This window comes from Taurulus bubalis, assembly GCF_910589615.1.
Source record: "Taurulus bubalis genome assembly, chromosome: 4".
NCBI classification, from domain to species: domain Eukaryota; kingdom Metazoa; phylum Chordata; class Actinopteri; order Perciformes; family Cottidae; genus Taurulus; species Taurulus bubalis.
The window spans coordinates 28,696,418-28,806,954 of NC_136592.1; the positions used below are offsets into that span (position 1 = coordinate 28,696,418).

Below are 110,537 nucleotides of genomic sequence, written 5' to 3' on the forward strand. Positions count from 1 at the left end.
TGTTGTTGCATGTTACTGATTGTTAGTTATTAAACTAGTTTGTCAATTGCTTAAGTATTTGAGTGTTCTCTAACAAATATTCTCATATTTCCTATACTTTTAATTTTTGACCAGGTAAATCCACCAAAAAAGGCGACTAGACGTCTGGCGTTAGCTCCTGCATCCAGTCCCAATCCTGATGACGGTTCTGATGACACGTACATTGAGAGCCCACAAGCCCACAACATGGCAAGTCATACTTATTTCTCTACCGTGTGTCGTGTACTCTTTTAGACATAAATTATGTATCTGTTGTATAGCCTTTTAAAGCTCTATTCTCTTGTCTTTAAAGATTCAGGAACCTGACTTTGAGGAAGACGTAGGTCTAACATCAACCCCAAAAGCGGCAAGTGCAATCAAACTAGAGCCTTGAATGATGGTCATCAGTGAGCGATCGATCCTACACCGAACTGAGGAAAAGTTAATAGTATTTCAGTTTGACGCATAACTCGCCCTCATCTGTAGACTCTAATGTAATGTTGTCACTAATACAACATTTACATTACTATCATTCGGAAGGTTTTTTGCCACTTTAACACAACATATTGACCCAAACATTTTCCATTTTGTGAAATACTAGTCCTATGATAGTAACACGTCAGTTATCTGTATATATCTGTTGTACAAGGACATATGGTTTAAAGTAACTCTAATCAATTTGTTTTATCTTTTGTATTTTTGTAATTTGTGTTTTGTATTCCATTCTTTCTTAGACATTTCATAAGACAGTATGTTTAAACTATGATTGAGCTTGTTTACACAATATTCCTCTGTACTGAAAAGTATTACTATTATCCACCTACTACTGGCCAACTTTCACATTCAATCCTTCTGTTTTGTACAGAGTTCATAGTAATCAAACCAATGTAACTTTATTTTTCAACTTTTTATTACATTCACCTAGAACTCCCAGAAATGATAAAGCAGATGAAGGAGTGTGTGGAGTATGTCCGGGCAATGATGCCCTCGACTAGTGGGAGCCCTTCATCTGTGACGTCATCGTTTTCTATGGCCAGCGATGAAGCGGTATGTAAAAAAAGTGGAAATAACTGTTTTGCTTTAACTTGTCAGAGAAATGTTTTTGCCAGCATCGTCTGCTGTACAAGTTAAAACGTGGCAGAAAAACAGTGATGGGACTCACTAGGTTGAGTGTGTCACACATCAGTCATGTGAATTAGTAGATTGGGAACCTCCACACCACTGGTGGTACCGCTCCATAGAGGGATGTACAGACTACTATCAGTGTTTTGAATAATAAAGCACATTGTATTCATATGTGAATAACGTATATTAATTCCTATTAGGTAGGTGGAGATCTTCCAACTGTATATTAATGTGTTCCATTAAACCTCTCATACAGCACGCCCTGGCGGGCAGCATTGTGACTGTTTCGAAGAGGGCCTTCCTGCGGCTTAATAGGTCACGAATGACCCTTTTTTGCCATGAGCTGGCTGCCCTGGTGTTTTCCAAAGAGGTCCTCGCTACGTCTTCCCTGACTGGAAAGTCCGGGAAAGGGTGACCTCCTAAAGACCAACTTGACGTCGCAAAAGTGCAGGCCATAACAGGTAGGTCATGTCTTGAGTGCAACAAATAATATTGGTTCAACCGGATTTCCTGTGTAGTCAAAATATGAGAAAATGTTGTATGAATATGCTGTGTGACATCATCTATCATCTCTTCTCTTAAGAGATGTTGTTATAAAAGAATTTCCCCTGACCAGTGCCTCGGACGTCCGAGCCTTCATAAGGCGTAAATGCAATAATGAGCAGTTCAATCAAAGGCGATATACATGAATGGAGCCTGTTTCTATGTTGTTGTTTTTTAAGTTTTATTGTGTTTGGTGTTCCATTTATAGTTCAATGTAATAACGTCATTTTGATTCCTATCTGGGAAGTTCATTCAGCATTTAAGGTACTATTATATTTATAATGTGCTAAGTACTTTAGGTATACTATTAAAACAATATTATTATATTTGTAATGTGCTAAAAGTATACTTTTGGTATACTATTAGTACATTATAAATATATTTATAATGTGCTAAAAGTATACTAAAAGTGTACTTTTGGTATACTATTTACGCAATATTATTATTTTTATAATGTGCTAAAAGTATACTTTTAGTATACTATTAGTACATTATAAAGACATTTATAATGTGCTAAAAGTATACCCAAAGTATACTTTTGGCATACTATTAACACAATATTATTATATAGCAGTTCAATTAAAGGCGATATACATGAATGGAGCCTGTTTCTATGTTGTTGTTCATTCAGCATTTAGGTACTATTATATTTATAATGTGCTAAAAGTATACCCAAAGTATACTTTTGGTATACTATTAACACATTATTATATTTATAATGTGCTAAAAGTATACTTTGAGTATACTTTTAGTATACTATTAGTACATTATAACTATATTTATAATGTGCTAAAAGTATACTTTTGGTATACTATTAACACATTATAAATATAATATTGTGTTAATAGTATACTTTTGGTATACTTTTAGCACATTAAACATAGTTATAATGTACTAATAGTATACCAAAAGCACTTTGATGATCTCAATAACTTGTGTTGTCACTAAAATAAAAATAATCTGGAGTATTTTACGAGTTTCTGGCATCGAAAGTACCTTCTGTTTAATAATATTTGTTTCATAATTAGCCTTTAAAAACCTTGATGTATCAAACCGATTACGGTATAGAGGAGTGTGTGTGTGTGTGTGTGTGTGTGTGTGTGTGTGTGTGTGTGTGTGTGTGTGTGTGTGTGTGTGTGTGTGTGTGTGTGTGTGTGTGTGTTTGTGCAGGTCGGGAGTTGATGCAAGAGGATGATGAGGTTGAGAGCATTAAAAACCCGCTGGCGACGTGAAGGCCGGCCTGATGGACAGCGCTGGTCAACAGCTCCCCCTGCAGGCCTTACATGTGAAGTGCAAGCTGATGGACCTGCTTTCTCAAGTGACAAAAAGCTTGACGACGGGGTCTTTCATCACCTGCTGAGCTTACTGGCTCGTATCCAAAATAAAGCACCACCACAAAGCACAGGCCACCTGCAGAACGACGCTCGGCACAGCCGCCTCAGGTGAGAGCGGGCCGAGGAGAGATTTCTGACATTTTAACGGTGTGTGTGTGTGTACTTTTGTGTGTGTGTTTACGTGTGTGTATGTTTATGTGTGTGTCTGTCAAGTTATCTCGGTGTTAATGTTTATTCCAGCTTAGCCCAAACTTGAAAATGGCTCGTTCAACACAAACAGGGAAAGGGACAACTCTGTTTCCGTTCCAGTGTTTTCCTTTCAAAACGGACTTGGTGGTTGAAATCGTAGAAATAGTGTTTCCGGAATAGGTTGATAACCTTCAACACAAAAGGGAGTAGGTTAAAAATGGCTTTAAACAATAATAATTGAACATCGTTAAACTACAATTTTTTTAACCAAATAAAGCAATTGCACAGGTAAATCAAATTCAAAGATCATATGAAATTGCCATTTTCTAGTATTTCCATTGCATACATGCCATTAACTTAAACTCCTACTTTTCCTTCAAGTTCAAAGATCAAAATCAACTGAAAATAGCAAACAAATGATTGCCTCAAACAATATTTGAAATGAATAGAATCCATACCAGTTGCGTCTGTGGTTGAACACGAGCTGCGTTGTGGAGAAGAGCAAAGAGGGCTGCTAAGCTAACACCAAACATTTTATACCCATGCTTATTGAGGCGTGCTCTGGTGAATTTGGTCCCTCCAGAAACATGGTTTGTATTTTTTCACTTTGTTTGTTACTGAACTTGATTGCCATGTTTACCCCTACCATGTTGCCATGAGCCCATGTGACGGAGAGGGGAGGGCACGGGGTCCAAAAGGAGATAGGCGCAAGAATGTGGGGGAGAGATGGAAACAAGAGTGTGAGCGAGCACAGAAAGTTGCAGAAGCTGGCCGGTGATTATGGTAAGAAAGTGCTTTTATTTCTTAGTTTATCCTTTTCTTTTTAGAGAGTGAGACTGACACTATACTTCATGCAGTGCAACAATATGGATCTTTAGTTGAGGCATGGTTGCTTTTACAATATTACAATACATTATATATAAAATGTTTTAGAACAAAACAGTGACTGCTTTAGATAGGAGAAATACATTGTATTTTCTCAAATCCTTGTAAATTAAAGCAAATTAAACAAATACACAGAGAAGAATGGCTGAGTGGTTGCACAACATTGACTGGAGGATTACATAATGTCAGATTACACCATTTACACACAATCTATTGTCACGCTGCTTTATTTGTAGCGGCTTATTTGAGTTTTGAGTAGTCGATGGGGATGTCGACACCTGCATGTGTCAACTGCTGCTTCTGTCACTTTTTTCCCAATGGTTAAGGTCATAGAAGTATACCTTTCTTTTTAAAATTCTTCGATCATCCTCAGTGCCTTCCAAAACCTTAAACATCACTAATGTTTGCTAATTTTCTGATTCATTCAATCAACAAGAGCAATAACAAGTTGCATCATGTTTTGTTGTATAAGATTGCTGTTCGAAAAATTATTACTCGACACCGGTTGTAAAATCATTAACCAGGACATTTATTTCTTTGCAAACAAAGGAACAGAGTCAGAGATACAACGTGTTACTTTACTAATTGCATATCCAAGTCTGCTCTCCAAACGAGTGGAAAGTTACCTCTTAAATACATAAAACACACAATCAAGCTCTCATGACGTCTTGTACCTATCGTGAACCTTCCTCCCATCCTCCCATAGATATGTTTTAAGCCCTAAGAACAAACATGATGTGCTTTGACTTCAGTCCACAACATACAGATATACTGTAGCAGATCAATCGACTCCCAAACAGACTTTCTTATTTGTGCACTTTTAATTTAGGTATGGTTTACTCAATTTGTCAATGAAACTTATGTTTGGTACGTAGTCTCTGGCTCCAGTTTACTCTGTACATTGTGCGGGGTTCATCACTTTGGAGCTAAATCCAGTTCATATGTATTGTTCATTTGAAAATAAGATTTGAACCAGAAAAATCAAGTTTTGAGATTGACCTTTGAAAAATAATATATTTTTTCAGTTTTTTTTAACATATTTTATATTTTCAACTTTCCCTCTTTAATTTTACAGTGAAAGTTGAAAATATAAAATCTGTTACTGAAAACTGAAAAAATATATTATTTTTCACTATGAAGTTAGATTTGTATCTTTATTACGCAAACAAAAAAACATGTTTTGAGAGCTAATTTCTGGTTTGTAACTAGAATTTCTGTCTACAATTAAAAAATCTTTGCTCTCAAAATAAAAACCTGCGCTCTCAACCTCAAAAGTTACAAGTTGAGTTTTGGACGTAGTGGGCGGGGCATATGCTGCTGAATGAGGCAGGAGTTTCTATTGGTGGGCTCCATTTCAGAAATATATATAAGTCCCTTTCTCAACAATATATTTTATTTGATGGGTAAAGTATTTGGATAACTAAATTATGCAAATAACGTCCACCCTGCAATGGAACACTTGCTGACAGGGTAAACAATGACAGAGTGGACATTGTTGGTTAATGTTAGCATTTAATGAGCACATGATGGACCTTCAGTTAGCAACATGATTCAGCAAGCAAGGTGACTGTGTACTGTTTAACAAATGGATTTCGAATTTCTGAACGTTTTTTATATTACTTGATATTTCACAATGACACAGTGGACATGATAAGTTTGACAACATAACACTGCACACATAATATCATGAAAAACTATGACATACAAGTGTATTATTCTGTTACATTTTCTTAGTCTGCAACATGCCACTGTTTCAGCCTCCAGTGAAGAAAGACACATTGGTGATAGTAATGTCACTGAAAACGTAAGAGGTTTTCTTAAAGGGGAAGTTTCCCCATAATGACAGGGTGGACAGCAATGGCAGGGACACGTGAAAAATGTTCAATATGATTGTGAAAATAGAATATACGGTACATGATCAAAATTACTCATTTTATCAAATAACTTGTTGTGGACAATAAAACCATGCCATTTTTTGGGGGATTTAATACCATTTAACCATCTATTACACACACTGTAGTTAGCAGAGCAGTGTGTGGGACATGCCAAAATCACGTACAGCCAATGAAACAAAACAGTATAAAATAATGAAAACTCATTTTAAGAGACTTATTGCATTGATATGTGTGTAAATGTTTGGCCATTTATAAAAGCATATCAGAGTTTCATTATTCTGTTACATTTTCATAATAACTGAGTGATTCTGATGATGACACCAAAGGCACTTTTATAGTGATATTGACCCAACTAATGGCTCCTACAGTGATTATTATCCATCAGCAAAGGCATGCACTTGAGAATAAACACTTGAGCTTGTTATGGTTATGTTGTCACTCTTCTGCAAGAACAACAAGTTATCGGAGGAAAAACCCAGCATGCACAGCACCAGGACCCAGAAGCAGCTGAATATAGTTCAGCTATAATTCATTTTACTGTTTTCATCTGTCAACACATGGCGTGGGTGTTATTTGTCAACCAAATAAACAGGAAGCCACAGTACTTTAATGCTAACGAAGAGGCTAAACCTTGTAGCTTCCACATGATATTTGTCAAATATTGAAATAGGGTGGAAGAGAGACGTTTCATGCTTTGATGAAAGTCCCTTTTAGAGGAGATAACTTGTTTTCACTTCCTTGACAGGTTGGCCTCAGCATCCTGATAATTTCCGGCATCATAGTGTTCACCTTGACTGGTGTCTTTGTTAAAGACATTGTTTGGATGGTCCTCACACCTGATGTTCTGGTCGTGGCTGCACTGATGCCGCTGATTGGCTTCATGCTGGGATGTATCATGTCTTTCATATGCAGACTCAGTCCACAGTAAGTATACACACGCTAGATTTACCTTTCTTTGAGTTGCTTTCTGGATTTTGTTCAATTTAACGGATTTTTTTGGCAACCTTAAGAGGTGAAGATATCAAGTATTTCATAAGAAAAGTGCATAATTAGAATGAAATCAAGATCATTTTGTGAAACAGATTATGTTTTCTTGTTTTAAGTCTTGTGTGACCCATCAGTTTAATCATGGGACCTCCTAGGACTGACCCCCAGGTTGGGAACCAGTAGTGTTTACTTGAAAATGTCCATTTCATGCTACATTACGGGGGGGAATAGTGCTTTTTAGTCCACTACATGAATAACAGCTTGTAGTTATGTATTACTATGAGTTTATAACATATTCAGTTATGGCTTAAACTACATAAAAGTAAACATGTATGACAGTAAAATGCTACTTACACAAGAATCCATTAGTAATGATTTAAGAATATATTATGCAATAGTCAAACCCTCAAGAGCCATTTCTTTTATGAAATACATGTTTTATTAAATACCTGTTATTTTACTTAAGTACAGATCTGACTCCTTCCCTAGCAGTCCCATAATTAAGTTTCAAACTAGATTTTTGTTTGTGTTAAAACAATTCTTTTTTTTTCTTCTATTAGCCATAAAATTGGAGCAATTTCGTATGAAATAAAAAAAATTTACTCCTCTTTTTAGATGCAGCAGGACAGTCTCCATTGCAAACGGGGTGTCAAAACGTCCATCTGTGCGTTACCATCCTAAAAGTGGCCTTTTCCCCTGAAGTCATCGGTCCCATGTTTCTCTTCCCTCTGATATACATCACATTCCAGTGTACGAAGGCCCTGATCCTGATCCTGACCCTGGGCTTTAGATGTTACCAAGCATTCAAGCCACCAGCTGAGGGTAAATGTCACATCTGGCTGTGTTTTTGTAGTGCGAGGCTGGGAGGAGGGCTGGAGGGGTCAGACGAGCACATGCACTCTCCCCACACCATTGTAGCCAGAGACAAAAGTAAGAAGTCTAACCTTTACCTTCTCTTACACAGACGGTGTGGACATTAAACAAGAGGAGCTGAAACAGCTGCGACTTTGCGGAGATGAAAATCCAGTGCTGGAAGGAAACCAAGAGGAGCTGCATCCTACCTACTGAGGACGAGTGGTTCAGAGCCCTCGCTGCATCCATCGTCTGCATATTCTTCACTTCGGCCTGTGACACTGAATGAAAGACTGTTGAAGCATGTGTGCAACAACTAATACTTTTGTTATTGTTTACTTAATCAATTCCATGCAATGTTAACTACGGGTAGTGCCTGCTAGCCAATGATGAAGAATGTCATTTTGTATTTATATTTTTGTATTTTTAAAATGTGGTGTTATCCTGAAATCTGCTAATTGTATGACTGACACATTGAGAATGAACGAGTTTATAAAATCTATGGACGTGCCATTTGCTCTTTTCAGACTGTATGCTAAATCAGACCAAAGAGGTCAATCTCAGATCTTCTAGAAATTTGAAAAGCGGTTGAATGAATAAGAAGGAAATAGACCAGGGGTTCTTAACCTTTTTGACTTTGGGGCCCAACTTTTCAAGTACAAAGTGCCCCAGGGCCCATTCAAATATTAACACTGTATTGGTTTATTTACTAATTGATCACACACTTGGTTTGATTTGTATTCAATAACTAAATCAAATCTACCTACAGCAAGCAAAAACCGTGTAAAATAAATAACATGATGCAATGTGATCATCACAAAGACATTTATTGATCATGTGTATGTAGACCTGCACAGACAACAAGTCATGGAACAAATCAAGCTGATACAATAACTAATTTAAAGGCTCAAATCAGGCATATTAACACAAAAATAACTAATAATTTGATTTTTCAACAAAAACAAGGGACTCATGTTTGGTCTCTAGATACCGCTTTAGCTGTGAAGCCTTCAGTGCTGGCTTAGCTAGCGAGGCTAGCTTTAGTTAGCGTTAGCTCCAACTCCACACAGGCTCAGGGCTCCGCCTCGTTACCTCCGTTCACAAAGTCCTACTTTGTGAAGTCAGGATCATACTTGCACAAACATTTAGACGTTTGGGGGGGTGTTCAGCAGCACTTTCGTCTTCATGTTTTCGTTTTAAATACTTCTCTATAACTTTCGCTACAGGCTAGCTAGCTGCTGGCTGAGTTGTTTCTTCTGCATATTAGAGCTTGTTACACAACTGACTGACACATTACCGGTGTCAGTAATGGCACCCACCCAGTGGTGGGAAGCTATATTGTAACTGAGCGTCTCGTGGACAACAGTAATATCTCTGCTGTCTTCAATTGATAACCTATGCGTTCCCACACAGGTGAAAAACGGAAAGTTTACTCTAGGTGGCCCTATGGTTAAGAATCACTGCAATAGACAATTTAAACATCTTAAATAATATTTAATCAAAATGGGTGTATGTTATATACAGACTAAACTTAACTAAAAACGTTTTACATATATTAAAAAAACATCTTTACAAAAACATATATCCCTTTCTCAGTCTAAACGCAAATTCAATGGGTCAAACAAAGCGAACACAGACATTACACTAATCTGTACACTTACTCTTTTGTGTTGGAGCTTTCCAACCATATTTACAGTGTCACATATACAACGTGCCTGCAGTAGAAACAAAACTGAAGCAGCGAAGTGAAAAGAAATACTTTTTTGGTACGTCTCCAAGAGTTGTGGAAGCATCAAAAGCAGCCAAGGCTGATCAACAGCGCTCTGGTCACAAGTTAAATAAACATCTTAGTTCCCTGTTTACACATAAAACATTACAATTAATATACAATGTACAAGCAGCCTGAATACATTAAGAGAACAATATGTTCTGGCGAGCAGTGCGGATTCCGTCCCGGTCGTGGAACAGTGAACCAGCTCTTTACCCTTGCAAGACTACTGGAGGGGTCCTGGGAGTTTGCCCAACCAGTCTACATGTGTTTTGTGGACTTGGAGAAGGCTTTCGACCGGGTCCCTCAGGGGTTTTTGTGGGGGGTGCTGCGGGAGTATGGGGTGCCGGACCCGTTGGCACGGGCCATCCGGTCTCTGTACGCCTGCAGTAGGAGCTGTGTCCGTATCCTCGGTAGTAAGTCAGACACATTCCCGGTGGGTGTTGGCCTCCGCCAGGGCTGCCCTTCATCACCGGTCCTGTTCGTGACCTGTATGGACAGGATATCTAGGCGCAGCCAGGGGGCGGAGAGGATCCGGTTCGGGAGTCTCGGGATCGCCTCTCTGCTGTTCGCGGATGATGTGGTCCTGTTTGCCTCCTCGGATTGTGACCTCCAGCATTCACTGGGGCGTTTTGCAGCCGAGTGTGAAGCGGCAGGGATGAGAGTTAGCGCCTCCAAATCTGAGGCCATGGTGCTCTGCCGGAAACCGGTGGATTGCTCCCTCCAGGTGGGGACAAACTGCCTACCCCAAGCGAAGGAGTTCAAGTATCTCGGGGTCTTGTTCACGAGTGAGGGTAAGGTGGAGCGGGAGATCGACAGACGGATCAGTGCGGCTGCAGCTGTAAAACAGGCGCTGTACCGGTCCGTCCTGGTGAAGAGGGAGCTGAGCCGGAAGGCAAAGCTCTCCATTTACTGGTCGGTCTATGTTCCAACCCTCACCTATGGTCACGAACTCTGGGTCAACTCTGGGAAAGAACGAGATCTCGGATACAAGCGGCCGAAATGAGCTTCCTCCGCAGGGTGGCCGGGCTCACCCTTAGAGATAGGGTAAGGAGCTCGGACATCAGGGGGGAGCTTGGAGTCGAGTCGCTGCTCCTTCGTGTCGAAAGGAGTCAGCTGAGGTGGTTCGGGCATCTAGTCAGGATGCCTCCTGGATGCCTCCCATTAGAGGTTTTCCAGGCACGCCCAACTGGTAGGAGACCCCGGGGAAGACCGAGGACACGCTGGAGGGATTATATCTCCCGGCTGGCCTTGGAACGCCTCGGGATCCCCCAGAATGAGCTGGAAAGTGTTGCGGGTGAGAGGGAAGCCTGGGTCGGCCTGCTGAACCTGCTGCCACCGCGACCCGACCCCGGATAAGCGGCTGATAATGGATGGATGGATGGATGTTCTGGTGTACACGTGATGTATCTGACAAAGTCACACTTAATATCACTAAGCAGTACAGGCTTTTAACCAACATTCATTTTGTCTGAAAGATGTGTTTTGTCTTCAGTCCGGAACATACAGATACTGTAGCACAGTGGTCGCCAACCCGTCGATCGCGATCTACCGGTCGATCTCGGAGACTTTCCATGTCGCTCTCCAAAAAAAACATCTTATTTTATTAGAATTTTTAGAAGTGTCTGCTGACATATTTTCTTACGGACTTCTAAATACCAACGTCAGAAAAGATCTCCGCCTGATTCATGAACTCCTGTAAATGTTTTTTTAATGTTTTTTTTTTAAATTACGCAGCCGAAGTGTTCTCAGCTGTGCTCTCCGATGAGGATTTCTCGTGCACCTGGATTTGCATACAGAAACGCCCCGTCAGCTCCTTATAAGGGCATGCAGCTGAACAGACGTAAGCACACTTGATAGACTCCACAGGCAGCGCGAAAGCAACTCCAGACTGATTCAAGTCATGTCAAAGCGAACTGCGGTCTACTCGGCAGACACTCTGATCTCTGTAGTTAAATCAGCAGACACTGACATGTCATTGCACCTCTATACTGACATTCACGGTAAACACATTCAAACGACACAGACCGGGAGTGAGGGAGGGTTTTCACGAAGTTAGCGGAAAGATCCACGTGACACAACATCCGGTTTTCAAAATAAGATATCGACAAATCGTAGCATATATGGAAATGAGATTACATTTTTTTTTTTTTTGTATGTATGTAAAGACGCATAAGAGGCCCAGTGGCCCTATGATAGGCCCAGTAGTCCCGCCCACGCATTTTCCAGACCCCCCCTCGTCCAATCACCTTTAATGATGAGCTAATGACACATCATTAGCAATCTGTGAGAGAGAAGAGAAAGCAAAAATGGAGAAACAAGACAAGGAGACAATGACCCATTCCAGTATAGTAGTATTATTAAGGGCTTGTGTGATTATATGTACAGTACATCAACGGATCGAGTTGGCACAGTATCTGCGCGCGGATTGTGGTGGGTCAGTCTGGACCAAAAAGTCCAGGGCCGAATTTTTGTCCCAGTCCAGGCCTGGATTACATTAATAATATTCCCATTAAGTAAAACATGTGACCTTCAACTAGTGAGTTAAAGAGAAAATACAACTCAATTGTGCATGAAGTGTATTTATTATTTGATTTGAGGGTTAATGGAAAGATAATTAATGTAATTATATCTGACTGATATTTATGTATTCAGGACATTTCTGACCACATCAAAATAAAAATATCCTAACTTGAACAATTCAGATATTTTACAAAGTAAAAACTGAAATGCTTTTGTATCTTTCAAATAGATAATTTCCAACATTTTGCTAAAATTATGCTTCAAGTCAAACAGTTGATAAATACAACAGTTGATAAATACAACAGTTAATATTGGTAGCTCACCAGCCTGCTCATTGGAAATGTGTTTTTTCTTGTTCATATGGTGTGCGGTTAACACATCATTTTCTTTTCATGTTGCACTGAAATTAAGTCATTTAGTGTGTTCTTGGTCACATCAAATTGAAAGCTGGAACAAAGTGTTTGCTTTAATTACAATAAGGCCAAATAAAAAGCCTCACGTTGTAAGTAGAGTCTGGACAGTCTTTTTCTCTCAGCACCTCAATAGGTAGATCTTGCCTGTCACCGAGGCAGAGGTCAGGGATCTTAAGTTTAAAAAGGTTGGTGACCACTGCAGTAGCAGATCACTCGACTCTCAAACTGAACGTTGTGGAAGGGAAAGTCATAATTAGAGTAAAGTTCACCCAGGAGTCACAGGCCATGAAACATCATATGTGTGAGAGGAAATCAGTTGTTTCCAAGACCTTTATGCACGTGGGAGAAACAAATCACATCATGTAAGCAGTTCTTCTCGCGAGATTCCATTGAATGCATGTGAGGTGCATTGTCAGCCCCTTTAACTTTGACCTAATCTCTACCATGCTTCAGATATCAAGGCAGCAACATTTGAGCCATGTATATCATATCAGCATCAGCTCTGTGAGTTGTAAATCAAAGGTCTTGATGGACAAAGCACCCAAGTCTCACAATAACAGAGGGCCCCTTTTGAAAAGATAACTCAGCCTGGCAAACAAAATCCTCTGCTTGGTTGCGTAATATTAATTGAGGGTCTGTTTACACATGCAAGCGATGCCAAATGAATAACGTGCCTCTTTAGAGGTACAAATGCTTTCATCATTTTGGTGCCCATCGATGCCAAGCTTTCCCACGGTGGCCTGAAAACGAGGAACTAAAGGGGAACAACTCAGTATGGATGGGAGATGACTTGCGGCAACGGGCTGGAAAGTAAGATTCACTGGAATTCTGTGAAACGCGTAAAAATAGTAGGAGTTGAGCATGGTTCGCATTGTTTGTTACTGGCCTTGATTGCCATGTTTACCCCTACCATGTTGCCATGAGCCCATGTGACGGAGAGGGGAGGGCACGGGGTCCAAAAGGAGTTAGGCGCAAGAATGTGGGGGAGAGATGGAAACAAGAGTGTGAGCGAGCACAGAAAGTTGCAGAAGCTGGCCGGTGATTAAGGTAAGAAAGTGCTTTTATTTCTTAGTTTATCCTTCCTCATCTTTTCTTTTTAGAGAGTGAGACTGACACTATTTTATTCTTATATTATCGGCAGCAATTTTTTTAAGAAAAGTCAACAAGAAGAATAAAAATGAGAAAGTATTGTGTACTGTCTAGATACAGCATGCTTGTACATATGCTGTGAAACTCCAATGCAATCCCAAAACTATTAAAGTCACAGAACTATTCACTATTCACCTCTTCTAAGTTGCAAACCTGTGAAACCTTGCTTTTACAATATTACAATACATTATATATAAAATGTTTTAGAACAAAACAGTGACTGCTTTAGATAGGAGAAATACATTGTATTTTCTCAAATCCTTGTAAATTAAAGCAAATTAAACAAATACACAGAGAACAATGGCTGAGTGGTTGCATAACACTGACTGGAGGATTACATAATGTCAGATTACACCATTTACACACAATTTATTGTCACGCTGCTTTTTTTGTAGCTTATTTGAGTTTTGAGTATTCGATGGGGATGTCGACACCTGCATGTGTCAACTGCTGCTCCTGTCACTTTTTTCCCAATGGTTAAGGTCCGACTGTGGCAGGTCTGAAAACTGCTGACATTGTGTCCGGCTCCGTTTCACATCAATGAGATTTTGCATTCTTGTTAGTATAGTACTCAACAATCAACACTGATCAATTATATGTTTTCTGCTGGAAGTTCTGTCTGCAGCTCCATATTGATTTTGGCCACAGTATAATGATTATTAAAATCCATCAGCAAAGGCATGCACTTGAGAGCAAACATGTGAGCTTTTTATGGTTATGTTGCCACTCTTATGCAAGAACAACAAGTTAACAACACAAATTAAAAATCCATGTTAATTTATTAAAATGAACATGGGCAATGTAGTTTATTTTGAGTCAATCCCACTTACATTGTCACGTTGGTAGCAGCAAATCCGCCACTGAAAGTAGTCCATAACCAATGCATTATTTACTTATGTCTGAGTAACATTTGCCAATAACTACAGTGCCCAGGTGTAGAGTGTTTAGTCTTCTTTCTTTTATGAAAACATACGTATTTGACAAATACTGAAATAAAAAGTAAGTGCCTGCATTTGTATATGTGTGTGATAAAGCAGGCCGCAGGCAGCCTGCAATTCAGGACCCAGGCAAAGGGGCAGAGCCTTTAAAAAGGGGTGGGAAGTTCACCTGGCCCCTTCTTGCTAGGGACACACCTGAGAAAAGCCATGTTGGGGGACTAATTTGGTGAGCTCTCCTTCCTTTTGATGCAGGCTCTAAAAGCATGATTTTAGCAGTGTGATATAATCTTTTGTTTTTAAAGAGTCCTTGAGGAGCGACCACTGTTTTTCTGTTGTGTTACTTATTGTGTTTGCTGTGACTAAGTACATTTAATTGGTTTGTGTTACTATTTATTGTTTTTATTTAGCTCTACACTGACCTCCCTAACAGTGCAGTTTTAGTCCCACATGATTGACTTTCTTATTTGTGCACTTTTAAAATCTAAAGCTATGTTCACACCAAAAGTGTTGCAAATATTCGCAATGCTTAATATCACCACCGCTGTCGACATAAGCATGGCAAAATATCAGACAAGTTAAACGCGTAAGTGTTGGGAGAATGTATCGGCTAATTTTAAGTGCATCATCACCCCAATCAATCAGATTATATTTATTTAAATGTGCCTTCTGACAGTAGTATACAAATTAATATATACTTATGAGGATATATGTACTGTATGTGCATATGTATCATGTACTATATATGTGTATATACATGTAGGTGCAGATTATCATATAACTAGGAGTTTAAATATGTGTATGGGCGGATCAGTATGTATGTATTATTCATAATCAGAAATTCAATCAATTGAAGCAGTGAAAAGAAATTGTGTATGATTCTCTCTATTCTTATCACTTATAACCTTTTTGTCCGGTGGGAGTGGCCAACTTAGTCAGTGAATTTCAGTTAGCCTGTGCTGGAGCAGGTTAAGGGATTTGGATGTGTTGCTATGGTGATTTTTCCAAACTTGCTTCGTGGAACCGAAAAGCCTGACCTACGTCATTTTATCCTGACTCCGGCTAACTCAGTAAGCCAGGTACGAGGAATGGGGCCCAGCTCACCTTTTTATCAAATGTAAATATTTTTATAAATACATAGAAGTATACCTTTCTTTTTAAAATTCTTCAATCATCCTCAGTGCCTTCCAAAACCTTAAACATCACTAATGTTTGCTAATTTTCTGATTCATTCAATCAACAAGATCCCTAACAAGTTGCATCATGTTTTGTTGTATAAGATTGCTGTTCGAAAAATTATTACTCGACACCGGTTGTAAAATCATTAACCAGGACATTTATTTCTTTGCAAACAAAGGAACAGTCAGAGATACAACGTGTTACTTTACTAATTGCATATCCAAGTCTGCTCTCCAAACGAGTGGAAAGTTACCTCTTAAATACATAAAACACACAATCAAGCTCTCATGACGTCTTGTACCTATCGTGAACCTTCCTCCCATCCTCCCATAGATATGTTTTAAGCCCTAAGAACAAACATGATGTGCTTTGACTTCAGTCCACAACATACAGATATACTGTAGCAGATCAATCGACTCCCAAACAGACTTTCTTATTTGTGCACTTTTAATTTAGGTATGGTTTACTCAATTTGTCAATAAAACTTATGTTTGGAACGTAGTCTCTGGCTCCAGTTTACTCTGTACATTGTGCGGGGTTCATCACTTTGGAGCTAAATCCAGTTCATATGTATTGTTCATTTGAAAATAAGATTTGAACCTGAAAAATCAAGTTTTGATATTGAACTTTGAAAAATAATGTATTTTTTCAGTTTTCAGTAACAGATTTTATATTTTCAACTTTCACTCTTTAATTTTTTTTTATTTTTTCTTGTACATTTTCATAATAACTGAGTGATTCTGATGAGGACACCAAAGGCACTTTTATAGTGATATTGACCCACCTACCCCGGTTGGAGAAAACCAAACTCATAGGGTTTATTTTAAAGCTAACCTTAGCTAACGTAGTCATGCATCAGGTGCATGTAACATGTAAATGTGTTATATGCAGGCAGAACGTGGGGCTGCATGTCAACACGCAGCCCTCCATGTCGCTCTTTAAAGAAAGAGACTACGACATTAACAACATGAAAACAAAGAGAAGTACTGCTACATTTAAAATAATGTTGACGAACAAAGCAATATCATGTCAACTTACCTCTATGTCCTTCTCACGTAACCACCCGTTAGTCAGTGTGTGCCAAGAGCCCACTCAAGCCCACCAATAGAAACTCCTGCCTCATTCAGCAGTGTATGCCCCGCCCTCTACGTCCAAAACTCAACTCGTAACTTTTGAGGTTGAGAGCGCAGGGTTTTTTTTTGAGAGCGCAGGTTTTTATTTTGAGAGCAAAGGTTTTTATTTTGAGAGCAAAGATATTTTTAATTGTAGACAGAAATTCTAGTTACAAACCAGAAATTAGCTCTCAAAACATGTTTTTTTTGTTTGCGTATAAAAGACACAAATCTAAATTCATACATCACGGGTCAAAATTGGCAGTTGTCGGCAGGATCTACATATAGACAGACTACTTGCTATCTGTTTCTTTCTTTTTCTTGTATTTGGCCCTGGGTTGTATAGTGATGGACAGTTGAGTGTAGTGGGAAAAACAGTGGTCGCTCCTCAAGGACTCTTTAAAAACGAAAGAAACAAAAGATTATATCAAATTGCTAAAATCATGCTTTTAGAACCTGCATCAAAAGGAGAGCTCACCAAATTAGTCCCCCAACATGGCTGCTCTCAGGTGTGTGTCGCTAGCAAGGGGCTCTGCCCAATTGCCTGGGTCCTTAATTGCAGGCTGCCTGCGGCCTGCTTTATCACATGTGTATAAGGTCTAATGCCAATAATCTCATACTGCCATTGCTTTGCAGTTAATGTATTTGTATCATCTTTGCTTTATGGGACAGGTGAAAGCTGCAGGCCAGTAAGCACAGAGTTGGGAAGAGCACAAAGATGAACATGACAGGAGTCTCCGTGGGAATAGCTAACATCTATACCCAGGAAAATGTATCTGGTAATGGCAGCATGGGCGTCCTGAGCATCCCCCCCTCCCTAAACAAAGTCATCAATATATTCACCATCACCATCCTCTTCATCACCATGATTTCCCTCGGCTGTACCATGGAGATCTCCAAAATCAAGACTCATCTTTTCAAGCCTAAAGGAGTAGCAATTGCACTGCTGGCCCAGTTCGGCATCATGCCCCTGACTGCTTTCTCTCTAGCCAAAGTGCTACAGATGGATCCCGTCAAGGCTGTGACTGTGCTCATCTGTGGCTGCTGTCCGGGGGGAAGCTTATCAAACATTTTCACTCTGGCCATTAAGGGGGACATGAACCTGAGGTAAACCCTCGTTGATGTGTGGATTCCTGACAGAAATGTTCCTGCGTACCATTTCAGACATTCTACTAATGGTTCTCCTCTCTCCACCCTCCCAGCATCGTAATGACCACTTGCTCCTGTATCGCGGCACTGGTTCTGATGCCTTTGCTGCTCTACATCTACTCCCAAGGCTTCACCGGTCTGGAAAATGCTGTACCATACGTCGGCATCATCTCTGCTCTCGCGCTCACCTTGGTGCCCTGTGCCTTTGGCATTGCCATTAATCACTACAAGCCAAACTACTCATCAGTTGTCAAAAAAGTGAGACTCCTGAAATGGGCCTCACACAAATGTAATCTGTTATAGGCGGCAGGCATTTTAACTGGTTATTCAGTAACGTATCATGAGAACGTTAGACCGGGTTGGATAATGAGTTGCATGTGTTGCGCACTTGGACACAGGAGATCCAGGCGTGCATGGTTTTTTTAAGAATTTCTTTACTAACAGGAGCAACAGTACACGAACTGAAAAGTACAGAAACACAGACAGATACAGTTTTTTATACCTATATATACACATATCAGCTTATATTATCACTAACAACTTCATTCACACTGGCGACATTCTACACATTCACGCAACTGTCACTCACAGGCTACAGATGGTTACTACGGTTACTAGCTAGCTAAGCTAAGTGATTCATTATATTTCGGACACGTCATGACATTCAACTTCCAAACAGACATTTGCCTTCCAAACAGTTATGCCCATGTGTCGCTACTTTTATACCATTTAATCACTTTCACCCACCTGAAAAGTACAGAAACACACTGATCAGCTCCACAATACATACTTCATGCTATTCTAGACCAATCTGAATAGCGCGAGCGCAGCTTTTTCCCCTCGCTTTTCCCCAAAGGACCCCTGAGCTGACCCAAGATTCTGCCTGAACTTAAATCCATGTAACCAACATTAACCTCACATCATTCAAACCTCTGATAAACAGATAAACAAACAGATGCCAGGTGAACAAACAAAAACAATTAACAATCAATAAAAATAATAAACAAATGAGAATATGGGGAGGTCCATGTCCAGTTCTTCTTACAGGTGCAATGTTAATGTGGGCCCCACACATGGCAGTTCAAACGGTGCTGCTCAATATTGATTTTGGCCACAGTATAATGATTGTAGTGACTGATTTCCGTCTAGTCACTCGGCTGGGCGCGGGAGAAGTTCCTGTTTCTTATTCGCTTTTTCAGATGAGAGACCAGGCCGTTTGTATATCGTTGGGTGAGGTTCCCATTTAATTATATATTCATAGTTATACAATTTGTACATTCTTGGTCTCCTGAAGTGTTGCGCTTGCGGTAAAAACCGTGTGAGCACCCCGTCATCCATGCAGCATTACCCACCTGGCTGTTGCACCTGTGCCCCATATATAAACTACCACAATAAAATACACAGACATAACTGGGTCAATATCACTATAAGGTGCCTTTGGGACTTCCCATTCCCGCCACCCCCCAAAAAAACTAAGATATTCCATTGAATTTCATATGCATTGTATTACATAGATGTTAGGCTGTTAGAAATGCATGTTGGTCAAGCGCCCACACTTTTTTATAAATTAACTGCATGATGACATTGTACTTGCAAACAGCCACATGTCTACCTTGTCATGGACACATTTAAAGTAGAGTAAATACATTGTAATTACATAGTGATTATAAATTGTACGTTATCAGAAAAATATTAAGACACTTTCTCAACAATATATTTTATTTAATGGGTAAAGTATTTGGATAACTAAATTATGCAAATAATGTCCACCCTGCAATGGAAAACTTGCTGACAGGGTAAACAATGACAGAGTGGACATTTTTGGTGAATGTTAGCGTTTAATGAGCACATGATGGACCTTCAGTTAGCAACATGATTCAGTTAGCAAGGTGACTGTGTACTGTTTAATGAAATAGATTTCAAATTTCTGAAAGGTTTTAATATTAATTGATATTTCACTATGACAGAGTGGACATGATAAGCTTGACAACATAACACTGCACACATAATATGATGAAAAACTACGATGTACAAGTGTAAATACTTAGTCTGCAACATGCCACTGTTTCAGCCTCCAGTGAAGAAAGACACATTGGTGGTAGTAACGTCACTGAAAACATCAGAGGTTTTCTTAAAGGTCAAGTTTCCCCATAATGACAGGGTAGACAGCAATGTTTTTTTATCAAATAACTTGTTGTGGACAATAAAACCATATAGTTTTTGGGGGGATTTGATATCATTTAACCATCTATTACACACACTTTAGTTAGCAGAGCAGTGTGTGGGACATGCCAAAATCACATACAGCCAATGAAACAAAACAGTATAAAATAATAAAAACTCATTTTAAGAGACTTATCGTTGTATTGATATGTGTGTAAATGTTTGGCCATTTATAAAAGCACATCAGAGTTTCATTATTCTGTTACATTTTCATAATAACTGAGTGATTCTGATGATGACACCAAAGGCACTTTTATAGTGATATTGACCCAACTAATGGCTCCTACAGTGATTATTATCCATCAGCAAAGGCATGCACTTGAGAATAAACACTTGAGCTTGTTATGGTTATGTTGTCACTCTTCTGCAAGAACAACAAGTTATCGGAGGAAAAACCCAGCATGCACAGCACCAGGACCCAGAAGCATCTGAATATAGTTCAGCTATAATTCATTTTACTGTTTTCATCTGTCAACACATGGCGTGGGTGTTATTTGTCAACCAAATAAACAGGAAGCCACAGTACTTTAATGCTAACGAAGAGGCTAAACCTTGTAGCTTCCACATGATATTTGCCAAATATTGAAATAGGGTGGAAGAGAGACGTTTCATGCTATATAACTTGTTTTCACTTCCTTGACAGGTTGGCCTCAGCATCCTGATAATTTCCGGCATCATAGTGTTCAGCCTGTCTGGTGTCTTTGTTAAAGACATTGTTTGGATGGTCCTCACACCTGATGTTCTGGTCGTGGCTGCACTGATGCCGCTGATTGGCTTCATGCTGGGATATATCATGTCTTTCATATGCAGACTCAGTCCACAGTAAGTATACACACGCTAGATTTACCTTTCTTTGAGTTGCTTTCTGGATTTTGTTCAATGTAAGGATTTACTTGAAAATGTCCATTTTATGCTACATTACGGGGGGGAAATAGTGCTTTTTAGTCCACTACATGAATAACAGCTTGTAGTTATGTATTTCAAACTAGATTTTTGTTTGTGTTAAAACAATTCTTTTTTTTCTCTAAAATTGGAGCAATTTCGTATGACATAAAAAAAATTGACTCCTCTTTTTAGATGCAGCAGGACAGTCTCCATGGAAACGGGATGTCAAAACATCCAGCTGTGCATTACCATCCTAAAAGTGGCTTTTTCCCCTGAAGTCATCGGCCCCATGTTTCTCTTCCCTCTGATATACTACACATTCCAGTGTACGGAGGCCCTGATCCTGACCCTGGGCTTCAGATGTTACCAAGCATTCAAGCCACCAGCTGAGGGTAAATGTCACATCTGGCTGTGTTTTTGTAGTGCGAGGCTGGGAGGAGAGCTGGAGGGGTCAGACGAGCACATGCACTCTCCCCACACCATTGTAGCCAGAGACAAAAGTAAGAAGTCTAACATCTACCTTCTCTTACACAGACGGTGTGGACATTAAACAAGAGGAGTTGAAACAGCCGTGACTGTTGCGGAGATGAAAATCCAGTGCTGGAAGGAAACCAAGAGGAGCTGCATCCTACCTACTGAGGACGAGTGGTTCAGAGCCCTCGCTGCATCCATCGTCTGCATATTCTTCACTTCGGCCTGTGACACTGAAAGAAAGACTGTTGAAGCATGTGTGCAACAACTAATACTTTTGTTATTGTTTACTTAATCAATTCCATGCAATGTTAACTACGGGTAGTGCCTGCTAACCAATTATGAAGAATATCATTTTGTATTTATATTTTTGTATTTGGCATTTGCAAATGGCTTGGCTGGTGTTATCCGCTCCATTGCAAGGTCACTCATGATCTGCTGGCATTTCCTTGCCCGAGCTTTTCTGCATGTCACACAGCTGTCAACAATCTTCTGAGCCAGTTTCCGGTCCTTTATCACCCAGGCTCTGCTTCGCATCCGGAGTAGTGTGCCTGCTATCTCTTCATGGTTTGCATTGTGGGCTTCTTTAGCAAGGAGAGTGGATACCCATGCATCACATGGTACAATTGGTACTACAGTTTTGTCCTCATTAAAGATTTGGAATCTTCCTCCACAGAGTAAAAGTCCAGTGTCTTCCTACTTGTACATGACAAGTCTGTTCAGTGTGGTTTCTGGAAAGGTTACATATTCTTGAGCCGCAAGGAACAGATCCCGGAGTGCATCTTCATACTCTGCAATAGTAAGTACAGCTCCATTAGCACGTGTCGCTATCTCTGGTGCTGAAGGAATTCCCTCCCACTTTGGCTTACAAGAGATTGAGGTCTTTGCCAGTAATGCTTTCCACTTCTTCACAGCTCTCCATACCCAGGCAATGACTCTGGCCAGCTTGGTCAAATTGCTGAACTTCCTGATGTCGAGGATTTTTCCCATTGCAGAACCAGCTGGTGCTCTCTGGAATTGGAACTTGGGTTCTTGTCCATCAGGGCCACCTTCCTGAGCATCTTCCTGGTTGTCCTCGCGTGAATTAAAATTGGCGGCATTTCAGTAGAAGATGGGACATCACTCTGTTTTTTTTTTTCCTGTGCTCTGGTCAGTGCTGCTGTGAAACACTTTCTTTGGAGCCGGTCTATGCCCTCTTTGGCTAATGCAGCGACTTCTTTGACTGACCTTTTTGGCCACTCTTCCACCGGGTCCTTCACAAATCCTGGTCCATTCTGCCACACAGAATCCTCTTTAAGGTCTTCTGGTCTTGCACCTCTTGTTACAAGGTCAGCAATGTTCAGGTCAGGTTTGTCCCAGGTGCCGCTGGTCAGAGCTTTGCCTACAGCTTCCTGAAATGCCTTTCTGGCAAGAATCGCACCCTTCTGTTTGGCAGGTGTGACCAGGCCTATTGGGTCATACAGACTAGCTACTTGGCTTAGCAGTTGTCTTCTCGTCAGTGGGTTTGGAGTTTTTTCCCTCACCTCTTCACCAAGGAGATTTTGGCCGACTCATTTTTCTTTTTCTCTTTGAGAAGTTGACTGAGGTCAAGTTTTTCCTCTTGCACGAGGTATCCAATCCAAGGGCTTTGTTGTCTCCTTCCCCCATCTGGTTTGGAAGGATAAATATACTGTTTGCTCCTGCTCCTGCTTCTCCTGGCACACCCTCCTGCCTCCCATTTTGGCCTGACCGGATCCAGGGCTTGAGGAAGAACCCGCCTGCCTTCAGGATTTCTTCAACTCTCCTGGCGTTCTGGTCTAACTTTAGCAGGTCATTATGGGAAGTTAAGACATCGTCGACATAAGCATCCTCTTCCAGGATCCTACGTTCCTCCTCCAGGTGAGCAAACATGGGCAGCTTTGCTGTCTCTCTCATGGCCAGCTGTGCGATGCACCCTGCTGGTCGATCGCCAATATTGACTCTGGTGATGGCATATTCTTCGAGCTCTGCCTCCTCAGTGTCTCTCCAGAGAAATCTGTGGAGGTGCATCTCCAGGTCTTCTAACCACACAGAATTGTACATCTTCTTGATGTCACCAAGAGCAGCATGGACACCTCGCCTGAACCTGAGTAGTACAGCTAGGATGGGATTGAGGACATCAGGCCCTTTCAGCAGAAGGTCATTCATGCAGAGCCCTTTAAACTTTGGGCTGCTGTTCCACACCAGTCGCACAGGTGTTGTAAGCGAGCGCGGATTTGGCGACACCAAGTGACTGACATACCATAATGGTCCTTTCCAGCTTGCAGTGATGTCTTTGGTGAATTTCTTTGTTGCTCCTCTTTCCACCATCTCATGGACTTGAGCTGTGTATGCCATTCTCCACTCTGACTCTTTTTTGGGTTGTTTTTCTGTTCGCAAGAAAGTGGCTTCCACTCCACTCCTGTTGTTGGGAAGTGCTTCACGAAGCGTTTCATCGATTTGACGCGTTTGACAGCTTGAACGTGTTGGCACCAAACTCTGCTTCATAAGATGCCTCAGTGTCAATCAACAATGTGGGTTTGAGAGAGATACCGATAATTGTGAGTTCATAAGCACGTTCCAATGCCACTTCCATGAAATCTTACCTCACTAAAATGAGCTGTAAAGGACAAATACTATTTATAACTCTGTTGGCATAAAAGTTTAGTGCGATAAAAATATAAAGAAATCAACTCATTTGTAAATGTCTCTATAGTACAGTGGGTTACATACATGTAGAATAGTCTTTTTCGTTCTGTGTGGAGAGGTTCGAATCCCATCATGAACACGTCGTTTCATATTATTGACCTGCATTTAGTTTTATTACAATGTAAAAAACAACAGAAGCAACATCGATAATGGTTGTATATAACTTTAAATCCGTGAATGAACACGCAGCTTTCATTGACTTTTACTGCAGAGATGTGAGATTGAAACATTGAGGTGTTCTAGTGCTTTGGTCACACTGTTAAAGGGCTGCTTTGACTCCAGTCGGCCACCAGATGTCGCTGTTTTTCTTCAAAGTGAAGCCCCAAAGCTTCGAATCATTTTCGGTACAAATAGGAAGAAAGCCTCAATGCTTCACAAGGCTTCATCCGCCCATCCCTACCTCAAACAATATTTGAAATGAATAGAATCCATACCAGTTGCGTCTGTGGTTGAACACGAGCTGCGTTGTGGAGAAGAGCAAAGAGGGCTGCTAAGCTAACACCAAACATTTTATACCCATTCTTATTGAGGCGTGCGCTGGTGAATTTGGTCCCTCTAGAAACATGGGTTGTATTTTGGGTTCCACTTAGTTTGGGTTCCGCCCCCTTCAGGCTTGGAGTTCCCAGATGCTCCTACTCAATGCATGCTCAAACTTGTTTTGACGCAACAGGTACAAATGCTTTCATCATTTTGGTGCCCATCGATGCCAAACTTTCCCACGGTGGCCAGCAACGGGCTGGAAAGTAAGATTCACTGGAATTCTGTGAAAATCGTAAAAATAATAGTAGCTGTGCAAGGAGTTGAGCATGGTTCGCATTGTTTGTTACTGGACTTGATTGCCATGTTTACCCCTACCATGTTGCCATGAGCCCATGTGACGGAGAGGGGAGGGCACGGGGTCCAAAAGGAGATAGGTGCAAGAATGTAGGTGAGAGATGGAAACAAGAGTGTGAGCGAGCACAGAAAGTTGCAGAGGCTGGTAAGGTAAGAAAGTGCTTTTATTTCTTAGCTTATCCTTCCTCATCTTTTCTTTTTAGAGAGTGAGACTGACACTATTTGATTCTTATGTTATCGGCAGCAATTTTTTACGAAAAGTCAACAAGAAGAATAAAAATGATAAAGTATTGTGTACTGTCTAGATGCAGCATGCTTGTACATATGCTGTGAAACTCCAATGCAATCCCAAAACTATTAAAGTCACAGAAAAGAGCCAAGGTGTGGCATCGTGTGATACATTGCTTCATTACATTGAGCACGGCCAGAGCAATTATTCACTTCTTCTGAGTTGCAAACCTGTGAAACCACATGATGATACGTAGTCACAAATCAAAATGCAACTGTGGAGGAGTTGTTTTAAACAAATAATCAAGGAATACTTCATGCAGTGCAACAATATGGCTCTTTAGGTTAGGCATGGTTGCTTTTACAATATTACAATACATTATATATAAAAGGTTTTAGAACAAAACAGTGACTGCTTTAGATAGGAGAAATACTATCTATATCTAATATTTTCTCAAATCCTTGTAAATTAAAGCAAATTAAACAAATACACAGAAAAGAATGGCTGAGTGGTTGCGCGAAGGATATGATTCATTCTTCTCTGTGAAAGCAGGGGGGCTATGCGGGGGATTCCTGCGAAAGGAGGGGGGGCTTTGCGGGGGATAAGCGCACGGACAAAGGGGTTTGCGGCCGACTGCAAGGTTGGTGGTTCGAACCCAGCCAAGGGCAAAGAAGATGCTGCACATCTGTCCTGGTGTCCTGGTGCTGAAATGGACTATATGAGGTCACCACACATCTGTCCTGGTGCTGAAAAGAACTATAATAGGTCACCACACATCTGTCCTGGTGCTGAAAAGAACTATAATAGGTCACCACACATCTGTCCTGGTGCTGAAATGGACCTATAATAGGTCACCACACAGCTGTCCTGGTTGCCTGGTGCTAAAATGGACTACATGAGGTCACCACACATCTGTCCTGGTGCTGAAATGGACTACATGAGGTCACAGCTGTCCTGGTTGCCTGGTGCTGAAATGAACTGTGGTGGACAGCCTGAGCTTGATGGTCCATGTTTCGTTATTAATTTATTGTTATTGTCATTCACAGCTGTATGAAGCTGCACATCTGTCCTGGTCTCCTGATGCTGCACATCTGCTGATGCTGGACTGGACTACACGAGGTCACCAGACAGCTGGACATCCTGAGCTTCATGGTCATGTTTAGTTATTTATTGTCATGTCACCATTTCTATCATAATGTGGAGAGCTTGTATTTAAGATAATATAAGAAATAATAAAGCTTCAAACAAAGTTCAGATTGCAAGACTTTTATTGAAATAAATAACAAACACAAAATAAATGATGGCAAATAATAATAAATAAAGAAATAAGATAAACAAACTAGTGTGTGTATATATACATATTATAAAAGCAAACAATAAAATGTCCCTCATCCAGAGGAACAGCCGACATGCAAAGAAGGGGTCGGGGGATGCGGGAGGCCGGGTGTAGATCGGCCGGGTTTGGGAGGGACCACCAGAGATTCAGCTCACCGATGAGTCGAGACCTCCCCCTGCCGTCCCTGGTAAACTCTCACACTGGTGAGACGACACAAACAGACGGGACATCTTCATACCTGAGGACACTTCATGAGGGCAGCAGAGACACCTGAGGCCTCATGTGTTTGACAGACAGACTCACCTCAGCGCTGTCGGCAGGCGGTGGGGGAGGGAGGAAGGCTGGACCGGGCAACTCCTCCTGTTCCTCCGGTGGCGGCGTCCGGGTGGCTCCAGCAGCTCCTGGTCTGTGGGCTCATGCGGCACCGCAGAGTCACCAGCTCCAAGATGTGGTGCTGAGGTGGAGGAGGTGGAGGGAGGAGGAGGTGGAGCGAGGAGAGAGAGAGGGGCCTGTACATCTGAGGCTTAAAGAGAAATGAACGGTTTCAGTGAGGTGAAACGATGAGAGTGTTTTGTGTTAATATTGAGAGACAGTCACACATAGAGCCAAGCTGCAATTACAACTAAAGGAGCACAGAAGGTGAGGAGAAAGCGATGAGACCAGGTCTGACATGATGAGGTGTTACTCAGGGGATTAAGGGAAAGGGTGGTGAAGGAGCTGTTACTCTACACGTGCACCATCGGTGATGTTTAGGCTGGCAGGTGGGTGAGTGATTTGAAATTAGCAGCAGGCAGACATGAGCTACTCAGCTACTCATTCAACCCAAACTTACCCGTCGTCTCCTCCTCTGACTATAAAAATGTTTAAGAGCAAATAGAAAAGGTCAACAATAAAGTCAAGTATTTCTGTTCTTACGAAATTGTTACCTGAATACAACTTGGTGTTTTACTCACATTTCTCCACGTCAACTACCGCCTTGACCAGCTCCTCATCCGAAGGCTCCTCAGACGACCTGGAGGAGGACGGAGGAGGACGGAGCTGAAGAAGCAGGAAGTAAACAGTGCACACAGGAAGTTCAATAAAGATGAATTAACTCTATCATTTATGCTGGACTTACCTGGAAATGCAGGCTTAGGGCCCACCATCTTCTTGACCTGGGCCTACATTTCCAACGCAGACAGAGAACGCCGTTCAGAGACAAAGGCCGCAAGCGACGTACCGGATCTTTTCTGAGTCCTCAGACTCGTACATGCTCTGCAGCGTCTCAAATTTGAAGTCCCCGAAGCCAACAAGGGCCTGTCCCGCCCGGTAACACAATCATAATAAACTGACTATAATAATATATAATATATAATAAAACTGCATTGAACCGACAGCAGTGTGTTAGCAGCTCGGCGCTGCGGCAGCCGAACGTCAACACAACAACACAACACGTCAATAACACGTGAACAACAGGTTTAAACAGCAGCGACGTCCGCTGGTTAACACGGAGTCATAATAAATAGACTATAATAATATATAATATATAATAAAAGTGCATTGAACCGACAGCAGTGTGTTAACAGCGCAGCGCAGCGGAAGCTACACGTAAACACAACACGGTGTTACACCCCAACTGGTTTCCCTACGCGTGCGTGCGTTGTCTTCACTTCCCAGCTGCAGCGGTTTTCTGTCTGGTCACCAGATTCGTCACACATTCACAAACATATTGCTGGAGATGTGACATTTATGTCACATCTCCTGTGCACATCAACTGGTTACCTCGGGCGGATATTAAACCACGTCTCAACATATTTAGCGATGCTTTTTCGCGAGGCTACGGCCAGACACCACTGACGCATTTTGACAAAAACAATTCTACTTTTGTGACGATCGTATTGTGAAAAGACACTAAAAACATTGCGAACACTGAGACACAGGAAGAGTGGAATACTAGTAATGTTCTACCCACAAAACAATGAAGAACACATATTGCTGGAGATCTTCACGCCACATGGCATATCCTTTGCGGCGATTACGGTTGTTTAAGTGAGCACTACATCACAACTGCGTATGAAGAAACACATTGAAGAAAGATAAATGTAAAGATCGCAACGACCTGGATTCGATCTCTGTAGAGCAAAAATGATTACGTGTTGTTATATGGTGGCGATACGCGATGCGCCACCAATCATTAAGCAAACTTAAGTCATTTGGGAATTTATTGATTAAGTCACATCTGCCTTCAGGGAACCTCTTGGTCTGGTGATATGAAACAACTTGTTTCAGGCGTATATTAAAACACTGTGGTGGAACTCCACAAATATAGTGTTGCCGATTCTGGAGTCAGCTATACTTTTGCAAGATGATGCTGCTGCTCATCTTGCTTCCTTCAGCACTCGTAATAAAGTTCCCCATCAAGGGATTACATTGACAGCTTTTTAAATGACATTTAAAAACTTGGTTAGGAAAAGATATCACAGTGTTGTGCGGCTTGCTGATTAGCTGCTAACTCTCTGCCGTCGTAAGCCTGCTTGTAGTCAAGTGCTGACTGCAGAAGAGGCGACAACATGTTTGTAGAGTTCCACGACAGTGGTTTAATATCCGCCCGAGGTAACCAGTTGTTTCAGCTCACCTAGACCAAGAGGTTCCCTGGACACAGAGGAGATGTGACATAAATGAGTGATACCTGAAATGACTTGAGTTGTTTTAATAATAGGTGGCTCTGTAGGTTGAACCACCGTCTTTCAGTAGATTTTCATTTTGCTCGACAGGGATCGAATCCAGGTCGTTGCGATCTTTTTATAAATATATTTTCTTTAATGTATTTCTTCATACGTGGTTGTGATGCAGCGCTCACTTATACAATCACGATCGCTGCAATGGAGATGAAATGTGGCTTGAAGATCTCCAGCAATATGTTTGTGAATGTGTGACGAATCTGGTGACCAGACAGAAAACCGCTGCAGCTGGGAAGTGACGACAACGCACGCACGCGTAGGGAAACCAGTAGGTTTGAAAACCAGTTGGGGTGTAACACCGGCAATAACAACAGAGCAGACTGACTGATTATAAGTAACTCCGGGACTGTCAGCCACTAATAACAGCACTAATATGAGCACTAATATGTCACACAGTCATATGTAACAGCAGTTCATAAGCACGGCGTCGATAAAGTGTAATAAAATCGTATTGTACTCACGTCAGTGTGGTCCGCTGTAGCGAGGATCCAAGATGGCGGAGCCTCGGAACTTTCCGGAGAGGTTCGGAAGGTGAGACAAGTTCGTGAGATGAGACAAACGAGCCATCTGATTGGACGGCAAAAGCTTGGCTAGCGTGATTGGCTCGTACAAGTTGAGACAAGGTGAGACAGATGAGACAGAGAAGAATGTTTTCTAGGGGCGACACCTGACTGGAGGATTAAATAATGTCAGATTACACCATTTACAGGGAATCTATTGTCACACTGCTTTTTTGTAGCGGCTTTATTGAGTTTTGAGTATTCGATGGGGATGTCGACACCTGCATGTGTCAACTGCTGCTTCTGTCACTTTTTTCCCAATGGTTAAGGTCCGACTGTGGCAGGTCTGAAAACTGCTGACATTGTGTCCGGCTCCGTTTCACATCAATGAGATTTTGCATTCTTGTTAGTATAGTACTCATCAATCAACACTGATCAATTATATGTTTTCTGCTGGAAGTTCTGTCTGATATCCAAAAGGTCTATCTGTAGAGCGCTGAAACAGACTGCAATCCAATAGTTTGGAGTAAAACATGGATGAAGTCAATTCAATTGGATATAAAGCAGGTTATTCAGTAATCATTCATCATTCATTATATCATGAGAACGTTAGACCGGGTAGGATAATGAGTTGCATGGCAATTCAACCGGTGCAGCTCCATATTGATTTTGGCCACAGTATAATGATTATTAAAATCCATCAGCAAAGGCATGCACTTGAGAATAAACATGTGAGCTTTTTATGGTTATGTTGTCACTCTTATGCAAGAACAACAAGTTAACAACACACATTAAAAATCCATGTTAATTTATTAAAATGAACATGAGCAATGTAGTTTATTTTGAGTGAATCCCACTTACATTGTCACGTCGGTAGCAGCAAATCCGCCACTGAAAGTAGTCCATAACCAATGCATTATTTACTTATGTCTGAGTAACATTTGCCAATAACTATAGTGCCCAGGTGTAGAGTGTTTAGTCTTCTTTCTTTTATGAAAACATACGTATTTGACAAATACTGAAATAAAAAGTAAGTGCCTGCATTTATATATGTGTGTGGTAAAGCAGGAGCCAGGCAAAGGGGCAGAGCCTTTAAAAAGGGGTGGGACACCTGGCCCCTTCTTGCTAGCCACACACCTGAGAGCAGCTGAGGCCAGCCGTGTTGGGGGACTAATTTGGTGAGCTCTCCTTCCTTTTGATGCAGGTTCTAAAAGCATGATTTTAGCAATATGAGAATCTTTTGTTTTTAAAGAGACTTTGAGGAGAGACCACTGTTTTTCCCAGGCCTTTAACATTTGCATGTCCTTTTTAAAGTAATCTATTGCATGGGCCTTTTTTATGTATGATTTTAGCTTGTGGGAGTTTGTGCTGTGCTGAAGAGAGGGACACAGTGATAGAGCAGCCATATATTTTGCGTGGGCATTTTACTGTTGTGTTACTTATTGTGTTTGCAAGTACATTTTATTGGTTTGTGTGACTATTTACTCTTTTTATTTAGCTCTACACTGACCTCCCTAACGGTGCAGTTTTAGTCCCACATGATTGACTTTCTTATTTGTGCACTTTTGATTTAGGTATGGTTTACTCAATTTGTCAATAAAACTTATGTTTGGTACGTAGTCTTTGGCTCCAGTTTACTCTGGGCGTTGTGCGGGGTTCATCACCGGTCACAATTGGCGTTGTCGGCAGGATCTACATATAGACAGACTACTTGCCATCTGTTTTTTTTCTTTTTCTTGTATTTGGCTCTGGGTTGTATAGTGATGGACAGTTGAGTGTAGTGGGAAAAACAGTGGTCGCTCCTCAAGGACTCTTTAAAAACAAAAGATTATATCAAAGAGCTCACCAAGAGTGTGTCGCTAGCAAGAAGGGGCCATGTGAGCTTCCCACCCCTTTTTAAAGGCTCTGCCCCTTTGCCTGGGTCCTGAATTGCAGGCTGCCTGCGGCCTGCTTTATCACATGTGCATAAGGTCTAATGACAATAATCTCATACTGCCATTGCTTTGCAGTTAATGTATTTGTATCATCTTTGCTTTGTGGGACAGGTGAAAGCTGCAGGCCAGTAAGCACGGAGTTGGGAAGAGCACAAAGATGAACGTGACAGAAGTCTCCGTGGGAATAGCTAACATCTATACCCAGGGAAATGTATCTGGTAATGGCAGCATGGGCGTCCTGAGCGTCTCCCCCTCCCTAAATAAAGTCATCAATGCATTCTCCGTCATGATCCTCTTCATCACCATGATTTCCCTCGGCTGTACCATGGAGATCTCCAAAATCAAGACTCATCTTTTCAAGCCTAAAGGAGTAGCAATTGCACTGCTGGCCCAGTTCGGCATCATGCCCCTGACTGCTTTCTCTCTAGCCAAAGTGCTACAGATGGATCCCGTCAAGGCTGTGACTGTGCTCATCTGTGGCTGCTGTCCGGGGGGAAGCTTATCAAACATTTTCACTCTGGCCATTAAGGGGGACATGAACCTGAGGTAAACCCTCGTTGATGTGTAGATTCCTGACAGAAATGTTCCTGCGTACCATTTCAGACATTCTACTAATGGTTCTCCTCTCTCCACCCTCCCAGCATCGTAATGACCACTTGCTCCTGTATCGCGGCACTGGTTCTGATGCCTTTGCTGCTCTACATCTACTCCCAAGGCTTCACCGGTCTGGAAAATGCTGTACCATACGTCGGCATCATCTCTGCTCTCGCGTTCGCCTTGGTGCCCTGTGCCTTTGGCATTGCCATTAATCACTACAAGCCAAACTACTCATCAGTTGTCAAAAAGGTGAGACTCCTGAAATGGGCCTCACACAAATGTAATCTGTTATAGGCGGCAGGCATTTTGACTGGTTATTCAGTAACGTATCATGAGAACGTTAGACCGGGTTGGATAATGAGTTGCATGGCAGTTCAACCGGTGCAACTACATATTGATTTTGGCCACAATATAATGATTATCCATCAGCAAAGGCATGCACTTGAGAATAAACACTTGAGTTTTTTATGGTAATGTTGTCACTCTTCTGCAAGAACAAGTTATCGGAGGAAAAACCCAGCATGCACAGCACCAGGACCCAGAAGCAGCTGAATATAGTTCAGCTATAATTCATTTTACTGTTTTCATCTGTCGACACATGGCGTGGGTGTTATTTGTCAACCAAATAAACAGGAAGCCACAGTACTTTCATGCTAACGAAGAGGCTAAACCTTGTAGCTTCCACATGATATTTGGAAATAGGGAGGAAACATTTGATGAAAGTCCCTTTTAGAGGAGATAACTTGTTTTCACTTCCTCGACAGGTTGGCCTCAGCATCCTGACAATTTCCGGCATCATAGGGTTCAGCCTGACTGGTGTCTTTGTTAAAGACATTGTTTGGATGGTCCTCACACCTGATGTTCTGGTCGTGGCTGCACTGATGCCGCTGATTGGCTTCATGCTGGGATATATCATGTCTTTCATATGCAGACTCAGTCCACAGTAAGTATACACACGCTAGATTTACCTTTCTTTGAGTTGCTTTCTGGATTTTGTTAAATGTAAGGATTTTTTTGGCAACCTTAAGAGGTGAAGATATCAAGTATTTCATAAGAAAAATGCATAATTAGAATGAAATCAAGATCATTTTGTGAAACAGATTATGTTTTCTTGTTTTAAGTCTTGTGTGACCCATCAGTTTAATCATGGGACCTCCTAGGACTGACCCCCAGGTTGGGAACCAGTAGTGTTTACTTGAAAATGTCCATTTCATGCTACATTACATTTCTTTGTTTTATGAAATATTTTTTTATTAAGTACCTGTTATTTTACTTAAGTACAGGATCTGACTCCTTCCCTAGCAGTCCCATATTTAAGTTGCAAACTAGATTTTTTTGTTTGTTAAAACATTTTTTTTCTTCTAGTAGCCATAAAATTGGAGCAATTTCGTATGAAATAAAAAAATGTGACTCCTCTTTTTAGATGCAGCAGGACAGTCTCCATGGAAACGGGATGTCAAAACATCCAGCTGTGCATTGCCATCCTAAAAGTGGCCTTTTCCCCTGAAGTCATCGGTCCCATGTTTCTCTTCCCTCTGATATACATCACATTCCAGTGTACGGAGGCCCTGATCCTGACCCTGGGCTTCAGATGTTACCAAGCATTCAAGCCACCAGCTGAGGGTAAATGTCACATCTGGCTGTGTTTTTGTAGTGCGAGGCTGGGAGGAGAGCTGGAGGGGTCAGACGAGCACATGCACTCTCCCCACACCATTGTAGCCAGAGACAAAAGTAAGAAGTCTAACATCTACCTTCTCTTACACAGACGGTGTGGACATTAAACAAGAGGAGCTGAAACAGCTGCGACTTTGCGGAGATGAAAATCCAGTGCTGGAAGGAAACCAAGAGGAGCTGCATCCTACCTACTGAGGACGAGTGGTTCAGAGCCCTCGCTGCATCCATCGTCTGCATATTCTTCACTTCGGCCTGTGACACTGAAAGAAAGACTGTTGAAGCATGTGTGCAACAACTAATACTTTTGTTATTGTTTACTTAATCAATTCCATGCAATGTTAACTACGGGTAGTGCCTGCTAGCCTGCTTATTTAGAATAATTACATTTTGTATTTATGTTTTTGTATTTTTAAAATGTGGTGTTGTACTATAATCTGCTAATTGTATGACTGTCACATTGAGAATGAACGAGTTTATAAAATCTATGGACGATTCTTCCAGAAATGTGAAAGGCAGTCGAATAAAAAAGGAAATAGACAATTTAAACATCTTAAATAATATTTAATCAAAATGGGCGTATGTTATATACAGACTAAACTTAACTAAAAACTTTTTACATATATTAAAAAAACATCTTCACAAAAACACAAATCGCTTTCTCAGTCTAAACGCAAATTCAATGGGTCAAACAAAGCGAACACAGACATTACACTAATCTGTACACTTGCTCTTTTGTGTTGGAGCTTTCCAACCATATTTACAGTGTCACATATATAACGTGCCTGCAGTAGAAACAAAACTGAAGCAGCAAAGTGAAAAGACATACTTTTTTTTTTGTACGTTTCCAAGAGTTGTGGAAGCATCAAAAGAAGCCAAGGCTGATCAACAGCGCTCTGGTCACAAGTTAAATAAACATCTTAGTTCCCTGTTTACACATAAAACATTACAATTAATGTACAAGCAGCCTGAATAAATTAAGAGAATATTTTCTGGTGTACAAGTGATGTATCTGACAAAGCCACACTTAATATCCCTAAGCAGTGGAGGCTTTTAACCAACATTCATTTTTAAAACTCCTTATTTTACATATTATAGATACCTGTGCATAGATGTGGAAAGCTAAGGCCATTGAGGACAAGGGTATGAAGAGACCTAAACATTTACCAAGAGTGAAATGTATCAAATGCAGGCCTGAATCAACTAGTCTCTGAAGATGTTTGCCCTCAGTCCAATGAAAAACACAGCAAAGGGAATCTCGGTTGGACAAGCAGCCTTAAACTGTACAGTGGCATCTGGACGTGAAACATGATTAACAACATCTTAAATAATTATTTAGAATCACAAAAATCGTTGAGGACAATACTGTAATTGTGCATGATTTGGACAACAATCTAGACTACCTGGACTTCATGCATCTCTGCTGATGAGCGTCTCAAATGGTGTGATATGTGGTTAATAAAAAGTAACAGTGATCAAGACACTTAAGAGATTATTAGCTCTCGAAATGAGATTGCAGCTTTTCCCACACAACTGAAATACAGCAGTCAATTGTTTCCCCCTCAACAGCCTTTAAGACACACTCCTGCAGGAGGTGCCTGGTCTTTCGGTTATCAAACTGAACATTGTGTAGGAATTCCAATTAAAAAATGTAAGCATGTATGTACATGTGAATCCCTTCTGTGTTCTCCTTTGGGACGGACCGAGGAACTATTCTGAGTAACCCGCAGCTTCACTCAGAGCCTCATCTGTGTTGACAAACTCTTGAGAGGCATCCCGCTCACCAGTACAGGTCAGTAGCAACGCTGGTTGTCTCGGGGAGTCCAAAGGCTGCTGCATTTTTCAGGCCTCCTTCAGCAATGGCATATCTGAAGAGAACAGACACATGTCCATCAGTACACAGTGTGGATCTTTAAGTGATTAAAACGTGTGTTGGGAGAGGGCTTTACCATCAGAGTAGTCCATCTCAGACTCCAGATACAGGCTGTGTTGGTCGCTGCCTGCAGACGGCCTTCTTTGTGAGGATGAAGGAGCGGCAGCACCTGCATGCTCTAGGACCCAGGTAGAGGAGGAGGGTGAGGAGGAGGAGGAGGGCGACGCCACAGGGTGCACGACAGCCATCTCCGACTGCTGCTGTTTGAGGGATGAAGGCCTCGAGGGGCCAGCCTCTGGCGCTGTGGCATGCTGACCCTCAGACAGCACTATCTGGACCCGAGACTCTGAGCTGAGAGAGGAGGCTGAGACCTCACTAGCATTCACAGCCTCCTCATACGAGGGCAGAGACACCTGGACTCCTTCCACCATGATTGACACGGGCTGGCCGGACACACCCTGATCACGTCTAGGTGTGGAGAACCAGAAGAAAGTTCAAAAAAACGATCAACTTGTTACTTGTACGTCTACTCTTATGAATGTTAAGTGCCTTCCATGTTTCGAGGGCAGACTCACCGATGGAGGGACTTGAGTTTGGGCTGTAAAAGTACAAACAGCACCACCAGGAGCAGGATTAGGGCCACTGAGCTGGCTGTGGATGCCACTATGGACAAGGCGGGCATCCCTAATGGTAAAGTTGGATTGTGGTCTGTGAGACAGATAACAATTGACAGTTATCAATGCAGAACATACTGTAATTATCCAATTGTTCAAATGTGTAGCCTACTGTTTACCGTGCTCCATGAGGCAGCTGAGCCTCATTTGGCTGTCCCACTCTCCATACTGACAGGTAAGGTATTTGTAGTCTCCCTTCAGAACATAGCCTTCCTCACAGAAGTATTCAATCACAGTGCCATGAGAAAATCTTTGGCATGGGGCGGGGTGGCAGGTGAAGCCCCCATTCTCTGGCTGAAATGGATGCTGGCATACTATCCACAGAGACAGGAAAACAATAGACACATGAACGCCAATGCTGTATCTGAGTATACAAGAGCGACATGCAGGGTTGCCCACGTTTCCATTCTTGTGTTCAACCTCTACATGCTCCCTACCAGCTCAAATTATGACAAAACATCTAGAAGGTCTGTCTTTACCGTCACTGCGTATGCAGCGAGGAGGTTCAGAGGACCAGTGTCCCAGTGTGGAGCAGGTGAGCATGCTGGGTCCATCTGGCAGGTAACCAGGGTCACAGCGGTACTCCAGTACTGTTCCCACAGGGAACGAGCTCCTGTTAGTATCTGTCAGATTAGTTTTGCCATGTTGCACGGTAGAGGGTCTTATGCATCCTTAAATTTAAAAAAAAAGATAAAAATACAGTTAATAGCTGGGATTCATTTTTTAATAACAAATACAGGAAATAGGAAAACATAACATTAAACCTATCTACCTTGCTCCATTAGGCAGCTTCTCGGCATTAGTCTGCCTTCAAATTATAACCTTCATCACAGAAATATTGAAACACAGTGCCATGAGACAGCCTTCCACATGGGGAAGGGTGGCAGCTGTAGCTACCATTCTCTGGATATGGAGTCTGGCATACTGTCCATTGAAAGAAACGGCACCAATAAATACATAGATTCTAGTGTTGTATAGTGCGTCAGTATATATCTCATCCTGATGTATTTGTTTGTAATAAAAACATTATTTGTCTCTATCCAAGGACATTGAGAGTATGTTACAATCTGGATAGCGTGTTGGTCACAATATGTCCGTTCCTGTTATTGCAGTGGCTGGATGTTGATTTTAGATACTAATGCGTCTTTGACCTTGTGGAGTTGGTTTGTATGATCAGAGCCCCAATACGTCTCTGACGGCATTTACAGGAAGACTTCAACTTGTTTTTGAATAAATCCACATCAATGTTATTAACGTAAACAAACTGTAGGTGTTAAGAACACAGAAGATACTTACTGTATGTTTCAAAATGTAATACGTACTGACAACTGAATCAAAATATAAAATAATGAAGAATCTCAAACTATAATACACAGAAAGCAAATCTTATCTGTTCATTTAGGTTACAGCACATGTTGATCGTAGATGCCAAAAGGGTCAGAAATATAGACAGTACTATAAGGTTTGTCTTTACCGTCACTACGTATGCAGCGAGGAGGTTCAGAGGTCCAGCGTCCCAGTGTGGAGCAGGTGAGGAAGCTGGGTCCGACTGGCAGGTAACCAGGGTCACAGCTGTACTGCAGCACTGTGCCCACAGGGAACAAGCTCCTATTGGTGTCCGTCAGATTAGTTAAGCCATGCTGCACTGTGGACGGTCTTATACAACCTTCAAAAAAGAACAGACAAAAGTACAGTGTAATATTTGTAGTTTTAATAACAAATATATAAATGTATATAGGACATTTATGTTTGAAAGAGTTAAAATAGAACAATGCATTTAATAACAATTAATTTAATGAAAAGATGATTTGTTTTGAAGAAGGATTAAATGAAGACAGTGCAAACATCAAACAGCTGAGACTATTGATCGTATTGAGATCTCTATGTGGACTAATTTATCCACACTATCCAAATGGGGGCATTATTTTGCTGACAGGTGAGTGTTTAAGACCCACGTGTTGACCTCTTCCTACATCTGAGTTTGAGGGCTAACCAACCTTGGCTAACACAACTGATTTGCATGGGGCCGTCCCACTGTCCATCCTGACAGGTCAGGTAGTTGTAGTCGCCACTGAGAATGAAGCGCTCATCGCAGAAGAACTCAATCACAGTGCCATGGGCAAACATCCGGCAGGGGGATGGGTGGCAGGTGTAGCCCCCATTTTCGGGTTTGGAGAGGGGTAAGCATGCTGATGGGAAAAAAGAATTTTAAATTAGTCTAGCTGCTCCCAACAGTCACACCTCATTACTTGACAGATCAGAAAAGACAGCAGTGGACAAAATATCTTACCACCACTGCGTATACAATGAGGAGGATCAGAGGTCCAGCGTCCCAGTGTGGAGCAGGTGAGGATGCTGGGTCCGTCTGGCAGGTAACCAGGGTCACAGCTGTACTGCAGCACTGTGCCCACGGGGAACGAGCCCCTGTTGGTTTCTGTGAGGTTTACCCAGCTGTTCTGGACCATATACGGCCTCACACATCCTGGGAAGAGAAGACCAAAAAAATTAAAAATTCTGTGAAACTGCTCAGGTTTTCAGACGAATTAATACAACAAATACCCAGACACAGAACGGTATATGGTAATCATCATCTGAAAGAAAGTCTTTGCAGTGGCACCACATGCACTGAGAAAATATCATGGCAGTCCTCCGTGAAAGAGTTAAGGCCAATGGGTCACTACAATCAGCAGGATTAATCTCCTCGAGATCATGAATATCCATGAACATTTTTACAGATTTAGTTTTTGAGATACATGAAAATCCTATTTGCTTTTAATATTGCTTTAAAAGTAGTTAATTATATAGTTAAATCAAATATTAGTAATAATTAGTATAGTAAACCATACCAAATAAGAACAGATAAATCAACTAATTATGGGGCTGTTTATTAGGACTGTGCTCTTAATGCTGATAAATCTGATGGAATAATCTGGCATATCTGTGTCAGGTCGCCTTGACAATCACCCATTTGGTCTGTATCCTGACAAAGGTGATGTGAAAATATTTCTTCAGCAGAGATATTCAAGTTTAATAGAATACAGATATAATATATTCTGTTTTGTATTGTAGGAATGTGCAACTATACATGTTGCCTCTTACCTGATCCTTGCCCAGTGGACACTGCAGTCAGGATCAGCAGCAGCACCAAAAAGAACCGCTCAGTGGCTGAGGTGTGGGCCCAGAAGGCTTTCGATATTGACTCTATCATTCCATTGCACATCTTCCCCTGCAGAGTCAACTATACCTGGTATAATCAGAAAATACTGTAATTAAAAAACGGTATAAATGCATCATGATGCAAAAAGCAATCCCAATAGCCTTGTGATCATATACTGTCACCTGCTTGACGCAGGTACTCTGCAGAGCTTGGGCAGCTGCCAATGAAATGGGTGTGATTGTGGAACAGTTGCACAATGACAGTACTGAGAAAGAAAAAAACGCACTAGCAATAACAGTGTAATCATTGAGCAAGCTAGCTTTTATTACAAGCCAATGCCAATTCATCTATTTAACACCGCTGATCATGACAGCGAAGCAACGAATTTAGCTAATTACATCTCACACATATCGAATATAACTCTGGTTCCATCTAATACAGTGGCTACACACCCATTCTCTGTGCAACCCATTAGCTATGATAGCTACATTTGATAGCGTTACAGAACAAAACAAAAATACATCCCAGTTACACACTCGGTGTAAGTTTTAGTGTGGATGGTTAATTGCTAGCAACTCCGTTGCCACCAAATACATATGAATATCCAGCAGAGCACATCTTAGCTGGCTTTAATTGTTAGGTTAGCGAATCAATATTAGCTTTCTTGATTTGCTAACGCTAGCTAAACATGAAAATGTCTCGCCGGATAGCGTCACCCACCTCAAAGACACTGCCTCGAATCCTCCACCCTCGCGTCCTCACACTGTAGACATGTATCTACAATATCTCAGCTACATCCACGGCATGTAAAGTCACTGTTGAAACGATGATACGGCGATTTAACGAGCCGAGGGGCACTGCTACTGCTAACCACTAGCTAGCTCTCTGTAGGCTAGCTTGTTACCCGCTACGCTAGCTAGCTGCATCGATCAAGGCATCAGCTGAGCAGCCTCGATGTCGTCCAGTGGCCATAGTAACAAATGCACATTTCCATAGTGACAACTTCCGGGAGTGTGTGTGTCCATAGTTACCAAAAATAGGCGAACAAACTTTGGACCATTTTCTGTTGACAAGTGTTTTTACTGAGCGAACAGTTATTTAATAACAGCGAATACTTTTTTGGTCGTTTAAAAAAAGAAAAATACAGTTCAAGAAAAACCCACGATGGAAATTATCAGAGGTAGTTTGGATGACATTTCTCGCCCTGCATCGAGCGAGCACGCGGGGAGCCGTGTGTCGAGCGTGTCATTGCCACACAGTGACAGGACTGGTCCTACAACTCCATTTTCCCTTGTTGTGTTGACCAACGATGCTGCTGATATTCAGGTAATTAAGACCGTACACTGAAATCACAACATCATTTTCGACTTGATGGATATCGAAATTGGATCATTTCCATAACTGCAACAAGACTGTATAACAAACACCTCTGGCCAGATCCTCCGTCAATTTAATCATCAACACCAACATCAATAATCATCAACATCAACATCAATAACCCTAGCACTGCTTCTTCTTTTTTTGGTTAGTCACGGTACATACTTATATTTTACTGTATATATACTGTACTACATTTATACACTTCATATACTTTGCATTTCTGCACTTTTTTCTTCTATGTAGCTCTGCTTGCTGCTGCCACAACCACATTTCCCCTTAGAAATAAAGTATATATATATATATATTTGTTTTGTTTGTGTAAAGCCACAATTTAATATACAGAATATCCTATTCTAACCTCCTGTCCTATAACTTTTTTAAACCAGAGCATATCTGAAGGAACTACAATCAACTCATCAGCAAGAGGTCCTGACAAAAGTAAGTGTTTTATTTTAGTAGCTGTTTAGGATCCAGTTTTTATGAGGTTACCTCACACTATTGTGCATCATTTAGGTCAGTGTCCCATTGAAGTTACTGATGAAGAGAGTGACGATTCCAAACTACAGAAAGCTATTGAGGAAATGAGACGACTTGATGAAATACTGTCTGCAAAGATCTGCATAGAAAAGGAAGTCAGGCGTCAAAGGAAAGAACTTCAAGCAAAACTCTGGCACGAGTTCCTGGTAGACATATCTGTTGCATTCACTCCATTTACATTCTCAGTTCACCATACCAGTGGTGTTATGACTGCAAAGGTAATCACTCTTATCATGTATGGTGTATTGTGTATTTTTCTGCAGCAGAATAAACCTGAAGGCCACTCTGAATGTGCCCAAGAAGCAATGAACACAAGATTGTTTTTGGCTCTGGAGGCTCCCACTGGTAAGCCTTTAGACAACAATATACAGAACAGCAAAAGTGCTGAAACGTTTAGACTTCATGCAGTATGTGAGACAGCTTAAATATGTTTTTTTTTGTTTGTTTTTATCTTATAGGCACAGAAGAGGAGGAGGATTTTGTGCCTGTGTTTGAAACTCAAGTTCCTGACGGAGACGGACAATACTTGGAGCAAAGTGAGTTAGAGAGAGACTCAAACACAAAAGAAACAGCAGCATACATTGTTCCATATCGTCACCTTCCTAAAATAATGGCCTAAGTAATTTTTTGACAAAAATGATGTTCTTGCCTAAATCATCTCCTCGTGATACTGGCCACTTCTGGTAAAATCGCCTACATCCTCAGTTGAACAGATTATGTGATTCTACACCTGTAGTATAACGACATATGTCTAGAGTGTGACATAGGCCATTTTATTTTGCCTAAATCAAAAGACAATCTGAGGCAATTTTACAAGCTTTTTAGTATGGCATTTTGAAGCTAGCATTTAAGCTAGCAATTTAGTTAGCATTTTTGCAAGCATTTTTGTCCCACTCGAACATAATGTTAGTAATCATAACATGATTTGATCGTTATTACAGTATGCCTGTTGTGCAGTGTCTAGAGGCAGCTTGTGCATCCCTATTACATTGGTATTAGTTTTTTGTGTTTTCTGAAAAACCTGAAAAAATGACTTAGGCCATTATTTTAGGAAGGTGACGACATTACACTCGTGGCTCTTCAAATGTATGCTCTCAGTTGTACTACCTAGATTGTGCACTTGATGGCGCCATGACTTCATGGAACTTATAGATGTTTTTTTGTGTGATGCAGAAGTGAATGCATAACAGTTTGCCTGCTCATGAACAACTCAACAAGATCTTGTGGCTTTTTAATATATTGAGCCCCGAAGGAAAAAGGAAAAAACAACAGCACAAGAACTGTGTGGAATCCATTGTGTTTCTCTGTTTAGAGACATTTGTTATCACAGTCTTCACACACACTATGCAGCCTTGCATTAGTCTAGTTTTATGTCAAAACAAATTGTAATTCTAGTCTTTAATGATGTGGATCAGATGATGGAATAACATATATGTATATTCTGTGTTGTTTGATTGTTATTATTAGAGCGTTGACTTACTTTTTACCTGTTTACCTTTTGGGATTTAAAGTGTGACTTGCCTGACAGGTGAAACGAAGCTGGCTAGCTGGACAGAGTCTTCTGAACTAAGCCGTGAGGATACTGACGAAGAGCAATTTGAAGGCAGCCACTGTGGAGCTTCCAAAAGCAAGAACAAACAGAAAGACTTTGTCAAAAGAAACATTGAGGTATGTCAAAGTTCACGTTGGGCCAAATGCTGTGCTGGGGTATATCGCATGACTGAGAGCAATTCTCTTCACTGTTAGTTTTTCCAGTGAGGAAAATATTTGTCTCTGGTTCAAGAAAAGGATATATTTAAAGCCTATTAGGGCACGACTGAAAATTATAGAAACGTTATGCAAATAATGATTTGATATGCGAAGGATGAATAATGACCACTTCCTGTTTCCCCCCAAATGCAATAGCTAGTAAGTGGTGAAGGGGACCAAGGTCTTTTGACTCAGGCAGAGTTCGAGCGTCTGGCCAAGCTCCTGCAAGGAATAGACGAAGAGGAAGAGGACAGTGCCAGGGGCGCTGACAGCGAGGTAGGCTGACATGAAACCCTAACAGACAACATATGCTGTAGGATGAGGCTGTCTTTTTCAACTTCCTTAATACTTCCCCCTCATGTCCAAACGTCTTATGGGGAGCAGCAGATAATCCGTGGCATAGTGTGTTAATTATGAAGCAAATATTGCTTTCAGTTTCACCAATCTTGGCATGAATCAAATGTTTCTTCCGTGATGTGTGTCATTCTCACATTTTGCCTGACATTGAATGCTGTTATTGAATGCATTAAGTGACTCCACCAGACTTGGTCCCTCACGACTGCACATAGGGTAGCATTGGTCAGGCGTCAATGTATTGATGACTGCTTGGATGACTGACGCCTCAAAGCAGTTCAGATTACAATCCAGATGTCAAGTGCCTCATGCAGTTCACGGATTGCTGCATGTTATGGCTTGATTGTCCTTTTCATGACAATTCCCTCTACGGTGTTTATATGAAATCCAAAGGCCAGGATCTGCCCTAATATAAGCTACAGTGGCACTCATAGCAAGAGAGTGCTGATTGAGTTTAGGGCAAAGAGACTGAGGCCTCTTGCTTTTCTTTGATGATTCATCTGCGACCCCGAGCTCCCTCGAGCAGTAGACCATTTCACTTTGAACCCTCCTACACCATCGTACTCTTTTTTAAATTCATTTAAAGTTTAAATTTGCTTTAATAGCTCTTTTGGCAGCTGTGAGACCAGTTTAAAGTCTGGTGGTATGAAGCCTGAGCGAGCGGGAACATACTTACCTTTCACATACGGATCTATTTAGCTTGACCCCGACAGTTCTGTATCCGTGGGACAGCTTGCCAGGTTTTTTTTTTATGTCTTGCTGCTCTATTTATGGTGTTTGCCTTGACTTTTAGAACAATACTGCAGTAATTGTGGTGGCAGATACCAAACTGAGTGGAGCGCATATGTTTTTTTTTATTGGAAGGAGGAAGACTTCCTGTTATTGCGAGGCGTGCTATTATGAATGGCCATAACCAAGCAAACACATTATTCATGTCACCAGGACTTTGGCAATGATGCGTCTTTATTTCTGAGGACTTCACTCGGTTCTTGGCAGAATCCCTCTGGACACATCTACCACACGCTGCTGCTCAATGTTTGCCTCACACACTTCTTTTATTTCTTTTTTATGTTGCTTGTGTGGTAACCCGAGGCAGTAAATCAATAGCAGTCAACATTTGGTTGCTGCAGTAGTGGATGCAATCTTTTCACGTGCTAATTTGACCTCTTGTTGAGAGTTGATGAAAAGATTGATCTCTCTATTTCTCACGCCAAATACGAAGCAACAAACCAGGGGATGATTAGCTTATTATAGCTTAGCATGAAGACTGAAAACAGGGAAACAGCTCGCCTTGCTCTGTCCAAAGGAAACAAAATGTTTATTTTGCTTTTAATCTGTGAGAATGGCAAGTCGTTGTTCCTTACTGCAAGATCTTATCTCACCACTGGACTTTGATGAGCTCACCACCCACCCGTTGTTTAGCATCGGACATAAGGAGAGTCTCACTGGGACGAACAGTCGCCGGGAGCAGAAGGAAATTTAAAGTTTTGGCATTTGACTAGAAGAGTGACCAGCAACTTGTTCACCATCCAGAAGTGAATACCAAGTGCAAGAGTCAGACTTGTACTCATTCCCTGTTCCAGACGTCACCGTCACAAAGTTGCTAAATAGGCAAGAGTTAATGTTTATCAGTCCACTATTAAGGCTGCCACTAAGTGAGGCAGGGTTATAACCCATTGGGCCATGACTTATTTCAGCAGTGATTGTCTTCCAGGAGGACATGTGGGCTGTGTCCGTGCTGACAGGCCCGGGTTACACCCCAGAGCCATCTGACCTGGAGCAGCTGACGGACATTGACTCCAAAATTCGCCTTCTCCTTCCTGTCGAGGAATTTCTCTCAGTGCAAAGCTCATATACGAACCTTAGCATGTCGCAGGTATGTATCCCACAGCACTACTGTCTACATTACAACAGCAATGGGTTTAAATAGAGCACTGTAAACTCCCCAAGACACCATCCACGACTGCACTGAGGCCATTAAGTCTTATTACAAGCTCAGTATGGCATCGATGGCAATCTCTTGTAAAAGCCTTTGTTACTGACCCTCAGGGAGTCACTCCCTTATTCATAAGTGGGGAAAACAGAATTATGTAAGCTGCTCTAACTTGGAACTGAGGGTTGTCTCACTTTTCCATGAAGGCCATATAAAGCCTCTTGTGCATTATTTGCTCATTGTAAATTTGATGTAAATATTTTGCTCTTACTATTGTTTTATTATTATTACTATTATTTTTTGATATGAGCAATAAAACATTGTTTTTTTGTATCTACTTTCCTACCTGATTGCCCTTTTATACTTTTTGTGATGCATAAGATATGGTCAATTCTCTGACCCTTTACATACTGTACATTGTCTAAGTTTAGAGTATAATTTATACATTTCTACCACATCAGACTGGATAACCAATTTAACAGATATGTGTAACTATGAAACTTTCCCATGCCTTGGGCTTCGGTTCGGGCTGACGTGAGCTCAGTTAGTTATCTCAGGACCTTATCTCACGACATTTTAAAGACCAGATGGCATGTTCATCATTTGCATAGCCTGTCAGTGGAAAAATTGTGTTTTTTGAAGTCGTAAAAACTTTATAACGCAGTTTTGCGAACCCAAGGTGCCATTTTCCACTACCACTACTGGATGTAGACAAGGAAAAACTTCAGTTCTTGAATCCCAGTGCTGGAATAGCTCATGATCTATGTCACAATGTCTGGAGTATTTATGTTGCTGGACTAATTCTTTCCCAATTTCCCACTGCAAATGTGCGCACTCATTCACCCAATGTTGTCAGGTGAGCCCTCCAGCTGTCTGTTTATATAGTATGGATTCTCAATATCTGAGCGGGATGTAGCCTTTAAAATAAGATCAAATACGTTAATGTTGATGTGACATTTGGAGCTGAAATTAATCGAATAATCGATTGACAGAATTAAACGCCAAATATTTTTTTTAAACAATCCTCCCTTGTGCTCTCCCACACATGATGTAGAGTGGATTTCAGCCAAATAGTACAAAACTGTGTGATTACTACACAGATGGATGTGTTACTTTGTGTAACCGGCTTTCCTCCCTTCCCACCCTTTAATCATCTTGCCTGGTTAAAAGAGTTTTGGACTCCCCATCATCCATCCATCATCTGCTATCCATTAGTGCTGAAATAGCTAATGCAAGCATTCCTTTTCAAATGATGTAAAACATGAATTAAACAATCAAACAAACACCTTTGTCTCTTAAGTTATACCGTTAGCAGATAATTCACAATCAGATGATGAAGCATTGAAAATTCGAAGTATTTTCGTAAAATAAAAAGCGAAAGTTTGGTGAACCTCACACCTGTATTTCTTAAAAAGAAGCCTTCCTTACCCTACGATTATCCCTTCTCACTGGTGTGGCATATATTAAAGAAAGACTGCACTGACAATAAATCTCTGTCATTCATTCCACATCGGTGCCCGTAAATCGTGAAGGTGGTCATAAAAGTAAATATGCTTTTGTTTTGCGGTTAGCTTTATTCTCGGCAGTAGCTTGCACCAGTGAGATTTCCTAACTGAAACCATTTGGACAGCAGTTCAGGAACCTGCTTATTTTCTTGCTCATTCCAGGTCAGTCTCTAATGTACACAATAAGAGATCATCTGTTTCAACACCACTGAAACATTTTTTATGCATAATATTAAATCAAACCCTTAGATGTGCACGTTTGCTGTTGTCTGTTGTTCTCTGGCCGTGTCAGAACTGTCACATATTACATGGAAGAGGGAGTTATTCACCTCTCACCAGTGGACACTCACTCATAAAGGATCCGTCAAGGCTTGAATCTGTGATCTCAGAACTTGGCGGCATCCTTTTTCAAGAAGTCGTGATTGATATTCTAAATAAAAAGCAGCCTGTGCATTCCTGTTCAGTCGCCTTAGTATAAGCTTCTCTTGCTAAGCGGCTCGTTTGCTTGAGCTTGTGAGGTTATATGCAGCCATGTGAGGCCATGCACCAGCATAGATACTGCCGCAGAGGAGAGTCAGCTCCTAATTACAGAGCTGGTGGAGGTAGAGGAGTGCCAGCTCCAGAAAAGGAACAAGATTTTCCTTTTCATTTGGAGATATATATGCAGAAAGGTTTACTATATATACAGTAAAGATACTGTATGCTGCATATTGTAGCCAATAGCAATAGAGCAGCAATACATGTTTGTACCAAAATGTACAAAAGCATTTGTACATTTTTATTCAGGTAAAAATGTCTTGAACAGACTTGGCCACCTGTGAATTCTAGGTTTCAGATATTGTAGCGCTGGGACCAGCTATTTGTCTTTTCTCTTCATGTATTTAAGTCAATGCAGTGGCAGGTGCACATTTTCTGCACTGACTGAATGATGAGGCTTAGACAAATTACCTCTCATAATGCCATAAACCACAGAATGAATGTATCACTCGTTTTATGGCCACATGGTGAGTCATGGTGAAAGTCTTGATGAGATTAAGCCTTGTTTTCTTTGCCTTTGCCTCCTTTTTGATGATATAGAGGCCAGGTAGCTAAAAACTCTCCTCTAATGATCTGAATTGAATAGAATCAAAACAGGATTTTAACAGTGTTTTTCCTTGGACACTGACATATGTGCTCATGAGAGCATTGCTGCTTTTGCATTCTTCATTTTTTCCCATTTTCTCAGGCTTTCAGCCGAAATAGGCCTTCTGTGATTAAAAACATCTGTTGGCACAAATTATTAACATACAGTACACCCCTCCTACTGTACCACTGTGTGGTAATGCCTGCACCACCCACAGTTTGAAGCCAGAAGAATTAGTCAGTGTTTGATGACATGGGTGTGTGTGTGTGTGTGTGTGTGTGTGTGTGTGTGTGTGTGTGTGTGTGTGTGTGTGTGCATGTGTGTCTGTCTGTTTGTGTCAGAATTATAGGCTAATCTCTTAAATGTGGCTACAATGAAAATTAATGAATGGCATTATACAATATGGCTTTCTTTCACTGTCCCAGGGCATTTGATTGCATCGGATCAACTCCTACGTTTGCATAGTAACTCCAGCTGTGTTTTTGTTGTGCATTGGTTGGCTATATTTTGATGTAAGGCTATGAGGTCACTTAGTCACATTGTGTGGTTGCTGATGAGCACCCATTATTTCAACTGCAGCAAATGTTAAGTGAGGGAGCAGAGTTTTGGACAGAAAACGCCCTTTCGACCGACACAATGTGGTCAGCAGATAGTTTGCAAATTTATCTTATTTGGTCCGGGTCATATAATTAAACAGCTGTGGAAAAGCTTTGGTCACGTTATATTCATCTATATGTGGGTAAGTTCTTTTTTTATATCATCAAGTGTATGCTGTGTTAGATTACATGACAGATGGTCAGGATACCTGCTGACCTTAACAGACTCATAATATTCAGAAATGTGCAACAGATAGTATTCATGTAATACACATCATGGCGTACATCGGAGGCGGTGTCATTTTTAACAGATCAATAGTTTTCTCTTTAGTAGCAATGACAGCAGGTAGACACAAATGCATCATATCCTCTCTGGAATATGATATTCATGTCCCCACTGAAATATTGAAAATATGCTAATTCACAACAGAGAAGGATATGACTATTTTGTTCCTTTTCAGTGGCTGAAGTGTGGCTCCATTTATCTCACTGGTAACCAACTTGCCAGTGAATGGGTGTGTTTTTATGAATAGTGTATTATCATAAGTGTTTGCTAATAAGAATCATCTTTGCAACCTTTGTGGCTATCATATCCTGCAGGAGTTTAGCTTAACAGCTGCATGTGAAGAATAAGATGTCAGGTTTGTCATGTGGCATGCTTGGTGTTTCTCACAAGGTTAACTTGGCTAAAAAGAATTGACTCCACACCCTTCCTCACCCTATAATTCCCATGAGACCCAGTTTATTGTCTTCTTATAAGCGCCTCTCCCATTGGTGTCACCCACAGAAGCATTTGTGTTAAGTGGTTCAAAGTGATTTTTCCCCGTCATGGTTAAGATCTTACTTTCAACTGTTCCACTCATTATCATGCTCCATAGTGGATTATTCAGTCACAAAACCATCTGCTAACAATACACAGAGCTGCCAACTTTTCAAAAAACCTTGGAGTGAGATTTTGTCGGGGGTGACCAAAATTTTGCCGCGCATGCAGCCACACACGTTGGTGGCTCAAATATCAGGAAATTTGAATTAGTTTGTCGTTGTCCCCATGTTGTACCTATGTTGTACCTTGCATTCTGGTGGTTTGTGGGGCCTAAAGTCGTTGATAAGGGCGGCCTACTGGAGATGGACAACATTGGTTACATTCTGTGAAGCAAAGACATAGCTGATGGTCCACCCCCAGGACATTTTAGTTTAAGTAGATGTTATTTCATGCATTCTAGTGGATTTTTGGGTGGTACGCTAAAGATGTAGCCTGGTACCAGCCGAACTTAGCCCCGCCCACAACATTTGAGGTCTGGAAGTTCGGTCTGGCACTGCTCCGTTGGGGAGAAATGATCCAAAATCAAAAATTGTTCGGACCAATCAAATTGTCAGGGCGGGCTTTATACGATGATGGACAGATGACAGTAACGTAATCAACCACGTCACCAAAGAGCGTGGTTGGGAACCACATGTCATTAACATACCTTAGTCCAGAGGTGGGCAATTCATTTTCCCAAGGGGCCACATGAGAAATTTGGACCGTTGTGGAGGGCCGAACCAATAGTCTGAACTTAATTCAATTCACTCAATATGAATGTTATTACTTTCTTAAAAAACTGTAAAATATATTGTTTTGAGCTGCCACTGGTAAGAAGATTTGGGGTAAATAGGATGTCTATGCAGCGAATAGGTTTACAGATGCGCTCCTTAGCGCCATCTATCCTCGGGGAGTTTGAAAAGGAAAGAACGCGCCTCGGCCCAAAATCAGAATTTTTTTTTTGCCGTGAGAAATTGGTTGTGTGGCGTGAGTGCGTGTGAAAACATGCAAAAGCGTGTGTCACACGGCGAAACCGTGAGAGTTGGTAGCTCTGCAATACATGATGCTTAAAGTGTTGCAAATCTTTTCAATGATCCAGATTAAAGAGCATTAAAGCATTTAAATGTATGATCACAACTCACTGTTCTTTGTGTTTGAATACATTGCAGAGTTTTTAAAGGAATAGTTGGACATTTTGGGAAAATTGCTCTTTTGTTTTCTTTCCAAAATGTTGACGACTCATGTCTTTACGGTAAATATGAAGCCAGTCAGCAGTCGGTTAGCTTGACACAAAGACAGGAAATAGTGGAACAGCTAGCGTGGTTCTGTCCGAAAGTAACCATTCTGCTTAAAGGACCTCTAGCTGTGTTCAGCCAAAACGTGAGGCAACTTTTAAAGGTAGCGCAGTCAATTGAAAAACACAATTAGCTTACGGCTAACAACTGGACACTAGGCTACACATTGTTTGGGGCGAATCAACAAAGCCGGCACGAACTGCAACCAGTTAAGCAGGCACATTTTTCAAAAAAAATGCAAGGCAACGCACACTTTTAAGCTCTTTAAGCTCTCTTTTAAGCATCATATCTCATTTGTTTATTGCATACGAAGACCAAAGTGCGAAAACTAAATGTTGTGGTATCAAAAGTAGCCAGTCTAGCTGTTAGCTCGCAAACTATACCGTCAAGCATTGCACTGGCAATGCTCACAGTCCCATATTTTATCAGTCATCATTGAAAAAGCAGAATGTAGTTAACAAGAAATACACTGAAATGCAGGTCCAACACTGTGCTTGACACAGCATGTGTCATTGGGGGACAAGAGGTGCAGAAAGATGCTTGGACGTTTTACCCTCCAGATGCTTCTGATAAATATTGAACATGGTCTGCTTCTTAAGCACTGCAACATATTTTTTTTGTATTTATTTGGCAAACACTTAAAATACCGTATATTATCAGCGACATTTATCTGGGTGGAGCTCCCAGCAAAAGCTATTGACTGATGCAAGATTTTCCTTCACAACCCAAGCAGTGAAAACTTCAAACAGATCAAACATTTGTCGACCTTGGATTGCTCCTTGAATTCCACGAGGATACTAAGAAAACACTGTTGGTGTGGATATTTTAACCCAGAATCACATTGAACATGCTTTTTTGATTATAAGATGCACCAGGAGGTTTTGATCTGTGAAACAGTAATAGCTACAGACCACCCTTAGTTATGAAAGAAAAGAAAGTATAATATCCAGATGACCCACAAGTGAATCTTCTTATACTTCAGGAATGTTCAGCAATCACCAAGTCATCTAGCACAGATCCAAAAGACTGACGTAAAAACACGACCCCTAGGGCAGGAAAAGACGGCTCAGACAAACAAATGTAATATCTAGGACATTTTTTATGATGGCGATATACAAACCCTCACATTGTTTCTTATGAAGCGGTATTAGATGGATTTGAGGTCTGACTTGACTTCAGAGGCGTGGGGGCAGGGTGGGGATTAACAGTTAGCAAAGAGGTAGACTTTGTGAAAGGAGAGTGGTGCAGGATCCATTTACACTACCTTGCTCTTATCAGCATGCAGGTAGGTATATAACATGTATGGCGGATGTGTTACGGCACCTCTGCCTCAGAACTTGGCAGATGATTGCAGGTCACAGGGAGGCAACATGTCTGAGAGACGGCGAATACGGGAAAATGAGAGAAGTCAAGAGACTCTCAGCCATAGCTTCCGAACAGCTTACTCCCGAGCTCTCACAGGGAGTGCTCGTGGCAAGGCATGTGGACAGGCCTTGGCAGGTAGCCTGGGTCCACGTGGCACAGCCAGAGCTCCTACTATACTTGAGATTTGCAGAGCATCAGAGAGGGAGAAACAGAGAGGAAGAGAGGAGCGTGTTCTGAACAACACATACATCTTGGGGTGAGTCAGTACGTCTCCTGCTTCGTCATAGCAGCACTGTCCCTTTGCAATGTGCAGACAAGGGTCGCTAACAAGCCGCATAGCAATATATTAATCAGTTTCTTGACAGGTAAAGAATCTTCAATGTATTATAAGGTGTTACCCTTTAGTTGTCAATGGTCTCATCAAATCCACATCATTCTAAATGGAGTGGATTTTCAAAGTAATGCACTACAACAACACTACATTACAGAAGTCTCTATTTTCCTTCCTATGACAACTTGTCCATCTATCTCTGGTTTTAGTCCGTTCGAAGAAGGTACGAAGAACTTGGTTGAAAAGACCACATGTTGAACAAATTAGTTTGTTTGTCTGCAGCATTCATGATTTTACTGTTGGCACTTGCTTGTATTAGCTGCCTCAGCGCATGCCGTCCCTATTTAGCTCGTGTCGAGTGTATGAACAAGATCATCGAGCTCTCTCGGAACCTGAAGCAAACAGTGGGCTGGCCCCCTCTCTTGTCATGTATCTAAAGGACACGTGTACATAAAGTTTACCCGTCATTATTTGTCTTGTTTTCTTGTTGTTTTCCTGATGTATCTGAGAATACGTCTGCATGAGAGGATCCAGCTGTCATATTTGGCCAATCGCACCACAAATGCAATCCACATTGGAGCTGAGAAGAAGCTCCAGGCTACCAATCTCAATGGCTCCACCCACTAGCTAACACAACTAATATGATTGATGGGATATAATTATATGCTCCTTTGATGGGAACATCAAGCTATAGCGCCGTCAGTGTTGCTGAGCGTTATCCAAGATTTGTTTGGAATTATAAACATAAGGTAATCTCCACAATTGTTCTTATTCCATCACGTTGAAAAACCCGCAGGTCATCCATCAACTGCTGCAGCTGTTTCACACCATGACAACCACTGAATGGAATGTATTGCCTCCAATTGCATTCACACAATTGTTCACAGGATATCAATAACCACTTAATGAATGTGCAATTAATGCTTTATTAAAGTTATCTGATACAAATAATGATGGTTTTGCTTACATCAATTGGCAAATAATTTTTTTTCTTCATATTATCTGAAAGTAAAATCTGTACCACAAGGTGAAACAAGGACAGCATTTTAGGTGTCTTCACATCACGCACAAATTACTTTTCTTGTTTATAATAACACCCATTCTGCATTCAAGGCGTACTTGGCAGTCAGTGTAATATTTTCAATGCTACACTTCATATCAATCCGTGACACTAATGCAGCATCAAAGTCCAAGGTGTTTGGTATTTCCTCAATAGGCTGAAAGATAATTAGGTTTGACATGTTTTTCATATTGAAAGAAAACTAAGTCTGGATCTTCGCTGCCTCTCAGTGCTCTGGTAACCCAGAAAGGTGTTGTGATTATTGGAGATCTTCAGCATGTCAAGTGGCTACTCGGAGGAGGGCCAATTGGCAGCATTTTTCTGATGTTCAGATAAGCTGAACCCTCGTCTCTCTGTTTGGGAGTCACTCAGTCTAACCTCATATTTAGTTCAAGCTTTTACAAAATCCATGAAAAGGAAGCACAAATATCGTAATGTATTAAAACAATCACTGGAGTATATTACGGAGAACTGAATGATTACTACAACTTGATCGTAGACTAATCTATTGTCCATCCTTGCCAATGACATGGAAGTTGATCTAAATGTGTTGCACACAGCTATTATTACTGCTTAGTCACTTATACATTTAGAAACATTGTGGACAGAGTACTGAACATTATAATATTAGTCTTCTATGAAACAGAAACTAAATCCTGTGTTAGGTTAACACATGTGATCTCATACAGCTTTCAATTGTCAGTTCACGTGCAGCATTATAAGGTCACTAACTATATCAAATCTTTGCATTAATGTCAAGCATTCAAACTAATACGTGCAGATGAACCTTGAATGACACTGATACACAACTAATGGGTTGTAAAGCGTCGTGAAATACACTTCATTCAAACTCAAAAACAAGCACTGATGTGTTTTCATGAGCAGAATTATCATCAATTTAGATTTTATGAGAAATGTTAGTTGTAGATGTCAATTTAGATGACAGATGAAAGACAATAAATCTTCCTATTGAATTATCGACCAAGCCCTAATACGCCGTCCTCTTAGATTAACCTTTTTTGTTTACGCCTCCAGGCTTCCCCTGGTAACTCATCACAACGCTAATATGTAATTCCCTTCGACAAAGTCAACAGAAATGTTTGCATAAAGGGCTCGAAATGTAAGAGAGCCCTCAAGCACTAGTGATCTGGCAGTGGGACAGCCCTTAAAGTCTGGAGTGTGGACATTGGGATTGAGCTCTCGTCTTGCCTTTATCCATTGGAATAAACAAGCAAGAGACTGGACTTTCCCCTCACACCCACCAGAATAAATAGGGTGTTAATTTAGCCACAGATAATTGGTTTAGTAAGGAAATATGACGAACTGTACATGCAAAATTCATTCAAGAAGTGTTCACTGATAGCTTTATCATTCGTCATTATTTAGCCCCGCAGACAATTTTAAAGTTTGCAGTCTAGTTCTTGAAAAGTAGGGCAGCTGTCGTTTCCAAATTAAATAAACAGTTTCTCCCATAGATTTGGGCTTTTTTTGAAACATGCATTTAGTGGTGTGAGTATGGTGGAAACGCTAGACTTACATTTTTATTTTTCCTGGTTGGAACGTTGCGTTTCTCACTCTGGTGCATGACAGGTCTGATCCCATCGTGGTCCTGGCTTTTGTAGTCTGAACTGAAGGGTTCTAGTAACGACCAGTTAAAAGAGGCTTCAGATAGAAGCTGTTATTATTTCCCTATAGGGAGGCATAGGGCACCGGTAGGTGAGGCCACACACAAACTTGGGAAAAATCTGCTTGTTTTTGCCAAGATTTCAATATTAAAGTTAGGCCTAAAATCGGTGTAAATGCCAAACATGGCATAAATTGAGTAAGCATGTCTCTTTTTCTTATTAACAAGGGCAGAAGCATTCATTCTTCTTCTCAACATAGTGGCTACACTTAACTGAAGTCACCTCCTGCCCAGGGTTTCACTAAGATTACATCCTATCATAAATGTGTCAGGATAGATTTAGTAACTTTTAGTTAGAGTTCACAATTGTTGCTGGGTCCTTCTGTCTCCGGTAACCTACCAAACAAGTCTCTCTTGAGATGTCAACATTTGATGAAACATCCATCAATTTCAACATTATTAGATCATACATACGCTTGCCTGGCATCCAGACTAACCAAGAGAAATGGAGATTTCAACCACATGGCGCTGGACTGACACTCCAAAACAGCTCTGCGGTTGGCAACATCCTCTCAGACCCAACTATTTTTTCGACCTAGCTAGTGCTTTTATAGAATAACTGTATTTTTAGAGGAGGAAATACTGGTCAGTCTCGACAGTACTGTTCATTTTATACTTATAAATAAATACATTGCGGGTGGGGGGAGTTTTACCTATCCTTTGAGATTTGCCACAATTCATCATACTACGCCTGCAGAAGATATCCCTCCATTGCAGCAAAGCAATTTAGTTTATATGTTTGTGATAAGATTGAGTTGGTGGCTTTACTTTGGATCGTTCTCTATCTCTGTGATTGAAACCCAAATGAAAAACATCCATCCTGTGGTCAGAAAGACAAGCCTGTTGCTCATCAGCTGCTGTGGATGCTCCTCCAGGCACGACTCTCCCGTTTTTTACTGACCCATTTTTTAAGTTTTCCTTGGATGCAGCTTGAAGTCGATTGTGTCAACCAAGTGCATGTGTTTGCGATAAATGTGTGATTTATGCTTGGCCCCATGTGGACTGTAGCTGTGAGATATTGAGCTTTCTCAGATCTGACAATGTTCTGTGAAAAGCAGGGAAGAAAGATTGTTCTTCATCTATAGAATTTAGAACCCACCACAATGATGACATTTTAACAGAGATAGGCACACTGAAACTCAAGAGGCTCGGAGAAATGGAAAACCCTCACTCAGATTGATTGTGATGAACTGTGATATGATTTTGATCCCTATTTAAATGTTTCCTATTGAAAGCCATAAGCTCAGAGTGCAGTTCTAGGAGAGAACCCAAGCACGTGAGATGAGATGTTAACCTCCCTTTGAGAACCAATCGTGTCTGTTGTGTGTCAGGGCCGGGGCTCAGAGGTTGGCTGGAAGCGTTATGGGGACCCGCAGCCAGGAGAGAAGGTCCTGCAGGATATAAAGGAGAGGAGAGGGGAGGAGCGGCGGCTCCAAGAGATCCAACAGCAGCTGGAGATCCTGAGCCAGGGCCAAGAGATGACTGTGAGTTCAAAGCAGCTACGTTTGATCACACACACACACACACACACACACACACACTACTCATATCCCCACACTGTCTATGTGCGTCATAACACTCCTCAGTGCTTCTATCTGCAGACACGTGTGTGACAAATTATTACAAGTGCACAGTTCATTCTGTCATTCTCACAAGGGGACAATAAAATCAAATGCTATAGTCGTGACTCGTGTGTCTGCAGGCCACTATTTTTCCTCTTTTTCTTCATTTTCTTCTCTCTTTGTATCACTAGGCCAGGGCAGCACAGTGCCACTGGCAATTATTTTGAGACAGTAGCAGCCAATTCTTGGCTTTTGGTTGCCATCAGTGGCAATTACTTTTTAACACATGAAAAATAGGGACAGACACACAGCAAAACGTGCACCCCAGCAGTGTGTGAGAGGGGATTCAGCTGTCTATGCAGAATCAGGACAGCCTGAAGGTCATCTCATAAAGTAGAGATGATGGACAAGATGACGTTGGTGTCACTTGAGGCACCCACCATCCAAAGGACTGGTGGATCTGTGGTGAGCGTCAGCATAAAGGTCCCAAAAAACTTGATTCACTGTGAAGAACATGTCAACAGCTGCACTGCTTATTTTGTATACCAGGAATTGAAGGTGGACGCATTAACACTTAGGTTAAAATTGCCAGCTAGGCAACCACATTTAAAAGTTAGTGTTGAGCCTGGCTGACATATTAACTTGACAGTTGTGTGTCAGATCTTGATTTACGTTTGAGTGAGGAGTTAAATATCTTTCTTTGCTTTGCTTTGTGCATGGGTTTGATGCGAGGGCGAGGGCGGACATTTCATTGCTTGAAAGCATTCTTGGCTTAAATTTGACGTCCGTGTGGAGGGTCACAGTGTTCCCTAGAAACCATTGAGCTCTGTGTGCTTTTCAGAGCCGCTGCAGAGTTACAACCCCAGAAGTGTCGTACTTTCCCCAAAGCCTGTAGCTAAAGGTACAACGCAAGAATGTCTCCAGAACAAAAGGTGGACAGCTCTGATTTCTGCTTCCTCTGACATTTATGACTTTATATTTTGTGGGAAAGACATTTGAGATAGATGAAGTTGTTTGACTTTGTCGTTCAGCTTCTCCCGGTCTTGCTCAACAAACTACCTGTTTGGCTTCTTTCCCAGCGCTGCTGTCGATGGCATGCGCATTTAAATGTGTTCACTTAAATTTACAGACACATTAGTTCTCAAAGTGATGAACCAACCACAACATGATGTGTATGTGCCTAATTTAAAGATAAAAGATGCTCACAAACAGCGAGGTAATAAAAACATGAAGTGGCTGCCACGCCCTTACATCAAACAAGGCACCATGCCATGCAACCAGAACCTATTCCCGGCCTAATTAAGGGCACACAAATGGAATTCAAACTCCGTTTGAGGAAACAATTCTCTCATTATGATCACAAAACATCAAAACCACCCGTCTCTTAACTTCGGGTAGACACTCTTTGTACATAGCTGTGTCTCACTATATTTTATGGTCACTAAATTATTGAACCCAGCGAGCGACTGCAATGTAAACAACACACTCACTGTGTATACGCTCTGTGCCACCGGGCTTGTTTTGTGGTTGGAAAAGATTTATTTGTACGGAATTTGTCTGGGAGGGCATTCTTGAACGCTTTCACACAGCTTCAGTCTACTCATAAAGTTGATTTGTGTCGCATCCGTAACTCAAATGTCTTCTCGCAGTCTTTTCGCACCTGAAGTGTGTACCCACTGTGCAGGCTTTGTGCTTAGTTCTCTACAAGAGCATGATGAATAAGAAGAGATTAGTTTGTGAAGAGAATATATTTTTGTGTTGAATTGTGCAGTTAAGTCAAAGTTCCTCCAAATGCTACCAATACTAACACTATTAAAGTATTAGTTCATCCTTTGAGAAATCTAGTCGGAATATAATAATAATGCCATTTGTTTCTTTATGAGACTGTAAGAAGTAGTGTCTTCTTACAGTCGATGATGACAGTAGTAGTGAGTTAGACAATCAATCCTCAATTCCAGACAAGGAAGCTAAAAGTCGAAGGGTTGACAGTCCATGGATTTGTTTTAGGAATAGGTTTGAAATAAAACATTTTTTAATGAAGTGCAATATAGAAAAGCTGGTAGCAAATTGGAAGCTTGCTGCTCTGTGTTTAGTCTGGCCGGCTGCTGCAGTGCAGCACCTTTATAAAGGTGGAACATGTTCAAAGGGTTTGTCTCATACATCATAGCAATGACCACGAATTCCCTGCTCCACTTGATTGATTTAGTTTGATTTATTTCAGCGTGTTATGTTAAGAATTCAAATGTTTGTCTAGAGATCTCCCTGATTTACCTTTTTGCAGTGATTTATTTAAACAAAAGACGTGTTGTGTTGGATTCAGATCTGAGACCTGTAATTGTGTGCGTCATCTCTGCCTCTCCTTTCTCTCAATCCAAACAAAACTCCCGTTCCAGCGAAATGTACCTCTTTGACCAAAGAATCTCTTCTCTCAGCTTTCTTTTTCCAGTTGTTTCTTCTATCGCTGTTAATATTATCTGCCTGTGGAGGATGGTTCTCACCTTTCTTGCTTATTGTTTGATCATTGTTCTCTTTTAATGACACATAGAACTACAGTAGAGAGTGTTAAAGCTAAATCTGTGAACTCAGCAGCTGACCCGGTGCAAGTTTTCCAGGAACCTCAATTGGCTGCATTCCTGGATCAACTGCAAAAGGAAGGACAATCCCAACATTTACAGTTAGGCCGGATGGATCCAGCAGGGCAAGCTTTGTCTGATGAGGACGACATCATTAATTACACACTCCATGTAGTGCATAGACAAGAAAGTATTTATTTATCAATTGTTCAACTGACTTCTTCAAAAATCTCTCAGCATTGTGAGAACCTTAAACCCCACCGCAATAGGTCAAGGTTGGCCTGAATCTGTTGGGTGAGGTTGTACGAACACTGCAGTTTAACAACGCTTTTTCCACAGGAGGCTGGTCAGGTTTGCCAGAAAGAGGGATTCTTTCTCTCTCCGCTTCTCTCAACCTCTTCTCAACTCTTCATTCCACCCATGGCTACTGGCTGTTTGCTTTTGGCTTGTCACACTGTCTCCTCTCGTTTTACACCTTATGATCTCCTGAACTAGAGACAGTTTGACAAAAAGTCTTATCCACAATTGTCTCTCCTTTTTCTGTGTCACCAGTTCTAATGAGTGGCAGAGAGATGTTTTTTGTTGCTATAAAGTTTGAGATATGTGCACTCACTAGATTGGAATTAGTGAGAAAGTCTCTGGGGCAAATGATTATCTCTATTATCCACGAAATCTGACAAGCGTGTTGTTGCCTTCTAACCTCGATGCATTCATGTCATCGGTGGGCTACAGCAGAACATATTGCCAGCTTGCGGGCTCAACATCTGAATGAGGAGCACATATACAGAATTCCTTCCTCCATTAGTGGAGAACTGCCCCCCTGGGTCTCTGGCCGATAAAGCTGAGTTATGTGACTGATGTCAGCGACCTTGAAAGCTGAGCAGCCCACGCTTGTGGTGAACCGGTCCTGCACCCTCTGTGTACAGGAGCCAACAGTGAGCTGTACAGGGGTGGTGGTCCACTGCAGGGCAGATAGCTGGAGGGCTGAACAGTTCTGGCTTTGTCAGATTCCTCACCAGGGGGGAAACTGATACGGGACAGTGAGCAGGAACCTTGATCTTTTAACAAAGATTGGAGGTTCACCCACCCTGCCATTGTTTGTTAGGAGAGAAACTGGACTCCTCCTGTCTGGAGGGCAGACAACACACTGAACTCTTCGTCACTTTTGGGGTAATTCAGATCCACAAAACAGAGGGCTGTCGTGATAAATGGCAGTGCACAAAGTAAACAGAAATGCACTGTAAGGAGTTGCTAAGCAGGGCAGTGACAGAGGTTTCCCCTTACACTTTCTCTCTCTGCACATGCCTACAGGTCAGACTGAGGCTGACACAATCAGCCCGCTGGGTCTGGATAGCAGGTGGGAAAGCAGGAGCTCAGGGAGCAGTATGAGATGTCTGGAGCTGTAATATTGGCATTCTGACACTAACCATCAGACATCTTGTGCTTGGGGATTTATTTGACTTTTCAAGACTCGCTGACTTCAGTGAGGAGCCAGTCGAGAGCCGTTGTGCCTGCAGCAAATGCTCTTATCATTTGTGGGATCGCTCATGCGTGGAATATAATTAAAATAAATAAGTGTTGGGTTCATGAGCAGCCACGTCAAAGCCATTTCCTCGTTGATGCTTTGTTGTTCCGCCTCGAATCAATCGAAATGTTCACAACAACTCTCTGAGTATCAGGGAAGCCGTGCGGGCAGTGAGGGGGAAGTATGACTGTAGGGGGAGAACACCTGTGTTTGAATGCACACTAGCACACTAACAAAAAGGTAACATTATACAACAGAATATTGTTGTCCTCATAAATATGTCTGATTTTCTTTCTGTTCATTTCATCCAGTGTTATTTATTTCTCAGTATGTGTTAAGTAAGTCAGGGTTAGTATTACATTGGCGATAGTGTTCTGTCTTTTTCATAAAGCTGCCAAAGGCCAATAGGAATTGTCAGCGTTACGTGGGTCTATTCTCTTCCTCCAGCTTGTATTTCACATGTTAAACAGTTACACACTTCCCTTGACTTGGAGTCGGTGATGTTTACCAGTGGAAAAAATACTAATTTGTCTGTAGTATTTACATCTTCTCTCACAGTGTGTGTGCTTGCACTAAAGACACTTATGGTCGCTGTATTCTTCTTTACTGTTTTTATTACTGTTTATTTATATTACTTGATTTTTTTAAATTTACTATGTGGCTCTTGTGTGCAATGCTGATGTAATCCTGCAATTTCCCCACTGCGGGACTAATAAAGGATTATCTTATTTTATCTTATCTTAAAAACAGAAGCTTGTCCAGTTCCGATAAAAGTTGTATCTGCCTCTGCTCTGTTGATACGCTTCCTTGTGGAATTAGTCTAATGATAATGCTGCGTTGACAAACTTCCATCCAGGCTCAACATGTTGTTCCTGTCTCACTGATAAACCTTGGAGGGTACTCGCCGGAACCAACTCAATCAAACATATTATGTCTTTTCTTTGGACAGCGTTCCTGTCTTCGCAGCTCTTTACTTTGCTGTGGACTAAAATGAGTGTGGTGTCGACTGGGAAGCTGACTGTAACACTACTCTGGCTCTTTAGAGGCTAGACTGACAGGAACACTCATATCAGTCGCCCACAGACACCCTTGGCCTCCCTACTATTAAAGGCACCTGAGGTCAACCACTTTGAAAGAGTCACAGCATTTTGTCACAGCTGTAAAAAAATTAAAATAAACTTTCTTTCCTACATCTCTTTTACTCTCCTACATCTTTTTTGATCTTTCACTTGGAAAGTCTAACTTGTAGTTCCCACCTAACCGGCTGGTACTGGTTAACGGTACTTCTGTCCATTAATACTCCAGCCACTGGGGCACTTTTTTATTGCCCCTTAAGCACTCAAACACTGACAGGCCTGTAATTGACCTGTGTTTTCTTTGTGCCATACGTTTCAAGTTGCAGTAATGGCTCACTTATGTTTGTGCAAATTTATGATACAGTTCCAAGCAAATCATTTTTTTTTTCTGTGGGTGGGTGTCAGTTATACCTATTAAAACCCAGAATCAACCTGGAAAGGAAACTAAATGAATCCAAAAGGCCTCGACACTAAGTGTGTGACTAATGTATGCACAAACCATAGATATAGGATTTCTTTCCTGTCCCCTTTTGCCATTTAGAGGTGATGGTTTTCCATGCTACATGCATGTCAAAGGAGAAAAGCATGCAGCGCGTTGAGGCTGGAATGTAACCATGGTGCCTGTGGTCTCCTGTCCATTGGAACGAGAAGATTTTCAGCTTCTGAGTAATTGCAGGGGTCATGAATGAGTAACATGGCCCAACCTGTCATGATCTAAAGGGTGTCTGTCAATACATTCTGGAGGACTTTGAACATGGACAGGATTTGTCTGGTAGAGATGACTATCAGCAACTGGGTCCTGACGAGGGTCTGCAGAGATCTCAGAGGGTGGTCCGATCCGATGAGGAATACAGATGATCGATGAAGAGCATCAGCTTCAACTAGTGGGAATAGATGAGACACAGGAATGTGATTTTGTCTCGAGTGACTCCGCGGGATGTGTAGAAGAGGTAAAAACATCTGCATGGGCATAATATTCTCTCAGGAACGTTGTGTCTGTGGATCTCAAAACTGACATTATGGGAAATACGCTTCACTTTCTTGCAGAGAATTAGATGTGCAGTTTAATACCACTATTAAGCTACAGCTAGCTAAAGTTTAACATGAAGTCTGAGGGTAAACCACGAGCCTGTAACAAAATGCACCACCCAGCACCTCTGAAGCTCACTAATTAGCACGTGGTGTCTTCTTTGTTTAATCCGTACAAAACAAGAGGAAGCTAACTCATTACCCGTGCTTTGGGTCTTTGTGCTAATCTATCACAGATTGTCAGCAGGCAGCTGTTTTCAGCAGAGGCTTTGCAAAGCAATCAGCGGGCTACCCTACCTGCCCTGCAACAAGCCGCAGACACACACAGTTATTTCTGCCTTGACTGGCATCAGAATCAGGGACAGAATAATCTGGACATTTCTGCTATGGCCAGGGACATTCTGTCCACCGTGTGATGTCAGCTAGAAACAAATGTGCACATGCTAAAAGAAATATGACAATGATTAGCCTACTATTTTACTCAGGGATTACAGTCTGGCTTTCCTGGACACGTTTCTGGCTTCCTGCTAATGTCATGAAAGGCAATGAGTCGATATTATCGGAACAAGTTGACTGTTGGGTTGATGCAGCTGTCTAAGCAAAGTACAGCATTCTCACGTGAAGAGATGGCAACTGTATGTGAGCATTTGTGCATCGGTAAATTAGTTGTGTCTCACCTTATTATTATGAAAAAAGTATAAAAAGTGTACAGTGCAGTTGCAGTTGCCAGATAAAACATCACTCCCATGAAGAGATAATTTAGGAAGGTTGGCTTTTCTCCTTGAACTCACATGCACTTCCAGAGTCTGACTTATCAGTAGAAAAACAACAGTTACATCTAACTGGAAGTGGTTTTCCACGGACGACTTCCAACTGTAGCGCAGCATTATTATTATGAACTGCCTCTGTCATCACAGTTCAACACATTATCAAGAACTATGTTTTACGCCCAATAAAGGACAAAGTTTGGGAGGATTTTCGGGAAGAGCTGTTAAGGTGAAGCCTATTGTGTCATCACTTCTGTAATATAAGGGTCACGTGACCTTGGTGCTGCCAGAGGTCTACTGTACATGATGTAATGTATATTGTAAAAGGTTTCTGTCTGCACATATTCTGGACTTGGTTATTATTAAACCCTATGGTATAAAATCATAGATATATTATGTAAATCATACATACATTACATTTGTGTCTCCCTGCAGAATGGGCCACCAGACCTGGCCGAGGAGCAGTTACTTCTTCTGCTGGATGAATGTGAGCTGATGGAGAGCGGGGCCCAGGACCCTGAAACAAATGGCACAACACCATGAGGCCCAAAGAAAACCTTGATCCATCTGAAGCCCTGCTATCATAACGCCTATCAAAATGCATCATTGATGGGGGAGGGAAAAATGACTGGATGACATATTAAATTACCAGAATATATCTGGGACTAATAAACTTTCCTATTTATGTAAATAACTAACCAGTCTAATACACACACCACAAAGTGTCAGTATTGTAAAAAATAAATAAATAATATGTCTAACTGTTGGTTATTTGGCAAGAGGTAGAAAGAATACTAGAATATTGTTACTTTAAATACATTTTACTCAAATTAAATGAAAAGTACTCAAATGTACTGAAGCAAAAGTTAAAAGTATGTTAATAATAATCTGGATGTTAGCATGTTAGAGTGTCACCTCTCTGTCCTCCTGCGGCCGCAGACTCACCTGATGCTTCTTCTCTGCTGCAGATTTATCTCCTTTCTTCTGTTCTATTCTCACACAGTTTATCAGGCTGATTTTGTATGTGACTTTTGTTTTTACTCTGCAACAAACATGACTTGAAATGTAGCAAAGTACAATACTTGTGATAAAGAGTAGCCTCCTAAGTAAAAGTAAAATGTCCAATTATTAATAATACTCAATAAAGTACAAGTAACAAAAACAACTTTGTTGCAGTAACAAGAGTAAATGCAATTGGTCACTTCCACCCTGAGAACTGCTATGCATCCTAATTGGTCTTCTTTGTTTTCAATATGCAGAAGGTTTACATCCCATTGTTTTTATTTGTGTTTATGGCTCTGCATGAGGAAACAGAGCAGCAGGGCCACCCTTTGTATTCAACTAAGTATCATAGATGAGAACAGAAAATTACAGCCATAAAATCTAATAACCGGATATGGCGGCCACAGAATGTTCTACTGCTCACATAAACACTCAGCTGGTCCATGGGGTGAAGTCTGAACACCATAGTGTGTTTACTTTAAGTCCTCTCCTATGAAATATAGTATGTCTCTGTTAGTAATGTGTGGCTGTTAATGAGGACATTAAGTGTGCTCCACAGGAGGGAAAGTCAGATCCACTTCAGCATTCCTGTCATTCCTGCCTCTATAGCTGATCTGCTTCAGAGTGGGTCAGATTAGTAGGATCTTCTGACACTGGACCCTGTGGCCAGCTTTGAGAATGATGACTCTTGGTTTGTTTGAGAGGTTTGAGAGCTGTTGACACTGTTTCTATTGGCTCCTTCTTGCTCTGTGAGTAGCAAGTCTGCACCTGGCTGATCTCGGCCCAGAGGTCCGGCTTTCCCCTCTCCCGGCACTGGACACTTACGGGCCTGTTCGCCTCACTCTTCACCTCACCCACACATTCTGACCCCACACTAAACAGCAGGAATTATCTCAAATTCCTCTGGGCTAAAAACACGCCGGCCAGGTGAGCCTCCAAGGTCAAACGAGAGCCCTGCTATCAATGAAACCTGCAGCGTTATCCAATAGAGCACAGGCAAACACTAGACTAACGATTTATATCATACAATTGTCATCAGTTCATAGATTTACACAATATATCTTCAGTAGGGAAGCTATGCCGCTCATTTGGGGAAATGGAAACACAGTGAGCTCAGTGTGGTAAAAATGAGGTCACTTCTAATGTAAAGAGACCTGCGGCATTCTGAGACTGTCTGGGTTTTCTGGCACGACCCTCGCTGTTGCCTTAGATTGCAGCTTTCAGGCCCTGTGAAACATCTAAATTAGCAGTCTGAATTATGCCTTTAAGCATACTATACAACGAGCGGCACACCAAGTCTACAGATGCCTTTAAATAAGTTTTATTAAGACATTTTTATGACAAACTGTGGAATTTCAATGTACATTCTTGCTGGCAAGAGTGGACCACAGCCATAGGTTTACGTCCCCAAAGAGAGTGAATTGATCATTCTAGAGTGCAAACTATGTCTAAATCTCAAGTGGCGTTGCGTTGTTTGAAGGAGTAAGGCGATGCCTGTGTAATGTGAAAGCAGATCTGTATGGACGAGCTGTGTAAGTGGGTTATACTTCATCTTAAGTTTTCCTGCTGTTGACTCCCAAGAATACTCCCTTTCTCTAAGACTCAACTAATGGATTCCAGCATGGCTCGGCTCCTTTTGCTTTTTTAGGGAGAGGACCTCAATCAGAGTAGATATGACATCCACAAATCCTTGGCAAAGAAGTCTTGAGACTATTCAACTATTTGCTTGCTCAGAAAGACACCAACCGACCGAAATACTTTTTCGTGTTTATTGTTCACTTGACATTACAAAATATCAGGTAGGAGTATAAACAGCACTTTGGGTAGAAACTATAGTACACAGTTTATAGTAAAGCTTCACTAATAATTAAAAAAGACATACAAAAAACAAAATACCAAAGACATCCTCATGTCAGTGTGCAAATAAGTTTATACAGACAGAAACGCTTCCATATGAGGCTACGCTTCGAGATAAATTATTTAAATAGCATATATCTACACAAATGAAATAACCTCAACATAAAACAAACATAATAATTTATCAAAACAAATGCACAGGAAATACATATCGCACAACATAGTCCAGATAACATTTCTTTAATCCTTTACGTTCCTGTTTGGGCTTTTACAAAAATATCTTATATACAGCATAAAAAGGATACTAAAGTCTTGCTTAAAAAAAAAGAAGCCAACCAATTCATACTGTGATGCTAAGACTTGTGATTCTTGTGCATTGCTGGCCACAATACAAAAATAATTAATGAGGTAATATTTGTACATAAAGGGTTTCCTTTGATTTTCCCTTGTCAGAAATGTAGGCCTGTACACACAAGCTCAGGCACACCAGTCATGCATACTGTGGATATTTAGAGATAAGGATCTTTTACTTTGACTGTTTAGTCATAAGCGCATATTGATTTCAGTAAATTAGAAAAGGTTGGGGCCAATATTTTAAGATGCAGAGATGAGTGAGAATTAAAGCCTGTATGATGAATAAGTGCATACAAACTCGAGATGGGAAATCGACTGACCCTCGCTGTTTACGTCCCTTGAACATAATATTTGCTAATAATTGCTGTTCCAAAGCAGTATCAGGTACACCTGCTTCGAGGCCCTGTGTTGTCCTGAATGTTGTGCTGTCCTCCTTTCTTCTAGTGCTCTTTCCTGAGAAGATTTTTTGGGCTAGCCCTAAGCCTTGGCTAAATACAAGACCTGGTGTGTACAACAGGTCTGTGTGGAGGCGGGGGCGTTAAAAGAAATCAAAATAATAAAAAAATGATGCGGTTATCTTCATAACTATGCTTGTTGGGGGGCGCACATGCAAAAACACACAAAAAACATTCACTCTCTTTGATAGTAACAGTCAGTCCATACTGTCCATGGTCCCTCAACAGTTCCTTCAAGGGGTATATTTACCCCAGCCTACGAAAGATCTCCTACTGCTTTCTTCATACTGACCAGTCCACAGTAGATGTCTATTAATGCTCAAAAATATTATTTAAAAACATGGGCCACTCTTCCTTTTGGTCCCTCGTCCACAGAAGAATACCGCCAACAGTTCAGGTGTGCAAAGCAATAAAATGTGGGCTCCCCCTTCAATGCAGATCAGAGCAACAAAGTGAGAGGGCCAATTTCTTCTGAGCAGAGCCGCGCTCACAATTTGAGTTTGGTGCAGAATCATCATTGAACTTTCATCTGGCTTAATGTCCTGAGGTCAGTTTACCTCACATTCACTCACTTGCTCGTCATTCCTCCAATGTGCTCAAAGTTCCCAAAAGAAAAATGTTAAAGCGATATCTATCCAGGTCTTATATTATATATTCATACTGGCGGACATTCTGCTAGAAGGCTTTGTGGTCCAATTATGTATCTGAAAGAAATTATAGAGAGAAAACACGTTACAAATAAAGTCAACGGTTATGGAGCCATTCTTTTTGAAATATCAAATAATAGTTTAGTGCTTACCTCTGCATTCGTATTTGAGGTCTGAGAAGTAAACCATCTCCTGAGAGAAGACGTACAAGCCTAGCCGCCCACCAGCGTACGTCTTGTCGAAGATGTTTCCAGAATCAGCCATGATTCTCTTGCCTTCATACATGACCACTCTAAAAAAGAAGACGTCAACACATGAGCTCATTGCCACTGTGTTATAAACTATGCACATTTGGGTAATTGAATGAAATGGCATGCTTCTGAGGTTTTGACCTCACCTAATAAGTCCACTCTTGGGTCTGTGGGTCAGATGCCATCTGTAGGCAGTGAAGTCCTTCCAGCCAATGTTCTTGGGGTCGTGCCACAGAGTGCGAACCTGAAAAGGAGGAATCGCAATGGTTAGAGTGAGAAAAGTGTCAAACAACGCGTTGAAAGATGTCTCCCCCCCGGAGTCAATCAATCTATTCTCACCTGTCCCGCGGTGTCTCCGGTGTGCCACAGGGCGTTCCTCAAATGCTCACCGGGTCCAGTGGTGGAGTTGACCATTTTAATTGACAGGCCTGAGTAGCCTTGAGCTCTTGTGGGTGTGTGGGACCAGTAGGTCTGTGTGATCTGTTTCCACATCACTGTGTAGAAGCGTGAGCTGGACTGGTAGCCAAATACGAAACCAGCGTAGTCGTCATCTCTGTCCGTGTTGACGAAGAACGTTCCACTGAAATCCACTGCGCTGAACTCATCGTAACCTGAATTAAGAAGAGAGATGGTTTAGAAGTGGTTCACTTCCACTTTACGCCCATGCAGCAAGACGTCTGTCTGCGTATTACGTACCAACAGCAATGCCAGGATCGCAGTTGACAGTCTGCACCAACTCCTTGCCCTGATGCCGGACCACCCAGTTGGGGTCAATCTGGGAGGTGCCCTTGGGGTCCAGAGGAACCATTTGGAATCTGCGGAAGTCTGTTTCACTGATGTCAAAGTTCTCCGGGCACACGTCATAGATGTCCAGAACACTGTCTTGGTCAAAATCGTCTTTGCACACATCACCACGGCCATCGCCTGAGAGGAAAACACGAAATATGGAAATCACAAAGATGGAAAAGGAGCAACAAAACTAAACCCAATTAACTGAGGCACTATTTGTCAGGTAGGCGGCACCAATGTTTCAAAAGAGCACATTGAAAGACTGACTCACCATCAGAGTCCAGCTGATCAGGGTTAAACGCCAGCCTACAGTTGTCCTTGTCATCAGGAATGCCATCGTTGTCATCGTCATGGTCGCAGGCGTCACCCTTGCCATCCTTGTCGTGGTCTACCTGGTTGGCGTTGGATATGTAGGGGCAGTTGTCCAAGTTGTTCTGGTGGCCGTCCTCGTCAATGTCCTGGTTGTTGTCGCACTTGTCTCCGACGAGATCTGAGTCAGAGTCAAACTGCAGGAGAACAGAATTCCTTTAGGACGAGATTTCCCACTCACACTATAAGACTCTTGTCCTCACTTCAAATAACTCCCTTTACTGTTCCTCAATGTGAGAGGTGCTACTGATTTAAATGTAGCCCCCTTGTTTTCAGGTATGCAAGCAATGTACTTTCAGACGTGTCCAGTGCCCTTGCACCTCAGCAAAATTACACATTCTTATCTGTTCCAAAGCTGGATGAATAGAGAGGGGTGGGATGCACTATTTTCCCTTAAACCCGTCACTTTACTCTGTCAGTAAAGCTGGGACTTCAACGTAGTTACATGAAACATCAATCTAGGTTACCCAGCATGGCTGGTAATGGATAGATGAGCTCGGATGTTACCTGATCGGGGTTGTGCTCCAGAGGGCAGTTGTCACAATGATCTCCCACCCCGTCCCTGTCGGTATCTCTCTGGTCCACGTTGTAAACATATGGGCAGTTGTCGTTCTCGTTCAGAATGCCTGTTGAATAAAACATACTTATATTAGCTTACTGTGCAAATGCTTGAAGACTAAAGAAAGGCATTAAAAATTAAAAAACACTTACCGTCACCATCAATGTCAACAGCACAGGCATCACCCTCGCCATTGTTGTCAGTGTCCGTTTGGTCGGTGTTGGCCTCGAACACACAGTTGTCACAGCTGTCGCCAACATCATCTCTGTCGGTGTCATACTGGGCAGGGTTGTACACTCTTGGGCAGTTGTCCTAATATCAAAGAGAAAGATCAAAAGCACAATACATTACTAAAATGGATCATTAGTCAAATAAACTACATCTATTGGAACAAAACTCTTGTTTGACAATTTAGTTTTTTCTCTATGTTTTGCTGGAACGTGATATTCCACTGCAAGCAAGCTGGTCATTTTTACCACAGCATTTTTCTTGCCCAACTTTCCAAATCCACACTAAGAATTATGGGCAAAAAGCCACTTCGGTCTCAGTTCTAGCTTTATCCTGTGCTACATGTTTTCCACTCTCTGGTGAAGGCATAAAAACATAGAGACTTTACATTCCTACCGCCCAAAGGAAGGATGGGTGCTGCTGATTGCTATGTCTGGTCTCTGAGGAAAGCACCCTTTGGTGCTAAAATAAACTGCTGTGATGACTCACCCTATCATCGGGGATCCTATCATTGTCATCATCATTATCACATTCATCACCCAGGCCATCTTTGTCATGATCTTCCTGGCCAGAGTTGGGAAGGTTGGGGCAGTTATCCTGTAAAGGAACAAAGGAGCGGTGAAGCAGGCGATCATCACAATAATAGAGTGCAGATGGATAATAATGGCCTTTTGTATTTATGCATGTCCACGTGGGGTCTGGCTACCTTCTTGCAGTGGTAGGTGGCGTTCTCCACACAATGCAGGTTAGTGTTGGGCCATCCGTCCAGGTCACTGTCCTCTCCGCAAATACGTCCATTCCCAGCATACCCTGGCTTGCACTCGCAGCGGAACATGGAATCGGAGAAGACGCCCAAGTAGATGCAGTTTGAATTCCTATGGCAGTCGTGGGTCCCATCTTGGCAAGGGTTACGGGGTTTGCAAACCTAAAGAAAATGACATAGAATTTTAAAAAATGCATGCATCTAGCTTTGTGGCGACACGCGCAATAAGCAAGTAATAACTCAAACCTGTTTTTTAGCAGTCGCCTGTTCCAGTCCTCTTCCAAAGGGCTGAGGACCGGAGAAACGTGTAGGGCAGGGCAGACAGTTGTAACCGGGCTCGGTGTTCTCACAGCGATGGACTCCGTTATGTGTGTGGCAAGCATCGGGGACATGTTTGCATTCATCAACGTCTTTGCAGGCAATGCCGTTCCCAGAGTAGCCGAGTGGACACCTGCCACACCTGAAAGAGCCATCGGGGAAGCTGTTGCACTTTGCTCCAGGGAAGCATGGGCTGGAGAGACAACCATCTGTAGAGAAAAGTAATTGATACTTTAAAAGGCTATTCTGTTGTGAATTACTTATTTCTTTCATATTTGTTGAATCTTAAATGCTTACCAACAGGGCAGTCCAGTTTGTTGCACACTTGAGACACAGAAGCATCACCAACACAATCCTTTCCTCCATATTTGGGGACAGGGTCGGAGCAGAGACGTTTGCGGGTTTGGACTCCTCCGCCACAGGTAACAGTGCAGGTGTCCCATGGCGACCAAGGTCCCCAACCTCCATTGACTAAAAAGTTTCGTGAAAACCAGATTCAGTTTGTTCCCTTGAATTCAGACACTCTGACATACTGTTTCTACTTTGCTACTGAAATTCAACTCACTAGGACAGGGTGACATTTGGCAGATTTCCGTTTGACGTCCTTCTCCCTGGCAGTCCCTTCCACCCATCTGCGGTGTGGGGGAGTTGCACAGGCGTATCCGGGTGATGTCGCCCTCACCACAGGTCACAGAGCACGATGACCAGGGAGACCAGTGGCTCCAACCGCCGTCCTGTTTGACTGTGAGCAACGCAGACACAATTCATTAATCACGCTCTCAAACGGAGAACATTTATCGTCACAATGGCTGTGTTAAGGAATGCTGATGGACTTACAGCGTTTGTCACATTCCTGGGGGTAGCAGTCACGGGTCTGGACAGAGGTGCCCTCACAGTTGCTGTTGATGCGGTCACAGGAGCGGCCGCGCTGCTGGATTCCCCGTCCACAAGTCACCGAACAATGGGTCCAGTCAGACCAGGGCGACCATCCATCCTCTATGTCTATCGCAGTAGAGGGAGAGAAAGAGTTACCTCGGGGGAATAGATATCAAGAAGGAAACAAAGACAATCCAATTTGATTTCACGAGCAGATTTAAAAAGAAGCTTACGTCTTTCACAGCGAGGGCAGCACTCTCCATCTGGCATGGTGGCGTTAGCACATGAGATCATGGGGCAGGAGATTTTGCGACACACGGTAGCAGAGTTCTGGATAGAGGAACAGTTGAATTAGTACAAGAATGGTGCAACCTGGTGCTGTTCCAAGCCTAATTGCTCTATTTCACAACGGAGGGATCTTTATCAGTGACATGAAACTCCTGCTGTGTTGATAGAAAACATAATCCTCACTAACACTCTCCCACCAACACCTAACTAATTACACATTAATTACACAATACGTGAGCAACTTTCAAACGAGGTTGCTGGTGGGAAAAAAGCCCCCATGCTGCTTTGTTGCCAGTTGAGAAGAAGTGTTGATGGCTTTCAGACAGAAGAGATGCGGTAATAAAGGGAGGTGCTAAAGTAAACACCATTATCACTTCATTACAGCAGGGATACAGGAAACACGGCGGCGGCTTTCCTCAGCTGGCATGTTTAAAGCTTGCACTGCAGCAGGTGTGATGTGACACTCACCTGGCAGGTGCACTCGGTGCAGCTATCCACGGTCCATTCATCTTTGTCCTTGTGCACAATGCCGTTGTGGAGGCAAATTCCGCTGTGGATGTTCATTTGCTTTTTCAGCAGTGTGCTGTCCTCAGACTGGAGGGAAAAGAGAGAGAGAGTTGCTCAGGATGGAGCACGGAAAACTTTCACTTTGCCAAAGTTCCAATACAAATGAATCACAGACCGACACCGTGATTAAGACATTGCTTGGCTCTAGCGAAGCAGTACAAATGCAACCGACAGCCAAACATATTTGTGTATTCACATGGGTCTCATTAAGGACTTGGCCAGGGACTGCCATTACAGCGACAAGTGGCTACGCACTGGGAATGTGTTAACTGGAAGTGGAGGGAAAGACGGAGACGGGAGGAAAAGGGGGAGTGAATGATGACAAAGAGGAGACCCTGGTGGCCCTTGGAGCTTACCACTTTGCGGAGATCATTCGACAGCTGCTTAACGACAACGCCGAGTCCCTTGAGCTCCTTAAACATGCTGCCGATGTCCTCACAAGAGAAACCGCACACAGACTGCACATCTGAATACAAGAAAGAAGGGTTAAATAAATGCCTCTGCGTCTTAGAGATTAACACCGATGAGAGGAACAGAGACACACTTTGGGGAGGAGAGGGCTCACCTTTGGCTTTGTGGCCAGTATAATCGGTCCTAATGGCAGGGCTGGATCCATTGATGGGATTCTCCAGGGTCATGACATCAGTTAAGGTAGCTGCAGGGAGAAGAGTAGACACAGTCATTTCTGTCCACTGGAGCACAATGTGGAATTTTGCAGCTGAATAATATGCAGTCAGTTAAAAGCAGTTGATGTATTTTTCACACTAACCTCCGCTCTGGCATCCCTTATTTCTCAGTATAGCGTCAAGCGTGGTCCCAAAGACAAAGCGCACATTTTGAAGCACTCCCTGAAGGACAATACATTCCAGTTAAGAGACACGTTTCTTTATTTTCTCACATGACTAAATGTTATTTGTCATCATTAGTAATCGGGTGAGCTAAAGCACACAAACTTACCATGAATTTGTCCCTTACGGCTCCCTTTGCAATCCTGAGCCGGGCAACGTCTGCCACCTCCTGGGACAGCACTTTGGAGATTGGCAAATCCATCTCTGATACATTGATCTCCTCACAGCCGACAAAAAGCTGCACCCGGTCGTCCTGAACGAACAGCGTGATGTTCTTCCAGTGTCCAGTGGCCAAATCAGCATCCTCGATGGATACGACCTGCTGCTGGTTCATGGTGGAGTAGACCACATCCAGAGTGTTCGCCTTCCCGTTGGAGATGATCTCGAAAACGGGTCCAGATCCGTCATTCTTCTCGATGGTCAGAATGCTGCCCCTGGTTTTCTTGAACTGCTTCAGGTTGACCAGGAGGAGGAAGCCCCTCTCAGCCTGGATGGAGTCGAGGAGGTCCCTGAGGTAGGTGTCGGGGAGTGCGGGGATCAGGTCTGCGTTGAGGACCTTGTATGCAGGGCTGTAGGGATCTGCACCTTTGACCAAACTCACTCCGTTGTGTCTCTTGCTTACCCGGGCCAGATCAAATAAGTCAAACACACTGTTATCGTCCCGACTCTCTGCTGTCAAAGAAAAGAAGAGTTGTGTTTTTTTCTTTCGTGATGACAGTGTGCATGAAAATGTATTAAAACAACCACATTAAAAAAATATATATAATATATTTAGTATTAACAGTGGAAAAACATTATAAACTTTATTTTTATAGAATAAAATAAAATCACAGTTAAAGGAACTAATCATATAAATGCTACAGGTATAAAAATAAAATAAAAAGACTAATAACAGACGTTTTCCATTCTCACCTGCCAGTCTTGCTCCTTCACAGCTCCAAAGCATCAACAGCAAAAAGATGCCACACAGCATCATGTCGAAACCTCAAGTGGCCCCTGATGCAACCAAGAATAACACACACGCCGTTAGGGGACACATCTAGGCGACATTTCTGCATTCATTAAACAATTTTAATACTTAATTTAGTCTACAAACCTTTAAAAAGAAAATCCCCCGTGAAAATAGATCAGGAAAAAAGTCCTCGCTTGTCCGATTTTGTATCCCGTTGCTCTTCCTTTATAACTGATCGAAGCTCTTTCGTTGTGGGTAAATCGTTGCAAAGTCTCTCTGAGCTCCGGTCCCGGATTTATTCCGGTGCTTAGACTTATTCTACTGATTTATGCTACCGATACAAGTGTTATTTAAACAGTTTGAGGACATTCCTGAGGTCCCGCCTGCTCCAATGGGATGGCTGCAGCAAAGAGGGACGGACTAGTTTTCTTACCTCACAGCCAGTCCGCGTAACATCCGCGACGCACACACAGAGGAGGAAAAATGCATTCCTGAGCGAAGTTTCCATCACCGGACAAGTATTTCATACGCGCACCAGCCACACGATTCGGTCATTTCCGGTCAACTTTAAGGGTAATGATTCGTCCAATAGTCTTCATTTTCATGAAGGTGTCAGCTGTTAAACAGGAAATAAATAAAATAAAGATTGATTTTTATGATCCAAAATAAGTAGGCTGATTAATTCGGTAGACTGCTTATGAGGGGATTTAAAAGTCATATAAAACTTTAAATTATAGTCTATAACCTTCTGTCCTGTATTCATTCCAGCTCATATTATTGACATACAGAAGGCTATTTAGCTACTGGGTTATGGTGTGCTTCTCATTTAGCTATTCCCAGTCTGGCCACCAGGGGACTCATTGAGTAATGAATGTGTACTGGGTTAGAGGTTCCTTTATGTCTATAAAGGGTAAAAATAGTTAAAGGAATGTATGACACATGCATGTTCACACCAAGCATGTTTTTTATGCTTGAAAAGTGTTTGTTACATAAATATACTTGATGTCTACATTTGTAATCTCAGTATCATATGTACTTAAATGTCAAAGTAGACTTATGGCACTGGTTTCATTTGTTATATTGTTACACATTATTGTTGAATAAGAAAGGCAAAAGATACTCCATGAATGAGTTTTTGTTTAAAACGTAGGGCTTGGGGGGAAAAGGTTCTGCTGCTCAAAAATTGTATTTGTGAAATATTGGATGATTCTACTTCTTTAGGCCTTGAACATTAATGAAATGATAACATCTGAGAAGTGTAAAGGGGAAATGTCTCTTTATTGTAACTGCGGCCTGACAAGGAGTCCCAACAACACAATGATTTTTGTAAGGGGCCATAAGCGTAAAATATTTGGGACGCCTAATTTGATATTAACTGTGTGTTGTATTTTATAAGCTCATGGCGTTTTTTCAAATTGATCTAAAATCTTAATTTGTAAGGTTATTGTCAAGGTTGTAGCGTAAAGTGCGCAGTAATTGTCCCTGAAATGTATTGTAGTGGAAGTATAAAGAGATAGAAAATGGAAATAGTACCTTAAAACAGAACTTAAGTGAATGTACTAAGTCACTTATCACCACTGTCCATACCATTTGATTGTTAAGACTGTATTAGCATCTTTGTAATGCTTATAAACTCAAATATTTGCTCAGATTCCTCCTAAATCATAACATCGTTTCTGGCTGAGCATTTAACCTGTGACCTCTTTCTCTGACTCTTCTTTCCCAGACCAATCTTCATGACAGACTGGTGTCACTTCCCCCTGGACCAAATAAGGCTTTTTATTTCTTACTCTCAGGCTCAAGCCCACATGCAGGAAAGCTGAAAAAGAGAGAGCAAGTGTTCTGAAAAACAGGAAAGCACAGAGGTGCATTCATGCTGTGAAACGGACCTGTGACTGCAATAAGACACAACATCTGGCTACCTGTTCCTCAGCCGGTGTACATACCACAGGAACTCAGATTATGATCTCTGTGATATATGATTTACAGCATGTAGTACTCACCTTGATGAAACATGAGCCTACTGGGTGTGATACGACGGTAATGATGCTACACTGGTCAAACTAGCATTCAAATGGGAAATGGCTTCATGGATGTGAAATGGGAAGAAGGTGGTAGAAGAGTCTTTGGTTTCATGGGAAAGATCCTTGGAGCCATCATGGGCAGGTGACATCCCTGTGGGCGTGACCGTGACCTCACGGCGTGGGAGGTGGAACTGACAAGACCGTGTTGGAGGTGAAGAGACGTGCCAAGCTCTGATAAATGCCCACTGAAGAGAGCCAAGAAAACGGCGGAGACAGATAGCAAGTGTTTACTCTGAGCCTTAGTTTCCAACTGGGGGCGCTTACACATACTCGCCAGAGAGTGGGAGACGCCAGTTGTGTTTAATCGCAGAATGTCTCTGCTCCTTTCTGCATGGGCTCAAGATGAAACAGCTAATGCTGACACATCATGACCCCGTGTGGTTTAGAGCTCTGCACCTCACTGGATCAGCTCTGTATGTTTAATGCTAATGTTATAATGAGTATTATAATCATACATATACATTGCTATATATTTTAAGCACCTAGTTACATGTCTGTTTATTGAAGCACCACTTAATACCAGCCACTGTAGGAAGTTTATTATATAATTAGCATACATTTATTTAGCATACAGAGTTATATAACTTTCATAGAATGTGTTCAACAAAATAGTTTGACATGTTGGGAAATACACTGTAGGAGCTATTTGTTTGATATTAGTATTTAGTTAATTTACTCACAAGTAGTGTTGTTTAATTATTCTAGTTGTTTGCTTATTTAGGTTAGATTTGTTGACTGGTTGACAGGCCTATGTTTTTTTTTACCAGCACAGGAGAGGCAGCACGGGGAGTTCCCTTGTTCTTTTGTTTGTTTGCTTGTTTTGTTGAGTTAAATAAATTATCAGAAAAATGGTATCCTGGATGGACACTGCATTCTTTCAGTGGCCCTTTGATTTATGCTTATTTTCTTTGATTTATTGGCCAAATGGCCACTACAACAGACGTTCCCTTACTTGCCCTGAGTTAAATGAGAAGAGTGACACCACTCTCATGCCTTAAAGGGGTGCACCTTTTTTTGTTCATCCAACTTTCGACATGAAAGCGAATAAACAGATTTCCCAAGAGGCCAGACTGCTCCCCTGAGCAGCAGATCTTCAGACGATCCTCAACATGCTCAGGCCAAAGTGTTTGTACAAACAGATTTGAGAGACTTGAGGTCTGAGATCTCAAATGAAACCGGGCACCTCGGGGCACATTCAGATATAATGCTCAAGCACAGTTTCTTCTTCATGTGGACTGATACCATGTAATTGTATACTCAAGTGAGCTTGAAACTGGCAAAAGGTACGCAGTCAAAACAAAAGCAAAGGAATGACGCAGCCAGTCAGGACATCGATGAAGGAAGAACGCCATGGCAACGCTGACAATCACACCAACAACACTGAGAGCTACAGCTTATGTATACATTGGTGAAGGGCTGCGCAACGGGCTGGCATAAATCTGAGCAGGCAGGTGAAAAGATTGAAAAGTTGTTACTGCTCTGTATTTAACGTTGCTATTTCACATGGCCTCAGGCTTCAGCTGGGTGAACCAGCTCCTTGAAACACGTATTAGTGGGACGATCACCAACATATGGGTTTGTAGTTCAGGGGATTTGTCTTTGCATTCAAGTGACTTATCGTTTGCTTTTTATTGCATAACTATCATGCATATTACAATTGTGATGTGCATTATCTTAGTGTTAGGAAATGTTACTTCCATTTTAAATAATGATTAAAATAATATAATAGAACATGAGAGCATTACACATGTAATGTTTTCTAAATGATAGCACAGGTTCAACATTTACAATCTTTTTCACGATCAATTATCATGATTGTATTATTAATTCACTCCGAGCAACTCATGCCAATGTGTTTTTTTCCATCTCTAAAGCTTCATCAGTTTTGTGTTCATGACAGCATGGTAACAGCATGCTGGAGTGGAGCAACATCTGAGGATGGGCAGTTTATAGGGCTGATATGACGCAGTACGTCGGTGTTATCGAACAGACAGGTTAAGACTTTCTCCTGAAATTCATCAGAATTTGCAATGACTAATTCATCAGACATTTGAAGTCCGTGCCACCATTAATCTGGATAGGCTCCATTGTAATGTCCCCTGCAGCTGTAGTTTTTAAAGAGCAGAAAAAAACATGTGCACTTAGCACACAATAAAGGTGTGTATGGAGGACTAGCATGTATTAACAACTTTTATTTGTTAAATGTGCCTTGCTTGAACGCATCGTTCTTATCTGCCACAAATCATGCCCGGGGCCCGAGAGGGAGCAAGCTTTTGTTAGTCACGTTTTTGGGGAGTAAAAACTTGAGAGGTAAACTGGAAAGTGTGACTAAGAGCTCTATATGGCTACTAGTCACCGACAGAATAACACTCTCACTGATAAACTATCAGAAAGTCACCAGCAAGGTCATCTTTGATCACTGATCATCTTTTAATTTGGACTGTTGGACACTGATAATAATCCATAGAACCTTTCCGGTCAGCTCGATGTTGAACTTTGTGTGCAACATATTTTAATACCTAATATCTAACAGTGTGTGAATGCTCTTCCAAGTCAATTTGGGAATTTAAAGATCTCCTTTATGAGAGGGACTAAAGACAGTTTGTTGCCAGACTAAACTCATTTTATTTTGATTCTTTCAGCTGTTTTGTCTTTGCCAGATGCCAGAACACTCAAATGACTTGGACCCGTTGGCTGTCGTAAATCATTGATTGCGATCCATGCTTGGCCTCGGAGGGAAAAAAGAGGGAAATATGGATATTACCAGTGGCTTCAGAGCTGGCGTGGCCTGGTGAAAATGATGTTCTGTGAAACGGTATTATAAGAACCTGCTCTGTCTGTGGTCAAATCTTTAAAACGACTTTGTGTGTCAATGCTTTCGAATATGTTGCACTTACGCACGCACCATTAATCAATTACGTTTGATGTTTAGACGTTCAGACACATATGCAAAAATACATTGGATTCCAGTGTCAGGGAATCTGTTTTACTGAACACCGGCACTGCCAAGAGCCAGAGAAAAGGATTAGAGCTTCTTGTGGTGGTATTAAGCTAGCTCATCCATGGACGTATGCATGGAAGAAAATGATTAATTGGTTGCAGTGAGTCTGCTTGATTCCGGCAAGTGATGTCAGAGTCTGATTATGTTGGATGAACGCTCTGAAAGCTTGTCTTCTCTTACTGTTTACCGGCCGACACCAAGTCATCCATAGTGCTCCTCGCATGCCAGTTGTACAAGCGCATGGGGCTTCAGGCCCGGTGAGTGATGCCGGTAGAGGCTCTCTGCTGTTCTGTGACACTTCTGCTGCTAAATGCACACCTTTGACTAATGAGCTGACAGACCACACGCCACTCCACTGTAAGGAGGAAAACTGTGCGCAGGAATCCTAAAGGTCTTTTGAAAGAGGCACGAGCAAGTGTTTGGTTTGTAGAAGAACTGAGGCTCGTCATCCTGATGACCACACAAGTGGATAATGACTTTCTTGGAGAGTGCATTTCAATGGTTTGACAAAGTCTTGCTGCATGACTTAATTGAAGGAAAACTCGACTTTAAGTCAGACGGCTAATATTAGAGCCAGCTGCATTGTTCAGGATTATTATTATAATCTTCAGTCAGGAGGCGTCATGAAGATTCAGTCACAGGAAGCGGGTGACGCAATATCCGCAACTAAATATTCTGATGCAAAAATGGAAATATTCAGTTGCAAGTTCTTCTTCAGCTCAGCAGAGTCAGCACAGTGTGGCCACTGAGATACATTCATCCTGAATCATCAGTCCCTTGGGTGACATTCTATGGCAAAACACAAGATTTCCCCAAAAATGACCATGTCTTGTATCTTTGTTTTCTTTTTTTTCTGGAGAATTGTGAATACTTTCAGCACTCCTCCTAAATGGAAATATATTCTTGGGAGGAAAGAGATCCCACACAGACCCTTCTAGCAGAGCACCATCTCAGCCCGTCTCCCCCACAATTCCTCAGTAGGAAATAGAAGCTTTAGAAAGAAAACAGCTCACGATGATATTGTGCATTGGGTTGCATTAGAACAAACTGAAAGGTAATGGCACTATTTCATCCTCCCACACACACACACATTTACAGTTTGCTTTTACACCCGGTTTGTCTTGGCCTTCTCTTGAAATTCCACACCGATTTTAGGAAGTGTGTTCACGCCATTTCGACTCTGAAGGATATTAAAATCCCAGTGAAACAGCCTTCAGCAACGGAAGCCAGGAGAGGCCAAACTTCTCCATGCCACCACCTCTTCAGACACTAAACAGCCACTTACAACACAGTGCTCCATAGTGTGTACTGTGGGCCACTTTGCATCTTTCCCATGGCATCATGGGTTTGTCTAATTCTATCAAAATAGCTTAATGGAGTCAGATATGAGCCCACAGGGAGCCCTGCTATGTCGTAACTTTCAACACCTACAGTGCTTTTTATTTGGATCTTTACAGGACTGCTGGGCTTGGGCAATCTATTTACTCCAAGATTATAGATTTATAGATTTTTAAAATGCTACAATGTAGAAAAACATGCAAAGAAATATTTCTTCACAACTTCAGCCCCATGGAAACAGGCGCGTGTCAGCCAGTACAAAGTCATGCGGCGCTTATGAACTTTATTCAAACCCTCAGAGATTTATTTGAAACTCTAGTGGAGCGGAGATCCCAAAGTTTCCAAAAATACAAAATATGGTAGAATCTATGGGAAGTGTGTCTTAAAGAATGTGGAAGTCGATATGTGGAATATTTTCTTTGGACGTGTGCGGCCATAAAAGTCTGCAGTTTGAATAGTTCCTTCAATGTAAACATGATATAGCTGGAATAAAAAGTTGGACCAAGCGGATATAGAAATCATAGCGTTGAACAAGATTATTTTTCAACAACAAAAATTTGCTTCAACTTTAGAAACATTAGGGGGCAGCATAACAAGCATTTGCTTATTACCACCTTGTAACGTGCGTGTTAGCAAACAGTTTGTAGCAAACAGAACTTACACAACATTATAATTAATTTTGGATCCTGTCACTGGCACTTACTCACGTGTGCTTGGAGATAACAAGGTGTGAAGACCACATAGAGAGCATGCTTCAAAAACATCATTGCTCATGGACAGGTTTGGGACACTCCTTCACCCCTCAGCACGGCTGGGGGACTTTTTGAGGTAAATGTGTCATTCACGTTCCTGTTATGATCCATGGCCCATGACTGACCTACTTTGAAGATAACAGGTGAACAAAAACTACTTTTACAGTGCTGTTTGATTCACATTTTTGACCAAAATCAATAAAACTCAAAGTGCAATGTTGTCATCCGCACCAAGTTGTGGGGTGCTCTTCAAGAGTCACACTGCAGATAATCATTGTTTGTGGACACTGGGCCCTGATTCAAATATTTTTTTTATGCAAAATCAGGCAAGGGCTGCTCTATCTTTGGAATTCCTCACATTCTTACAGATGTTTTTGCTGAGCTGAAACAGGTGGGATTTTATTTTTCTCCAGTAGCTTTATTGCACAGATTTGCCTTAAGCTACAGGCTATACACCTCTGCACGAGTTGCCTCAGTTCCTACTGCACAAGAGACAAGTTTGTCTCTCACCGCATGACCTGATTGCAACTTTAAACTCTATAAAACATATGGATTTTATGTGGATGCTTTTATTTCTTTACCATCATATGTAGAAATGCAAACCTTTCTTGTGTGTCGACACGTAGGGCCTGTCCAGACATTTGCATGTGAAGATTGAGTGCATGCACTCTCTCAATTCTGTGGCATTTACTTTGAGGGTTTTCCCTATTTTGCATTACTTTTAAAAAGGTCTGTAATTGTACCATGCAGTATTTACCGCTGATTCAAAACAGCAAGTGTCCACTGTGTTCTGGGGAGTGTGCCATCTAAAGCCATTCCACTGCTCTTCTCCTGGAAACTAATCAACAGAGTCTGCCAGGGTCACATTGAAGAAGCTAATTAATGGCAGCAGTTTATTTTTTTATCTTCACGATAAAGACGTTTTTATTTACTGCCGTCTTTGCTGCGTCTTCAAGTTAGTAGCAGGCAAAGTATCAAAGACACCAACTTTAACTAATCAAAAAAAGGTTTCTTCTGCCATGTGGCACGGATGCACACAGCATCATTCTCAGCCCGCTTACGCGGATGTGTGCGTAACAATGTTCCTATCTCCTCTCAGCTATTCCATTTACGTCTCATTCTTTCCATCAATCACTTGGACAACCTTTCAATTGTCCCCGCATTTTGAATAAACAGCAAAGTCTTAGAGCGTTATTGAAGTCACTTTCACTCTCCGGGATTGCTGCCCAAGAATGTACCCAACACATATTGTCCTGGCTTTTTTTTCTTCTTTTCTTCCTCCAATTGAGTCTGTTACCATTGGGCCTGTGAATGGCTCTCGCAGCTTGGAGAGCACTTAAAGGAAGTGCTGACTACTGTTGGTAGTCTCTACATCTTGAAAATGTATCACTGCACTTTCCTCAGTGTTCTTCCTGCAGCTGCAGGGGGTTGAGAGCTATGTGTGACGTTTACATTAACAGGAGTTATTGCAGCTCCCTGAAAGGTGTCACTTTAGTCCTTTCGGCTTGTTATATTGTACAACAATGATGTGGGAGAAAAACTTTGCAGGCAACGTAACATGACTCAAAGACCACATTGACTTCTGAGTAAATACTTACCTACACATTTCACTTTCTTACAATCAACACTACAAGCCCAAGTCAATATGCGTATGATTCGCTGCAATGCGAGGTGCAACTGCTGTACAGCCGACATATAATAACTCATCCAGATGTGAGTCCTGTTCAGCAGCAGCCCTGGGGTGCTCGCTCAGTCCCGTGTTGTCTTGGTTGCTCAGGAGGGCATTAAAAGATCTTGTGGTTTAACATCAGTGAACCTCCACGATGTTTAGAATACAGCAGAGCAATAAATATAGAGCTGTGCACGGCTATTGGGCAATTAATCATGTTAAAATGAAAAAGAGATTACATCTTCAAGTATGAAGAATATATAATTATATTTATTTCAGGTCTGAACAGATTACTTTCACTGCCATACTGCTGCCAAAAATACTTAATGGCTTATAATGGCTTTTATTTAGCAGGGTAAATATTTATCTGAGATTCCCGGCACTAACGTCAGGTGCTGTGACCATGACACTGTTTACTTTTCCTCGGGTCTTACTGGATCGCTGTTCTCTGACTGATCTCAACTCCATGTCCAAGAAAAGTATATTAAGAGCTGGAAATGAGGCTCCTTGTTGTTATCAAGCCCCAAAAATGACTCGTGCACTGGCTGCAATCTGGGCAATATGCATGTTGCAAAGTCCAACAACTTTCATGCAAGTCTCAGTGGAGCGGTGCATCACTTCCAGTCAGTGGTAATGTGGGACACGCCAGCACATGCAGATGTTCACTGGAAGGCTCACAGCTCGGATTGATGCACATCCTGTTCAAGATAAGACTGTTTAATTGGTATCTTTAAACCATAGACTGATATTCAAAACACTTTCAAGTTTTCCCATTGAAACAGTGAATTGGTCAGTCTAAACACATCAACAGATATTGTGATACTTTAAGGATTTTATAAAATATTTCCAATTGCTTCCTTGAATCATACAATGCATTTAATCTGAAATCAAGAGTGATTTCACACGTAAGGCTTAGGTGCTACAATCTCACAGCATGTGTTTGCCACATGTGTGGTTTCCCCAATAATCAGTCAATAAATACCTTAAAGAGATTTTTCCAGCTTTTAGATCATAATTGTGTGTTTGCGGGTGTTGGAAACACCCAAGGGTGCTATAAAAAGAGAAGAGAATAGAAGAACATACTGAAAACCCAACCAGAGTCACTAGAACAAGCAATAATCTGGGGAATTTTCCACATGTTTTTAGGGTTTTCTCCTCTCTCTGACCTAGAACTGGCGATTTCTGAGAAATAGAGGCTGAAATATCGGCTCATCTCCCTTAAAGAGTGCCGGGAAACCCTTCCCCTCCCCCTTTCTCTTGTTCGGATCTTTCCATGCCCCACAAATCGGAGGTTCCCTCCACTGCTGGAGTTATAACTCTTGCTGTCATGTCTGAGCATTTACGGTAAGGCTGAAGCATGCTCAAGCTATGTCTCTGGGGACCAAATGGAGACTCCACGTTCTGCTGTGTTGAAGTGAGGTGAGGTTGGATGCCTCTAGACAGAAAAGGCCTTCCCCAACGAAAAAATGAAAAGGGGGGCTTGTTCACCAAGTTAAGAAAAGTGTTCTCTCTGCAGTGCTGTTGCAACTTAGAGACTATACCAGGAAAATAAATACAGCTTGAAGAAAGTACAGCTCATACAACTGTTGCATGAAATGGAAATGTACACACTGCTATTCCTCCATATGACAATTTATCAGCAAAGATCTCAACTTGGAGGACAGCAGTTCCTACAGGCAATGAGACGTCAGACGATCTCTGATGAACTGCCAACAACAAAGGTTCCGAACCTAATTTAGCTGTGTGATTTGTTCTGCACATGGGGAAAACACAACAATCAGTCACCAGACAGCTGCATGCAACATTTTCCCATTGGGGGCTTTGGCTGCTTCTACAATATAAGCATACATCCACTCAGTCAGTGAACAGATCTGAGAGTTGCATGTGCATCTATTCTATTAGATCTTGATGCAGGTTGACGTCGGGCGTATGTGCAGCAGCGGAGGAATCAGTGTAATCCCTGTCTCTTTTGTGTGAAAGGTAACAGATAAAGCTACTAAACAAGAACACATGCTGGACACATTCCTGCATTTGTGCTTGTTGTAAAGGTTTATTTCACAAGCTTATTAGGGTACAGTATGCATTAGCTACAGTATATGTTACTGTACCTCTCTGGTTTATGGCCCCTGTCAGATCACTATTAGCGAATATATGTTTTCTGTCTCGGTGAACTCTTGCAGTGTATTTTATTCCACTCTACAGCGCAGATCCTTGGTGCAGCTTCATGGTCCAAATGCATTTCCAAAAGCTTAAAGAGAGATTTCTTTAGCAGATGACTCCAGACGGAAGAGAAGAAGCTAAAAACTTCATCTAGAGATTTCAAAAATAGCGGTAACGGTCCAAATCATCAGAAAGGTCAAAGCCTCTTTCATCAAACTCCTCTAAATGCTGATGAAGACGAACTGGTGAATCAATCAGAGATTGCACCGCGCAGCACTCCTGCACTGAAGCCCTTTTGTTTCCCTTACTACTTTACTTAGACCGCACTGATTGGACAAGAAGTTTGCCAGGAAATATCTTAACCGTGTCACTTATTGGGAATATTTCCTCTGAAATGTCAAGTCAATTTTGATGTTCACGTCAAAAAGGCTCCAAGGCTTTCTCCATTCGACACCAGAACAAAAATCACAGCTCCAGGATAAGTCAGAGATACCAGGTACCAAGCACTGTGTGGTTCCAGTAAACACACTTGTGTTCAAAGACATCTGGGCCAAAGAGTATTGGACCTGTAGGGGTATTTTGCTAGCGCCAACCTCCGGTGTTGACAAATGAAGCCAACGCGGAATTGCCAAAACTGCAGTTCTTCAAAATGGTCACGAAAGGCTGGCTCCAAAAGCAGGGCTATCCCCATAGAAGCCTATGTTAAAAAGCCCAACATTTCAGCAGAAAAATGTGCAGCCAGATATAAACTGCTTTGGTCTTTATAGCTAATATTTCCATTCATAACAGGGGCTGAATTGTATATAACTCTTGCATTTACTTTAGAATAGGGCAAAAAGTTTGACATAATCGAGGGCGTATAGCTGCCTTGGGTGACGAGTGGGTGCCATCTCGCTAGCTGTTAGCTATCCTGTGCTACGTCACCTAGGCCCTGAGTCTTTGGCAATTTTTTGATGAGATCGGAGTTAGGCATTTTTGTCACTGCCATAGTGATGGTGACAGCCATGGTGACAGAGATGATGATAGCCATAGCCACTCACTTTGAGCTTCGGCAGGGTTACTCGAAAATCTATGAGTGACGTCCATATTCTATACATTCGATGGTTTTTAGTCATCTGCTGAAAGGAGATGTGGTGCAAGCCAACTGAGGCTGCTGATAGATGAGACTTTGAACAGGAGACGACATACAGCGGGTTCTTCAATGGAGCTACTCTCAAGCTCACCAGTTTATTCTAGCCAAGATACCGTTACCCTACTCTACACATTGCATGTGATGCGCCATTGGAGGTCCCGGCCAGACAATGTGCTGTGTCAGGGAAAGTGAAGAAACAGAAGCTAAGTGTTTTGCTTCCCTCAGGTTGCAGATGTCGACATCTTGTGACTGACACTTTCCGGTGGCGCTCCCATTGGGGGGTGTAACGGGGGTGCGCTGCCTGCTGGGCCGCAGCAATGAGCCGCAGCATCAACTGGAGCCCCTTGCAGGGATATATGTTTTCCAGACCCCATCAGACAGCAGAAACTCAGTCAAGAAAAGCTGCTGGTAGGGCTCGGGTGCCCTGCAGAAAGAGCCAAAGCCCCATATTATTCACTTTTCATACATTTGTTTCAGATTCTACAGTATCTAGGGATAATAATTACATGATTGATATATTTTTTTTAAATTGCAATATGTTTAATTGCGTATACCCTAAATGAACGATAAAGTCATTCACACATAATTGAAATGATGTAAACATATTCTGTGGAAACAGACCAGACTCATAAAGCCTCCATTCTCGCCTCTGGGTCCTGACACATAAACCCACTGACCAAGTTATGTTGACGTCAAGGTCAATGTATCATAACGATTTAGCCCTTACTAGCAGTAATCTTAGTAATGACAACAGAGCCTAATTAGTTCCCATAAATCCCTGTAATCTCATTATTACCTTGCTTTCATACTATTTTAATAACATTTGGCTGATGGATCAGTATGTATTATAATTCAAACCAGACCAGTTGAGTGCCACTGGGGGATGGGTTACCACAGCTACAACAAATCAGTAAACTGTGTCCTATAAATATAAACTTCAAATTGTCTGTCACAGAAAGTAAAGACATTTGAACTGTCGGAAAACCAAAAACATCTTAAGCTTAAAATAATGCTCTGGCAGACATGTTTAAAACCCAAATCAAAAGGATTACTTGCAGCTTTGTCAGCAGCCTCTATGATGTCGTCTCTATCGTGCCTCAAGACAGTTGGAGGTAATGCTTGATGGTGAATACATGTTCCACTCCTTGCTTTTTCCAAACAAACCAAGATCATATCACTCACATCTCATTGGTCTGCCCTCGCAACACTTTTGCACATTTACAGCAAATCTAGAAAGGGAGAGTAATGGCCTGTAGAGCAGCATTCAAAATGGTAAAATCTCACGGCAAATATATCCACATATACAGCAGGTCCTCTTTAGAGAGCCGGCCGCCATGTTGCTACAGTAGCCCTGAACAGACAAACCAAACACTGACTACATCATGCCTTTCGCGTGTTTCACGTCGGCCACCGTAGTTCTGTTACACACATGGCTCCCTGGAGAACTTTCAGCTGATTGCAATCTGCAGTCTCATCGAGATGACGCCAAATGCTGATTGTAAGGAGGCTGAATGTTAACCATGGTTTAGCTGTTTAGCATGCTAACGTGTGCTAATTCCCACTGAACACAAAGTACAGATGAATCTGTTGGGAATGTCATTCATTCAAAGTCATAAATAAAATTGCTGGACAAACAACCTCACATCGGCACAGGAAAAACTCCCACAAAAAAACTTTAACGGGGAGAAATCTTAGGAAAGCTTAGGGAGGGCAACCGAGGAGGATCCTTCTTTTAGGATGGACAGAAGTACAATATATGTCATATGTACAGAATGAACAACATAACAGAGTTACAACACATTCCATTAATATGACAGAAATTATATATATGACATAGGCGTGATTATGTTATGATGTTGGTTTGTCTTGTGTGTCCTCTGTGTTCCTGCCCCTGTGATTGTCCGTGATAGTCTGTCTGCCCTGTTCCCTGGTTGTGTATTCCCTTCACCTGTGCTGCCCTCATTGTTTTCCACCTGTGCCTCGTTACCTTCCTCTTGTATTTAAACCCTGTTTGTCTCCTGTCCCCTTGTCGGATTGTACAGTTTGTCCCTGCGTGCGTCCCCTGTTAGCGGTCCTGTTAGCGGCCCTGTTTTTCGGATTCCTGTTTTTGTTTGTTCGTTCCTCGGCCTGTTTTTAAAGCCTGACCTGAGTTCTGTTTGAGAATAAATTTACTATGAACTGTTGCTCCGGTGTTTGGGTCTACCTTACAACCACCCCGTGACAGATGAAACAATTGCATCTAAATAACAGCAACAGTAGCTTTAGTGTACTAATGATAATAAAAGCAGTATTGGCAACACTACAATGCAACTCATTTATGTACTTTAGTTGATAGACTTCATCCTCTTGGAGCCACAAGAGTTTCACGCTCGACCAAAGTGGTGGCCTAAACAACCCACTAACATTGTCATTCCTACTGCTTGCATGACAAGTAGTGTGCATGTCTCCAAATCCCTTCCCATATAAATGCTTCACCTTATATGACAAAGACTTTCCCTATCACATGACATACAACTGCTCTCTTTACCAAACATTGCATTTCTAGCACTTAAACAAATAGAAGCTTTAATTGTCCCATTCCCCTTTGCTCTGAGAAAAGCAGCAGTAGTTAAGAGGTTGACAGCAAAATCACTCAGTGTTGAGTACAACGCCATGACAGCAGGGTGTTTTTAATGGAGGGCAGTTTTTATAGAGCTCCCCCTCTCCCGGCTGAAGGATTTATTAGAATCCCATTTTCCTCCTGAGGGGCTCTTGTGTGTCCCTGCGCTGCTGCCTCTGTTGCCGCTAGTACTGTACACCTGTGTGTGTGTGTGTGTGTGTGTGTGTGTGTGTGTGTGTGTGTGTGTGTGTGTGTGTGTGTTGCCGGGGTCAGAGTTGGGAGGAAGGTGAGGATTCACAGCCAGTCCCTGTAAAATGTTTACCTGTTGTGTTTAACTAGTCAGTAAAGCTTGACCTTTTAAACAAAGTGCTCTGTGAAATATTTGACAGAAGCAGGATCTTTTTTTTTTTACCCTTTAAATTGATAAAGTGACTTTCTTACTAAAACTAGTATACAATAATTCATAGCATATGATGTTTATGATTTTGAGTATATTATTATATATAATACATGCATTATAACAGTATTTGTGTTTTTAACTTGACATGCTTTTTAAACACTTTGGAAAATGAAGATTAATCTCTGCAGCTGTGGTCTGACTAACACACAGAATTGGTGCCAACACCTCCTTTGTGGCAAACCTTCGTTGAGTCACTGATTGTAAAAGGGAATTTGTGCAAAGGTACACTTATCTGTCTCACTTCTTTGTGGACTAGTTCTTTGACATGCAGACGGTCCCAGGCTGTGTTGTTGAAATTGCACGCTTGAAAAACCCTCTGGCTAATGGGTGTCTGAAGGGCGCAGTGAAACATGTGAGGTCTCCCAGTGTGGCCCACCACTGAGGCTGAGCTGGTCAGGTTCAACTCCAGCAGATGAACAAACGCATCCCAAGTTTGCTGGAATTTAAGGACGAAGCGTCTTTATCTTGTCTTCACATTAGCTAGTCAAAATAAATTCTTAAATAGTTCTTATTTTACAAAGGATCAAAGCCATAGACTTTGCTATTTAAGTTTATAGTTCACAGAGTTTTAACAGATATACCAGAACGTTGTCAGCTAAACTTCAAGAGTGTGGAAGCGTGCGAATAGACCCTGTGGGTGGTTCGACTTTATTAATATACAGTTGAGTCCATCTGAAAATATACGAGTCAGGGTGGTTAAAAGTACTCAAGCAGCACTCACTATAGTACTGTGTTTTAATTTCCTCATAAAAAAAGATTTCCATTGAAGACAAGGGGATTTTGTATCATTGACAACCTCAGAGGAGGAAATCTCTGTCCCCACAAGCACTTCGTAAAATAAAGATCCTTAATACAAATAGCCGTTCGGTCTTTCTAATAGAGAGTAACATTGTGTCTGTAAAGAGCCTGTCTGGCTGATCCTGGATCGAGGAGACGGTCAGGAATGTCAGCTATCCAGCAGCACCCAGGCCTGATGAAGGCATCAAAGTGGAGACAGTTACGGAGGACAAATAAATGTCCTCCTTATTCAACTTTCTGACCAAGTTTCCTTCAACACCAAGCAACACATCCGACAGATGTGTAATGTTTGAATGTTCTTCCCGGATGGTAGACAAGGTCTTCTCCCAGAATAACATCAACAACTGATGTTGTAGAAAAAATACCCTCTTAAATAAGTTTAGCTGGAAAGTGTGATAAGTTTCGATCCTAATCACTGAGGGACTGTGGTCAAATGAGAGATATTTCTATTAAATTCTACAAATATGGATGATGTGATGAACTGGCTTTAGTCCTTCAGTTTTCCAAAGTAGGAATTATTGGAGTTTTGGACATTCCAGATTTGATGAATGTAAATGACAGCTGGACAAGCTCCTGCCTAAGTGCCACTCAGGATAGCGATCACAAATGATGTATTACAGACAGACATAGAAACCGACAGGAAAGATAGAACAGAGTGTGCCAACGTCCGCCCACGAATATCTCATTGTTTAAAAAGGATATGGCTGCCGATATTCAGTATTCTTCTTATTTTCATAAAATCTCATTAAGAGACAGGCAGGAAAAACCCAAATGCAGACTTAGAGGCGGGCGAATGCAATGAAGACGCTCTAATAAAGAAACCAGGTTTAGGCCCAATCCCAGTGTCCCTCAAGGCCTCAAACCCTGAACCCTCAGGGACTCACTGGCGTCACCTGTTGAGTGTAGACGCTGTGAGGGCTCGACATTGTGTCACCAAGACAACGTAAAAAAAATGCTGTGTACAATTGTGGGTATTTATCTTTTACTTTGTACTCCCCGATTTGAACGTCTTCCAGGCTCTTTCCTCACGAGATGAGAAGTCAAAACAGCTTCAATAACAAAACGAAATGTTTGAATAAATCGGTGTGATTTATATTTTATATATATATCCTCTGAGTTCATGTGTTTTTATGTTCCATCTTTAATCCTTAATGTAATTTTAATCCTCTTAGTTTACCTTTTTTTTTAACGTCTCCATGCTTCCTCTGATAACTGCGTGTTTAACGTCTGCGTCAGTGGGATTGGGTCAAAGAACAAATGAGCTGGGCTGGTATATGTGGTGAATGACTGATTGGAAGTGAGAGCAGGTGAGCAGGTGATTAAGGGCTAACGAGGGACAGGTGAAACTAATTGAGATGGGGCAGAGATCTAAAACTGGGAGGAAAACACACAAAAGCAGGACGTGAAGGGATCTGAAATGAGAGGAGAGTAATATGTAAGATAAGATAATCATTTATTCGTCCCGCAGTGGGGGCCTTTAAAGGATTAAGGTAGCAAAAGGGGTAAGTGCACACAAGAGACTTAATAAAAAAATGTTTTACATGTAGCCATCATCCTCTGGTCTCCCACCGCATCCAGTCGACACTCCTAGCACACTGCTGGCCTTCTTGACAAGTTTATTTTAAAGTAGCAAACACTAAATATGAATGATATGAAGAAAGGAAAAACATAGTGTGGGGAAAGTTATGACAAAAGGAACAAATCAAATACAGTGGAGGATTTTATGAGTGCATATCTGGGGCATGAATTGCAAAAATGCTCAGACCTATAATTCAATAATTTTGTTGGCAATGACATGGAAGTGTTGACCACACTCATTTTCCATTAATGCCCAGCACCACTGTATAGTTTTACTGTACACTTCTCACTGTTATGTAAACTTGCTCCTGCTTTAAAGATGTTTCAGAGCAGTTGTATCTGCACTGCAGAAACAGACATTTAAAAAAAAAGCTCAATTTTACAAGCCAAAAATAAGTAGTTTCCAAGATGGATATTCCCTCCCCAATTGGAGCACTCTTTATCTGGAATTTGGCTTTTAAACTGCTGACGCAAAAGTTTTATGGCTCCTCATAGTTGTGTTTTGTTTTGAAATGTCTTTCCAGAAAATGTTAATCTATGGTCCACCTGACTGGGTACAAGCTTTTTAGATGAAATATGACCATTTCCATGATGCGGCTCCTCGCCATCTGCACTGACTGGTGGAAGCTGCTGATCGTGTTTGGCCTGAGAGATCAGGGAGGAGACTGACCTCTGAGATTGAAGGAGACAATTTAAACACCAAGCATCAGCTGTCAAGTTGAAAACGCTGACACTGCTCCAGGGGATAAATGCATCTCCTGAGAAACACGCATTGTGCTCCTCATCTGTAAAACAGTTCAACATTGGGGAGGCCGTGCTGGAAGCAGATCAAGGCATTATTGACTTGGGCAGTTGGATGTGGACTTGGTCAACTACTGTAAATCAGGAATTGAGTCCATGGACTGGAAATTGTGTGATTTAGTTGGACCACCAGGTGATTTAAAAACAGCTATTTGTCCAGTATGTGGGGAAATTTATTGATTAGTCTTATATTAATTGTACCAAACACAACAACCATGGAAAAAGTCGAGGAATGTGTAAAAGACTGCTTGTGAAAAGATGAATGAACAACTCCCCAGGAAAGGATCTTTCCAGTCTGTCCAGCTCCAGCTTGACACAGCTCCAAAGTCCAGATGAGGACCAGGGTCAGACGAGTCCACACTCTGTCACCACATGAAGCCTCAAGTCTGTGATGGCGAGTTGAAAGGGCTATTTTGGGTTGATGAGGCGAGGGAATAGTTGCTTGACAGCCAGTACAATGATAGCGGTGATAATGAACAGAGTAAAAGACACATTCAAATGATGGTGAACAGTAAGAAGCCAGGAAGGAAATGTTTCCTGAATAACAAAATCATGTGTTAAAGAAATCCATTTAATTTCACAATGTGTGCCCTTATTAAACTGAAGAGGCATTTTCTGGGCCGGGGGCTGAACATAGCATTTGTGATTATGGTGTTTATCTTCAGTGTGGGGAATCATCAGATATGTCCGGTCAGAATGTTGTTGATGAGAGACCGAAACCAGACTCCGTTGCACTGATTTGATGTGTTTTAAAAACACTTTATTTAAAAAAAAAAAATGACATGTTGTAAACTAAATCCATTTATTAACTGGGAGAAGAAAAAAACGTAATTCCTGTGAACATGCATCAAGTAAACTATTAAAGATCCCTTGCAGACATGAATATTAGACATTCGCCAGGTGGCTAGAAAGGTTATCTGCTAGATCATGCAACTTGGCAAATGTCTGCTAACAGCTCTGTCATATCAACTTGAAAGCTGATTGTAAATCAGTTTACGGCTTGTTTTGGATCAGGATTGTGAGCCTCGTTTTGGGAACATTTCTTCAATGCATAGGAGAACGCGTACATCTCACCTTTTTGTGTCTCTTGACAAAGCAAGTTATCTAGTGCAGTGTCTTCTCCGCCTCAGCGTGGGCTGCCAAACTCATTACCACCCCCCTGAGGCCGGGAAAACAGCCACTCACTCGTGACGGTTAATGAGAAACACCTTTTTTAGAGATGGTTGTTTCTTTTGATTTTTAAATTGTACATCAAAAGCAGATGTCTCACTAATATGTATGCTCACTTCTTTCCACAGAGAGCTGTTATTTCCCTAAAGTCTACACGCGATTGACAACCTCCTGGATGCTACTTCAATAGTGAGTGTGCTGGTGTCATGAAAGGAGTAAACAAGTGGGTTCATGTAGAGAATATGTTTAGCTTTAATCCGGTGCTTGCAACAAACCTCATTATTCTGACCAAATATGCTACGGTAAATGCTCCAACAATATGAGAATATACAATAACACTACTCTGACAACACAGTGTGGATACAATGCTGATGCCATTCGTATGTATAGCTTCAGTGGAATCACTGGGAAAAGACTGGTAGCCTATAGGTCTGAAACAGCTGGACATTTGGCTATATTGAAAACAGATGTGGCCTGGAATTTCCACCACATGGAAAAGCTGATTGTGCCTATACCTACAACAGTAATAGGGGACCAAACAGACAAATTTCTACTCAACTTTACTGAAAAAAACTTCTTGGAAAGTTGTGGGATTAAGAAACTGAGTCTCCTGCCTCAAGCTCTTTTCTTGTGGTTTTGTGGACCCTGTGGGTCGTCTAAGCATGATTTTTATATTGAGGAAAAGTGTTTTTTCCGTGTTACACACACACACACACAATGTCAGAGCATGAAACGGCAAGAATACTCCCGTTTGCTGCCGTAGCTGTGTTGGGATTATAGCCCCACAAATACAATTCCATATGGTGTCTGTGCTGCAAATTATCTACAGCTCAAAGAATTTCAGGACTGCTCTGAGACGTTTTTGCACCTCGTTTCTGTCTTTATTTCCGATGATATCATTTACCGTACGGCTGAGTTTATGACAGTTCTTATATGGTGAGGAAAATCTTCGGTTTTTCAATATGCGCACATGGAGACATCAGGGGCAATAAATAGAAATGTAAACCCAAGAAGAATTCACGTAGTTCTTTATAATGAGGCCAAAAAGTTCCCATTAAAATTATGGAAACACGGCTGCACTGTTTGTGAACTTTCCTGCAGACTGGGTATAATTGATGTGTGTTACCTGTGATGATGACACATTGAATCTTTCCGCCCTGCAGCCAGAAGACCCCTCCAGCAGTAGGCAACAAAGCAGGTATTTTACACTATAAAGCACCTTGCCAGGCTCTCTAAATGGCAATTGCATCTGGCAGGGCAACAGCACATTTTACCTCAGACTCAGTAGCTCAATGGAGAGGGATATTTATTGTGATTTGAACATGCAATCATGGAAAACTTGTGAGCATACCTCTGCACAAACCTCTCTGTAGACATTAGACAACCAATTTCCTTCTGCTAAATCACTTAGTGCTCCGATAGCTGTGCTGCCTTTGTGTTGATTTCGCTCTCGAGACGCAGAGAAAGAGATATCCATACCACAAATGCTGGGTATCGGCCCATTAATGATTCTGACTTTCGTTTGGCCTCACCGTCATGTTAATATTTCCAACACAACTTCCTCGGCAGGCAAGAAAAACTCAGTGAATGGGACCGCTGCCTCTCTCAAACAATCTATATCTATCACAACAGCTAACATCTGTGACAATACCATTTTTAGATGGCATTACAAAGTGATCTGCAGGCTGTGCGGTAAAGGGTAAAGCTGTAATCTGACGGGTTTGAGAAGTTTACAGATTAGATCATGTCTTCATAAGCATCCAGCAACATAACTGTGGTGAGTCTGAGGAGCTCATTAATAAACATTTGAATCCTTCTCAGTGGCCAGGTTGTCTCAAACACGTCATGTCTGAGGTTCACAGATTACCTCACAGTGGCTGTTTGTGAGTGTGCTCGCAGCCACCGCTCAGCCTCATTCAAAACAATTGTGGCCTGCTGTTTTTATTTTTATTTTTTATTTAGCAATTCCTATCACAGGATCTTGAAAAGAGACACCACATGTGGACTTGGTGTGCCAGATCTGGAAACTATACAATGTTCTCATCTGTTGTCTCAATAATATCGCGAGACAAAAGGGGATAAATCATTGTAATTTATGTACAGGGCACAGATTGATGATTTATTGTCAGTTCGTCCCTTGCTTACCGAAAACAACAACACATGCTTTACTGATCAGCCCATTCAAAGAGGACAACATGTTGCCTCGTGTCCAGTTCTATGTTTAGCAGAGATTATTTTGCAACTCCACCGTAGATATTAATCATAGCATTAGCGTCGTGAAAATGGGTCTTCAATAATCACGTCTGTGATTGAAGCTGCACTACTCAATTAATGTTCATTTAGTCCCATTCGTGACCTCAGCATTCCTTGTGTTACTCTGGGATTTGGTCACTGAAGTGTTCTTGCAAATATTTGGGGAAGGATTCTTTAAGCTATTACACAAAAGCAGATTGTATCTTAAAAGTTATTTTTTGGGATCTCACAGACTACAAAAATCACCGAAAATATTTGCCAACAAGGGCACAATATTTCCACAGACTCCACTGACGCCTGCATGTTCCAGTAGAGAAGAGCAGAACGTCACATCCTGCAGAAATATTGGATTTAAACTTCTGTTTTGCCCTTAGGCAAACATTTTATCATTCTGGGCAGAAGACGTTATGTGAGATCACAAAAATATCTTTGCAGACACAACCCACTGCTGCTCAATACAACACAAATAAGTTATTTATTTCCCCTAAGACTGGAGGAAAAACATTCTGACTGAATAACAAGGTAACGTACAGAGTGCTGAACATGACAGACACAACTCCAAACGAGTGCCAATGTTAATTATAATAATACTTTAATTGTATATCGCGCTTTTCTAAGTACTCAAAGACACTTTGTTGCCAAACATTTCATGGATGTGTAGATGGTCAGCTGGTTGCTCACATGTTAAGCTTATCAGCTGTTGCTACTGACATGTTAGCCTCATCATTAGCCTCAACTGCTTGCTAACACATTTAGCTGCCTTCAGATGATAAGAAATGTGCTCTTTAGGACGTGGACATTTCAAGAGCCAAAGCACAATACAGGTATGAAGTGGTTACTTTGCATACAGCCGTTATCTCATTGGTTGCTCTTTTGAAAGGTCAGTGTGCAGGGATGGATGGCAATTTAGGCCGAAGTGTTTGGAGAGTGGAACCAGCGGGTGTGTGGATGAACAGACCTGTGGTTTGCCCTTTTCCCGCAGAGGATAACTGCGTTCATTATATTAACAATGAAAGGAAGAGGGCAGCCATGAATACATAAGAATTTGATAAAATGTTCCACCCATCAACACCAAAATAATGCACTGTCTATTAAGAAGGCCTCATTGTAAACAGACACAACAGGGGAAGTAAATATGAGACAACCACAGGAGCTCAATTATCCCCCTTAACGAGGATACTTTCCATGGCTTTATACCGTGAAATTGTTCTTTGTTATATTATGTAAATGCCTCTGGCGCAGATTTAACTTCTCGAGTCATAAAGAATGACTTTTTGAAATGGATCTCATTAGATGTCTGGAGCACTATGTTGCATAACAATTATTATGTAGTTAGGCGTTATAAGTGTAGGAACTGGCAAAGATTAGCAGCTGGTGAGTGATGATAACAGAAAGAGCCTGAGGTAGCATTTTTGCACGATAGGAAACAATAAATACTTATTTTTAAAACACCTGGATAAACCTTAATTTGCTCCTGTGGTGACTTTAAAAATGTGGTGCATGAGTACTGAAACTAGATTTAGAGGGCGCAAAGCAATAGTTGTATAACCAAAATATACTTCTTCACTTTCTTTCAAATTGTTAGATAAGAAGATGGATACCAATCTCATATCTGTCTCATTTTATGCCTACAAACAAGATATAACACATTAATTAGTGAAGCAAGCCAGGTGCGGCATATCCTAAATGTGGAACCTATAATCTCACCAGTTCAAATATGACTAGGGACCTTTCTGTATATCATTCCATTTCCCTCCACATATCAACGCTTTACTGATTACTAATAAAGGAAAGAAACATCTCCCAAAATACATCTTACGATCAACAAAAATGTCTTACATTTTTAAAGATATTCAACTGTTCATATTTACTTGTATCTTCTATCAGTCAGACACGCATAAAGTAGTCAAGTAGTTTCTGCACCAAATGTGAATAAAAAGCAGTTTCATAATGTGTCATTCTTCTCTGTATTTCAAAGTGCAATTGCCTTTTAAAAATCTCCGTATTCTGTAGTGGATTTTTTTTTTTTAACAAACCTTCACACAAATAAATTGACAAACTTCAAAGACATCAAATCAAAGTTATGAATAACAGACCTGTGTAATAGCAGTTTCATACAGAAAAGATTAATAAGCACAGCAGTGTCTGTCTGTGAAAAGGAGTATTTTATTCACATATCCATATCAATCACACAGCGAGTGAATAAAATAAATGCATTCAGTGCAAAAGCTAATGTTTCAATAATGTGCCTTGTCCCTGGAGTTCGCCCTTATGTCACACTGACCACGAGTAAAAGAAATAGATTCATTCAGAACTTGCAACCTGCTACAGTGATTTTCATGGATGATATTTTTTTTCATGCACATAAAATAAGTGTTGCATTTCAGAAATAAAAATGTCTCCGTGGCACGTGTTACTCAATACTCCACATGAAATATTGACCTTTTTAAAGCCAAAACAAAGTCTGTAATTTTGGAATGTCTATTCAGTAGCAGAAGACGTGATCCTCAAGATTTTGATACTAATCATAGACATTGATTCATCCACTTCAATGGGTTTTCCAGATTGTTGAAAAGTCTTAGGTCATTACCTCACTTGCATAACATTCAGAACATCTTGTATTCTGGGAAAAAGGAAATTACTTCAGCTGTGAAGGTGAATACTGCCACCCAAAGGGACACATGACTCAAAGCTGATCTGAAATATGCAGAAATGATATCATGGATAATAAATGTACACAAAGGCAAGTTTTTAACAGCTCCAGAGACAGCAACGTCCGTCCACCACTTTGGTCCAGACTGAAATATCTCAACGTCTATTGGGTGGATTGCCAGTTAACCACGGGTCCCAGACAATGAATCCTATACTTCTCATCTCGTGCCACTAGGAGGTTGACATGCAATGTCTGTGAAATGTCTAGACAACCATTGGATGAAGTGCCATGAAATTTGGTACACACATTTATGTTCCCTTCGGGAGCAATTGTAATTCTAGCTTTTCCTGCATAATACCCACAGCATTAATGGCATTCCCACCAGCTGTGGTTGTTTTTGTTTATTTTTAATTAGATAATGTGCTACTTGTACATGCTAAAATATGTGTCAATGTAAATAGTGCCTGATAAAGTTTGGCTGAAAATAGTAGTGTCAATGCCATGAGCACTACTTTTTATGCTTACAAAGCAAAAGTGATGCGCTTCATTTCATAGATTTTTTACATTACAGCTGTCAGTGATGAAGCAGAATTATGATAATAATTCTCAACTTACTGCTCACCAGAAAGAAAACTATCAAGTGTCCATTAGTTGGGGAGTTCTGATCACCCGGTCAGTACTTCACTCTTCAGTCCCGTCACTTTAAATTTAGAAAATTAAAGGAGTAATGTTTCTATATGATTCACATTGTGTAAAATAACTTGCAAATCAGTTTAATTTACTCCCAAATTGCATATTGGCTTTCAGATAGTATATGCTTCTTGACATTTATTAGCGCGCCACACTCAACGAATTAAAAACCACACTATCTTTTAAAGTCAAGGCATATCGCACCACCGGGATTCATTTTTCCCCAAATGCTCCTTTTATGGAGCTATTATTGTATTATTATTTCCATAAATCCATCATAAAACCAAGCTCAACTTGCATGTGGAGCAAAAGCGTTGTCATCTGACCTCCACTGTGATGAATCAGTGATGATATTATCATGAACAGGGATGAACTATCTGACTTTCTTCACTCAAACATAAGCAGTTTTCAACTTTGCACCATTTCTTGGGTGGCTGAATGGTATAGTCATCTGGACAAATGGAATCATTATTTGTGTGTCTGTCTGCTCCTGCGGTTTGTGCATAGTAGCAGGTATGACTGTGATGGTATCTGTGGCGGGAATGCTGTGGCTAACCGCAGCTATGAATGGAGAGAAGCTACACATAAACACAGTTGTCTTGTTTTAATCCAACTGGATATAATTTAAACAAGACAGCTTTCACAGTGTATATATCATGTCAGGTTTCTCGCTAGCCTTTGAATCAACTGTCTGACTTTCCAAAGTTTACAGGACCCTCAAATGATTCACAAACGGCAGGGTTTTTTTCAGCCTGAGAAATCGCTGCCTTTTTTCATTTCTTTGGATTTCATTTTCATTTTTTAAATGATTTTTCTACTCAATCATCCTTAGCTGAACTTTGTGGAAGTACAGTTTTGACAACATGCAAATTGTCTGTATGAAACTAGTACCACCAGTCTTTCGAGACCCACCAGAGAGTAACGGTGAATTACAGCACTTCTTGCTCATTTATCACGGCCCAGGGTTCAAACTTCAGCTGGGGAGACTGTTCAAAATGCGGCCAAGATACTTCTCAAGAAGAAATGCGCTGCCAACAAGAACAACCACGGTTGGAGAGGATTATAAAGCCTCTTTCTTCATCAGGAAAGTTGCTGCATTGACTTGGTCTTGGTGTAACATTTTGCTGTATTTATTTCCAAAATGGGCACAGAGTTCAGCAGTTCCCTCTTCAGACTTAATGTACAATGTCACGTCCCCCAATGAAAGCTTTACCTACTTAGTTTGCACTTACAGTGTGAATGGGTATCAATTTACACCAATTTTATTCCAGTGTAATAAACTGCATGCCAAACCACTAACTGAAAGTGGCTATAATTGCTGCGTCTAATCTAAACACATTATAGTAAAGATTTCCACTGAGTACCAACAGAATATGTCATTATTTATAAGGAAATATTAGCATCACTTTGGTCTTGAGTTTCCTTCTGCTGCTCGAAACAAAACTGAAGAGAGTTGTGAGAGTCAACCAAAAAGTAAAGTTGCGGGTGAGAGAACCAAAACGAAAGCTTCAAGACACTAAAATACTCTGTAGAACTGAGGGGAACTGCAACGTTCACCACTAAAAGCGACTCCTTTGACATAGAGCAGATCATGTAGATTTGCATTTTGTAATGTAAAAATATTGATTATAACCTCTTTAGAAAGAAATCTGGTAAATGATGTTCATTAATAGTGGCACTTATAATTTGATGGAGGATCACCTGTTGTCCATTTATCATATCAAGCATGAGGTTTTTTTTCATAAACTCTTATTCTTACTCTTAATATTTATCCACCATCCAACCCTAACAATATTGTTCACGCTCCTGCTGAAGAACACTATGAACTTTTGGTGATTCATCACATGATGGTTTTAGTACAAGTGACTGGACCTGAAGAGAAGCCGTTCCAGTAATCAGTAAAATAATGACAGCTGCACTCATCAGTCATTGGCACCAAATTCCTGCCGGGACTTGTCCAGCAAAAAGTAGATTTTTTTTTACTGGCACATGCTGTTGAGAAACACTGCATGCTGACCGGCAAATCTTTTCCATAATGTTCTTTGGCTACATATTGGTGAATACATTTCATGTTGCGCGTCCATAAAAATATTGACCAATTGCAAATAACCCAATTATTGAGTAACTTAAGGTCTACCAGTGACCTTAAGTCAGGCTTTTTTTGGGGTATTTACTGCCTCTACCTGTACTGGTCTCTCTTTTCTTGCGTAATCTTATTTCTAAACACATATTTCTCATTAATACACTGCAAATGCCATAGTTTCAGTTGTTATTCAGAGAGCAGAGCACAGGTCAGCAAACAATGTAAACAAGCTAAATCTGATGCTGATAGAAGTTTATTATAATAGTGTACATAGATACCTGAAGAGCTGGAACAGCATCTGCTGTTATGAAGACTTTCTTCACTGCATAGCAACAATGTTTACTCATGGAGTAAAGTACTAATCATGTACTAATATGGATAACTTGTTGCAGACGTATGATAAGAAATGGAATTCGGCAAAAAAAAAGATATGGTGACAAATGTAGCAGCATCACCTCTCAGTATTGTAATCAACGTCTTTGTGGTTTTTTACATGAAATGACACATCACACTGTAACTCTACACATATTGTTCCAAATGGTGTGTATCAATCAGGTGCAGAGCACAAAAAGAAACACATAATCTAAACCGGCCGTGTATTTCATGAATACCTCTGACTCATGCCGATTTCGGTAAACACACCATCAGATAACGAAGATCCAAAGGGCCTCTTCAGACATTACAGGAAGAGTGGAAAACCTTGATTTTACTTTATTTTCGAGACGTCAAATCACTGTTTCTCAACTGCAGACATCACGTCTTCACGGAATAACTATTGGTATCAGTGTCAGAACCCGCATGTTCATTTATGTTCTTTTTCTTTTGATTTGGTTACACAAGCTCAATAACTCACGTTGGAAAACAACACAAGCTTGTTTGTTCTTGTGCTGGATTAACAAACAGCAGATTGTTCTGTTTTGTGTGCTGGTGGTACCACCAGACATTCCAGACATTCCAGCCACCTTCATTGACAAATCCAGCCTGGGTGAAGGTTTAAACCTTAACATACACTCTTAGTCACTGCAGAGTCTGCTAAATAATTGAAGTCTGCTGTTTCTGAGACTTTTACAGTGGCTGTCCCTCTTATAGCGGAACACAGGACGAGGACAACAGCTGTCATATAAGGGCAAGGCTACTGTGTCATCTCCAGAAAACACACTCCCAGACAGAAATGGTATGTGCTTTGTTTCACTTTTCAGCTGGCTTTTATCTGTGCTGTATCTGTTTGTTGTTTGTTCCTTTTTTTTTTTTTTTTTTGCATTAGTTTCCTGGCGGAATAGCTCTATCACTGTCTGTTCTGTTTTGTCTGAGACTGTGAGAGACTGAATTTTGTTTATCTTAGGAGGTTCTTTCCAATACAGTCACGGGTGATGTCATGAGATTTTTGCTCGCTGGATGCATTGATTGATTGTTTCTCAAGTAGAGTCATATTCATCGTGAAACCAGAGATGTGCTACTGAGTGGCAGCGACATTGAATTGCATTGTCTAATGATGATTAACGCAGAGTGTTCCAAAAAGATTTAGTGAGAAGAGTTTAACCAAAAATGACGTGTCTGTAATCGGTCTCTTTATTTATGAGGGTGACAAATAGCGTGGAGAGGCCACAAAAGGCAAGACTGTTTTCATATGCATCCATCTTCAAAGACACCCACGCATGCACACACCACCCAGACTCTCATATCTTAAAGCTGTGTGATACTTCGACAATCTGAGAGAGATTCAATAAAAGTGTTGCTGTAAATGAGTAAGTTTTTTCATGTACGTTTATAGTAGTTGTGTAAAAAGTAAGAATATAAACCTGCAATAACATAGGTTTCTGCTGTAATCATTGAGTCAGGAGGCATAGAGACCTTTGACATGTCAGGAAGAGCTCAGGTGTGAAAGCATTGATTGATCATGATTGATTATGGCTGCATTCCATCACGGTGAGCCAGTTCCAAGTTCCTGCTATTGTCCATGCGGTCCACTGAAACACACTTTTTGTAACAAAGACATTACTAATATTATTAGTTACGTCTGTGCTTGTCAGCCTACGACAAGTCAAAATGCCTGCCCTGTCTGTCTATTCTCTTTTACTTGGCTTTCAACAACATATTCATATTTGGCAGCTTGGGGGCAGCACAACAAGCTACAAACACAACATTTCTGTCAAGGTCTGGGTTTTGATTAAGTTTGTTTCCTGCTTTATTTCTTCTTTTTAAGTTTTGTTTAGGACATTTCTTGTTCATTAAAATCCTTTTGTCTGTGCATTTGGGTCCATCCCCTGTTGTCTTTTTGCTGAGCCGTGACAATTACTATCACCTTTTAAAGTCGATATATCTACCATTGGGAAACAATCAGCATTCATTTGTAGTCATGTTGACTGATCATGCGTGATTACAATAAGTACTATAACCAATATTCCCTTCTCTTTTGAGCTCTGTTTTGGTTTCCACTAACCTGAGGTAAATATCGGTTCACCAGCTAGTGGCTAACTGTGCTTGTCTGAGATTCGATATGGGGCAGGTTCCTGCAGCATAGAGTGGGTTTGTCATGGCTTTTCCACTAAAGCATCTGACTGCTGTGTCTGGAGACAAAGCTGATGAGAACCATGAGAGTGGACCAAAACAATGAGCTGAAAGGCAAGGACTGCAGAGGGTTAACATGATCTCTGGATTTGTCACTACAAGAACCACCTTTTACATCACACATGGTCATTTGATCCTTGGCTAATATGAAAATATTGATAAGAGCAGAGTTATGGTATGTATTGTAAGACATAATCTACAATATATAACTACAAAAGCGCTACTAAGAGTTTTCGTTTGTTAATTTATCTTTTCTCTACCTAGATCCAAGTAATTTCCCTTCTGCTGAAATAGTCTGTAGCACCTCTCTTTCAACCGTGAATTGAAGGGAGTAGGGACATGGCTCTACTAATATTATGGAGAAACAGAATCATCCCTATCAATATTTGAGCAAACTCATTCACATTGAGAGGAGGAAATAAATGTGCTTCTGATGTGAACACTTGCTTTTCACGACGGCTCTGAACCCATCTGAACCCGGTCCCCTTTTATTTTCCCAAAAAGACAAGAGTCAATCATGTATATGTGTGTTGACTCAGCAGAGATAACATTAAATGACAAAAGGTGATGTACAGGAGGATATTTGAAAGGTATACAGATAGCCGTACTCCATTACATAAATTAAGACGGTTCCACCATAAATTAGTGTTTAAAATTAATCAAAACTTAGGAAATTAAGTGTTTGATACTTTCATGGGGGAGGACGCCACGACCTCCACTTAATGTATACTCCACCAGCGTTGAAAGGAAACCCACGCCCTTGCGTGACTCTAAACAGCCAGGACTGAGAACCGCTGATCCATTTTCATCTGTCAGAACAAAAAAATATTGCGAATGCCAATATCTAGACACAACACAGGCTTGCACACATAATAATTAGAGTGAAACGGGGACAGAGAGAGGGAAGAAAAGGAAGCCGATATTTGTGGTGTTGTCATTTAGCCACAAAGATAAAGGCTACACGCGAAACCCGAATTCCTTCCAGTGTCCAGTTATCCCACACTAATTACTGAGATAACCAAAAGATGAATACTTTTACGATGACTTTTTTATAATATATTGTTTATAAACCAAATGATCGTGTTGCAACATGATCCGAGCTTGGTGCCAAGGGAAAAGGACAGTACAAACTGATATAACAGACTTAAAATTGTGAAGTGTTGCGCTGGCCACTCTCCCTGCTGGAGCTGGCTGTGCCTGTTCTTTGTCTGGGTGAGAGCTGCTGTGTTCCCATTTCCTTCTCTCCTTCCCTCCTTCTCCCTTCTGAGGTAAAAATGAGTCACTGAGTCAGCAGCTGGTCTCCGTCATTCCCAATATCGCCCAGGATTCCACAGAGGACCAGCTGCCGGATCGCTACTCCCTGACAACATCACTTCCCCTTTGCCCTTCTATGGACATGTTCACTGCCGACAAATAGGCCGCCAAAGATAAAATCTACGATTTAGATTATTGTTCATGTAAATCCAACTGTAGTTCACATATCTTGTTTACTGGCTTTTTTGTTTAAACAAACCCTGTGTGTTCAGCCTCTAAATGCACAATGCTGCAAATTCATTTTTACTACCACCTTTCAAGGGTTTGTTTTCCCTATAGAAGCAGTTGAAGGTGTACATCAACGAGATCTGCGAGACCACCTACGTCAGCAGGAAACACGCTTGGAGTTAAAAATAACAAATTCTCTTAAAAAGCAAAAGCCTCACTGACTATTTTAACATCTCCGTATTTCATATTGCACATTACTTTCATTACATTAAGTGAAATGTAAATGTAAAGGCCAAACATATGGACGCATATGAAACAACCATCCATTTAGTCTGAGATTTTGGTCGCTTCAATCACGTATAGAAATTGCCGTAATGAAACCAGACTGAGAGTCTGCAGCCCTGCTAGCTTCTCTGTGAGGCTGTACGGAGCTAAATGCTAATGCTAGCATACATACGTGGTCACAATAACAGAGCTAACATGTTGATGTTTAGTAGGTATGTTTACTGTGTTGCAGTGGCGGCCGTGGATGTTGACCTACGCATGCTGACAGCTGATCGCGCCGCACCCCCCTGTTAGATCAGATTTAAGACAGCGGAGGGAAAATGAAGGGATTCTCAAAATTATCACAATTCCAAGGAGTATATGAATGACTGTACCACATTTAAAGGCAATCTATCAAGTAGTTGCAAGAAGTGACTAACAATTGAAGCTGTTGGTGGTGCTGGAGGAAAAATTATCACCAAAATCAGTAAGAATATGTTATATTCTGGGTAGCATGAGTGTCTAACCCATTTAGGGGCAATAATCCAACAGTTGGTCCCATTTTTCGAATTGGAAAAACCAAAGTGAGGCCATCATGGCATGGCTAAAAAGCTAGCATTCACAAGGCACTGTACATACGTATATACACTTCATACACACTGCATATTCTTTCTTATATTGTGTTTGTTGTATATATTGAGTATTTTTTTTATTTTTATTCCGATATTTGTTCTATGTAACCTTGCTTGCTACTGTGACAAACAAATGTCCCCTTGGGGATGAATAAAGTATCTATCAGCTGTACTAAGTCTTGGAATGGAGGACGTGGATAACCTCAGATTGGTTATTTTGGCATTGTAACCTGTTAGTTGGAACTCAGAGTAAATACTTAAGCTTTTTTTATTTTACTGCATAGAACTAAAATGAATCATAAAAACAAAAGGGAGGTCTCCATTTTGGTCAGGGCTGTTGATTACGGATGAGTGGATTCCTTTATTGAATGTTTAAACCGAGGTGTTTAGTTTTCCCATTCCATCGGGTTAAAGGATAGACAGGTCTCTGTCTCGCTCCATCTCATCTTCCTTCCCGTTTTCCTGTGAAGGGAGGTGTCGTGCCGGGTGCTGCTTATTTGAGGAGTCACTGTGAAGGCATGGCTGGATCTGTCACTGCTTACTGACAGCTCACTCTCCTTCTGCTTCATGTTTATCCACAAGGCTTCGTGGAAAATCCAGCCTGAAGTCTCTCTCCATCCTCTCACCTGTTTAGTTTTCCAGGTGCTGTTGGACCTACCCGAGGGCTTTTCTGCACTTATTCTTGGGCAGTTTATTGCTCCGCCTCATCTGTCCTCAGTGTTTGAAGAATGGAAAGAATCAAATGTGTTTTGCCTTTTTGGTGAAGGGAGATACAATCTTGAGATTGTGCATTAAGTGTTGCTTGGAGCCTCTAGTTTAGCTCTAGAAATGTAGCTTTGTTGACTTTGGAAAGCTGACTATGTTTTCGCATCAGAGCACAGGGCATGGGTTTAATAATGATGCCTGGGTTCTGCCATGCTGAGTGAATGCTGATTGCTTCTTAAATGTAGTTGCTGACTCATTAACACAAATGATCACTTGCATGTCATTTTCTTCGACTCTGGACGGTTGATTGTGTTGAGCTCTCCATGAACAACAGTTCCTGATAATCAATGTATCCCGATGACGGCTATTATAAATGTTTAAGGGGACTTTCCTGATTCTTGAGTGATATACAGAGACTGGACGCTCCCTCCCTGTGTGTGAGCTGTGGTATTTGGCTCCCAGGCCTCCATGACACCATGCCCCTGTACACTGGCCAGAGCAACTTCCCCTCTCATTTGACTTCAGTGACTGCTTAGTCTGACAATCAATTTCACACATGCCTGGTGGGAAAGTGAAGAAATTAGTTCAAAACTCACGATTATAGGAACAGGAAATCTTTTTTTACAGCGACCTCAGGGGAGAAAGTGTCTCTGGATTCTGAGGTCATTTCGTTTAGATCTTGTCTCACTGATCTTGGGCTCAGTTTCTTCTGTCCAGGGGATCACGTTAGACACCTTTTCCGAATATACTGCTGTGGCAAGTCCACTGAGATCAGTCTTTAAAGGAGCCGACAAAGACAGAACTGTGGAGCAGATCTTGCATAATCACTTTCAGTTAGTGCTCAATCTGAATTGTGACGAATACTAATAAGACCTCAGGGCAGCAGAACAAGCCTCAACATCTGCAGTTCTGCACCTTTGTTCCTATTTTCTCAGAAAATATCAGAAACCCCATAGCTGCAAACAACTTCGCCCCATCATCTGGTCCTCTTTAACACCCGGCAGAAGATACTTCAGCTGGATCTGAAAACTTGTGGCTTTTTTTTCATTGTTGGACCAATTTTGAAGGAATTTTCTTGACTGCCACCTTATGAAAGAGGCAATTCTTCATGTTCCAAAAGCAACAATCTGCACGTGTTGATTCCCACTAGAGCTCACAGCGTAGTGCCGGTATCATTGATTTAGGGCCTTTCTTTAGTTAATATTGAATAAAAATCTCTGGAATCAATATATAGAAAAGGGCAATCAATCCTTTTATATGGGAAAATGAAAATGACTCTACTTCCACAGCCATCTGTTTGTCATTGTTGCATGTGTATGCCTCAAGAGTGTATTTCCACAAACTGTTGCTATGTAGAAATACTGTATACAAGCTCACAGTCGACCATTTGGGGGGAGCATGTTCAAGTTGGCAGCGGGTCAAATGGCAAGCCCAAGTCCTCAGAGGACAGTGGGAGTGAGACATGAGGGCTTTGAGTCACACAGCACAAAGGAGTGAATCAGGCCTCTGTGCAGGGCCGGGTGACTGACTGGTGTTTGGATCCCTCACAGCCGTGGGAATGGGTGAAATCTAAAACCACAACTAGAAAGACGCTCCACATGTGCATAGTTGACAGGAGTGTGTGTTGATGAGCCCACTCACTTAAATCAAAAGTCACACATGCAAACATGCAGGGACATGCGCATCAAAAAGGTTGTTTTCTGTATTCTGCACTGTGCAAATGAAATAATTAACATGTGTGGCATTTGTTGGTTACGATGTAATTGAATTTACTTTCGTGACCATTACTTGGATCTGAAGAAAGTTGAATTATGTTGATGGGGAAAAGGGCAAGAACTGTCTCAGTCTATGATAGTTTACATACCAAAGAAGAGACAAAGTATGTGGACGCACAGAGCAAAGACAGGAAGTGCTAAACCAAACACAAGAAGAATATCTCACCCTAATTTTAACCCGTAGATGACCCCGTGCGGATTTCATGTTGGACAGACAAAGCTAAAATTAGAAACAGGGGATATGAGAGGACTGTGTTGAGATGAGCTGCTGACAGTTTATTTCTCCCCTCACTTCCTGTAGTCTGGCGAAAGTAAGCTCTTTCAGATATATTGTATGTTTCAGTCTAACTGCGCCATACAGCCTAAAGCAGTTGCTTCCTGCGTACTGCTCCTCTTCATGTCTGATCCATCATGTGCATCCCACATGTTATACTGCATCGTTGTTGCTTAAAGGCAGCTTAAAGAATCAACTTGTGTCTTTCTCCGCAACAAGCAAATGCCTAAAAGTGAAGACAGACGTCATATTATTGAACTTCTCATATGATGGCATTTTTACCAAAGCGGGGGTCGTGCTGTTGCAGACTGCTGAGTCTGGGACAAATGCTCATTGACCTTTTGAGATACAGCAGAAACAGATTCCCAAAAGATACAGTTT

At 41.4% G+C, this 110,537-nt stretch overlaps 5 protein-coding genes and 1 long non-coding RNA gene across 6 annotated transcripts; 3 read left to right on the forward strand and 3 right to left on the reverse strand.

Annotated features, from left to right (window-relative positions):
• The first annotated feature begins 17,688 nt into the window (after window positions 1–17,688).
• LOC306735015 (hepatic sodium/bile acid cotransporter-like) lies at window positions 17,689–21,898 on the forward strand. The gene is made up of 5 exons (XM_079216436.1): window positions 17,689–18,014; window positions 18,110–18,314; window positions 20,923–21,101; window positions 21,357–21,556; window positions 21,699–21,898. Exons 1-5 carry the CDS (start codon window positions 17,698–17,700, stop codon window positions 21,737–21,739), a joined length of 942 nt encoding a protein of 313 aa, XP_079072562.1. The 5' UTR covers window positions 17,689–17,697; the 3' UTR covers window positions 21,740–21,898.
• Window positions 21,899–26,686: 4,788 nt separating this feature from the next.
• LOC306735659 lies at window positions 26,687–27,900 on the reverse strand. Its single transcript, XR_013770986.1, has 5 exons — window positions 27,858–27,900; window positions 27,694–27,752; window positions 27,573–27,591; window positions 27,044–27,263; window positions 26,687–26,940 (listed from the first exon to the last, which is right to left on the reverse strand). It is a non-coding gene; the product is annotated as an uncharacterized lncRNA (long non-coding RNA).
• Window positions 27,901–32,051: 4,151 nt separating this feature from the next.
• On the forward strand, window positions 32,052–34,360 carry LOC306735350 (hepatic sodium/bile acid cotransporter-like; the record flags this gene model as incomplete). Its single annotated transcript, XM_079216810.1, has 5 exons — window positions 32,052–32,440; window positions 32,536–32,740; window positions 33,256–33,434; window positions 33,915–34,114; window positions 34,257–34,360. The coding sequence occupies 5 exons, from the start codon at window positions 32,052–32,054 to the stop codon at window positions 34,358–34,360; spliced, it is 1,077 nt and encodes a 358-aa protein (XP_079072936.1).
• Window positions 34,361–34,723: 363 nt separating this feature from the next.
• On the reverse strand, window positions 34,724–40,710 carry LOC306735817 (sushi domain-containing protein 4-like). Its single transcript, XM_079217377.1, is given in 12 exon segments — window positions 34,724–36,030; window positions 36,112–36,503; window positions 36,611–36,743; window positions 36,829–37,023; window positions 37,189–37,380; window positions 37,482–37,511; window positions 37,514–37,633; window positions 38,184–38,375; window positions 38,707–38,898; window positions 39,000–39,191; window positions 39,809–39,953; window positions 40,587–40,710. Coding segments are annotated over 11 exon segments (1,785 nt in total). The 5' UTR covers window positions 39,930–39,953; window positions 40,587–40,710; the 3' UTR covers window positions 34,724–36,004.
• A 320-nt stretch (window positions 40,711–41,030) lies between these two features.
• fsip1 (fibrous sheath interacting protein 1) lies at window positions 41,031–65,264 on the forward strand (the record flags this gene model as incomplete). Its single annotated transcript, XM_079216438.1, has 10 exons — window positions 41,031–41,204; window positions 41,639–41,684; window positions 41,760–41,929; window positions 42,047–42,128; window positions 42,242–42,319; window positions 43,312–43,451; window positions 43,689–43,808; window positions 45,601–45,762; window positions 56,912–57,064; window positions 64,548–65,264. The coding sequence occupies 10 exons, from the start codon at window positions 41,031–41,033 to the stop codon at window positions 64,653–64,655; spliced, it is 1,233 nt and encodes a 410-aa protein (XP_079072564.1). The 3' UTR covers window positions 64,656–65,264.
• A 1,605-nt stretch (window positions 65,265–66,869) lies between these two features.
• Window positions 66,870–75,516, reverse strand: thbs1a (thrombospondin 1a). The gene is made up of 22 exons (XM_079217388.1): window positions 75,380–75,516; window positions 75,196–75,279; window positions 74,393–74,955; window positions 74,205–74,283; window positions 74,001–74,090; window positions 73,792–73,901; window positions 73,337–73,462; window positions 72,814–72,910; window positions 72,542–72,706; window positions 72,270–72,446; window positions 72,002–72,175; window positions 71,633–71,913; window positions 71,330–71,548; window positions 71,113–71,220; window positions 70,548–70,707; window positions 70,344–70,462; window positions 69,739–69,973; window positions 69,375–69,602; window positions 69,018–69,289; window positions 68,825–68,922; window positions 68,580–68,719; window positions 66,870–68,484 (listed from the first exon to the last, which is right to left on the reverse strand). Exons 2-22 carry the CDS (start codon window positions 75,257–75,259, stop codon window positions 68,477–68,479), a joined length of 3,513 nt encoding a protein of 1,170 aa, XP_079073514.1. The 5' UTR covers window positions 75,260–75,279; window positions 75,380–75,516; the 3' UTR covers window positions 66,870–68,476.
• Between the last annotated feature and the right edge of the window lie 35,021 nt (window positions 75,517–110,537).

Coding starts and splice junctions, on each gene's coding strand:
- LOC306735015 (XM_079216436.1), top strand. CDS start 17,698: ATGGGCGTCCTGAGCATCCCCCCCTCCCTAAACAAAGTCATCAATATA. Junction 18,015..18,109: donor AAGGGGGACATGAACCTGAG/GTAAACCCTCGT, acceptor CCACCCTCCCAG/CATCGTAATGACCACTTGCT. Junction 18,315..20,922: donor ACTCATCAGTTGTCAAAAAA/GTGAGACTCCTG, acceptor CTTCCTTGACAG/GTTGGCCTCAGCATCCTGAT.
- thbs1a (XM_079217388.1), bottom strand. CDS start 75,259: ATGATGCTGTGTGGCATCTTTTTGCTGTTGATGCTTTGGAGCTGTGAA. Junction 72,707..72,813: donor CTGCCCTCGCTGTGAAAGAC/GTAAGCTTCTTT, acceptor CTACTGCGATAG/ACATAGAGGATGGATGGTCG. Junction 68,923..69,017: donor CCGGAGACACCGCGGGACAG/GTGAGAATAGAT, acceptor CCTCCTTTTCAG/GTTCGCACTCTGTGGCACGA.